This window comes from Pholis gunnellus, assembly GCF_910591455.1.
Source record: "Pholis gunnellus genome assembly, chromosome: 7".
NCBI lineage: Eukaryota > Metazoa > Chordata > Actinopteri > Perciformes > Pholidae > Pholis > Pholis gunnellus.
Window position 1 is genome coordinate 12,604,974 of NC_136533.1, and position 144,179 is coordinate 12,749,152.

Sequence of the window (144,179 nt, forward strand, 5' to 3'; positions counted from 1 at the left end):
GAGAATGGACCTGATGAATAACCCAAAAACATAATGCCTCAGGCCACATGGCCATCAACATGTGATGGGGGTCTTGCGACGCACCGATTCATTTTAAAGCTTCTACACACCTGTTACACCTCCCACACAGGTGTTTTCACTCGCCTGATTGGACCTCGATCGTCTCAGCACTCTGTGGCTGCCTACAGACTGTTTGATCGCCGTCTCCCTGACTTTTGCCTTTTGCGCCTGTTAACAGTCAATGACTGAGTCCTCGCGAAAAAGGCAGTGCTAGAGAACAAAGCTGGCTAATTGGACACATGCTATGCTATAACCATGAGACTAAAACTGTAAGAACTGTACTGTAAGAGTCATGGTCACGATAGCTTATTGAAAACATTTTTTTGCATTTTTCTTTTTGCCGTTTCAAGGTGTGACTGAGCGCTGTATACCATTATTTTTTTAAGACTTCAGTGACTTATTTCTTGTACAGTTTCAGAGTGTTTAAAAAGCCATAAGCAATAATAACAGTACTGTCTCTGATTTTTCATTGTTCACTGCACTTTTGGACCCACACAGGCTTCCACCTCCAGTAAAAGGCTCAGGACAGTCTCTACTTGTCCGTCGTCTACCTGCAGCTGTCAAGAGTAGTTTGTTTGTCTGTCTCTACAACTGAAACCTCAAGCACACATTTTAAACTTGACGTGGGAACATCTGCAGCTCTGTCTTTATTCAACTCACTGAGGATGCTTCCACAGCACCCAGCTGCCTCCAGTTCTAATCAGGCAGAGTAATTGAAAACACCTGTGTAGGTGTGCAGGGCTTTTAGCACTTAAGTTAAAGCATAACTGCCTTCAGAGGTCACTGTTCTGAGCTCACACAAGTTACTATTGCAGGTTACGTGGTCTTTCAACCAATAATCGGTTGGTTTCAAACAATTTGAAACTAGCATGTGACTCAGACCACACTAGATTTATATTTCTCATAAGGCTGTTCCTTTAGCTTCCAATATTTACATACTTCAGCTTTGGCACATGAGCACTCAGTGGGATTTTGAAAAACTGTCAGCTTGACAGACAACGTTTTGCTTCTCCCAGCAGGCTGAACGTAGGAAGCAGCATGCAAAGGCGTAGGAAGGATTTCTGTGTGGGAGTGTGTGCTGGTCGAGAGGGAGGGAGCGTCTACGATTGATGACCATTTTGCATTGGACACATGCCAAAAACCCAGTCTGACAATGAGGGGGCCACCCTGAATCACAGTTGACTGTTAAATCATGCAGTGATCATTTCTCGTTTTTATTGTGGGTTCATTGGTTGTTCTAACATGAAACAGTTTCAGGTCCTCTGGTTATGAGAGTGGAACTGTGAGTCAAATGGACAAAATGAATGTTGTACAATCATCTTGATATTGATATGACGTTTTTTTTACTACAATTATCACTAAATCCATATTCATTATGTTGACTCAGATGTTGTTTTGTGATTCACAATAGGAAAGTGATTAGTATCAGTAAAATATGTTCTCATGTATTTAAGATCTCAGTATGTATCTTGCTAACTAACTAACTCAAATGGCAAATAGATATGAAAATAGATTTAACCTCTAGACTAATCTCTAGATGTATAATCTTATAAATTGCATTTCTTAGGGAACTTTATATTGAGTATATCAATTAACAGGTCGAACAAGGCAATAAAAGAAAATTAAGTTTCCCCATTTGTCTTGATTCGTCCTAAATCCTAAAATATTTAGTTTATAACGACAAAAAAAAAAAAAAAAACAGCAAACCATTATATTGGAGAGATGGGAACTACAGTCAGGGGATATTTAGCTTTTTTGCTTGTAAAATGACTCAAACAGTTTCCAATTAATATTCTGTTAATTGATTAAGTCGTTAATCAACTGATCAATTCAGCTCTAAGCATTGATCTGAATCCTCCATCACCGTCTGGTACGCTGCAGCCACTGCCAAGGACAAGGGCAGACTGCAGCGTATACATTCGCTCCGCTGAGAGGGTGATTGGCTGCAATCTGCCATTCCTCCACGACTTGTTCGCCTCCAGGACTCATGAGGCGGGCAAGAAAGACTGTAGCCGACTCCTCTCACCCTGGACACAAACTGTTTGAGTTCCCTCCCTCTGGCAGGAGGCTGCGGTCCATCAGGACCAAGACCTCACTCCACAAATACAGTTTCTTCCTATCTGCAGTAGTTCATCAATAAATCAACATCTCCAGGACAATTTCTTACTGTTACACACTTTTCTCTATTAACATACACTTGACACTTTAATAGTATACTTGTTTTAACATACTCTTGTTTGTTTGCTCACCATATTTTATTGTAAATGTTTATATTTTCTATTTTTAAATTATGTTATACTACTGCACTGTGTTTTACTGTTCTGCACCAAATCACCTAGCCAAATTCCTTGTATGTGTAACGTACTGATTCTGAAATATCTAATAATAACCTTATAAACTGTCTTGCATGTTAACTTGTGACCATTTTTTAAATGTTCAGTTTGGTTCAAAAACATATTTCACAGTTCAGCAATTACCAGCTCATCTCCTTGACCTTTACATGTCCTCATGCTGCTGCTGTTTTCAAAACAGAGCAAACAGCTGCAGAAAACCCTCGCAGCCTCTACACAAGATTTGTTTATCATCCAGAGCAGTTCCACCCCGTCATCATCATCATATTATTATGTGGTTGCATTACATCATAACCACCGCAATACCTCATCCCAGACATGCTGACAACACGGTAATCCCATAATAAATGTTGGAAACATATCGTGCAAACATCACATATCCTGCTACAACTTTACCAAAGTGCTGTTAAAGGACAAGAGCTGCAGTGATAATTTGATTCATCAGCAACTATTTTAATAAATGATTGAATGTTTTGAAATGAGTTGTTTGGAGAAATACTAACTCTCCTTCACTTTCTTGCCAGTTTAGCTGAGAAGATTGATACCACGCTCATGTCCGTACGATAAATATAAAGCTAAAACCAGCAGCTGGTTAGCTTAGCTTAGCATAAAAACGTGGCACATTATGGCAATAATGTCACGGACCATTTCTTGGTTTGGATGATCGTTTGGACAGAGCCGGGCTAGTTGTTTCCCCCCTATTTCCAGTCTTTATCCAATCTTCTCATCAAACTCTGAACACGAAAGCAAATAGTATATTTCCCAAAAATATTTCTTTAGAAAGTCCAACCATTCGATTGTTCCAGCTTCTCAAATGTGTGTGATAAACGTGTGTTTTCCTTTTCTTAACAATATAGTAAATTAAACATCTTTGGGTTTTGGACTGTTGGTCAGAAAAAGCATGACGGCTGAAGATTATCCTGGATTGGTTAATATAGTTGTAGTATTGTCACTGTCTGCACACAACGTATTCATCTGTTGTTTTCATTAGTCATTCATTGTCATGTTTGACTTGTTGATGGAGATACTCAGGGGTAATTTTAACAATATACAGTTGGAAAGACTGGTCGGTGGAGTAGATGATCCAAAGATATTCCATTTACAATAACATAAAACACTTACCTTGTTCAGCAGCAGGATTCTCGCGATTTGAATCGCTGTATAACATATGAATTTAAAAATCCATCTTGTCAGGTTCTAAGTAATGTGTTTGTGTCCGGTAAGCCAGAGCACAGACCAATCAGCGTCCTGTGAGGAGCTACTGGCAGCTACGGCGTTTCCTAAAGACATTGGCATAGATGCTGCAGTAGCATCAGTTATATCTGAGAATATTTCTTCATTGAAAGAAGAGCTGACTTCGGTAAGAGTTTGATCGACAGATGGTTCATCAAATCACCAACCAAGTTTATTTTTATACAGTGCCCTTTTCCAAACAGTTAATGGGGGCTTCTCATATCGTTCTGTGTGTCAAACCATCTGGCAGGTCAGGTTTTATGCAGCAATTACATTGGGGAAGCCTGAGCAACAGCATGTTTGCCATATTTCCTACATAAATGACTTAACCGATAAATCGGCTATCAAAACAGTTGTAGAATAATTTTGTGTTGAGACTTTGTGATCGATTTAGCGACTAGCCTCACTTATAGCTTCAGCTAAAATAATCCTTAATTGCAGCCCTGAGACTCAACAATCATACCATTCAGCACCACAGATAAAATCCCTATAGTTTTGATGAGGGCAAATTATACATCAGAAAATAGCAGTGAGTCACTTTAAACACCACACACACACACACACACACACACACACACACACAGACAGAGAGAGAGACACAGGGGCCGCATGGGACTACTGGAGTGATTTTTCAAGTCGGAGGCAAGTTGAGCAGACTTGTGATGCTGCCACACGGCGCCTCTAGGGCAGTGCATGTGCTGACAGAGGAGAGAGCGCAGAGACAGAGAGCAGTCATTGTGCGTGAAGGACCATGACAGTCCGGAGCGGCAGGAGTTAGAAGAGAAGAAGAAGAAGAAAAGGAGGAGGAGGAAGAAGCCTTCAACCGGCACCTTCCCCTGCACCTGAGACCGACAAACCCCCCCGCTACGGAAACATGCGATTTGACAGAGATTTGTGCGCGCGTAGTTCACTTTTGCCTCCGCGAACACCTTCAGGGAGTTCACATGTTCCTGCGCGTCGACGAAGAGGCAATGTTTAAGCGCAGACTACCGGCAGAGCCCCGCGGAGTTTGGACGTGTGTTTTCGTAGCTTGACAACGTGTGCGAAGAAGAAATTAGCGACAAGGAGCACTGCGAATGCAGTCTTCAGGTGGGAAAAGCGAAACGCTGTGCCTGCCGGCGACTTCCCCTGCGGTCTACCGTCCCGTGTGTTTCGGTTTCTCGCGGTGCCGTGTGGGTAAAGTGAGGCGAGGATGCAGGTGAAGAAGCACCGAGACTCGGAGGACCGGAGCGGCGGGGACATGCTGGAAGGAGACGGCCTCCGCAAAAACGTCTCATGCTTCTCAAATATCAAGATATTCTTGATATCGGAATGCGCCCTCATGTTGGCTCAGGGAACCGTCGGAGCATACCTGGTGAGTGCAACACAAACAGAGCTCATCGCGCGGGACATCGCGTGCTGCTACTGTGGCTCATATTCAGACTTTTGTCATCCGGGTCTGGGCTTTTTTTTTTTGCATTTGTGGTTTCTGCTGCTCTGCTCGCTGTAGACCAAATGACACGTAGCAGAGAATCCGCTGGGTATAGAAACCTCTGTCTTTACTGTAGAGTACAGTCTGCAGGACATCTCGCATGCTGCTCAACTGTCCCTTGTTTGTGATAGTTGTGAGAAAATATGCTGCCTTTGTGCCATGATGTATTGTTATGGGCTGTATATTTATCTATTAGGCTGTCACAATTCAAACTGAGCCTTTTTTATTCAATTAACCATCCAGCAGCATCTAAAGGGAGACCTTACAGCTCTGCTTCGCATTGATAGTGATACTCACAAAGGCAATAATTGGCTAATTTTACCCAAAATGTCATTCAAGGTCAAGGCCCCCCCCCCCCCATCCATCTATCTTACTTCCTCTTTCTTTTTGTTTTACTCGCTCTTTCACTTTTAATATTAATCACACTTATAACTAATCAGGGTGGTAATACGTCCCCCTCTTCTTATAAAACCTCAAAATGTGTATTTTTGTTTTGCGATTACTGTGAAAACATCCAAACATAGAAAGATCTTAACTCCATCAGAGACTCTTAATATAGGTTTTGTGGGACTACGCTCCCAAATATTCCTCAAAGTGTCCCAAAAGGAGTTCTGCAAGCTGACCAACGTGAACATTTAGTTTTTGCCGTCTTTATTCCCCAAGAATAACACTGTTTGCTCACAGTTAGTAGACTAAACCCTGAATGCACTGGCCATGTTTGGAGTGGAACATCTTATCTTCTCTGTGAGTGGACCTGCTGAGCATCATGCATCCCGCGGCTCACAACAGCGACAGCAACTCAGAGTCAGTTAGGATGATTTCAGAAAGAGGACTTCCTCTTGTTCATTTCAAAAGAGGCATTTGTTCTCCTTTTTTTTAAAATATTGCATCAGTTTTGGACACCTGTTCAACAGTTTGAACAATAAACCAAGTGAGGTTTCTAATTATTTCCCCATAAAAAACACACAATGCTTTCTGTCGTCAACACAACGGGAGCTAATTTATGCGGAGCTTTATTTACAAGCTGTCGGAAGGACATTGGGTAACTGGTTTGGTGACAATCTGGTGAACTGGCGTCGACCTACATGGGCTATCTCTGATTGGATGATGGGATTTAAGAGTGCTTGCTGGCAGTGAACGGACACAACTCGGCTATCATGGCCCCCTTTGCTTTCTGTGAGCCGCTTACTGTACAAGACACTTAGCAGCATGCTGGGTGTCCTGATTTAGCAGCCTGACTGCAAGTGAATACACGGTCAACCTGCCCAGGCAAATACCTCAGAGGAATGTAAGTGTCATTGTTTCCAGATTCATTTGTGGTTTTCTCAGAAAGTCCCTCAGCTATATTTACCGTCCGTGAGTAAGAGATGATGAATTAATGCTCCTGTGATTATCAGTTTACATCTGAAGTAAATCATTTGATGAATGATTCTTTTCAGCAGTTGGTGACTTGGTCTAATGGACTTTAGAGCTGCTAAAAGCTATTTTTATCGTTTAATAATCTGGTGATTATTTCGATTAGTTGATTATCATTTTGTCTATAATTGTGGAAAAAGCACGGCGGAAATCACGATCTCCCAGAGCCCAAAGTAACGCCATGTGTTTAGTTTTTTGTGTCCAAAACAATCATGCATCAATGATAAAGATAATCTTTGTTTCGAGCTCTGGCTGATACCAGAACTATCATGCGACTGATAAGGTTTTATAAGATGTTCCCTTCACACTTTACTGCAGAAACTCCGTCAGATATTAATTATGCTTTATACTATAAATGAGGCCCGTGGAAGCTTTATTTGTGGCTTGTGTGCATGCATCACCTGAGGTTTATTTAACGCCTCCCTGATGAGAACCAATTCTGACACGGCAGAGCTCGAGCTGCGAAGTGCAACTAACACCTGAACCTGAACTGTGGTCGTCTCAGCTGAGCAAATCTGTCAATCCTGAGGTCGCACTGAATCAGCTGAGCCTTGTGAGAGAAGCCCAAATAAAAAGACCTTATCGTCATTTAAGAAAAGATATTAGATATCAGCATTAATAGATACGATTCAATACAGCACCTTCATTTGTTTATATATTACTGATTTAGTCATTTTATTCATTCATTCATTAAAGTTATGCTGAGATGTCAAATAGTTCAGGTTAATATACAAACATAAATCAAATCATACATCACCCAGGTAAGTTATTACTGATTCAGCCTTTAGGCTAATAACAGAGTACCTAGCACCAGGTGCTGTTGAGAACGCGGTGTACGTTTAACAATAAAAGACAAACATTGAATTATTTGGGTGTCAAGAGTCAATAAATAGGCAGTTTATTCAAAATCTGCTTCACTGTATTTGAGGCATTTTTGCACACACATGCATGAACTGGAAAAAAGTGTAAACTTCACTCATGCCCCAAAAAATAAGGATAGAAGATAAAGAAACTTACATAAAAATGCACATGCGTGTGTGCACTATAGGTGTAGCTTATTTTAGAAGCCAATAAAACTCTCTAGCGTATTCAGAGCAGTTAAAGTACCTGTAGCTAATCTTCAGGAGGCTTCACCTCATGAAGCTGAATGCAAATGATTGTAAATAGCCGAGGCTTCAGTTAAAAACAGCTGCTGTGCCTTCACAAACGGCACCACGTCAGCATTTTCACGTCGGTGCTAAACCTTTAATGTGAAGAAGTGAATGTTGGCATTTAGCTGCTTTTTAGCCGCTAGCTGGTTATACAGACCCTGTCAGTACATCCTGGGGGGAAAAAAAGTCTGGATTCCTGGTGTTCGGATAAGACTCGTCCTCCTGTTGGGTGATGGGGTGTTCCACAACATGACGGGGTTTGTTTTGTTGCCATGCAACAGACTAAACATTTCCCCAGTTTGAGTTATCTGGATAAAATGTAGCCGTGACCACTGACCATGTATGCGATCCACTCTATTTTTCCTATATCATTTGTTCTTGGTTTATTCCTCCTGGAAGTCTGTTTACGTCAGAGTGGAAATGCATAAACATGTTGAACCTGGAGACGAGGGCTTAACTCATCCAGAGTGTTTCCACTGCTCAGCTGATGGGCTGTGCTCGGATAACTCAGATTCTGCTGCCGTGTCTCTTGTCTGTGTCGAGCCGAAGCTACAGTGTCAACAGGTTATTGGGGCCCGGCGTGGTTTCTAAGAGCTGATCAGATCCCAGCCCAGACAAGCTTAAACGCAGCCTGTCCAGTATGCTCGCATTTAGTGAGAGAGAGCCACCCCGAGGGCGACGTCATGAATCAGCCTGACGTTTTCTACTAACTCAGCGTCACCAAAAAGGACTCCGGCACCAACCGCCCCCAACAATCGTCCTCCCCGCGCTTTGATGTGTAGCGAAGGAGTCACTGCAGCTGTGTCCGGAGCAGCTGCAAGAACGACCTGCTGTCATTTTTCTGCTTCTTAAAAAGTCACAGAAGACGACTTCTGTAATTACAAAGCAGATGGGCTGTCCAGTGTCTCCTCACTTATTCGCCCGTTGTGCGTTTTTTAATATTGTCTCAAAGGGGACATACCGTATGGAACAATGAGTAATGTCGGACAGCATTTATAGAAACTGATCAGGTATCAGTGGGGACTGATGAGTAAAGGGTTTTCCACTCTGCTTAAACATAATGGAAAACTCAAAGACACAAAGTGTTCACACTGTGTGACGTCAAACGTGGATGACACATGCTGAATGCAGCAGAAAGTGGGAGGAAACACAGCCAAAAAATAGTAATAATATTATCTACATTTTACCAACAGAAGAAACTCTGTTACTAAAGATATTTAATATGTGGCCAAGTTTGATACTAATGTGAAAGTAAAATGAAGAAAGAGTACTTTGGATAAGTCACCAACACATTCGGCCTGCATGGAGCCTCAAAGGTCATTTCCTTATTCAAACATACTCTGATCTCATCCACGTCAACTGTGTACATTAAATTAACATAACTGGAAACATTTTCCAACAGCAAAACCACAACTTAATTCATCACGCAGTGAAGTCACTTTTTTTTCCAGAAAGGGATGTTTGTGTTGGCACGATCCCCTTTTATTTGTTTTATTTTTTTGGGGGGGGGGGGTTGAGCTCAGCCAAAACTCTTGAACGGAGCCAGTGAGGAAATGGAAAAGTGTGATGCCCTTTCAAGGGCAGTTAGGGACAGATCTGAAAATAGCTTCATAACTGTTTGAATGTGACGCTTTGGTTCACATGGCGCAGAGAGACTGTTCCCACATAAGCCTACACAGCCCACAGTCATCATGAAGTCTTTCACTTTGAACTGTTGACTGTTTATTATCCGAGCCAGGAGGATCGTACGATCATTCCCGTGTGAGTGAGTGAGTGTGCACCTCTGTGTCTGTCCACGGCTAATTTGCATAATAATGTGGGTGAGCAGGAAGCTTGGTAAATTTCAATCTCACAATACAGCAGTGGTTGTTGCAGACACACCTGGTGGAGATCTGAACTCCACTAAGTGCACCTTTTTCTAGTTTCAACTGCAAACTGAAGTTTACAAACCAACTGGGCGCCGGGAGCTGCCGGTCGGCTCTAGTGCTTGTGTGCGTAGCAGCTGGTGAAAGAGAGGGAAGCTTGTGATGAGCTCCGTGTTGCTGTGCCCGGCTAAACAGAAACAGAGGCCTGTTTCCAGGGAGGAGCCGCTGTGTGGAACGTCTGAACAGCTTGTTATTCAGGATACTCCAATGGAAAGCTGCAGTTCAGAACTTATGATGAACACGTGCCTCTTAAAGAATACAGGCCCCGTTTCCCCCCGATGTTAACGTGTGATCTGTATCTGGATGATGATGACATCTGATCCACAGGCCTTTGCATTTACACCTGGCAGAGATCTGATCAGACGTGAACTGGCAGACCCGATCGCGTTACGGTCGCAATGCGTTTATTTATCCAGATGGTACAACCCAGACATAGATTGCATGTTGATGCCAGGTGGAAATGGAGTCATAGAGTTCAAATGCTTATGGTACTCCTACATTGATAAATCATACAATGAATTTTCTTTCTAAATTGGTGACATTAGATTGCGACATCCTTGGTTTTTGTACTTGTGTTTCATTTTTCATGACCGTGGTTTGACGTTGTGCCCTGTTGTTGTTGTTGTTGTTTTCAGGTGAGTGTGCTGACGACCCTGGAGCGGCGGTTCAACCTGCAAAGTGCTGACGTCGGAGTGATAGCCAGCAGCTTCGAGATAGGGAACCTGGCTCTAATCCTGTTTGTCAGCTACTTCGGGGCCAAAGCACATCGGCCCCGTCTGATCGGCTGCGGGGGTATCGTCATGGCGCTCGGCGCCCTTCTCTCGGCTCTGCCCGAGTTTCTAACTAATCCGTATGAGATTGGGGACATGTGGAGGACTGACACGGGCCGGGACGTTTGCTCCAACACCAGCAGTGCTGAAGCCCAGCAGGCTGAAGACTTGGTGTGCGGCAACAGGGCCAACACCAACATGATGTACCTGCTGCTGATTGGAGCCCAGGTCCTGCTGGGGCTCGGAGCCACGCCCGTGCAACCTCTGGGGGTGTCGTACATCGACGATCACGTGAAGAAGAAAGACTCATCGCTCTATATAGGTGAGCCACACTCCTAAAACTGTGTGAAGAAAATGTTAAAAACCCAGATAATACCTAATCTGTTGGAAAAAGGTAAATACCAAAGTCAGACAGCCAAAGGCCTCTGCTGAAGGATGGTTTGATCATCTTTAGCTGAATTAAATTGCTGCTGAAGATAAGCAGTGTTCAAGGAAACAGATGATTATCACACTGGAAATTAAAAATCTATTTGCTGCAGCACACTGATTTCCCAAGGCAACTAAAACTGGTAACGCGGACAGACAGCCATGGGTGTGTTTGTTCATCAGGTGCAATGTTTGCACACTTTTAAGTCAACACAGTATATGTGTGTGTGTGCTCTTCTGCTGCACACCATATGCCTTTTCGTTCCACGAACAGGCCCGATCACGTGAGTGCCAGGTGAGCAAATCTCTGAGCTTTTTAATCTCCATTACGGCCCGTTTTCAGTGGCCAGATGCGGGTTAAATGTCTCTGCTTCGCTCAATCCCATCTCAAAGGCGAGATGCTGCTGATGTGGCTTCTTCGAGGTTTAAAGGTGCATCCAAAGTGCTTTCTGTGCAAAGTTCTGAATACACAATGGCTGTTTAGGGGATATGTATTTGCTGTGATATGTATATTTTTTCCCATTTCAGTATGCAGAAGGAAGCTTTAATGCGTGGCTCATTAAGCCATGGAGGATTTTCACTTCTGTAGCTTTTTTTCTGTGGATTCACGCCGGATATTTCACAGCAACAACCACCCAGTAAAATATGTTAATGTAACATATAGCCTGCATGGAGAAGAGCAACATATGCAACATATGTTGGGGAAATGCATTTATTTGCTTTCTTGCAGAGAAAAGATTTACACCACTCTTGAGACAATGAGAGGGAATCAATCTTCATCTATCTTTTGGGCACGAAAGCGAATAATTATTTATAATGCCGTAGCAGTTCAAACCGTAACCTTCACCAGCTGCCCTTCCTGCATGGTAAAAGCCTCTTTGCTCTAATGTTGTCGAGCCGAGAAGTTAGCTGCGAAGCCTCAGCCACAAACCCACGTAATAGCAGGCCTCCTTGGTTTTGACGGCGACCTGCCTGTTGGTCGTCCAGACGGCCACACCAGCCTTTGATGGAGTAGATGAGACGCGTCTGCGTAGCGTGTGCTGTTTGTTATCAGCGTGGAGCAGAGACAATGACAGCCTGACAATAGAGGATGAGTTCAGGCTGGCACTCGCACAGCAGCATGCTGTGTGGCCGCCTTTTGTCACTCAAATACAGATGTGACCTGCGAAAACAAAGGCAGCACTGTGCTCTGTAATCTCAAGCCCAAAGCTGATTTTCTTAATTGCCGTTCATTGTGTTCATTTGTCCCAAACACATGAGCACCTCGGGCTTTTGTTTGAAACAATAAATGGCCTGAAAAATTGCCACAAAAAAACCCGGCTTTGACATTTTTTTGGGCCCCTGTGGTGGCTTGTAAGCAGTTTACAGTGGGAAGTAGACTGCGAGTGACTGAAGTTTTGGCAGGCATAAGGGAGGCGAGATTTGCTTCTGTCCTCCTCTGATAAGCTGCAAAGAGAGTTGGAGGAAAAGCAAGCGGTGAGCAGTGAGGAACAATGTGGTATTGAGTGGCGCTCAGCTGATCGTCCTAATCCTTCTGCTGCAGGCGTGTCATGTGCCCCCAGCTGCATGAATGGAGTAGATTGTCTGAAATTCTGTGAGATTTCCTTTCACATACTGATAATGTATTTGTTTACGTCAACAAGTTCACGTTGTTACAGCGGCTGTGAAACATTGTGTCTTTGTCCTGGCCAAATATTTCCTGTAGGTTTTTGCACAAGTTCTGTCGGCTTCGGCTTCAGTCTTATTTTTATTTCACTGTAGATACTCCTGGGAATAAGTCTCGAAGCATCACGTCATTATCTACATTTAAGATAAAAGTGAATGTAGCTTTATAGTGAGATTTTAAAAACATGATCCATCGTCTTAGTCGTGTTGTTTTCTCTCTGCAGACGGGTATTGCAGAAGGTTTGAAGGGGAATGTTTTGGAGTGGTTCGAAGAAGCCGTAAAAGCAAAATTAGAGAGGAGAACACCTTTTGGAATCTTGAGAGCAGAAACTTTAACCTGACATGTGTCTCATAACAGCTGCAGACAGATGTGCTGTGTGAGCATGTACAGTAAAAGCTCCTCTAGGCTCTTATTTTCATACTGCCACATTACAAGTGGGTAGAAATTCATGCTGTTTGACACGTAGACTCTTGCACAGCTTTACGTGTTAAACCTTTTTCACACACTCAATGGGAGACAGAGTTAAACGCAAAGTATTCACTTCACTTTAATTCCTTTTAATTGTATTATTAAGCTCAGCCCAAGGTGAAGAGCATCACGATGAACCCCGATACATGACACCAAAGTGTAATTGAAGCTGCTATTTGTCCCGCAGACAACTGTTGCCTGCTGCTGTTGTCGGTGCACATTTTCCCCCGGTGACGTGTTATTGTTAAAATTAGAGACTGAGCAAAACGGCCAGGTGGAAAGTGTGTTGCCCTTTGGCAGAGGCGAGCCCCGCCCTTTAAGAGTACGGCGGTGCAGGAAGAACCGAGCCGGGAAGGCCTGGAGAAGAGCCATAATTACAGAGGGAGGCAGGAATGCCAACCAGCCAGCCATGAGGTGGGTCCGAGTGGGCCGGGCCGTACATGCATACCACACAGGCCTGTGAAAAACAACTCCTCCAGAGGCTCCACTGCCTTCACTGTGTATACTGCAGCAGACAGGCTTACTGCTGTTTAAACAGCTGTAAAACACACTCTGGCAAAAGTTTGGCTGCGACTCTTTAGAGAGCTTTTTGTCTCTGTCTGGTTGAGATATGTTCACTGTCACGGTTAAGAATTCCTTTCGGAGCGTTGCTTGCTACGTGGCACATCTTCTTCTTTAAATGGAAGTGCTTCAGCGTTTGAATGCCATCACCAAGTAGAGTTAAACATAAACACATGTATTTATGTGGCACGTTGTTGTTTTGCTTTGTTTCCCCGAGACGTAGGCACTGGTCTCTGGCCAAAGGAAATAAATATGAGTGGACAGATTGCGTCAACAGGATCTCTATTCCCACTGCTCTGTGACCTTTCACTATCCACTGCTAATTCGGGCTCTTCCCACAGGACCCCTGCATAAATATACTGTACAGGACTCACAGACGGGTTTAGAGCACAGACTCCAGCCTCCTGCCTCTCCAGGTCTCAGAAGCTTTTAAACAGCCTGGGATTTGGTCATTAAAATATAATGTAGGAAAGTACATATATGTGGTTGTATAAGAAATGTATGATCAGATTCAAGAGTGCTAATGGAGATGCACAATTTAAAGTTTTTCTAATTCAGCTTCTTGGGCTGGCAGAAGTGACACAGTTGCTGAAGTTGTAATAACAAAGTTTAAAGTCTGAATTGTTTCTTTTTATGCCTCCGCGCCAGCAGTAGATGTCGCCGGAGGCATCGTGTTTTTAAGTTGTCCCTCCATATGGAAAAAAAAAACAACCCATACCCACGAACAAGATAGCTCAGGGAACGCCTGGAGGGAACTTCTCCAAATTTGGCAGTAACATCTACTTGAACTCAAGGATGAACTGATTGGAATTTGTTGGTCAAAGGTCGATGTGACTTGACAAAACACATTTTGGGGCATAACTCAATAATTCATATGCTAACTACAGTATGCCAAATGACTCACAACCGTGAGGCGGTAGTTCTAGTTTGATTCTGCTACAGCGTTGTAAGTCAACATTGTACTGTAAGTATGTCCTGTGATCACTGCAGTCACGGTAGCTGCTAGGGACGTCTGTATGTACACACTGTGGTGTTTGAAGCTAAATGCTAATGTTAGCAGCCTAAAATGCTAATGATGGCAACGTTAACGTGCAGATTTGTAGCGAATAATTTGTACCATCTTATTATCACCCTAGATAACACACTTTCTTCATGCTAAATATGGCTGTTAGCTGTGTAAATATCTAATGTTGGCAACAGAAAATACAAATACACAATGCAAATACAACCCAGCCTGCTTTTGTCCCTCCACACAACCTTTCCAAACAAGGTGGACATGACCACACCCAGTCAAGAGACAGGAAGTGTACAATTTCAACTCCTTGGCAGAGCTTGTAAGCATCTTTGTTTTACATGATGAATGTTATTCCTCATTCCTCAACGCCACAGATAAGGAAAGCTGTCTTTAACTTGTAACAGTGTGCTACATTGTGTCCAATGTTGGGCCTCGGGCCTCAGCTGTCAAGCTAACACGTACACCAGGCAGAGGCCCAAATGCTAAAGGAGCATTTATGATATTTCCCCAAAGAGCCTTTTTTCTTCATTTCTATAATACATATTTTTTTAACAACCAAATTTAAAGCCAATGTCACTTGATTTTTGACTGCAAAGAGAGGATGATTCATTTTGATTCCAGTTGACTTTATGCACCAATGTCAGACAGCAGCCAAAAGTATCAAGTGCTCTCTGGCTCTCGCTCTCGCTCTCGCTCTCTCTCTCTCTCACTGTCTCTCTCTCTTTCTGTCTCTGTGTGTCTCTGTCTCTCTCTGTCTCTCTCTGTCTCTCTCTCTCTCCAAACTAGCAATGACAGACTAGCTGTGGGGAAACACAAATGGCTCTTTTTCAGTTGTGGTCTGAGACCAGATAACTGCCTCTACCTGGAGAGCAGAAGCATAAATAAATGCCTTTCATATCTGTACTTTGCTGCCAAAGGTTTGTATGCCATTGTCAGGCCTTAGCCCTGTGTATCTTATTTTTTACGTATTCAAGCAATTTCCTAATGATGTATTGCAAAATCTGTGTTCACTTCAGCTCTGCAGGGATGAATGTAGCTTCAGGTTTGTTCGTAAAACTGATTGCAGTCGTCGCAGTGACAATGGTCTCCGAGGGATCCTCGAGAGACATGTCAACATTCCTGCTAGAATGCTCCGACTCCAAACGGTTGCTGCAGTAGGGCGTTTATATAAGCTACTTAAACTCGGCGCATGTTAATGTCATCTTGAAGGATTAGATTCTAAATGGCTTTTTCCGTCTCTGCCATAAGCTGCAATGCCGAGTTTGCCTAGCAACACCAGTTTGTTTTATCTCAAGATGATAAACGGCGTTGCAGTAAACGCTCGTCAGCCAGCCGCTGCTCCTCTGCATGATTCTAATGAACTGTGTGGTCTGGTCTTTCCACCACGTGTGACAGGAAGCTCAACAGTCAGAATGACCCAGAGACTGCAGACCCCCCCCCCCCCCCCCCCCCCCTTACCCTACCCCGGGTTGGTTCTAGAGGGTAGAGAAGGCACTGAGATTATCTTGTATCCCACTGGTCAACAACAACATGCTGCTGCTGTCTCGTAGCTAATCAGTAATTATCCCCAAATACTCCTGAGTAACGTGTAAAGGAGTCCGAAAGGAACGGAGCTGAGTGCATCAAAGTGCTCTCATTTTCGGTAAATGGAACGTCATTGTGATTGATGGGTGGCTTCCCCAAGTTAAAGTTTCATTAGATCTGAGCAGGGGAAAGTTGTTTGATTTGAATCTGCCGTCCTTCCTTGAATCTAATGAGGTGATCTCTCAGTCCTGCCTGTTGATGAGGCAAAACATACGGAGCAAATTTGTCTGCTGTTAATAATTTACAGCTTTTTCAGCGGCGGCTGTTTGCAGATGACAAGAGCTGATTGACCTGTTTGTTTAGACGTCGTTCCGATATAAATCAGACGGGCGTACAAAGCTATCGGGTAGTGTTAACCTCAGAGGGGTGTGGACTCGGTTGATTTTTCCATGCCCACATTTCTGCTGTATAGTAGCCTCATAAGGACTTGTCATCTGGTGACTCACCTCCCCCAGTCAATCTGCTGTTGTTGTGGGACAGTATTGCAGTGACACTGTAGTTATGACATGTTATGTTTTGACACAGTCTGTACGGGCCTGTCTGTTGGATCAGATACACATCCAAAGGTTTCATAAAATCCCTCGTTTTGTTTTGATTTTGACAGCTTACACACAAAATAGAGGAAAGCAGCTGAACATTTGTGAACCAATTTATATTTGAATTGTTCCGAGGACCAAATATATACAGTAGTAGAACTAAAAAAAGAGCTGGCTTGGGGGTAGGGTGGATAACTTATTAGGCTTGAAATGGGTGTTTATTTTTGTGAAAGTGTCTAACTTGCGTCAGACTAATCTTAAGAGCAGAAATCTGTCCAACACACTACGTCCAGTCTAAGATATCTTCATGAAACTGGCCTCAGCATTGGCTCATCTGGAAACCCTTTAAAGAAGATTTTTAAAGTTCCACTGATGATGGGCCAACGTTTCAGGCCCCGATGAACCTTTCATCCCTCAGCTGGACGATGAGGGAACTGAGACAGTGTCAGTTTGGGAGCCAGTAAATGGGTCAGACCTCTGCAGGAACTGGATCAGTGTTGGATAACCGATATGAAACCCTCAGGCCGTCTCACCGGTGCCTGCAGAGCCATATGTTGAAGTATGTTGTTTCCCTTTTTTTATTTCTACCAGCAGTAAAGTGGAGGCCCAGCAGCCTGAAAGGTGCCCCATGTGGCATCCTGCCGCATTGTGGCTAGTTTTTTTTTTTTTTTTTTTATAGTACTTTTGGCCTAAACGTGCGTGCGGCACCTCTTCCCCTCCATCATGAATCCCTGTGGCTTCAGTAAACCTCACCATGCCACCACGCAGCCGTCTCGAGGCGATCTGGGTCAGGCTCTGTCACTGCTGATTAAAAAGGGGATTTTTTTTTTTTTGGTCACCCGTAGGGGGGGGGGGGGGGGGGGGGGGGGGGGAGCAGCGTGGGGATAAGAGGTGGGTGGAGACAGATCATAAACACAGTAGCATCAGCCAGCCGTTGCCAGAGAAACGGTCTGTTGTTAGGCTGCTTGTTTGTTTTTTACTATTGGATTGAGATGCTCAGTCTTTGTCACTTCAGTCCACACAGGAGCTGTGTTCCTGATCGCATACTTTTTATTTTTATTTTTAGTACGTACTGCAGCCGCCCTGACAAAGTACATACCGTTCAATGCTTTTAATTGGGACACACTGCTTCCTCACAACATTGCACCTTCAACTTTGACCCTCTTTGACGCTCATTCGCTGCCCAAAGGATTGTGGGTCAGAATAACCAGAAAATCATGCTGGCTTTCGTACTGCCGGATCCTGGTATTTTTGTCATATTGCATTCGACACACTATGTATTGAGACATACTTAATCTTTTTCTGGCATACTAATTAGTACGTGGAACGCACAAAGGGTTTAAAAATCACACAAGTGGCTTCTGGTCAGCTCCTGTCTTGGACTTGCCAGAAAAATGAGCAGTTTGTACTTCTAGACCTGACCTTGGACGAGGACTTTGCTCAGGAAATAGAGATTCGTGCCGCGCTCGTGGCTTTGCCACAAATCCCAAGCCTCATTGATTGAGCGGTGTGTAAGTGGTTGCTCTCTGGGCTCCTAGGATTACTCCGAAGCATGTTCAGCACTTAATCCCCATATCACTGATGGCGAAGAGTGAGGGATAACAGTGCCTAATTAAATGGACTCTGATCAATAGGTGGGCCGTAATTATAATTAACCGTTTGATTGAGTCAACTGTTATTTAATCAATGTGGAAACAGAAGTTGTTTCCTTTTTTTTTTTCTGGCTTCACTCTGATCCAATAGTTCTGCTCCAGTTAAGTTCTCCAGTCCACTTTCCATTCACATAGTTTTATCGCATTCATTCAATAAAACGTCCTCAGTTGCACAAACAAAAACAAAAAAACGTGAGATGGTTTTTGCCTTCGTCGATTTAAAAAAAATGTATGCTCAAAATGGATTCTGGAAACGCTTTTGCCGAATTAATTCTGATTTAGCGAACATTTAGCTCACATTAACGATCAGCTGTTTCTGTTGTCGGATGTATATTTATATTGTCTTTGTCTCCAGGCATGAAGCACGGCAAACACTAGCTGACATGAAAGAACAAATACAACTTGCCGAATTGAAAATAATCCCTGACGTTTTTTTCTTCCATTTGTCTCTTGTCGATGTTTGGATGGCCAAGACAATTTTTTTGTTTACGTTTCCCAACCTCTACTTATATCCTGTTTACTGGCGGATTACAGTCATGCGCAGCCTATAGCGTCAACTTCTGACCAAACTAGTTCAACTTCATTTCAATCGTCGTAGACCAAATGGAGTCTGACTTCTGCATGTAACCCGTCCTCAGCATTTGGGAGCAGCGGGCTGCTGTAAAGCACCATACAAGGTGCCACCTGCCTATCAGGATCTAATCTAATGCTCATTTGCACACACACTTCCACATGTGGACCAAAGGAGAAGCTAGCCGGCCTGTCACTTCTACACCGTCTGTCATCTTCACCTTCTGAAATGACAACCATCAGCTGTAGCTAATAAACGATACAACCGGGAATAACTTGCCAAAAGGTCAAAATGAAAGTGTCTTTGATCTGTTTTGTTGTACATAGAAGCACCACCTTATCATCTCAAATAGGGTGGTCTAACCTTGTCGCTAATGGTATCATGTCAGTCATCACAATCCCTCAGTTTATGCATTACATGGAAATAATTAAAAGTTCTCGGTCAACTTTTTTTTAATTCCTCCTCCCACATGTGTCCCTCCCCATCAATTTTCCTCTTCCTCAGGATGCAGCACAATTACTGCCCCGTTATAATTAGCGGCAAACACGATACAATCGTCCGTATATTGTGCGCCTGCTTCTCGCATGTTCCCGGCGAAGGGGGGGGCTGTTGGCATCTCTACCCTGATAATTAGGCCAAGCCACCTGCTGAAGAAGCTGTTACCAGCTGCTGTCAAAGAGTCCCAAACCTCTCTGTGCTCCTCATCTTCAATAGAGCAGCTGCGACTCTCCATCAGAGAGATGTACACGCTCTGGTCTTTTGCCCTTTCTCCTCCACCACCCAACTGCCCCAACAATGGAGACTGTGGGTAGCTGCGTCTCTGCTCCGAGCAAACATCTTTGCAGGATTACAAACGGATCACTGTAGCAGGGCAGAAAGACAAGCCTTCGCTCTGTTCTGGTAACTCCTACCCGTCCTTCTCTCTCCGCTGACCCGGTGTTCACAGAGCTGGCAGTCTGCTTCCAGCATCGCATCACGGCCCTGTTTGAAAACATGCCCAGTCCTGTTTATGCAATTACGCCACAGAAAGAACATCATTATTACTGTAACGGCAATCAAAGCGTGCATTACTGTAATATCTGGAAACCGCTAGCCTTGCACAAAAAAGACCCGGCAGCATTGATGCACATGCACTGATCATTTTAATGACGATGAAGATCATTTCATTGATTAGGAGTGTGGATTTTTAATCTGTCGGACGAAAAGAAATGGACTTTCACTTGGAGCGAACGAGTACTGATGCCATTGAGGTTAATGAGGGCTTCTACTGCTTCCTGGAATAGTTGGGAGTGTGATGACACACGGTTAATGGGACTCAAAGATTAAGTGACTGCATGTCGGGTTAAAGTAGCCTAATGCCTCTGATCTACAAGGTGCAAGAAGAGCCGGACTACAGGCCGCCTGAGCACAACACGAGTACATGTTGCATGTTTAGATGAGCTACATTTTATTTGACTAGAAAAGTAAGAATAAGAAACGATGCACCAACAGTTGGGTTTCTACCCCTAAGATATTATGTGCTGTCTCACTGCATGCTGACAGTGAGGCAGCATGCATATTACCAGCTAAATAAAATCATTAATTTGTAACACCTGTGCTTTTCTTACTGTGGCATGTCAAACTGTCTAAAAACACCTATTGGAACTCTCGTCAGGGCCGTGTGGGCGTGTTCAGACGGTGCTTAGTTAGCATCTCCTCCAGTCTCCTGTCCGACAGATGACACGTGTGTCAATGTGGTCACTACACACAGTCTGCTGGTAACATCAGAACATCATCTCAGTCCTCATGAAGTATAACGGATGAAGAAGCAGGTCGATTAATCAACGAGTCTGATAGAAGTCCGAGGTAACGTCTTCAAAAAAACACAAATAAATAAAAATACTTATTGAACATAATTGGGCTTTTAGTGTGTTTTTAAATCCATGAAGGTTCAGAATATGTAGTGAGTTTTGAGGAATATTACACAAATTAAAATAAGATTGTCATCTGTGTTTTGCCTTAAATTACAGAAGACGATGTGTTAAAACTCAAACTAAATGTACAGGATTCTCAGTGAATGTCCTGCTACTTAGGAATCACTTGGGTTTAAGTAGTCTAGACTCGTATCAGAAGTCTACATATGAAGTAAGGCTTCAGCGAGGCCCGACGTTGACCTCCCATCTCGGGCCGTGACCTCTCGGAAGCTTAGATTGAGCCAGAGCTCAGCTTAACGTCACCGGGTGTTTGAGGGGAAGAGAGCCGCTGAGAAGCCGGCATGTCGTCCGGTCGCCGCCCGTCAGTAAACCCGACCACCTCATCCTCGCGGTCCAAATGCTAATAGTTCTAGACGTGTCCTTAAGCTGCGCTTTTTATATAGCGTCAGTGAAACACTTGTCTGCTCCGGGGCCAGTCAGGCGTTTGACTAGACGAGAAGACGATGTTTTGATGTGTGTGTGTGTGTGTGTGTGTGGGGGGGGGCTGGCTGGTTTCAAATTTGAGATGGTTTGACGTAAGCGGAAGTTAAAGCAGGATGATCCTGATGTAATGGCATTTGAATGTGAGTTGAGAGCCTACTTTAAGCTTTGGCTTGTTATTTAGGTCATTGCTGTGTAGAGCCAACAGGGTTACTATAGGCTACAGCTGACCAACAAACCAACTCTGTAACAATAAACTGACGATTAATTAGTCGATCAACAGAGAAATCATCAGTATCTATTTAAAAAACTTTTTCTGTCATTTTTCAAGCCAAACGTCCGCTGTTTCTGAAATATAAGCAATTTGAATACATCTCCTTTGGCTATTAGAAATGATGTTTTCGTGCATTTTATAGACAAAATAATGAATCGCGAAAATCATCTGCAGACTCGTCAATACAATATAAATGAACCATTAAACACCTGTTGGATTACCCGCAAAATGCATTGCAAAGCTGGAAATAGTTTTCGTAGGACCGAGAAGCTATATTAATGTAATATTAATTGAATTAACTGTATTCTATAAGACGTTTTTTGTTTTTTTAAAGCTGCCTTCAGTGTGAATAAAGTTGACGTTGATACTAAAAGCCACTCAGGTGGGCCGAGGCTTCACTTCCTGTGGTGAAAGCAGGTGTCTAATGCTGTTAGTGCTAACTTATGGATCACTGAAGATTTAGTAGCCTTTAATATCCCCTGTACTTTTGCATGAGTTTACATAACGGATGTCTGCAGTAATTGATCATCATGTGTACGGAATTTAAAGTAATTCTTGTTTAATCTCAAGAAGGTTTTTTGTTTATTTCGATGAGCTCCTTTCCTCTCAGCAGGTTTGTTTTTGCTGCTGTTCGCAGGTTCACATCACGAGGGAGTCGCTGTGCAGCAGTCTGCAGGATTAGGGTGTTAGTAGTATTGTCCAAAGAAAGAGGAAGAGGAAATGGGGCTTAAGTAAGATATTGTTTGAGAAATGTGAGATAAGAGTTTCGTCAGTTCCCTGAAGAGTCCCTGAAGACGAATGACTTTGAGATCGAGATCAGATGCGACAGCAGAAAAAAGTCCAAATGAAATGGGACAAAACTTTAGGGAGACTGCGTTTTTCTTGAAATATAATGAAGTGTGATATCTTAATGCACTTTCTAACGAAGGTCTAGTGAGAAACTGCAGCAGGTTGTGAGTGGTGAGAAATAGGACACGAGCCGGTTAACATGTGGCTGTTGTGAGGTCAGAGTTAGACCAGCACGTATCACATCACTGTGTTTAAAAAGTACTTCTTACTTTTTCTACAACCTATTTTTGCAGCCTCTACATGCAACATCAATGCTGGTGATTGAACTCCCCGTGACAACAGAGCACTGATTGACAGGTTTACGACCACCAATCACTCTGATTGCTTGTAGAAATTGTAAATCCTGGACGTTTGGTCGCGGTGCAGAGCTCCGTGCATATTTACCGGCTAGCCGGTAGTCCGGAGTCGGGCTACAGTGGCAGGGAAAAAACTAGGCCGGTGTATTTGTGAAGAGCAATTTGAAGGTGAAGCCAAAGTGCACCCAGTTATTAATACACACTGTAAAATGTGCCAAAAGTTGGGGGCTTCACACAGCACAGCCCTCCAAATGAAGCTGTATTCACTCGCCCACCAATCTAACAACCTCGGCTCCCTGTCCTAAAGCAACAGAGAAGACCAGCTGACAATAACTTACAAACAAGGATGTATTATATGAACTGGATGCAGATTAACTTAATTCATTTAAAATGTGATAAACTCTCATTTTCAATATTAATTCACAACAAGTAACAGACCAAAGGGCTTTTAAACCACAGATAACAAGCTATGTTAGTTTTTCAGGTTTACGTATTTATTTTACCTTTACTGATTTGATTTCTTATTTATTATATTTATCACTTTGTTGTTTTCTGTTGTAATCCTGCAAATGTCCCCACTGAGGGACAAATACTCTCATAATAATCGTATCTTAAACACAGATTGAGTCGTCATTGCGCAGGCTGTTTCTGTGCAGTTGATGAGAGAAGAGGAAGCAGGAGGATAGTTGTTAGGCGTGGTGCTTGACTTACGGCGGGTCTGAGTCCTTTGTGTAACTGTCAGCGTGAGTGATGCCACTTTACTTCACTGGACATGCAGGAAACGGCCTGTGCTGATCTTTGAGTGTTTCTCCCGAGTCTCTTCAATCTTCCAAAACGTCTTCACGCTTCTACGTGGAGGATGTTATGGCCATGATGTACAGCCGGAGGAGGAGGACGGGGCTGTTTGTTTGAAAGCTCTTTCAATCGTGCGCTCTTAAAACTTTACAGTAACCTTGAAGTCTCGTGTCTGCTTTATGCACTTCTTCCCTCCCAACACTCTTGACAGCGGTGCAGAGCCGAGACCCTGGCTGTACCTTCAGCAGTCATTTAGCTCTCTCTGTTTCAGTCTGGGCCCTTGTGAAAGTCGCACCAGCTGTTTGTTTGGCCTCCGACGTCACACCGTCCCTCCGCTCTTATGTAGCTCAGCCGACCTGGGCCGGATTAAATGGAGGAGAAGGAATTCCCTTTGTCCAGTGAGAGCGGGAAATAACCTGAGGAGGGCAACGGGCTTAATGCATCCGGCATTTCGATTACCGTGAGCTTTTCTGTTCAGCCTCACGCGGCGTTGGATTACAATATCAACCCTGCTCTGACGGTCTAAAGAAGTTTAACTCCGGGACAAAAGGGGGTTTTTAAATGCCAATTATCTTAAATCGGCCTCTTGCTGGGCTTCACCTGGCTCCGCATTCGTCTCCGGAGGGATTTTTTAAGAAGAGTGCAGCCTGTCACGGTTATCATCTCTCATGGCTTCATCTTTGGCTGAGCCAATACAAAAGACCGTAAGACGGAGGTGCTTGTATGTGGCTGCATATTTAACAAAAAAATGACTATAAATATATGATTAGTGTGACGTCGTAGGCGGACACAAGACAAACAAACAAAGTATAAGACTTTCCAGCTTTTTTTTTGAGAGAGACGCACACATGGAACGAACCTTCCTTGTAAACTCGGCGGCTCAGTGGTAGAGCAGGGTCGTCCTTCAATCAGAGAGTCGCTGGTTCGACCCCCCGACCTCTTGTCCATGTGTTCTTAAGCAAGACACGTAACCACAAATTGCTCCCGCAGACTGTGCCTGCGATGTATGAGTGGTTTAGTTAGAGTCCTGGTGGGCAGGTGGCCCAGGTGGCCCCTGCCATCAGTGTATGAACGTGTGTGAATGATGACATGTAGTGTTAAAGCACTTTGAAGGGTCGGGAGACCAAGGACCTTCCACAAGTGCTGAACCACAAGCGCTTCATGTGAAGTGATATAAAAGCGTCTCTCTGTGTTCTTTAAAGGGAACGCGTGGGTGTTTGTGTGTTCAACATTTACCTGAAGTCGACTTTTCAAACGTAGCTCTTGGTTATATGATGCATCTATGGGTTCATTAATACCAGAGAAAGCACACGCTCCATGGACGTTTTCCCAGCTCCTTCTATTGGTCTCTAAACAAATTAGAGGGAAAGAAAAACATAGAGCGGAGCTTTGTTATTGAATTACTTCTGACATGCTCCCCCGAGAGTATAATTCACAGGATACTAAAAGGCTCGGGTGCACGACAACGTGAACAAATTAGTTTGTTTTGTGCTTATCTTGTTACCGGACCGCTGGAAACGAGAAGGGATTTTGAGGCATTTTAGAAAAAGCAGTGCGTTACAAAGATTACCCACGGCTGTGGTCGTGTAACGGTCCTTCATGGAGATTTAATGTGCTTAACTTTTTTTTTCCTTTTTTCCAGCTTAATCCTGTCGTGACAAATATGAAACACGTCCCTTTTCCAGCTTGAACAGGCACACGGTTGTCTTTTTTTATCTGTGACCTGAGAGCAAAGGTTGGTTATTTAAAATAAGAGCGCAGCGCTGAGCTGGATGACCAACGTTATGGCCGCATGCCGTCTACCTCCTCAGCTCGGCCTCTTCCTGTACGCAGAAGAAGTTACCGTCACAGAATATTATGACATTTTGGGAAATATTCTTTTATTTATTCCCTCTCTTGATGAGAGTTGGATGAGAATATAACTTCCCAAAATGTTGACCAACATTCTCTCCAGTTAAGCCAAACTGGAGAGTTTGACACGGGCCGTCTGTGTGTTTTTGACATGTAGCAGCTCCCAAACAGTTAAAAATCCAGTGTTTATCTGGAGCAGCTCACATTAAGTAGATTAGGCTCCAGTCGGTAGAGAAGAAACACTGAAGAACTAAACTGAAGCAGTACTTGGTTTATGTTTTGACTACAAGATCCACTTTAATCCCAAGGGAGGAGACTACTTGCTGCATGCTTTTCCTCTGCTGGCTTTGACCTTAAGAAAATACAATATATATATATATATATATATATTTTTTTGTTGTTAAATCTTTCATGTTAAGATTATCATATATATTATAAAACTTGTTTCTGGTGCGGAAGCAGCAGATTGATAAGCAGCCATGCTCCCTCGTAGATTAGTGATCTCCACCACATGCGAGGCTCTCGCTGCGCCACAATGTCACCATCAAGGAGACGGCGTCTCTGAGAGCGACCGGGGGGCTCGCACGGATCTCTGTGGAAACATGTATGCGCTCGGTTGTCGTTGGCCCCGCGGGCTAGCTGAGCCGCCGTCTCCTGCAAGGTGATTTCACTAACTGAATTGTCTCTTTGAGGTTTCCTGTGGTGAAAGAGATTGTGATGTTGTTGCCACGAGAAGGAAACACTCAGTTTCTAAGGAAACACTCAAAGCAGAGAGTGCACAGGCCTCATTTGCAGCGCCACAGGCACATTTGCTGTATACACGGGGACTGCAGCCCTCCCGGAAGTGCCGTTAAACGGCACAGTTTCTTTGGTGTCTACTAAACACTCCCCGATGTGCCGCAACAGCTCCTTCCTGTGTGTGTGTGTGTGTGTGTGTGTGTGTGTGTGTGTGTGTGTGTGTGTGTGTGTGTGTGTGTGTGTGTGTGTGTGTGTGTGTGTGTGTTGTGGGTGCGAGTTCCTCTCGCTGTCTGTATGCGCAGGTGGTTAAACTCTGTTGTTTGAGCTTAATGGCTTTAAACTTTGATTTCAGTCTTACATTCGGACTGTAAGAAAAGGAAATTACATTTCTTTTCATATCGCAAAGAAGAAGGAAAAAAAAGCTCTGGCGCCTCATAGATACATATTTGTATCTTTGTTCATTTCCGTGCTGACCTGACTGTCAACCGCAAAGATGTTTCAGCTGAATGTTTATGATAAAAGCAGTTTGTTCCAATCCTAAACATGAAAGCTCCTTTTCTTTTGTTTTACTCCTCGTCTGGCCTAAATGAGTCCGTTTGGACCCCATCACAGTTAGGGAACCGCACCTAACAAATCTGTGAGCCATTTCCTTTATGTGAAGAATAAACAATTATGTGAATGTGTAGACTCCCTTCCTATGTGGGTGGTCAAAGGCGGGAAGCAGACCGTGCGTTCACCCGCAGCACTAGCGGAGTCGTACAGAGCTTAGTCACAGTTTCCGCTCTTGTTCATTAAGTGGCTGCTCTGTGCTGATGGCAGCCGTGCTCAGGCCAGTGTTTCTGATGCTGCACAGATGATTTTACTTTATTTCTGATGCTAATCTATAGACGGCATTGCCGAGTCACAGACTTGGAACTCTGTTTTGTTTGCGGTGTGCCACATACAGTCCCAACAGTGCAGACTGATGATGCCACAGATCACAGGAGGCCGAGTCTCCCAAAGTGAGCTTTGAGTCTTCATTCTCTGCCTGCAGTCTGAGTCACAGCAGCAGACTCTCACCCCGCTGACAGCGCTCTAATGAGGATTCTGGATCAAGCTCCACGTACTGGGGACGAGACGGCTGGTTTCTGTTGTCAGGTGTCGTCCTCGCAGCGTGTGCTTGTATCTGTTTCGTGCGGGGCATCACCCTGCGACGGTGATCACAACGTGAACAGTCACTGCTTGCCGCCGCTGCACTTGTCTCGAGAGAGTTGATCTTTCATGACAGCCCAAATGTTTCCCTGTCTGCTGTCTTGCTTCACGCCGTACCTCCTGGAACATGAACGTAGAGCTAAAATGTCAAATATTCTGTGGGTCCAGCTACTCAAATAACCTAGCTTTTCTGTGTTTTTATATCATTTCAAATTGAATATCTTATTGGGTTTTAGATTGCTGGTTGGACGAAGCAAAACATTTGAAGGCGGCATTTTTCCGATTTCTTTTTTTACATTGCGTGGACTGAAGGATGGAAGGCCTTCCTGAAAGTGGAAACATTTCTAAAAGTGTTCTCATCATTCAAAATCAAATGTTGATTGTTTAAAACTATTCCTACTCACATTGGTGTGTGACACAGAGGGCTTTAATATGGTTTTAGAATAAAATAAAACTTTATTGTCCCACCACAGGAAATGTCTCTTTATCTCACAGATAAACACAATAAAACTTAATACAAATAATAAATACAGAGCGTGTTACATTTCATCTGCAATACATGTGCAAACGATGCTACTTATTGAAATTGATTTTGGCTGGTGACCTAAAGTACAACATTCACAGCTGCTGTCATAAAACCGTGCTTCCGTCAATATAAAAGTATTTCTTAAAGCGCGAGTTGAATACAATAAGACCAAACAAACCAGTAAAGTGGATGTTTGTTTCCTTGCAGGAATCCTCTTTTCTACTCTGGTGTTCGGGCCTGCCTGTGGGTTCATCCTTGGCTCCCTCTGCACTAAGTTCTACGTGGATGCTATCTTCATTGACACCGGTGAGTTCAATATTTCTCCGGCGTTGCTTTCGCGTGTTTTCTCCGTGCGTTTTGGTTTATTGACCTCTGCTGTGCCTCTCCACAGATAAGCTGGGCATCACTCCAGAAGACCCGCGGTGGATCGGGGCCTGGTGGGCAGGCTTCCTCCTGTGCGGCGCCTTACTCTTCAGCTCGGCTCTCTTCATGTTCGGTTTCCCTCAGTCACTGCCGAGCGGCGAGCGGGAGGAGGGGGCAGAGAGCGAGCAGGTTATGCTTCCTCCCTCTCTGAGTGCAGACTATGACACTCCGAAGCCCAGCAATGGGGTTGCGCGCAACCACGAGCCTGCCAACAGCCCCACCTGCTGTCAGCAACTCAGGGGTGAGTGTGCAAGAGCCAGTGTAGCACCGCACTGCTGTAATGCAAGGAAATGACTCTTTAAAACACATATTCATTCATTCATTTCCTATATTTGACAAATGTGAATAACACTAAAATGTTAAACTAAGTAAGTAGCAATACTACAGTGAAAAGTACTCACAAGTTAAGTGATGCTCTGGAAACAGCACTCAAGTAAAAGTACTCATTATGCAGATTGTCCAAAAGTAGGAAAAAAACAAACTTATCCAATGAGTGGCCATCATTTGGTTCATTATAACAATATATATTAGTATTATGTTATTTGATTGCTAAAATAAGTTAATCATATTAGATTAAAACTGACTGAAAGGCAACAAGAGGATCCGGTCTGTCCTGCTCACCAACATGCTAGTATATTAAAGATCATCCTTTGTTTCTTTACGACTAGTGATCCCCAAGGTGACCAAGCACCTCCTGTCCAACCCCGTGTTCACCTGCATCATCCTGGCGGCCTGTATGGAGATCGCGGTCGTGGCCGGCTTTGCAGCCTTTCTGGGGAAATACCTCGAGCAGCAGTTCAACCTCACCACGTCCTCAGCCAACCAGCTGTTAGGTGCGTGTCCAGAGCAAACGGCCATGAGCGCACGCATCCCACGTACGGTTTAACAGCATAATAACAAAGGTTCCACTTTGTTTTCAAGGTATGACAGCCATTCCGTGTGCATGTCTGGGGATCTTCATGGGCGGTCTGCTGGTGAAGAAGCTGAACTTGTCGGCGCTGGGAGCCATCCGCATGGCCATGCTGGTCAACCTGATCTCCACAGCCTGCTACGTCTCCTTCCTGTTCCTGGGCTGCGACACCGGCCCCGTGGCAGGGGTGACGGTGCCGTACGGCAACGAGTAAGAGAGGAAGCTGGATAGATGGCAGCCATTTGTGTTATAAACGTTGAACACCGGTTAACACGGTACACGGATTTATCTGAGGGGTTGTGAGATGAGGAAAGCAGAAGACAAAAAAACATTTTCAAGACACTTGACCAGTCGTTGCATACAGAAACTATCAGAACAAGAAGGTCTTATTATAATGGATATAGTGTTCAATGTCTTTTCTATTAATCTTGCTAAAGCAAAAATCTCCTCATTATCAGCCAATTCAACATTTTACCTTCAAACAACCAAAACAAATCCAGGTTCTTCAACTGGATTTGTTCAAACCGATGATTCCTCAAAGGACCAGTGTGTAACATGGAATATTATATTGACAGCTGTGTTTCCATTAGTGTGTATAGTGACTACAATGAGCACCGTGTGGCATCGCCAGGATTCTATAGTACAACCAAGATCTTCCAGTTTAGCCAAGATTCAATTTCCATTACAAAGCTGGTTTTGTGACAACTAAGCAATCACATGCAGCTTGTATGTAAAATGAGATGAAACGGTTCATCCCCAGGAGGAAGTTAGTGGAGTTCCTCTCGATTCAGCAGAGAAAGTTAGACTTCGACTATAAGCAGTAAACTAGAGATAATATGCAATTATTCTGTTACATACCCTTGGCCAAAAAGAGTTTTTACCCCCTAGATTGTGAATGTGTGTCCCATCATGAGGACTTATTCTAATAAATAAACATGAGCAGTAAACAACATTATAGCAGTGAAAAGTAACACTGCTGCCAAGGTCGGAGGACTTTATTGGAGGCGAACTGCAAAGGGTCTAAATGTGTGAACACAATCTTATCGCTGACGGTCATTGGAGCACAGTGGGCTTACTTTTTATTCTAACAACTTTGAGTCATGGAGTCTGTTAAAAGATGTTCTATTCAGAAAGTGGCCTTGGGTTCCTCCGTGCTGCACAGACTGAATACGAATGCGGCAGCCTTCACTGAATCAGTCGCCGGTCTCATGATGGAGCTCAAATATTATGCAACAGGACATTTCATTCACTTTTATATCGATGAGTCATAATGAATCATACTTCTTTGTCATTATCGGTTTATTTATTGTAGCCTGTTTTGGTCTAGAACGGGAAATAGTTGAAATGTTCCATTATTAGTGGTTATGTAATACCTGATGCAGATCCCAAAAACGCTCGTGCATCTTCTTAAAAGACAAATGGAAGGAAGTCTTGGGTTCCAGTTGCTCAAAAGTAAATGTTTTTGAGGTATTTTGTCTCACTCTTCTGTGAAAGTACACTGAATTTGTTGGGGGTTTAGACTGTTGGTCGGAGGAAAAAGGAAGAGGAAGTGCAGCTAATGGAGAATAAGGACACATTTTACACACATGCAAACGCGATCACAAAGTACAAATCCACTTGGTTGTGTTACATGGAAACTTCAGGGACCAGTGTTCCCCGTTTCCTTTTGGATTGCAGATAACTGAGCAAGTGATTAACCAAAGTCCAAGGTATCTATTCAAAATGGCGGCCCCATTAAAAACACACTTGACTACAGACACACTTTGTGTTGCGGTTCGATACGCAGCCACACAGTTGCCTTAATGTCTCGTTATTTCACGGTGAAAGCAGCGTGTTTGTCCGTGTCGCGGGCCTGTAGAAACACTGACTTTAGGTCTCCGCTACTTTTCGATTCGGTAGCCTGAACCCAGCCTGCTCCAGAGCAGTTTCCATGGAGATGTTGAAAGTGAACCATGGTGTCCCTGATAAAAAAAAAAGAAAAAAAAAAGTGCTTCTTCGATTTAGTTTGTGCCACATACAGATAGAACTGGTACTTCCAGTTGGAGAGGATGCTCAGCTTTCTCTCTGTGTCTCTGTTCAGGACGCTGCGGGTGGGCGAGAAACCCGACGCTCCGTGCATCAGTCACTGCAACTGCTTCACCTCCTCCATCAGCCCCGTGTGCGGCTCCAACGGCGTCACCTACCTGTCTGCCTGCTTGGCCGGCTGCACCCAGACGGGCCGCCCTCGCGCCGCCACCAACACCTCCCAGGTCTTTAGCCTTTAAGTCTTGCGGTCGCGATTAATAACGGTAATCGCAGAGGAGCCAAAACGGCAAAATGAATTACACATGACGCAAACCTTTCTTTGAACTTCTTAAAAATGGTCTTTGATATTAAAGTTCAAGGAAAGAAGAGTCCTAGTATTTCACAGTCCTGTCATCATCTATCACATGTGGGTTTTTTTTACCAGATCAGATGCCGACTGCAGATTAGTGTCTTTTATATTTAAATGACATGCAGAAGAGACTTGATGCTGTAGCAGCACTTATATAAAGTACAGATCATTTAATTGTCTTGTGCTGATACCGGCTTTCCTCCTAAATGTGTGAAAGCGTGCACCAGTTGTAACACGTTTTCCCTGTAATTTGATTTACTAGTTATATTTCAAATGGTTCTTGTATGAAGCTTGCTCTTCTTCTCTTCACAGAACCTGACGGGATGCGCTTGTGTGTCCGCCGAGAGTGAACTGGCCACAGCCGTTTCGGGGAAATGTCCGATGCCGGGCTGCCAGGAGTCTTTCCTCATCTTCCTGTGTGTGATCTGTGCCTGTAGCCTGGTCGGCGCCATGGCCCAGACGCCCTCTGTTATCATCCTAATCAGGTATGTTTGGTATAAACGGATGAGTGTGTGCAGTCTTGTTTTGTGGATGTGCGTTCTTGCACCCAATCTAATACAACAACCAAACTATTTATTCTATCTGCTTCCCGTGTAGGACTGTGAGCCCTGAGCTGAAGTCGTATGCACTTGGAGTGTTGTTTCTGTTGCTGCGACTCCTCGGTAAGGACTTCTATCAGATACCACATTCATTTCAGATACTACGGTATACGATGTCTCGATACTGCCGCAGTACCCGTTAAGTGTGCGTAGGTTTCACAGAGCTCACTGGGCTTAGATAATCTCGTCACTCCCATCAATACACGCCTCAATCGACCTGAATATGCATTTGTTTTTCTAGTGTCATCAACTCTAATGCTGTTGGGTTGATCTGATTTGTCTCCATGTGGGAACAAGAAACCAGCAAAGCGTTTCGGGTCGATCGAGGCCTGTATTGGTGGGAGGAGTAATGCAATTAAGGAAGACTAAATCCAGTTATCGAGAAACACGCAGGTCTAATTTTACAGATCGTGAAAGAGATATTATCTTTGATTAGCTCTGTGTTTGGGAAGTAGAAGGTACGCATTTCTCAAATAATTGAAAAAAACCCAACATTTGTGTTAAATATAACATAAATAATCTTCACTCTAAATCCAACACTTATTAAATCTTTTTTTTAATGTTGAATGTTGGTGTTGGGACCGACACAAATTATCCTCTTTTCCAAACTTTTGCATTTGTTGGAGGAATTTGAGATTTGAGGAAAACATCAATCAAACGATTTACTCTCAGATGGAGCCGGGCTCTGTTTTCAAGCTCTGTTTGCTGAGCTATGCTAACCGGCTGCTGAGTGTAGCTTTGTGAACATTCGTGAGAGCGGTACCATCTTCATTCTACTACTTGGTATCATCTGACTCTCTGAGCACAAAGGACATTAAAGATATTTCTCCAAAAAAAAAAAAAAACCTTTCTATGAGAATGATTTGAACATTGAACAAAGAAAAATCTAAAAAGAAGAGAGGAAAAAAGTCTGCCTAGTTATTTGATATTGACCCAAAAAGAGTATGTGGGCTCAGTCAGTGTTTCTGTTTGACAGGATTCATCCCCCCTCCTCTGATATTCGGTGCTGGGATCGACTCTACTTGCCTATTCTGGAGTTCAGACTGCGGCGATCGGGGTGCTTGCCTGCTCTACGACAACGTAGCTTACAGGCATCTGTACGTGGGCCTCGCCATCATCCTCAAGGGCGTCGCCTTCCTCCTCTACGCCACCACGTGGTATTGCTTACGCAGGAACTACAGGAAGTACATCAAAAGCAACGAGGGCTACATGACGGCGACGGAGTTTTACCCCTCTCTCACAGACGGCCCCAAACTAGTAGACAGGACAAAGTTTATATACAACCTAGAGAACCACGAGGTTTGTGAAAATATGGAGTCAGTTTTGTAGTTTGTTATGCAAGAAAAGGACAATGTTGACGTTCATATTCTCGCAAAAGAACTTTTTCTTTTTCTTTTCCTCAAAGGATAAAAAGTTTTCTTGATCAAGGCAATCTATTTAACGGCCCGTCACAGGTGACGTTACTCTCCACTGCGCTCCACGTCCTCGGTAAACTGTCAAGGGTCCATTTTAGTCGTTTACGTATCAGCGAGGTGTTGTCCAGTGTTGCCGGTGAATTCCTGTGTTGACTCGGTGGTAGAGGACAGACTACAGTTACTGTCAGGCTCAGTCCTAGCTGATTAGTAGTGAGTGGACATGATGCTATTACAACTAGTTGCCATGTTGTTTTTAGGTCTGTCATGATTCCGGTGTTTCCTTTCAGTCAGTGCACTGTGTGTTCTGCCTGTCGCGCTCTCAAAAGAGAGATTTTTATGATAAGAAAAAACTAAAGTTGGGTGGTTCCTCCGTTTTTCATATTTAAAAGTTGCCAAGTGTTTACAAACTAATAGTTAAGTTACTGCGTTCTTATTTCAATGCAGGAAGGTTTCTTATAAGACGAGAACAGAAACACCCGGACTGGGTTATTAATAGTGGCCTACTAGATGTTTTAACTGTAAACTAATTCAGTCTAGGACCTTTAAAACAAGGTGGTGTTTTCGTGTCATCACACACTGTTCCGTTTCTCGTTCTCTTGCTGGAGCACAGCCACTGTTTTTGATACTGTTTAGACTAGACTTTGAAGTCTTGTCTCATAGATGCAAATGTGCAATTCATATCTGATGCATCGATGTTCATTACTAGTTTTGTGTCAGACTGCAGGGTTGTTTTTCATTATAGCAGTTTGTTTTATCTCCGTACCTGCAGAGTTTATCCAGCCTAACACGTCTTAATAAGGGATTATTGAATTAAGAATGTTAATTATATTTTCTTTTGACTTTTGCACCGAGTGGAAGAGCAAACAAGAAAATCAAAAATAATATTTCTGTGTTTTGGACATTCAAGTAAAAGAGATGGGGAGTAATATATTAGGTTCGTTAGGCGCAGAATGTTTTATTAGATTGTTTTTGAAAGGACAGTATAAATTATATATAGTTAATTGTCTGAGATGTGTATGTCTGATGTCACAGAAGATTTGGGACAAGTCATAGCGATGGAAATAGTATGTTGCATTGTTGGGGCAAACAAAACAATCCTAGGCCTGTAATGTCTTTTATCCAAATGCCAAAATGGCTGCTTACAATTTCCAAATTGCATTCAGTGCAATATTTTTAAGAATACAGAGATGTCCTGGCCTACATATCCTATTCTACAGACTTAAGAAAGCATCTTGGTTTGGTACAGAGCCCCGCAAAAATCACGCCATCATCACTTTATTGTTTTTCAGCAAAAATGAGAATGATGTAAAAAAATTCATTCGATCCTGTCGCAAATGCAATATCAGTCAAACCGCAATTAGATTTATTTTTCAAAATCGTGCAGTCCTGATCTGGGAGAAATACATAAATACTACAGAGGGGTGTGTGTGTGTGTGTGTGTGTGTGTGTGTGTGTGTGTGTGTGTGTGTGTGTGTGTGTGTGTGTGTGTGTGTGTGTGTGTGTGTGTGTGTGTGTGTGTGTGTGTGTGTGTGTGTGTGTGTGTGTGTGTGTGTGTGTGTGTGTGTGTGTGTGTGTGTGTGTGTGTGTGTGTGTGTGTGTGTGTGTGTGTGTGGTCAAAGTGAACAACAAAGAACACACTGAATTTATTCCTGGACATGTATTTGAAGAAGTCTTTAATGCAACTCGGCACACACTGTACGAACTGTTACTCCGATGTATGTTCTCTCTGCATTTAAAGTTTTGACATTGTCCCTTTTCTTACACTTTTTGTATGGCAACATATCGTTTATTTTACTCTGGAAATAAATTATTTTTCAGAAAATAAATTGAATTTTGAGTGTTTTTGCAGTCTTTTTTAAAGACTTTTTCTTTTTTTATTTCAGAGAGCTACTTTGTCCAGCGTTTGGCTTTATTCTGTCATGTACTTACACACAACCAACACATATTCATAAAACAAAGAACATCAAAACAAAGGACACACATTCAGTCCAATAAGGGGAATGGACATGGCAGAAACCAAACAAGACAATTCATCAGAACATTTAAGTTACATTCTATGATAAATACTCCTCTTTGATCTACTCTACATATTGTATAGAACGACATTATTTTCCATCAAACCCACTTTAACCTTTAAACGAGTGTTTTCAGGTGTGGACCTGAAAACTGAATGGAGCTGCTCACAGACTTGTGATATTTTGAGTCACACAGCAGATTTACAGCTTCTAGTTCATCTTTTATCCTTCAGTCACTATTCCAAAAGGAGCCACTGATAATATAGAGAGGCTGTAAAAGAGCCCTGTAATCCATCTGGATTTTAATAGGTTTTATTCAGACTGCTACTCCATTGTCTTTTAAAGAACACTGCAGAACTTTAACCAGTTTTCAATATACAGTATATAATCCAACAGATGTATTTTAAATCAATGTTTCTGACACACATGAAGCCAGTGTTAAGATCTGAGAACTGGACTAATCTATTCTTGGTCTTAATGATCATAGTAGCCGGGCAAAGATGCATCCAAATATTGTCTAATTTTTAAGAGTGATGTCACTTTCTAGGCAAAAATAAAAGCCCCAAAAACAGTGTATTGACAAGCAAATTAAATTTTCTTTCAGCTGCTACGTGACCTAATGAAAACTGCGTTATTGTACTTAATAAATCATCGTTTTGGGAGCATTTATTATTTTTCTTGAGATTTTGCTTATGCACCTGACATCATGCTGGGACATTCATACACTACCTCATCAACCACACTGACATATACCGAAAGTTGGAGCTTTGACTGTAACATTTTGGCCATGAAATAAGAGATGACATTTCTTTGTAACCTGCGACCACATTCCCAAAATATTTCAAAAGGTCACCCTCAATGTTCCAACAAAGAACCTGTCACACCTGCACACAGCCAATTAGAGGCTGACCTGAGTCCCAGCTGCAGAGGGTCAGCGGGGGTTTGGTTTATTGTGTTTTCACACAGCGCACATTTTTATGTGCTGTGAGTTTGAAGACTGATCTGAGAAGCTTGTACTTTAAGTGTGTTAATGAATCAAAAATAATGAAGCTCTGCAGCTCTAAACAACCGAGCCAAAACTAAGCTTTTTGTTTTTGTGCCCAACATTCATCAAGGCCCTGTTTTTCCTATTATCTCTTAATATTGCTTATTATCAGCTACAACAAAACCCAGTCTGCTGGACTGGAATGAATCACGTAGTTTTATTAAATCAAAGAACTCTCTGGGATAAAATAAATTATTGATACCATGTAAACAATAAATAATAAATCACAAAAATGTTAATGTTTGGCTCGTGTGCCGAGCACAGAAATAAGCCTCTTGTGAAAACATGTTATCATTTCTAACTTCTTTTGAATCCAAATTCAACACACTTTCAAAAACTAGAGTGTAGCGTGTTTCTGTGGTTGTAACGTCTAATAATAGCACGATGACGCTCTTCAACAAGACACAAAGCTGGTGTATGAATACAGCTACAGTATCGGCAGCATCCGCTGGTTAACATCACTCTCTGATACACACCTCGCTCCTGACGCTCGTCACATCAAAGACACCCAGCATGCAACTGCGGGACTCCGGGAACAGTGTCCTTGTTGAAAAGTCAGAACGCTCACAAAAATCAAGCAACCTCTAAATAGAAGCTGCTGCAGGCAAGAGTTCTCTCTTTCAATCAAGCAGCGTCAATTAGCCTAATGGGTGCTTTAGTGAGGCGAACTGTTGCACAACGGCTCCTGCAGAAAAAGAAACAAAGCAATAAATCGTCCGTGGAGAACTTTGACTTATGTCTTGTTCATACTGTTGAGGGATATACTGTGTTATGTTTCAGTGAATATTAATCTAGTGGAGCGAGTGAGTGAGTTCAGCCCGCTGACATTTAGACGTTCATGCCTGGATGCTGATTTTTCAACAACGTCACAAATTGCAGAATGTGAATGCAAGTGTGAGATTTCACATGTCACACACACACACACACACGCAGAATATATGAATCAGCATTAGTATTTGATGTTATTAGCAGGGTGAATATGAGTCATGTCATTATGCACACTGTCAAGGCTGCAGCTGCACTTTTCACTTTATGTAAATTATCCCTTTATCCATGTCTATGACATTTAATTGTGTAGCTAATGTATGCATGTCATTTGAGAAAGCCAGAGCCAACACTTTAAATGTGCTTCAACTGATGAATGCTTAATTTGCAATTAAAGCCAAACTGACCATGTGACAACCATGTGCTCAGCTGTCATGCATATAGTTGAAGTCAGTAAATAGATAATAATAAACTATGATTCAGCTGAAAATGTGAGTTTATTTAGGCAACTATGAAGGACTAGCGAGACTGGAGATGATCATGAGGATGAGCAGGACGAAGAGAAAGTCCTGAAGGATGATGCCGATGATGAGCAAATGTCCAATGTAATCTGTATTTGCTTTAAATATTACATACTCTGAAAACTGCATTATTTTGGCTGCTTGTATTTATCTATGACGTGAGTACTGACACAATAACTGCTCAAATGTGGCCACGGTGTTCTCACATACTTTAGTTAACTACACCGATGGCTTCCAGTGTAGTTAATATAGCTGTTATAATTTAAATGGCCATTATTATAGATAATTAAAATCTCAACATGTGTTTACACTCATTGCTTAAGCACTAGTTAATTAAGCAGCAATTAGTGAATGTACATTGTTGCTTCAAGGCAAAGTGTAACTCCACCATTAACATTTAAGTGCCCGAGGTGGAGCAAACATTTTAGCAGGAAACTGCAAGAAAATCTGCCCAGCTAGCTTTTTCAGGATAAACATTAGAAAATATATAAACAAAGAAAATTGTAGACACAGCAGAGCTGGTCGTAGTGACGGTAATACAAAGATATATGGTCTGATGCATTTCTTTTTCCAAGATCAGCAGTCCTGCACCCTGAAGCGGTGCAAATGGGAGCGTCAGAAACATTTTTTGAAATGATAGTATAGTGTCCAAAATTCATTTCTTGGTGGGAATAGCTCAGTGAAAAGAAGGATTACTTCCTCCAAAACTGTTAAATGCACCAAAAACCTGCATCAGTAGTGGAAGACGTATTTAGATCCTAAATAACAACAATGTAAAAATACTCCACTAAAAGTCCTTCATTCAAAATCCCACCGAAGCACAAAAGTATCAAGTATTGTTGCAACTAGTAGGTGGAGCTAGTTTTAACTACTTTATATTTGGTCCAGTGGTTCCCAATCCAGGGGTCAGAAACCCTCCATCGGGTCACAAGACAATTCTAAAGGGTCATCGGTGATTGATTGGATTGGAAAGAAGAAGAAACACAAGTTGCGCAGAACACATTTCTCTTTACTTGCCTTTTATTGATGCTGTTTTGGGATCATTTTACATCGTTAGGTCTTGAACAGCTCTTTAAATGAAACCATCTGAGAAGTTTGGAGGTGAAGCCAGTCTTTGGTGCAACTACTGGAGACAAGCGGCATCAAGTGCCTTTTGTTGTAAGGGTTTACAAGCAAAAATAAAACAAAGAGGTTGGGATTTACTAGTTTAATCCTGAACAATGCATACACAGTTTTAAGTCAAATAAAAAAGTAACTCATATCTACAGCTGTAAGATAAATGTAGTAGAGTAAAAAATATAATATTTCTCTCTGAAAGTGGTGGAGTGTAATAAGGCACGTCTAGTGTATTGTGTCTCATTACCCTCCACCACTGGTGACCAGAGCTATTAAAAGATGCCTCCATTAGATTCAGTGCTCGTCTGATTAGGGGGCTTCACTCACTGTGCTTGGTGGCCACGTGAGCTTCATTGAAGCACTGACCTCTATTTTGTAATGTAGGCTACACATCAGATACGATTCTACTACTCCGGTGCAAGCGTGCCCGGTGCGCCTGTCTGACTATCTATCTGTACTGCGGTCTTTCCACCTCCTCCCGGGGAGCCAACAACACCTGGAGAGTGAAATCAAACCGGCTGCTCGGGGTCGAGGGACGGAGTTATTGGCCGCTGCGCCTTTAAGGCTGCATGTGGTCCACATCTCGCTGCTCCCATGGCAGGCTGTGTAGGTGCACGCTTCCAAAGTTTGACTGGGGAATAAGGGGGTAACACCGGAGACGCGGCAGCAGCAGCATCAGCCCCGCCGGGAAACCGACACAAGGAAATCGTCTTCCGCAGCTCGCCTGGGAGTGTCCGACTCCGGCGATGAGAACAATGGGAGAGATGGCTGAGCGCATCTTTTGATTTATAAATGGGAAACACAAGAAGGTTAATGTAGCACAGGGTTTGCTGAAAGAAGGGACACCCCGGCTGCAGCCCACCTCCCCCTCAGCCATGCCGCTTGTATTCCGCACGCTGCTGTTCGGCTTTGTAACGCTGCTGGTTGTGCTTTTGATTATTGATGATATTGCAGAAGTGGAGAAAGAAACTGCGTAAGTAGCACCCCGTAATTTACCCATGCGTTGTATGTATGTATGTATGTATGTATGTATGTATGTATGTGTGTGTGCGTGCGTGCGTGTGTCCATTGTTTTCTTGTCCAGCAGGTTATTTCCTCACAGGATTTAATTTGTGAAGTGGTAGAGGGGGGGACTAAAGAATAAATGAGTGAAATAAAAGAGGTTATCGTTATTGAATTGAAGTTTAGAGTTGGATTTGGACAATTGGAGGTTTGTTTCAATTTGTAACACTTGGGTGCAGCAGCAGCAGCAGCAGCAGCTGTTCCGACAGCAGCCTGGCCAGGGTCTCCAAGGATCAGGCTATTTGTCTTGCAGCAGCCTGCATGCGGGATGGGATACATTTACACTATAGGAGTAGACTGAGTGTGTGTGTGTGCGTGTGTGCGTGCGTGCGTGCGCGTGTGAGGGAGAGAAAGACTGGGGGGGGGGGCAACAGATTGGAAACAAACGAGTGTCTCCTCTTTTTTTCTTTTTCAGTCCTTGAAATGTTGAGCAGTGCAGCAGACACATCTTCCAAGTCACGCTTATATTTGACCTGCGAAAAAATACATTCTTAATTTAGGACTAAAATAAATCACATGTAAAAAACCAACCAGGCCTCAACAGTGCAACATCCCACTCATCATTATCATCACCGCTTTATAGATGCTGTGCTACTCTCTCTCCCTCCTTCTCTCCCCCTCTCTCTCTCTCTCTCTCTCGCTCTCTCTCTCTCTGTGTGTGTGTGTGTGAAGCTTGTGGATTCTCACACATCTGCCTTTCAGCAAGAACATTTTGCTTTGAATACAATTACTCGGCTGTGGCTCATGTGGTAATGAGGTCATATTGGTTTGTGCTTCGCGGTGGGAGAAGACCCAGAGCCGATTCCACTCCTGCATAAATGTAGCGTAACGCGATTGTAACAATACATTTAAAGCCACCAGGATTGTAAAACGAGTGAGAACGGCCCACTTGTCTGTCAGAGAAGCACTCTTCTGTTTCAGTTTCTCCCTCCTTCAAGACAAGCTGGCAGCTTGTCATTATTTTATCACATGTGAACAAGGTCATGATTGAAAAATAGGCTGATTTAGTATGACCGTAAAATGCGTATTGGTTGCATGGTGTATTCAACACGTCTTTAAAAAGATTGCTGCCTTATCTTGAGAAAATAACACCTCCTTTCAGTATAATGGGGCTCCATTAAGGCCCCATTTCTCCTCATTACGTCAGCAAATGGACCCACAGTGGATTGCTTTAAAAATACCTTGATGCATGCTTTCCACCTTTATTCTGTCTGGAAAGACGGAAGCACGGTACGCCTGGGATTGAATACAGTGGGTGCATTATTGTTACAGGATATGATTACAGGAAGGACTTGAAACATCAGTCCATTATCAACCAAGCCTTCATGCTGCAGTATGTGATTCATAATTCAATCCAAACCATTTTTCTTCCCCCCTTGTAGAAATACTGGACATTCAAAGAAGACGAACTTTCATCGGCTCATCCCTAAACCGCACAGGTCTGAAATCCAATTATCTCCACGCACACACACACACACACACACACACACACACACACACACACACACACACACACACACACACACACACACACACACACACACACACACATATATATACTGTATATGCAAATGCATATAGCTGTAGACCACCAGTGGGGAGCTTAATGGTCTTTCCATATCATTTATATAGTTGGCATTGGCCATTTGATTCCTTTGCAGCCTTGACAGTGAGTCATTCGCAGTGAACGTCTCATTACTTTTTACAGCGAGAAGGCAGCTGCTATAAATACCCATCAATGTGGTGGTATCCATGTGATAACAAAAACATCTGCCATAAGAATAATGCTGAATAAAATAGCAAACAGCCTCAACTTTATTGCTTTTAAATTACTCTAAGCCTCATTGCAGCCAAGTCAATTCTTTTTATACGCCGCGGTGGAGGAATCATTTAGATTTGATTAAGTCAAAGTAGGAATACCTCTATGTAAATATACTCCGATACAATAAAAGTCCTGCATAATACGGTGCGTAAGTGTTCAAATGTATTTAAAGTACTCGTTATGCAATATATGGCCCCCATGAATGTTATATAATGAACCATCTTACTGTACAATGTAGTTAATAGCTTACGCTGTGAAATAAGTGTTGGGCAATCAAAGTAAAAGAGTAAAGCTTTAGTTATTTAAGAACAACTACCCAACATTTGTTCCTTAGTAAGTGTACTTAGTTACATTCCACTACTGTTACTATAACCCCAAATCACAAATGTGTGACCCTCTGTTCTTACACCCTCGATTCAGAAAGGAAAAATTAAAAGAACCCTTATATTGGGGGAAAAAGAGGGAGAAATGAACACAATATATGAACCAAATACCAAGGCTTTTGTTTCTTATTGATTAGAACTTTAAACATCAACGATAGCGTGTCAGTAACACCACTTCCCGTTCTCCTTCAGAAAGGCTGCAGCGCACGTGGATCCGACTGCTTCGACACGATCGAGCAAAGACGTAAATCACCTCAGTCCGAGCTACAACAACACTGTCAAGCTCTCGTCAAACGACTGGACCTTCAACAAGACGCTCTCCAACCTCATCAGGCAAAGCTCACCGCTCTCTACAATTATCTCAACATCGTTTCACACTCCGCTCAGCAGAGTCTTTTGTTTTTTTTATAACTAGTGTGTATTTTTTCTCTCATCACAGAAAGAATATTCTGAGGTTTCTCGATCCAGAGAGGGACATCTCTATTCTGAAGGGCACGCTGAAACCGGGAGATATCATCCACTATGTGTTTGATCGCCACAGCACCACCAACATCTCAGAGAATCTCTACCGTCTTTTGCCAACTGTATCCCCCATGAAGAACCAACATCACAGGCGCTGCGCCATAGTGGGAAACTCTGGCATTCTGCTAAACAGCAGCTGTGGACCCGACATCGACTCCCACGACTTTGTTATCAGGTATTCTTCTTTTTCTTTAGAAATGGCATAAGTCATTAGAGGGTTGGAAGGCTTCCACTTGAGATAAATCATATAACACATGCGAGTCAAAGTGGACCGTAATTGAAACGGATTAGCACATTAGTTTCAGTTTGAGGTTTATCTCACTTTACTGAGAGTATAATTCACATTGGAATGATGAGCACTTTCTCGAGTTTCTCGGTTTGATTCAGGTTTAGAGTCGGTGCTCACACCGCTGGAAATATATTAATTGCACTTTTGAAAAAGCTGGCAAAGCTTTTTTTTTAATGATTTAAAGTTGGAAATGAGCTGGCGGACTGAGGGCAATTAAATGCACGAGTATACACTAGACTGGCATTTTGAAAGGTCTTTGCATCCAGCAGAAACACATTGTGCTTTTTAGAGAAACGCCGGCGCTCTCAGGGGTCCTGCTCTCATTTACCGGAGGATTGTGTTTGTGAAGCCATCAGCCGGCTCTGTCTCGTGTTTAAGGAGTCGCTGAGTGGGTTATTTATCACTATTCACTTGTCGGAGGAGGGAAATAAATCTGTCTGGGGGTTGTATTATAATGAAAGATGCAAAAACAAAATTTATTCTTGTTGGGATTCTGTGTACAGCAGAACAATCTAACAAAACGTGCACTAACTGCAGAGGTAAGTACTGTGAGAAACAGCCTCTAATAAATCAATGACTTTAATGTTGCTGTATCAACGGAGCAGGAAGTAGCTGTCTGTGGTAGCACCTCATTGAGCGGATTGATTGATAGCTGAATAGGCCTCAAAATCCTTTTGTGTCCCTTTCTTTTATTATTCTGAAATTGATTCTGTTGTCAGCGAATCTCGTCTTTTCTAAGTGCTGCGATGTTATGCTGACGAGGAGAGGTCATGATTTCTAGACCACAGCAGCATGATAATGACGGCGGGGCACGGCGGTAATGGTTGGCTGAAGGCAGACAACAGGGAAAGTGGCATTTTGAGAAGCTGAGGATTTTACTCTGACATACACGATCCGGAGATAATGCCTCAGCTAAATATAGTTCTCTGCCCTACGCTGCGTTTCCACGAAGTAGGTTGACAGTATTTTGGGTTTGAGATCATTTGTGTGTTGTGATGACGTAATGGAATAATTTGGAGTACTTGAGCAATTTATTAGACCTTTCAAAAATCAATTAGAGTCAGCTGATGGCGCATGTTTGTCATGTTTTCCTCTCGCATGTAATCATTGAGCTGTTTCCTACAGCAGGTGCATCAGCTGCCATAGTATTTCGACGGCAAACCATTAAGCTGCAATGGTGAGTTACTGTCCAGTGAAAATCATGCATCTATTCAGGATGATTTGGAATTTTCCGATGAAACGGACCGAAATGAAATGAATTGTGTTGTTGATGTTTTGGAGACATGGGTTTTCACTGGACAGTGACCGCACGTTTTACATTAGAATATGTTAAGTTGTTAAAAGCGTGCACTCCTGGTTCGCTTTCCTTCCACACTGTAGAGAATAGAGTCGCTTCACCGTGAAGATAATTACCGTCTTTGTGTTTTCTGGTATTTACTTGGAGGCCGAGGTTAACGGCAATAAACAAAAAGGCCATGCTGCTTTTCTGCTGAATTTCACTTGTGTTTCTGCTCTGTTTCACTCTGCCTGACAAATGCTCTGACTAGCTTGGGGACACACACAGATGGAGGGTAGATTTAAGGGGGAAAACAAAAATGTAAGTGTGTTCGTAATGTGTGAGCTGCCGGAAGATTAAGATTTTTGAAAAGGTACATGTCTGAAGTTAATTAACCATTGCAGAGTAGCAGTCAGTGTAATCGGCTCGTGAAATGAATGAATTATCCAAAACGGGTACATCAAATCATTGCAGCTCACTTTAAGGACATGTATGATTGAAGTGTAGATTTGGGGCTTTCATTTAAGCCCACTTGTGAGTCTGGTGACTGAAGATCATAGCATACGAATCATTTTCATATTTATCAAACCTTTCAGTGAGCCCTCACATCCTGCATTAGTTAAATCTGCAATAATGTTTTCTACACTCTTTTATTCAGGTTTTCCTTTTCATTTGTCACCCATCTGCACATGTCAGAGTTCAACAAAACAAACGAGGGAACAAGCTGTCTTTATATTCATTTTCTGAAATGCTTTAGGCTGCTAAAAGGCCAGGAGAGCAGTCTGTTGAATTCTTCTGAGAGTTTTTATTTTTTTTTACTTTTATTAAATGATTAACAACAGTCCACTACACACACAGAGAGGCCTTTCAGGATCTGTCTCACAAGTGTGAGTTAACACAAAGACAAATGTAAGAAGAAAATGTGCTCGCTCTATGTGGAATGCCAAAGCTTTATCAGTCAATGAATCTGCTTTGTTTTTGTTCTAAGGTGTAACCTGGCACCAGTGGAGGAGTACTCTCGGGACGTAGGGTGGCGGACCAACTTGGTGACCATGAACCCTTCGGTGGTGCAGCGGGCCTTCCAGGACCTGGTCAGCGAGGAGTGGAGGGATCGCTTCCTGCAGCGGCTTCAAAGCCTCAGCGGCAGCGTGCTGTGGATCCCGGCCTTCATGGCCAAGGGGGGAGAGGAGCGCGTGGAGTGGGCCCTTCGTCTCATCCTGTTGCACACTGTGGACGTCCGCACCGCCTTCCCCTCGCTGCGCCTCCTCCACGCTGTCAGAGGGTAAGAGACGGCTCAGGCTGGCAACCGCTGCTCCCGGTTAAGAACTCCTGTGAGCAGCATAATGAATGGGGTTGGCTAACTCTAATCTGCATCCCAGGTGGCTATTTTTAAACGGAGCATTAAAGCTGATATCCTGGGGCAGTTGGTGTGAGAACGCTGCTGGGCCTCTCTTCACTTAGTGTGCACCTGGAGTCGTCCTACCAAATGTGTCTTGAACAAGTGTGAAATGTCTGCGTGCGTTTGATTGAGAAATGAACGACATAGTTCAAGTAGACATATCAGGGTTTTTGTGATTTGATTTATGTGCTCGGATGAATCATGTATATCCCTTAAAAAACGAGTGAAACATTTTGGGAAATGCACGTATTTGTAGCGAGTTAGAGGAGAAGGTCAATAATACGACTCTCGTATTTGTGTGTTAAGTAAGAAGCAGGAGCCAAGAGGTGATTAAGCTTAGCGGCAAGACTGGAAACATGGGGGAAAGCTGGCCTGGCTCAGTTCAAAGTTCAAAAATATATCTACCAACACCTCTCGTTGTCACATTGTTTCTTTGTTTAATGTGCAAACAAGCAGAACTGTGAGAAGACCAAGAGCCTATAACAACAGGAGCAGCTTTGTGAGGCTGAACTAAATGCTAGCATTGGCATGCTAACGTGCTCATAAAAACTTAGCTTACATCCTGATATTTAGTAAGAATAATATATATTTACTGTTTTAGTTTAGTGTGTTAACATTCTAACATTTGCTTATTAGCACTAAACACAAAGTAATTTCTGAGGCTTTTGGGAACGTCATTAGTTTTGCCGGTATTTGCTCATGGCATCAACCAAATGTAGCCTTGAATTCATTCTGAGGGGGGACTTGAACTTCTGAACCAAATATCATGACAATCTATGACATTTCACTCAAAACCACAATCGTCAAACCTCATGGTCGTGCTGGAGGAAAAGTCAGGGGAGCACGGAAGTGAGGAGGGTTCATCCTATGAGGACCGTGAATGTCAGTACAAAATGTCTTTGCAATTTACCCAATAGTTGTTTAGATAGTTCAGTGTGGACCAAAGTGGTGGACTAACCAACCAACAAACTGAGCGATATTTCCCTCCCTAGAGCCATGCTGCTAGCTCGACTACAAATAAAGACTTTGTGCTTTTAATGTGAGTTACATGCTTTGGCTATTTCTTGGTATTTTCAAAAGCCAAGTGCAGGGATTTCCCGTAATCTTGTCGTCCCGGTGGAGTTATCAGGCAACCAGCAGGAACTCTACAAAAAAAGTGCTCTGCAAGAAAGCAAATAATGGCATTTCCCAAAATGTCAAGCTACGTGCAAAATATCACTTACTTGTTTGCTCCAAATTGTAGTTTTTAGATATTTAGATATTGAACAAATAAGATATGCTGTTAAGCTGTGGTATAATAGGACCTTTACATTTTGATAATATTCTTTATTTTAGAACTGGATCTTTTTTGAGGATTTCTTTTTTGCAGATCTGTCAAATACAGCCTTCACTGCCTTCATGCTGTTCTAAAACCCATCTGGGCAATTTTCATTGCAGTCATTGCTTCTCTCTCATCACAACCAGACTCTGCTCGGGATCTTTTCTGCTTTGTTAAAAGCCTAACAACCGCTGTTCAGTGACCAAATTATGCCACTTTGTCTGCCCCAACTAACACTCTAATTGCAAACGGGTCGAACTGGGCCATTATTTTTTCTGGTCTGTTTGGTCAGTGTTGTACAAGAGAAAAGCAGTCACCTAAAATCTGTTTGGAGATGAATCCAATGCCTTATTCCTTTTTAATGTGGTGTCTGATAAAAGCTCCCCTTGACCTCGTCATCGTCTCTCTAAGACTGGACTTTAACTCCCCGTCATGCCCTAGAGGACAAAAGATCGACTCATATTCACTCCAACCAAATGCCACATCAGACCATTTCACTGATAATTAGGCCGTCTCCTCTGCTTGTTAAAATGCTGATTACCTGCTGTAGTGTTCAGTTGCACTTTAAACCTGCCCTCCAGAGTTTTCCTTCATGTCACACGAACTTGCTTTAAATAGTACAACCTCTGCATCTCAACGTGACCTTCCACTCTAACCACAGAGTGTACAGCCAGAGAAGGCAGCAGTAGCCCCGAGGCTGGAGAAATGGGCGAGTGACTGGAAAGGAAAATGAAGTTGGGGCAAGTGAACGTCTGACCTCCTTGTCCCCGAAGCTGCTTCATCCGTCATAGCAGGTCCTAGGTCACCTGAAGTAGAAGAATGCAAGTGTGCGCTGCAGACTTTTAAACATGCTGCTAAACATATCCTCCTGAACAAGTAATAAACTAACATTCACTGTACAGGAGTTGTTTTTCCAAAGATACATGCAGTAAAAGCTCTGCCAGTGTGGTGAGGGAATTTGTTTTTTTTAACTTTCATTATTGCATGTCTTTGTCCAGATCTAAGACAAATAGATATTATTTGTTTCCTGGGCAGGTGGCTGCACTAGATTCAAGATTTCTGAGCCAGGAAATGTGTGGAATAATCTTGTTTTTCTGTGTTATGAATAGGGCTGCATGGAACTATTATTTTTCGTTGTCCATCTGAACCGATAGAAGAGATATCCGCACTCTTAAACCTATGCAGTAAGAGTGCGGATGTCTCTTGTGTCAGTTTGGACTCATTGATGGTTCCAGCACTTGAGCAAAGATAAAGCCGGATGGTCATCCTGCATTATTGTCAATCTGTGAAAATGCCATTTCAAAGAGCCTAAAATGACAGTACAAAGCTCAAATATATTCATTTTACAATGATGTAAAAGAGACAAAAGGTAGCTCTGAGCTGAAACCAGAGAATATCTATTACTTAGAGAATTAATTTTCTATCAATTTATCGACCAGCTGCTTCAGCATTCAAAATAACTTGTTTAGAGTGATATTTTTGCAGTTCATCCACTGAGCAAATAGAAGAAGAGGCGAAAAGCTCACATATTGATTATCTGTGAGCAGTGAGTGTTTGAAGGGGCAGCTTGCTGGTCCACAGCGGAGAAACATATCCAGCAGGCTCTACATTTTTACTTGAGTGACTTCTTAGGATTCAGCTGCACGGCTGTGTGATCCGGCATACTATATATCTGGATTTATATCAAAACTCTGAGGGAGGAAGGTTTTACTGAAGGAGAAGTGTTGCCTCCTAATGAATACTGACGTAAGTGTGCTACTTAGAGCTCGGGAGAGCACATTCTTCCCTTTGCTGTACTTCTAGGTGGCAGGTATCGAGTTACTGGATGCAGCCACTCACACACTATACGTCTTTGTCAACAGGTATTGGCTAACCAACAACGTCCACATAAAGCGTCCGACCACTGGGCTCCTCATGTACACGATGGCCACTCGCTTCTGTGAAGAGATCCATCTTTACGGCTTCTGGCCCTTCCCACTCGACCCGCAGGGCAAACCGGTCAAATACCACTACTACGACGCTCTAAAGTACGAGTACACGTCCAGCTCCAGTCCTCACACCATGCCTCTGGAGTTCAGGACCCTGAGCGCGTTGCACAGACAGGGGGCGCTCCAGCTGCACACTGGGACCTGTGAGTCAGAGAGGAGACCACAGAAGGAGCTGCAGAGCAAATAGCTCGAAGGACCTCCATGGAAAAACACTTTGAGCGGACTCCGTACAAACAGTTCTCTTGTAACCGTACTTTTACGAAACTTGAATTAACTTATTTTCATTCGGGGAATGAATTTTTTTCTATTTCAAGCTCTTTTAGTGACTCGTTTCACTGGTGTGTTTTAACTTTAATGAGATTTCTATGGCAGCCTTTAAAATAATGAGACCCTTTTCTACTGGTGTCCACGGAGATGCTGTCATCTCTTAGCCCCTTATTTTTCTTAAACAGACCGTTTTAAAAGGGCATCAAGTTTTCCAGTATGGTTATAAATTAAGGAATCAGAACATATTTTTAGATGCCATTTATTAATGATTAACAGGGCTCCATTACAGGTGTGTTGTAATTGACCCAGCATGTCAACGTCATGAGGAGCTGCTGAATTATTGGCTCCTGTGAGACTCTTTTTGGGCCACAAGATGGAAGCACTTAATAATCAGGGAGATCAATGATGACAGAAACATTGTTGGTCAACTGTTTGTTTAATATGATGTTCAACTTGTGATAACAAACGTTCCTCTGATAGAGAACATTTAATGCTTTTGTAGCTTCTTATAAAGTCGCCGGTGTAAAACAGGTTATTCATAAGCAAAAAAAACTCCCAAAGTCAAGTCAACCAGAGCTGCCAAGCGATAAAGTTGGAGATACCGTGAGAGCCGAATGAAGGAATGGAGACACGTTGAATTGTATTGAGCTTCTGTGAGCATAAAGAAGGAGTGTACCAGCTGTTCACATAAGAATGTTTGCACAGACGTAGGCGGCGGTAAACTCACTTTGTGAACTTTTCTCAATGAACACCAGCCTTGTTTCTGCACCGCAAATGTTGGTAGTGAGGCTGTAGCTGTGTGTTGGTAGTACGGAGAACTTTAGAGCTGTTTTTTAAATGAATGTATTGGTGATATTCTTACAAATGCTGTAAGAAATGAACCTCATAATGTGCTTTATATAAATGAATAGTTAAAGTTAGCAGCAGTGCAATAACACTGAGAGGAGTATACGGACTGATAACGTGTATGCCTTTATCCATTTAAAATGATGTATGAATTGTACTTGTGTAGAGGGTTTGGGTTAGTATTTCAACCAATATAGGTTGATATAGATATTTGTGGATTTTGATTGAAGTTGCCAGTATTTTATGCCTGTAATAATAATAATCAATAAATTAGACCATTCACAAGCCCAGAAATAAAACTGGGTTTATCCAAGTTATTCTTAACACAAAGGGACAGATGGCAAAACAGAGTTACATGAAATTCTATGTTTATTTTAAGGCCATACCAGACTCATTTGTCAAACCAATACATCAGTTCAAAGCTAGTTTGTATTATACTTCTGTACTTTGAAGTTTCAAAGTTCAGTTCAGTTTTTAGGGGTTTTTAGGAGTTGTCTTTGTCTTGATATGTGCTTTTTTGGCAAATGATTTGGGTATTTCTCTGCAACAAACTGCCTCTTTCAATAACAATTAACAGAAGAATTTGAATTACTCCCAAGAGCTCTGCAGCTAAACAAGCAGCCTGTCATGCGCTTCCAGTCATGTGATTTGTTCATGTTGTTTTGACAAGATGCACCAGTTGACTTGTATGTTGGCCAACGCCGCGAGTAAAGTTAAGAATAGACACAAATTGTGTACGTGAGCAGTCTGAGGCAATAAAAGATTTGTGAAAGCTCCTCTGAGCTCAGCAAAATAGAAAATAATGAATTAACCCAGAATCTGAAATTCACTTTCTACTGACGTAGTTTCTGACAAAAAAACGTATGGGATGGTGCTGTATAGTTTGTCATGTATACTTTATGTTAACATCTGCTTGATGTCCAAATTCCCGCAAACAAATGTCATCTTTTGCATGCTTGGTCTTGATGCTTATAAAACATGAGTTTATTTCATTTTTTTAGTTCTGAAGATATTCAGTGTGACTCGAGGACTCTTCAGTTGTGCAGTTACGACAAAGTGAATGTACTTTTCTGGGTGAGAACACACAAAAGATCAGAATGGAAATAAATAACACTTGAAGCCTCTCCCTTAGAACGATTTAACACTTCAAAGGAAGCAGTTTTATTTCAGTAGTGTTTTCAAAGAAATGGAAACGGAGGAAACAGCTGTGGGCGCACACAACATCTCTGTGTCAAAAATTAAACAGGGACTTTGTTTTTTGTCAATAAACTTCCAAAACTTGTTTTTGGTTTAGATGTGGGATTAGGGAAATTAGCTACAGTCTTCAAATAGCTACCACAATGACTTGAATTCATTTTACAACAGGAACTGAGGATTCAGTTCTAATAAAAGCCTAGAATCAGCCTCTGTAGATGAGCAGGCTTTTTCCACAGTTTCACCAACAACTAAGGATAAAATAAAAGACGTCTCCATGATGGAAGACGCACTCCTCTGAGACAAACTCAGACAAAAATCTGATCTGCACATACAGTCAAAAGCTAAAGAGAAACATGACACAGTGGTCATATAAGTCTGATGGATAACACAGGAAATAACCAGCAATCTGCTAAAGATCACTGCATCAAAAACACATTTGACAGTTTGATTCACATATGATTCAAAAACCTTTTCAGACATTCACACACATCACTCCATGTCGCTTGTATATCGAAACAGCGACAACAAATGTATCCAATCTTCTGTGAATGTCAAAGACTGTGTACGTTTATGACACACTGTTCCTTCTCCTGGAAAGAAAAAGTTGTACAAGTTGGGCATTACAATCTTTTCTGTTGTCATTCAGACAACAGCTGTAGGCCACGGTGCACTCAATCAAATAACAGTTTGGATATAAAACAGAAAGTCACCTACAATACCAACATTCCCAGTTAGTGCAGAAACCTAATCCAGGTGAATTCTGCAACGTTGCTAGTTTACTTTAATTACATTTAGGGTGCAGACAGAGACGAGGAAGGTTTGTGAACTCCTCTGCTATTTCTTCTGTGTACTTTATATCAGACTTTTGGTTCATTATATATTCTGTATTTGAAATAAAGATATAACAATTTGAACCAGTTATGCTTTTAGTTGTTTTTTTAACTGTTTAGTGGGCCAAATGGTTTTAAGGACTTATTCACAATCAAGTGAAACGTCCATTTTAAACCCGCATGTCAACACATTTCCAACAACAGTCAAAGCCAGTGTTGCTGCTTGAAACGATAGGAACACTTTTTTCTTTTGATTTTTTTTTTTTTTTACCAGAACCTGTGTGGCACAGAGAAGCAACTCTTCAGGAGGGGAAACAGTCCATTTCTAGTTAGACATTACAAGAGTCAGTGAGCCATCAGCATGAATTATTGTGGGAGACATTCCGTGTATACTTTACTAACTGTTCACCTATATCTCAAACAAGAGATACCAGATTTTTGGGATCATTTTGACGTAACATGGTTTTTGATTTAGAAAATAAGACACTGGGTGCGTGTCGCACATGTTGAATACTGTTGTAGAGATCGTTGAGTGGTGGCTTGATTAAACGACATTATCACATGATTGAACACACTTGATCACAACAGATTACAGGATTCACATTCATAGCAAACAGATGTATTTCATAAACACCTCACAAATGTACCCTGACGATATTATTTGAGCTTTTAATCAAATTTGAACCTCGGAAAAAACATAATTCAGCTGAGATAGCAGCAAAAGAGGAACGTCTACAACATACAGTAAAAAAATATACGCTTACTTCATACATAAGGACAGACCACCTTCAACAGTATGTATGCACAGCAAAGTGGTTAGTAGATAGAAATATATTTGGTATGAAATTTTAGTTTAAAAAAAATCAATTGCTGTATATCAATAGATTCTTCAAAGTGTGCACATTTTTACATTTGAATAGAGTATCCTCTGCGTAATATTTGTTGCATGTTAACATTTGATGCAATGACTGGTGGTCTTACGTTTTATTATGGGTATTTATCATAGCTTCAAAGCAGGCGCTGGTTCCTTTCTACTATAAACTCCTCAGCCCGACCCACTGTAGCTCAAGCGTAGAAAGTTAAATGGCAATAACTGTCAGAAAATAAATGTCATTCTGATCTTACTAACATCAGAGACAATTGTGCAGGTAACGTGTGGCACATGATGGAAGCAGCCGTAAAGCTGCAAACAATGATATCCATGTGGCTCCAGTCCTTTTAACACAGATTAAAGCCATGCACAAGCAGAATATGATGTTGCTGATCTTCAACTACACAAAAAAACAAAACAGGAAATCACTTCAGTTGTCCCGTGCAAGACAGGAGTTATCAAATATTGATGTCCGTGCTGGGATTCACCTGCAAAACAAGATGAAAACAACTCACAGTTACTATGAACTGGATCTGGTGCTACCGCCCATGTGGTTAGGAGGAAACGTTCCCCTGCAGTCCGGTCTGACTTGGATATCAAGAATGTCAGGTAAACAGGACGTCACACCTTCCTTTGAGGAAGTGGTCATGTGTTAAAGAACAATGGAGAGGACGGAAGGGTGAATCCTAATATCAACATCAGATTACCTACAATGTTTCTTAAAAATAGCGCGTTTCTTCAAGAAGATCAAGCAAACACATATTAAGGACAATAAAAGTCTACTAAAAGCAGTGAGACGTCTGCTTTAGTGGCACTACACTAACTTTGTCAAAACTATGGTGCCACCCAGCAACATTTGACCTTCGGGAAATCAAGGTTAAAATATATTATAACTACAATGGTTAGATAAGTAGAGGCATTGAGGAAAAGTAAGGCAAGTAAAGCCAGACAATTCAAAAGTACAAAATTACTACAAAGGGTTCCGTTTTTTGAAAATGTACACAAATCTTTTATGTTTCATTTGTTTGACTGAGTCAAACCCTTTCAAAGAAGCACTATTTCTTTTGGGAAACATTCTGTACAGATACATTTCTGTATAGAAATAAAGGACCAGAGTGTGAACTAGTTTATTATACCGTTAACACACTTTAAAGTGTTGAATATCTCCACTGTTACAGTCACTGTATCTCATGTGTGGACATCTCTCTCAATGGGATTAGGCCTGCAATCGTTCTTATTTGGTCAAACAGAAGAAAAACTAAATTGTTCTTCGATCTGAGAAGGATTTTCATTTAAAAAAAACAAACAAACCTGTATTTGACGTCAAAGAGGGTCGAGTCATCCTCATCATCGTTCTCCTCATTAAGAGGGGCCATCTCCACACGCTCAGCAGGTGTCGTTATAATGTCATATTTCCTTGTTTTTCTCAATCGTCTCCCAGATCTGTGAGGAAGAAAACGTTGCCCAACATGAGACGAGCACAAGAAATACAATCTCACCCATTTAGTCTGACTGACTAAACCACAACATCAGCTGTGCACCTATTTTAGTTCAGATAGTGAGGACTAAAGCGGTGACATCTTACAACCTCAAACTAATACTTTCCTATGAAGAAAAAGTGCTGGAATGATTATTCAATTGACATTAATTGAAAATTGATTGCCACCATTTGTGTGTAAATTGTGTGATTTATTAACTGAAGTGCAAAATTCTATTTACCTTTTCAAATGAAGATGAAATATGCTTTTCCCTTGTTTTATATATCTTTGAAAAGCAATTCAAAGACATCACATTGGACTCTGGGAACTTGTGATGGCCATTTTCCACTATTTTATGATATTTTATTTATTAAAAGATCCACTGATTAACCGAAAAAAAAGCAAAAGATTCATCTGCAATCAGAATTGTCATTAATTGCAGCCATAATATGAAATATGAAAACAGTACACCTAAAATAAATCATATGTGATGAATGTAGAGATGGTAAGATAGGTCACAAACACATAAGGACACGAAATAGCCTCCATAGAGCACCATCAGCTGGCTTAGTGCCTTCACACTAGAAGGAATATCATTAACAGGCCCAGACCTAACACAACCACGTGCTCCTAATCGATGAATTTACCAGAAACACTACAAAGAGCGACATTTATACCGTGATCACCAAACTGCGACTGCATCGTTGTAATTATTGCTTATTATAGAACCGTCTAAATAGAAGAGATCAACCTGACCTACCTGACCACTTTGATGACCAGGCATGTGATGAGAACAGCTGTTAACACGCAGATGAAAATAACAATGTTTTTCAGAACTGGAAGATGCGTCATTAGCGATGAAATCCGGGATCCCACGCCGGCATCTGTGACATTATGTAGCAGCTCTTGATCTTCGCCGACGATCGACGATGATGTTGAATTTAACTGCGTCGCAGGTGAGGACGGAGTTTGTGGTTCGCCACCGACCCGCCAGAGTGCCGCGATGAAGAAAGTTAATACTAGATTGTATGTCACCATGGTGCCGAAATAATGACAATAATAATAATTAAAAAAAGCAAGCAGGGTGTCCTTTCAGCAGTTTCTCCGATCTGGATGAAATGCGACAACAGCTGTCATATTATGGAGAATCGGCTTATCACTGGCAGGTTTGTCTATTCACACAGTAATGCGAAACGCTAAAATCCATCTCCCTCCTCGTCCGAGCTTCTCCTAATGGTGGACTTCTAGGTCGTAGGTTGCATTCGCTTCCAAAACGTGTTTCCCTTGAGGTGAGTGATAGCAATCCTTCCTGATTGCATTAGGGCTGTGTGGAGGGTAGAGATGGGGATTATCCGCCTCCGGAAGAGCTCTGCAGGCTGGCCCACTGATCCCGGTGCTGAAGAGGAGCAGCGTGTGGGCTCGTGCTGCCTTCACTGCAGCCTCGTGCTTCCTAACACCTGCAGACCTGCTGTCAACACGAAGAAGATTCACACACAGATTCAGTCGACTATTTGTTTTAGTGGCTTATGTTTGATTACGCTTTTAAAGAAAAGTGTAATATACTATAATGTAATACAACATCATATAATATAATATAATACTACATTTAGATATCAAGTAAAAGACTAGACCCTACCCAGTGGAGGAGGAATATGTTTTAGACTACTTTCATAAATATAGCAACTTGGGGTTAAGTGTCTTGCCCAAGGACTGGAGGAGCTGGGGACCGCTCTACCTCTGAGCCTCAGCTGCCCCATATTAATAATCCAAATCTGCAAAGTCACTAATAACTAATGGTATGCAGTGGAGTTATCTAATGTATTGAAGTAAAAGGTACAATATTGGCTAAAATGTAGGGGAGTAGAAGTATAAAGTGGAAAAACTGAAGTTTCACATACTACCAGGAATACAACTCAGGGGAATAAAAACTACATTTGCCAATTTAATTTTTTTATATCAGTGATACAGATATTATGAATTAATAGTCAAAAGTATTGCAGTAAGGTTTAACACATAATGTCCAACGTGTGTCTGTAAACATCAGGATGTAAACTTGGAGTCATCGATGCTAGACATGGTTCTATTTAGAGGGAGTCTTATATTTGGATCTCTTGCATATCATTGCATTGTTTTCTTTGCAGAAGAAGAGTCACAGCTCGACATAGACGCCAGCCAATAGTGTTGCAATAGATTATTTTATGTATAATGACAAAACATGGAAAATAGCATTAATTCTTATGTCTACAAATTCTAAATACTACAATGTCTTTTGACACAGTGCGCACATCCCAACCTAAAGGCTTGGGTGTCAGTCAGTCTAAAGTTCTCTTAACACTTTGCTGCACAGGAGTTGGAATTGACTGGTAAGTTACAAATTTCCAACAGCATCTGAACGCAGCATTTCTTTGTTTTCCCCTGGGCCACAGCAAACACAGCCAAGACGTTGATAAGCAATCCATTGATCAGTAATGTCCTAATATATAGGCATAACGCAAACACAAACTAAATCTCTGTCCTTGTCTCACTCACTCAGACACATAGAGAGCCACAATTTATGATTCATCTCCATTTATATTTCCACTGGATTTATGGGTTTACAATCTACATTGTCCTTTTGAAAAAGTAGACCAACACAACATAATCCCTTGAATGGCTAGTGGGTACGGTCTTTGCCGTTAATGTTACTTCTGAAGTTCCTCACAGTGTGCAAACCTTTCATCTGAAAACAAAGACAGCCTGTGTAGTTCTGTCTGTTTTGATGTCTGATCTTATTTCTGTACACCTACTATTGGGAGTGCTGGCCCTTTAAAAAAATCCTCTCCTGTGTGTGAGAGCTGATCAAAGCCCACTAGATGGCAGCACAAAATAACAACATGCATTTTCTTTCAACACACAGTTCGAAATTCAGCACTGACTGGTGTGAGAGGGCCTTGAGGACAGGATCTGAAGCAGAAGAGGAAGGGAGATACATACTGAACACAAACATGCACACAAAGTCATAATGTACCCGTGCACTATGTTGATGTATGATTTTGCAAAGAGATTTATTTCTTATTGGGGACATTTTCCCTCGTCCTCACAAGGGAAGATACAGATCTGAAGCTAAAGGGGGTTGTCGCATTCTGAGAGGACGGCCTGAACTTTGCACAGAGAAGCAGCTCTGAATGTGACCACGGTCATCAGGTTACATTGCGTCTAACTGGCTTACACCACAGTTTGTTTTTTTTACACTTCCTATTCAGTTTAGCTGCAATTAAACACTCAATATCAAATATTAGTTTGGACAACCAACATATATGTTATTACAATACAAATGCAACACCTAGCAGGTTAAGTCTGAATGTCTTATGTTCAATGTCCAATGTTCGGGATCGTTGAGTAAAGTGCAGAGTAAAACGGTTAATTAATTTATTGTTTAAGAGTGAATGTATAAGCCTTATAATTGGAAAGGAAATCAATTTACGAGCCAAATTGTTTGTACTGGGAATATACCCTGAAAATAAGGGAAATTAATTTTGAACATATGAAACTGTCTGGAAATGATGCACTGCTGTGATATTTAGTATTTAGTTTAGTTTTTTGTTAATATATATATATATGTCTATCGTGTTAAATTCAATGAAGAGTATACTTGAGTCATTTGAAACTTGATACTCTAGTCCCTCCAAGCCATATAAGTCCTGAACATGCCTCACCATTAATCTCCACTGTTTGTGGAACAACATGACCACACCAGTACACAGAATCCTTTGCCTCGCTAATTCAAAAAGCAAACATAGCATACCTGTTCTTATGCCAACTGCTAAAGGTAATTTGCGGTGTAAAATGACGTCTGGTGTATGTGCTTTGACCTGAAATACAACAGCCATGAATGCAACCCTGCCTGTTTAGGCACACCCTTCTGCCATAGTAAAGGCTACTTTTCTTTTAACAAAACAAATGGCTGCATTTCCGCCTTCTTATTCTGACAAAGAATTGTTTTGTGCTGCAGATTAGTGTGAGTCCAGAGAGTGCTTATGTGTCATTATAGGTCATACTATTGCGTATATAAAGGGCCAATAGAAAAGCTCTCCCTGCTGACTACTAACTGGAGACTTCTTCTATATAAAATGGCGACCTGTGTGTTACATTAATGGCACATTTGTTTGCAGCGAATTAAGTCCTAATATAATGACATTGTATTGTATTGCATTCTTATTGATATTCACTAAGCTTTGTGCTGCAACAACAGTGCCAATTATTCCAATTCTCAATCTCTAAAAGCACAATGTGTGATTGCAACATTCAGGTGACTTAAAGGTTAAAGAAACTATTTTGGAATCTGGTGGGTAAGCACTTCCCTGTTCTAACCGATCCAACCGGCCAGTCAATACAAGACTGACTAGTCTGGAATTGCATTTGCAGAGAGGGCTCTCTTGTTGCTAGGCTGAAGATCTTTTTCAAGAAATCTGCCTCTGCAGAGAGCATGCGCTGTCGTGGCACACATCTCATTGGTCGGTGATGGGGGTGGAGTGCATACCACAGACTCCATGGACTGTCCAAGAAAGGCTGCACTGACTGAACAGCCAAAGTTAGCTAATTTTGGTTGTCCCCATTAGTGTTCAAACCTTTTTTTTCTTCAGTTAAATCAAATGATGTACGCAATCTCAATTGATTTTGTCACAAGCAAGGCTTTCACGTTCAGTTATTATTATCCAGAATCAGAGAAGCCTTAAGGATGCAGCTGTGCAGTTCTACTTCAGATTAATTATATATATATATATATATATATATATATATATATATATATATATATATATATATATATATATATATATATATATATATATATATATATACGTTTATAATAGAGCTGCAAACATTTTAAAAAAATGGCATATCTCACTCCAAAATGTAATGATGCATGGCCCCTATCACTCCTTCATTACCGTGACATGGCCATAGTCAGGTAGCCTACATCACTATCAGCAACTACGCCTGATGTCTGAAGTATGGTGTTATAGGCTACATAAACCAGGGAGTAAACATGTCATTGATAATTTACAATACACTATCTTTCTCCTTATCAAACGTGTTTAAAAAGGCCTAAGGCCTACTACATACATAATATAGGTGTTTTGAGGAAAGCCATTCATTTAGTCTGAAAACAGGCACACTGGACCAGCGTAAAGAGGAACATGTGTATACAGCTTAATATTTACAGCAATACCACTAAACAAGTATCTACATATATTACTAAGTATCACTGTTTTACAAATACATAGATGATTTTCTTTACAAATAGCTTCATATCAGTGGGTCACACGTGGTTGAAGACAATAACAGTTTTGTTTTAATGTGTTGATATTCCTCCATAAAGTGTTGTTAATGCAACTTTTTGTTTTATGTTTTGTTATAGTTTTGGGCTCAGCTAAATGCAAGAAGAGTTTCGGCGGTTTTTTTGAGGCTCCGTATAGGCTGCTAGAGTTAGCTGGATGGGGCTGGAGAGGAAGTGGAGTTTGGCTTACGTTGAGAGCAAAGTGGGCAGAGCCGCTGAAGGATATCAGCTCAGGCAGAGGGAGCGAGGAGGACACACACTACAGAGGAGCGAGGCGTCGAGAACAGAGAAGAGGAAGGGCGGGAAAGATGCGGCCGAATGACCCACCAAAACGACTAAAAATGCCCAAAAAGACGACAGAAGACCGGGTAGATGACGGCGGGTAGCCACGGCCTGAGAAATGGGTAAGAACTAACGAGCAATCTAGACATTTGTAGCTGTTAAAATACGACTCGGGTGTTCGTCAAAATGGTGGATAGGACGACAGTTAGACGCAGTGTTGTAAAAAAATGGCCATGGTGTGTTCTCAGCGAAGAACACAGAAAACGGCCCAGAGAGCGTTAACTGCATTTATTTGTGTTTTAGTTCATGGAAATTGCCCGTTTGCGAGCTCTACTTCGAGTTAACGTGGTTAATATTTTGACAGGCACTGTTGTTCTTGACCTGTTTGGAGTTATTTCAACCTACGCATTTAAAATGTGCTTTGTCCTTGAAAAGGGCAAATGCTCGTGTCTGAATTTACTCGACATAAACGTCTTGTGCAGCCATCGTTTACTCTTTTAAACGCTGTATTGAGACTCGTGGCCACCAACACTTCAAGATGAAGTGTTTTTATTTAGTTTCTTTTCAGTAAATTAGTTTTTTGAGGTTTTTCCTCGGATTGTACATCAAAAAAATGTTAAAAAATGTATGATAATTCACATTATTTGTGATTTGAGTGTACAGATGTAGTTTCTAACCATATTTAAGAAAGTGTTGGATGCTAAATAGTTATTAAATATGAATAGATTATAAATAAATTGTGACAAGTTGCCAAAATGCTCTAAATATAACTAATGTCAACAATTCGTCTATTGTAGACTCAATACTTAAACTATACATGCTTTGTTTGCCAAATATAGGTTCTATGTGTGATAAAAGCTTAGATATACTTCGAAATACAAAATAGGGTGTTGGCTTTTAACCCTTTTATCACACTGAATGGAGAATAATTTAAATATGTACATTCATTTTGTTTGCCATTTACATTAACATCTACAAGACATGTAAAGGAAGACTTTAATGCTAGAAAGCCACACTTCAATGAGAATTTGAGGAAACTCAAAATTTTGTATTAATGTTAAATAAAGAAATAAATACATTTTAATACCACAGTCTCACGGACAAGGTTGTGGATTTATCCACATGTGATGGTAAATACTACAGATACTAAAACAGATAACATACAATCTTTTATAACAGATTGTTACATCTTAAGCTATATTGCTAAATCCAAAGGATTACTACCACCCTGCACATAACAAAATGTCTTCTCAACGCTATCCTGAGTAGGAGGTTCCCTTTTAACAATAATTTACTTCCATTTTGTGTCACCAAAGCGCACAAAGATGAAACATTTAGCATTACACATGCTACGAGTTATTTAGAATTTTCTTGATGTCTTAACGAGCCTTGAAACTTTCTCAAAAATAATCTTAAAACGAATAACCTATTAAATTTCGCATTTTATGCCGACCCATGTTGCGATTTTTGTTAATTGCGACAACTAAAATGAATCTTGTTTTTGTCTTTTGCAGGGATTCCCTTGAAGATTAGCAAATGTGTGTCAACGAAGAAACGGGATCATCTGATCCGAGCTATATGGTATGTACCGTTTAACCCGACTAACCAGCTCCATTGTGCGTACTGGTTCACACGTGTAGCCAGTAGGGGGTGCTGCTGTCACGTTTCCTCTCTGAACCGGTATTTTATCTTTTTAAAGGGGGTTGACATTTAACCATCATGGAGCCGTGAATCGAAGGATACGGGAGATTCGCACTGCAACAGAGATTTGTAAGTATACTTTTTAAAACAGATTAAATTCAGTAAATTCCTTGCGTGTTATAAATAACATTCAGATATGTAGAATGTTAATGATGGTCTTTCGACTAGCTAGCTAACCGTGAAATCTTTCTATTCTTTTTATCATAACAACTGATGATCATCACATTGCACTCATCAATCATAGTCAATACCATGACATTTTCAAACGGCACGCGCTTTCTGCACCCAAAGGTCGATCACTTGCTCGGCGAATGGCGTGCTGGGCCCACGCTTTGCTCAAGGCAGCGAAACGCCACTGAGGTGTAGCTCAAGCCATTGGAAATGTTGGGTTTTAGAGCGAGTTGTTTGTGAAAAGGCCATTAACTGAGACTTGTGCATTGAGCTCTTCAAATTTGTCGAATCAAATTGAGTTTTTTTTTACTGACCACTATTTAACGCGTACACAACCGAATAAACAAAGTGAAAAGTGTATATTTTCACTTCTGTATCATTATTTAAAAATACAGCTTAACATTACGTGTTCTTTTGTTTCTGTGCACTATAACGGTTTCTTTTGACTAAAAGTAATGACAGTTATGTCTGAAGGACAGTTCTTCCCCCTAGTGTATAATGTAGTATTCACATATTAATAAAAAATGTGTAAGTGATCAAGACCCGTACCGTGAGAGAGACATTTACGTAGTTAGTTTAAAATAATTATGTAAATGAATCTAATAAAGTGTACGATACTTTGGGTTTTGTCTCATTAAGAAAGTTTGACGTTAAGCACACTTCTGAAACGTGGTAAAAATCATAGGATGCCTGATTCCTTTGTGTATTTTTTTTGTAGTAAACATTCAGATATTTAAAAATAACATTCAGATATGTAGAATGTTAATGATGGTCTTTCGACTAGCTAGCTAACCGTGAAATCTTTCTATTCTTTTTATCATAACAACTGATGATCATCACATTGCACTCATCAATCATAGTCAATACCATGACATTTTCAAACGGCACGCGCTTTCTGCACCCAAAGGTCGATCACTTGCTCGGCGAATGGCGTGCTGGGCCCACGCTTTGCTCAAGGCAGCGAAACGCCACTGAGGTGTAGCTCAAGCCATTGGAAATGTTGGGTTTTAGAGCGAGTTGTTTGTGAAAAGGCCATTAACTGAGACTCCTCGGCGAGAAGTAGATTTGATGCATCCGATCGGCGGTACATGCGACCTTTGATCTGGGACCATTCGTCCTTTTTAGAGTTTTACTCCAATTAAAGAATCATACTAAGACACCAAGTATAAGTCGGCCGTCGGATGCTAAACATCGCTTTTAGTGCCACATCTGTCAATAGTTTGACAAACTATCCCAATTCGATTACATTAATATTTTTTTATTACTTGTAAGTTAGCAAACTGGTGGCATTTTGCCAAAGTAATCGTAGAAGAGTGATTTGCTAATTTGGCAGTCGCACTCTAAAAGGGCAATTTTAATTGTGACCCACAGTGGGCATCATGACAACAGCTACATTAGTTATTTTAATTTGTCCAAAATGCATTTAATAACGGGTGACATGGGGTGCATTCATCTGTGTTGTTCATTATTTCCTCGTGCCACTGCTTTTGATGTGACACCTGGACACCATTCTCAGACAACACCTTCATTTCATCCAAATGAAAATCACAACATCCCGTCATATTTGCTTCCAAAGGAACAGCATTGCAAAAAACATTTGTATCTAAATATGAATAAGAAAAGCAATTTTTAAACATGAGAAATGTCTGAACTTGCAACATAAAAACAACAATGTATTGTCATAAGAAGTGCATCACTGTGAAATCTCTGGAACAATAGCATTAACATTAGAGACCGACTCGTTCTGATCAGTATGTACAGCAAAACATTTACACTGATTCACAGTCCATTCCATCTTCTCTGAAGATGAAACATTAAACATTTTTCAATGCCCATTGCCTAACAAAACAATGAAAATTGGTAGAAAGTTGCTGAGTTTAGAAAACAAAATTATTTGGCTGCCCCCTTCAAATTTAGTTTTCTTTTTCCAACGTTTTAGAAGTAGCTGTAGAAACTGTCAGGAGTCCTTACAACACACGACTTTCCCCAAAAACAACATAAATGCAAAACCATACAGCTACCAATATGATTTTCTTAATTTAAGAAAATGTATTTGGTAGATTTGAGAATAATGTAAACAAAAAACGTTTTCCATTTTGCAATATTGTTTCCCACGAGCACATAACTGCACCACCCAGCACAAGAATGGCCAACCCCACCGAGAGACACGTTGGGTTCACGTCTGCACTTCGTTAAATGTGTTTCACTGACTTAAATCATACTGGCATCGCTTCTTCTGTTGTGAGAAAGATTAGATTATTTTTAAAACCTTGCAATGTTGGTTTAACCCGCACAATAGGCTTTATAGCTACAGTCATCTAGAATGTCGCAGTATTGAAGGTTTCAATAAAGTCAAAGACACTTTGGCTTCTGTTAAAAAAAATAAATGTTTTAATCAATTTCCAGCAAAAACATTTGCCGTATCGAACATATTGATCTATAGTTCTTACGGTATTTTGAGATGAACTCATTCCTCACATTCAAATGATTGTATGTTGGAAAACTTTGGTTTTGTCCGTCATCTTTAGTCGGTTGCAAAGAACATTTATAATCCGAAGACCTAAGCGCCAATCACGTTGAGTGGTCCACTCATTGGCTCTATTAGTGTGTTGATGTGGGTTGATATGGGTATCATTAATCGTTTCTTATCTTTTCCACAGCGGATACCTGAAGACATGGTGTGAAGATTTTCAAATTTTGAAGAAAAAGAAGACAGCTCTGTAAGTTTTCTTTGTTTGAATTAAGTATTTATTAAATGAGCTCATTAATATAATGAATAGAAAATTAGACTCTCTGGGAAATGTTACCTATATCCCATTCAGATAGGTTGAGGTTGAACACACTACCCGTCATTTATCTGGAATATTTATTGCTACTATTCACTTTTAGTTCTAAAAGCTAGCAAAAGACTTAAGATGTCAGCAGGTAGAGTAACAAAGTCATTTTGTAAATGTAACTTTATTGTAGTACATGCGTAACAATTTTCATAATGTGGCTACTTCATTATTAGTAATAATGTACGCTATTTTTACTGTGGCTTTATGTGGACATTGACTGCATTGCCTCCTGTTGGTACTTTACAGAAAGCCCACCTTTCTCCAGGAGTTTCTATGTCATCCACTTTTGCTAAGATCTCTGAAAGGTTATTGGCCTTAACGTTGAAAACAGGATAAAACATGGCCGATGCCGTATTTCAACACCTATAGAGCTACACGTGTTTTTCTGATTATGAGCAGTAGATGTGTGAAATTGCTGCTGTTTTGAAGGGTTGCTTTCATTGGATGCGATAATGTTGGTCGATCATGAATTTGCTTTGATGACTTTGGTAAACATTTTGTAAATTACGGCTATATGGATACGAATTAGCATACAGCGTTGTTTCCTCACATGCCAGTGTTTTGATCGTAATTTGTTTGAACATTACTCTTGTTGCATAATTAAGAATTATGCAAATCGCATATTGTGAATTAGGCTATCTCTAGACTCGGCACACCCCTGGTGGTCAGTTTATGAATTTATTTGCAAATTGTTGTCGCATTTACTCAACTCTGACTTCATTCTGCGGATTTCTTTGAATCCACCAAACTGTCAATCCAGAGCCTTACAAAAGTTTGCCAGATCTTCCATTACCCGTACGGCTTGCTTCTCACTGTGCAACCTCGTACCAAGAATTCCTATGTGCGACATCCTGCCAACATGTGTTTATTCATTACATGTGATGCATAGGAAGTTGTATTGAATGTCTTATTGGAACGTAAAACATCACCGTTTGGCATCAACAAGTTTGATCCTAAATATATAAGTTTTGACACTGGATTACAAACCGCCCAACAATCCTTCGCTAGCTTTCTATATGTTGTCGATGTGATGACTTTTAATCGCAATTTAAGAGAGTAGCGATTTAGTTTCAAAATAATTAACTGTACTTGGTCAAACAAATTTTTCAGAATGACACGTGCACATTCTTAATGTTAGCTAATGCATGTGAAAGCTAGCCTAGCCATGAATGTTAATGAGCGTATTAGTTTAGCGAGCCTTGTTTAACTGCTGGACAGTGAATCATTGCTGGTTTCAGTCGCACTGTGGCCTTACATTGTTTCCTTCTTGTTTTTGTCCTATCAAGACGTCAACTGGATATTGCTGAAGTGGAGACAGCGTTGTTTAACGTGAAGATGGAAAAGTGATTTTGACAAAATTTGACACGATTTTTTGGACTGGACTTTGACATTTGGATTTTTATTTTTTACGACAACATGGACACGGGAACACTGTTGCTGGCTGCATAGCGGACTTTGAAAAATTACTGTTATCTTTGGGAAACGCAAAATCCGTCTTTGTACATTTGATTTTCAAATATTGTTTTTAAATAAAGTGTATGTCCTCATATTTTTTTTCCTGGTTTTGTTTCAATAACTAATTATACAGAAAATCACAATAGGACATTGAGCGTAACATTTGGCTAACGTTGAAGTCCTTTAGCTCGGCTGTTGGTTTTAATATTTCCGCTAATCCGTACAACAAATTAATTTGGTTAGCACTATCAATGTTTGCTAATTCATAGATTAGCATTAGCTTCGTCCTGGGTCGATGAGTTTCCTGAAGTAATGCTCTTATTCAAGCGTTCTACGAAGAAACATCATCACTTGATTATTGAGATAAAGGGAAAGTGCTTGAAAATAAGTCGGTTCCAGCCAGTCCCAGCAGAAAGTCTTTGCTTAATCCATTAAAACACAGACATTTTGTATTTAGCAAGCTTCAACAAAGGATTTTGCCTGAACAGAAATGGTTTCCAAAGGCTCTCTAAAATGGCCCCTGGTCGTTCTTCTTCCTGTCTGAGCAGGAAGTGATGCATTTGGTGCAACCCCAATTTATATACTTTTAAACCTCTGTGTTAGTAGCTTTTTTACGAAGTTGGAAGTAAAGGTCTCAACCTCAGGTATTGGTCTTTAAATGACCGTTAAGTTTATATATAAAATCACATTTTAAACATAATAAAAGGGGTGGGACTTAAACATCACCTGAGTGTGGGGGTAAATGGAAATAACGTCAATCAAAGGCGAAGCTTTCAGAGCTAGGAAGGAGCTCTAGATGGCGGCTGAGCCTTGGGAAGGGTGCCATGGGCTTTCGTCAGACCGTTTCTCTCGGCCGTTTTTCGACGGAGACCGCTCGATTCTGACAAAAAATTAAAGCGCTGTTCGTACGATCGGTGTTTTATCGCTTATTTGGGCGTTTTCGCGTGTTTTTTGGGCCGTTTTGTCGAGCAGAACGAACCGTGTGCAGAGGGAGCGCTCGTCGTTGTTTTCCAGACTGAGCTCTGGCTGCCATGGCGCCTCCATCTTTACTGAGCGGCTCTCTGTCTCTCTCAGCCTGACAGCAGAGACGTTAAAGGCCTTAAAGCTTTTACGAACCAAAGCTTTTTTTTGGTTTTATTTCTAATTTATTGTTTAGTTATTATTTTTTTCACAGCTTGCTGTTTTTATTCGAGTCGGATAAAAAAAACCGAACGTGAATCTAATAGTTCATTTATAGGCTACAGCCTTTCTTCACATTGAATCGGTCTGTTTACATCGTGTAGTTTATAATTAACGGATTTGTTTCGTCCTTAAATGTTATTTTTCTAACCCCTTCATGTGATGACGCAGTTATAATTAATTGCATGCGGCTTGATCCGTGTATTGAAGGACTCTCGTTGGATATTAAACCTATTATAGCAGCATTTCTCATATTTCTTAGCTGTATTTTAAATTAGCGATGCAAGTAATAATACTAAAATCTTTGGATTTAATGCCTTTTTCTTAGCTCGTGTCGCACCGCCTGAGGTTTTTACTGCCACTGGAGCACAGGCTGTCTTGTGGGACTTTTATGATAGTTCCTGCTTGCTCTAAACTTTTTGACAGTGAATACCAGGACTAAAGATCATCCTATCAAAAAGGTTTTCAGGATACTACCATGATGAAGAATAAAAGTAAAAAACAAGAGGAGGAAGCATCGACTCAAAGCAATGCATCAAGGTATGATCCTTATACATTTTATACCCTTTTTCATATCTGCTGTGATTGTTTACATGTCAAGCATGGTTGATCATGTGTGTGTGTGCGTTGTGGTTTTAAAGAAGTGTACCACTGTCACGAATGACCTTGCTATTGTTTAACAGCCACACCCTGATTTGACCATTTCTTACACTCAATACCGAGGTTCCAGGCCTGTGTTGAGGGATCATTACCCACAACATGTTCAGTGTTAGACCACAGGTAAACATCTGTCCTGTTTCATGTTCTGATGGTCTGTCACAGATGTTTCATGTAACGACCTTGTCTAACTAGTTGGTGCTGCATTGCACCATTTTATCCACGTTGTTGCTTTGGTTTTTATTTATTTCACACACTATGTTTTGCTTTGATGTCACTCATGGTCAGTCTTTAAGATGTGTTATATATAACATACTTTGTCATTACTTATTTGACCTTAAATCAGGTTGCATGTTGCTTTAATTCACTGTCTTTCTTTTTTTTTTTTACATCAATCTGTAAGCTTTTTTCTGGACCTGTAGTTAAAGTTTTGACCAAATCAGAGAGTTTTAAGAAATCCAAGTGAGTTTATACTCACTTCAGCTCATTCAAGCCCTTCATCTCAAACATTTGAATGCCTTTTTATATAATTTTCTCTTGTTTTAGATGGATAGCAAAACATAAAACTACTTTACTCTGTGTATTATGACAGTATGTCAATGTTTACATGCTTATGTGACATATGTTTTCAGGAGAAGGTTGATTTTACTTTTGTTTTAGGGCCTTATGAATAATTTCAGTCTGAAATATTTCTCTGAAATCAAATGTTTATTATTATTATTAGAATATTAAATGGTTGCTTTCACTTGTCAAGCAAGATATTTAATTAATTGATGGCCCCTAACACACATTTACTGTTATCAGATGTGTTTAAAAGGTACTTCTTGTATTAATATTGGCTATATGGACATTGATGGTGTTAGTTGAACCTGTTTGATGCTTGTGAATGTTACACAATAACACTGTTCTGTTTAAATCTGGCTTCATCTGTATTATTTGACAGGTGGATTAAGTGCTTATGGCCAAGAGTCTTGACACTTTAATATATATATTTCACAGTATTGTCTGCTTTTCTTTTTAATAAGATAGTACAACTTTGTGTATTCATTATTCTCAGGTATCTGAATCTTCAAATATCAAAACGAGTGGAATCGCCTCTATTTTCATCAATAAAGATGTTTTAAAACTAATAACAGGTGCATTTGCATGGTGTCAGAACACTGCAGGAATTCAGAAACTGCACAAGTGGCCAGCCATTACTATTCTTATTTTAAATGTTTGTGTTTTATTGCATAAATGCTGTGGCCCAACATACATTCTTAGTGTTAGCAATGCTGCCATGTTTTCACAATAAATAATGCAGCCTGATCACAATAGCCTGTTGTGTTTTTAGATAAAGACACAGAGAAGTTTGGATACTAAATGCAGGTAATCACCCTCACAGCATTTTACTGACTGTACACTGCAGCAGGTTACATCACACTTGTAGTTTTTCTGTGTGATCTTGTGGCAGCCATTTTGGTATTTTCAGCTGTGTGTATGTGTGTGTGTCTGTGTGTATGTGTGTGTGTGAAATATGTCCTCTGCTACTGATGACAGCCTAACTTTTACAGACTGCTAGATGAGCACTGTGGGCATGCACTGCAGCAGAAAGAACAGACACTCTATTGACTCCATGCAACATTAATTATTATAAAAGCACTATATTTATATATTTACATGCTCTCCTGAGTCACAAAATGGCCCTTGCTTTGTGTGCCCAGCTTGCTCACTTATCTGTATTAAAACTCAGCTCAGAACTACACGGAGGAGGAACAGGAAGAGTTCAGACATTTAAAGGCCTGCACACTGCGCTCTAATAGGCTAGAGTTCCGCCTAGTAACACGCCAGCCAATGATAATTCGAGATTTTCCCTATGTCCCGCCCACAGTTGACCTCACTTAAAGCGGAAGGAAGAATGCACTTCCGAGTTAGGCAATCGACGCGGCTGCTTATTGCAGACTGTAAAATGTAGTAACTCATTCATAATTCTTACATTAACACCAGTCGGAGTGTTTTGAACTGCTTCCAACAAATTAACTCATTTTATTTTTTTATCAATGTCAGAATACAGTCACGGTCATTCTATACGCAGTAAGACAAATGTGAATTATTTTGTTCTAGAAAATAACAAACAATAGATGAAACAATCCAAAATGTCTACACATTTATTTCTTAGTTATACATAAACCCATGTCTCTCCAAAGAGATCCACGAGGCAGAGAGTTATGCTGAGTGAGTGCTCCCCCATGTGTCCAGACGAGGTACTGCACGCAGAGCAACCCATACAGGAGAGGTTTGATCCATCGATGCCCCCCCATAACATTAATGTATCGTCATACCAGATACAGTCTAATAGTTATAGTTTACACAATTGATGCTTTTGTTTCAAATTTGAACATAATTGCATCAGGATATACCCCTCGACATGTACCATCTTGTTTTTAGTTTTTATTTGAACCCCCCCATGTAGTGACAGTGGTTTGCTGTCAACCAGGGGGTTTGGAGGAGATCCAAGATAAAGATTACTTTTTTACTTTTTTCTATTACACAAATTATGTTTATTTTCTTTAATATTTTACTTTTTCTTGTGATACTCTGAATACGTCGTCCTTTTCAGGCCTCTTGAATCTGAATTATGTTAAATGCTCACAACAAGTAGACACTGCTTCAGTTTAAGGAGTCATGAGCTAAGATTCTTAAAGAGTTGGGCTCTTACGTGTTAACTGTGTTGTCCTTTTCTTTCTGTTTCACTTTATTATATCAATGTAGGTTAGCAGAGAGGAAATATTGTTGCACTAAGTCACCACTCAAAGCAGCGATGACGTGTTAAACTCCGTTTTAACTCGGTAATTTACTGATTAAAAGTACGTCTTTTCAAAACAACTAAGTAGATTCGTGTGCCTTAGAGAATGAGCTTATTATACGACTGTAAGCGGACTAAAGATGATGCTGCATGATGTAATTAGGTTTCTGTTTCCTCTCAGCTGACAGTCACCATTCACTCATGCCATCAAGCTCCTCTTCATGTCTCAGTGAGAGTGTGTGCACTTTGAGTTTATTTCTTTTTAAGTTGCTGCCACAACTCTACTCACACGTGTTGTTGTTTGGTGTACAGAATTGTTTGGTGTAAAAATGGAGCGCAACAAATGCCCTTTGCAAAATCGAAAAAAGAATCAACGTGTTCTTGTTCCTGTAGCAACTCGGCCTCAGAGGAATCCAACCGCTCTGCGTCGGAGTCGCCGAGTCAGTCGGAGAGCGAGCATGGCAGTGAGAGGAGGAGGTCCCACAACTCCGAGTCCAACAGCTCCTCAGAGTCACAGGGTCACTCGGAGTCCGAGAGCGAGTCTGCAGAGTCCAAATCACAGCAAACCACAGCAGGAGTGAAAGACAAGCCAGTTAGAAAGAAGGAGCGACTGGCCGATGTGAAGAAGGTAAAGGTGAAAGGTCACCTGGCTGCGGAAAGCTCTTCTGTGGCCGCTTACTGTTTCTAAAGCGCTTCCTGTTCTCTGATGATGTAGATTGAGTCGTGTAATCAGGCTCTTAATGAAACTAGGAAGGTTTGAAATGCAACATTTCTTACTTCCCTCTTTGTGTCTCTTATGTTAGACAGCAGCTAGTAGGTAGCTGCAAAAGACATAACAAGCAATTATTTTGACAATTGATTTGTAACTTCATTGTCATTTTGTAAGCAAAAGTGTCACAAAATATCACTATTTAAAGCTTTCTTGATTGTGAATGTTTTCTCTGTTTTATGTACTAAAAAAGACATTTAAAAACGCCACCGTGGACTCTTGACTGAATGGGACATTTGTCGCTGTATTCCAGTATTGTAATAGACTAATCAATTAATTGAGTGTCAGATAATGAAACGAGTATTTGCAGCCTGAGAGCACATTCCTACAAATTATAATCGGACATGACATATTTGTAAAGTGGTACAGAAAGTCAGCGGCTCTCTGATAGCAGCCGCTCTCCGTTTGCAGATGTGGGACGAACATCCAGATGTGTATGGAGTCAGGAGGTCAAACCGCAGTAGACAGGAGCCGGCTCGTTTGAACATCGGAGCTGGGGTAAGCAGATGTTTTGAAACAATAAAGACAAAGAATATTCATCATGGCCCGGCTTTTTACAATCTATTGGCATCAACAAGCCTCTTGTGCCACCTAGTGGACGCTGTGAAGAAGTGCTGCTACGGTTCATGTGGAAACAAAGCTCTTCTGACTGTATTTACAGGGCAGCAGTGACTCTGAGAGCGAGAGTCCCAAGAGAAAATCACCCCGAGCTAAAAAAAAAGAGTAAGTGTGAAGACTGAGAACATCTTTGGGTATTTATTATTATTTAATTTCATGTTAAAGCCCCTTATTCTTTCAATTCTGCCATGTTGAGACACTTACACTGAACTCCTTTTTATTTAACTCTCAATCCATACCGTAGTTTTGCACAACTCGTGTCTGTTTTTGTCATTGTGTTCATGTTGTGATTGTCATGTTGAGCTTGTTTGTAAATGGGTATCTGTTTGTTAAAAATGGGCTCAGTTAGTTTCAGTCAGGCGAGGTTTGACGTTTACATCAAAACTGATTGGTCCGATCAAATTGGGTTTGTGGTGAACACCCTATGGCCAGTATTTAATGAAATTTAAAAAATTTGGTTAAAGCAGTGATGGGCCTTGAGGGTGAACTTGTGGCATTTCTTTGTTGTAAGAAATATCTGGAACTCAAATGATGAGGACGAGGAGGATGATGATGAGGAGGAGGAGGAGGCTTCCGAGAGTACAGACAGTGAGCAGGAAGAGAAAAAAGTTAGATCCAGACGACTTCCTGCTAGAAGGTAAGAGCGTAGCGAGGCCTGGCCGCCAGACAGCTACCCACTGGTCATCTCCAAGTCATTCCATTTTGTGTGAGCAGTTTTCCCCCTTTTACTTTGGTGTGAAGTAGTCCACACCTGCAGCATGCTGTCTAAAATACAACATGTAAAATGTATTCCAATCATGATACAAACATTTTTCAAATCGTAAAGAAATGTTGCCACACACAGTCGGCCAAAAGAGACCAAAACCGCCGTGCCGATGATCCAGGAGGTTGGTTCCTAAAGTGGTTTGTGTGTTTCTGTGCTTAACTGTGTTTTACAGACCTCAGGCCAAATCATCAAGCAACAAAAAGCAACCGTCTCAAAAAAGCAGGAAGTCCAGGAAACAGGACTCCTCCGCTGAAGAAGACGACGACGACGACGAAGACGATGACGACGAAGACGACGATGACACACCAAAGAGACAGACTCGAAAAAGGGGTGCAACAAAAGTCAAAAGGTGCATTTCTGAACCCAAAGCGTCGTACCATCCGTGTCCTGGTGCGGTGAATCTTTCGACCTGGACGTTTAGTTTGGTTTTCAGCACGTCAGGCTAACGCTTGTCCCCGGGTCTGTTGTGTCACAGTTACAAAGAGGACCAGCACGACTTTGAAACAGACTCTGATGACCTGATTGAAATGACGGGGGAAGCATGCGAGGAGGAGCAGGATGACGACAGCGAGACCATTGAGAAGGTTATGGACACCAGGACGGGCAAAAAAGGAGGTTGGGCATTTTTACTTGACTCTTTCTATTTTGAAAGCTGTTGTATCTCATCAACATGTCTAAAAGTTGTTGTTTTTTTCTCCTCTAGCCACCGGGGCCACCACTACTGGGTACTCCGTGCAGGAAAACGGGGACCCGAATGAAGGCTTTGACCCCGAGAACGATGAAGGGGAGACTCACTATCTGATCAAGTGGAAGGGCTGGTCCTACATCCACAACACGTGGGAGAGCATGGACACTCTGCTGCAGCAGAAGGTCAAGGGACTAAAGAAGATGGACAACTACAAAAAGAAACAAGATGAGCTCAATTCATGGTAAAAAAAACACGTGTCCTCACATTAACATACAAATGTCTTGCTGATGTTCATCTTTTGAGGGTGTTCACTGTCTGTTCTGTGCTTGTTTTGTAGGTTGAACAGAGTGTCTCCTGAGGATGTCGAATTTCATAACTGCCAACAGGAGCTCATCTATGACTTGAACAAGCAGTTTCAGATTGTGGAGCGCATTATCGGTACTAATTCATTATCTGACCATTATCTGATCATCTTTTTTTTTTTTTAAATTACACTTAAGATGTACTAAAAGGAATTTTATTATCAACAGCAACAAAAAGTGGAAACACACCAGGATCCACTGAGTTCCCCTGTAAGTCCATTTGCTAATTTCTTACCATCACTGTTACATTCTGTTGACTTTTTTAAATGTTCTGAATGTTACTTTTCTCATAATCATTTGTCTGCTTTTTTTTTTTAAAACAGCTCACAGTCACAAGACGTCCTCCAATGAGCCGGAGTATCTATGCAAGTGGATGGGCTTGCCCTATTCAGAGTGCAGCTGGGAGGATGGAGCCTTGGTTGGAAAGAAGTTCCAGCACTGCATTGACAACTTCAAGAACCGAATCTCCAGTAAAACCGTCCCCTCTAAAGACTGCAAGGTAAGAGTGAAATGACCCAAAATGGTCTTCATGATGTATTTTTGAATTTCTCTCCTCCTTGTTAAATGTGTTTTTCTAACTATCATTTCAGGTGTTAAAGCAAAGACCGAGGTTCGCTCCTCTGAAGGATCAACCGTCGTATATTGGAGATGATAACCTTCAACTGAGAGATTATCAGCTGGATGGGGTGAACTGGTTGGCCCACTCCTGGTGCAGGTACTGTGTAAATGAGTATTGTAATAGAACTGTGTGGGTTTTGATTACCTCATTTTTTAAAAGTGCCTTTTTATTCCTCCGTCCTCAGGTGCAATAGCGTTATCCTCGCCGATGAGATGGGGCTGGGAAAGACCATCCAGACCATCTCCTTCCTGTCGTACCTGTTCAACCAGCATCAGCTGTACGGACCCTTCTTAGTGGTGGTGCCTCTGTCCACGCTCACCTCCTGGCAGAGGGAGTTTGACACCTGGGCTCCTCACATGAACGTGGTGGTCTACCTCGGTGATGTCATGAGCAGGAAATCGGTACGTTGAATCCTGAATGTCTTACTGAAGTCTGGGGGTCTCTACAGAAGTGGTTACATGAACTTGTGTTTTTGCTCCCGTTTGATGTAGATCCGTGACTACGAGTGGGTGAACCATCAAACGAAAAGAATCCGTTTCAATGCACTGTTAACCACTTATGAAATTGTACTCAAAGACAAGGTAGGTGCAGGGATCAGTATTTCTTTTCTTTATTTGCCATATGCCTGTGCATGAAGAGAATCGGATCACTGTGGCTTACGAGAGCTTAACGTTTGTCTGCAGGGGGTGCTTGGGAACATCAACTGGGCATTTCTGGGTGTGGATGAAGCTCACAGGCTGAAGAACGACGACTCCCTGCTGTACAAATCATTAATGGAGTTCAGGTCTAACCACAGGCTCCTCATCACCGGCACGCCGCTGCAGAACTCCCTCAAAGAGCTCTGGTCACTGTTGCACTTCCTCATGCCTGACAAGTACGTCCTGGTTTAGACGGTTTTTTTACATGATACCCAAGGAAAAGCGGGGAAACGCCATCGGTTTGACTCCCAGCCGTGGATGAGTGACGTCTGTTATCTTTGTCGTGCACAACAGGTTTGATTCCTGGGAGGATTTTGACGATGTACACGGGAAAGGAAGTGACAACGGTTATCAGAGTCTTCACAAAGTCCTCGAGCCCTTCCTTCTGCGCCGTGTTAAGAAAGACGTGGAGAAATCTCTCCCTGCCAAAGTAGAGCAGATTCTCCGTGTAGACATGACTGCACAGCAAAAACAGTTCTACAAGTATGATCGTATTTTTGACTTTCGTTCTTTTTTTACTACTTCAGTGTTTCACAGCGTCTTGTACAGTAGCCCCATTAACTTAATTTGTTCCTCAATATTTCCAGGTGGATTTTAATGAGGAATTATAGAGCTCTTTTCAAAGGCACCCGAGGCAGCTCCTCTGGCTTCCTGAACATCGTTATGGAGCTTAAAAAATGCTGCAACCACAGTTTCCTCATTAAACAGCCTGAGGATGTAGACGGTGAAACACAACAGGAACACCTGCTGGTATGTCTCCTTTTTGAACCCTCCTTAGCTCCCAGCAACACCTCAGGGATATCTGTGCAAAGGAAACTTGTCCAAAGTGAGGGCTCGGTGCTTCTTCATGTGTCCTGACACTCCATCTTTGTACTTTTTCTCCCCAGAGTGTAGTGCGGGGCAGTGGGAAGCTGGTGCTGCTGGACAAGCTGCTGACCAGACTCCGAGAAAGAGGCAACCGAGTCCTGATCTTCTCCCAGATGGTCAGGATGTTGGATATTCTGGCCGAATACCTCGCCAAGAATCGCTACCCGTTCCAGGTACGGTGTGAAGATTTTCAGGGCTTCACTGTGCATCTCCGTACGACACGTCTGATTGGTTTTCTGCCAAAAGGAAATTATTTTTGGAAACATAACTGTCAAATGTACTAAGACTACCTTATTTGATTATTATTTGCTGAAAAATGTCCATGAAATCAAGCATGTAGTGCTGTCAGCTCGTCAACCATCGGATTTTCTGAAAACCTCATCATCTTATCACCAGTATCCCCAGAAGCTGTGTCTAGTCTGACAGTTTGTGGAGTCAAACAGTTTACGACTGTTGTCTTTATTGGTGTTTACGGTGCAGGGAGCTGTTGGGTGGGTTGGACTGCGATGAGGGTCGGGTGTCGGTGTTGTTGCACATGAACTCCGCCGGGCTGAGAGATCCTGTTATGTTATTTATATCAACAAGTTATTTTCCACTGGAGACCAGACAAACTCCTGTAAAGTCACTGGACTTTGGTTGTTTTTGCAGACTTGGTGTAGACATCGGTGCACACTGATGCGATCGGTCTAAGCATGTAGACATATGGGTAACAACGGCATGTCAAATGTCTCTCTTTGTCTCTCTCCTCCTTAGCGGCTGGACGGTTCCATAAAGGGAGAGATACGAAAGCAAGCCCTTGACCACTTTAATGCAGAAGGCTCAGAGGTATGTATACTAATCATTTATTGTTACTACCTGAAGAAATTAATACATTTATTCTCCAATGCCGAGCACATTTAGTTGAATATTAGCATATTACAAAAAGGAGTCTTATCTTATTGGGATGATGACTGTTTCAAACAAACATACGGTTCATTTATTTGAAGGATGTATTTTATAAATGGTGTAAAAAGGATCAAATCTACAGCAGCAGTTAATTCACGATTACCATTTCCCCATTTTGCTCTTATTATTCATCAGGCGTTTCTAAATGATGTGTGGTGTATTGCTAAATGAGATCCGTATTAACAGTAATCATCCGTTTTCCAGGACTTCTGCTTCCTGTTGTCCACCAGAGCTGGAGGTTTAGGCATAAACTTGGCCTCAGCGGACACCGTCGTCATCTTTGACTCTGACTGGAACCCTCAAAATGACCTGCAGGCACAAGCCAGGGCTCACAGGATCGGCCAGAAGAAACAGGTAATCCTTCGCCCCAAATGATGACTTTCACTGTAAATATGACATAGAATTAAGAAGATAGTTGTACATCAATGCTTTCCTCTCGTAGGTGAATATTTATCGCCTGGTCACCAAAGGGACAGTGGAGGAGGACATCATTGAGAGGGCAAAGAAGAAGATGGTTTTGGACCATCTTGTCATTCAGAGGATGGACACCACTGGTCGAACTGTACTTGACAGCAACTCAGGAAACACAAAGTAAGACGTCAGAAATCATCTTGTTTCATATTTGGACACTGACCCTCTGTGTGTTCAACATTGTTGCTTTTTTTTTTTTTTCCAGTTCAAACCCATTCAATAAAGAAGAACTGACTGCCATCCTCAAGTTTGGTGCAGAGGAGCTCTTCAAAGAGGCAGAAGGAGAAGAGTCTGAACCGCAGGTATTCCAACAAGTAATGATCTTCTGTGCATTCAAAATACTTGTAACATATTTGTGGAGTCAAACCAGAATGTATTTCTTCCTGTAGGAGATGGATATTGATGAGATCCTGAGGTTGGCCGAAACAAGAGAAAGTGACCAGGGCTCAAGTGCGACGGATGAACTTCTATCTCAGTTTAAGGTTCCTGTCACTTCTTTGTACCGTCGCATTCTTGTGAAGTATCTAAAGATCCCTCTCTTGCAAAATATCTTATTGGTCCCGTCCTTCCTCCTCATGTCGCTGCAGGTAGCCAATTTCTCAAGCATGGAGGAGAGCGTTCCAGAGTTTGTGGACAGGCCCATACGGGAATGGGATGACATCATCCCCGAAGAGCAGCGACGCAAAATTGAGGAGGAGGAGAAGCAGCGGGAGATGGACGACATCTTCAATCTGCCCAGAAGCAGAAGCTCTAACAAGAGGGTAAGAGGAGGATTCTTACAGATTTATTTTGAAATTTGAAAAGAAAAGAAAATGTTGCTTGACTTTAACTTGTGTGCGCACATTTCAGCAACAGACACGATGAACTGTTGCATCTCTGAATCCTACTTTACAAGGCTTTCTATCTGCCAGCAGCTTATGGGAATCTGGTCATAAGGTGTTGCTCTGGTTCCTCTTGTCTTTTCAGGCTCGGGCCAATGACAGTGACAGTGATGTGGGCTCCAAGCTGAAGAACCGCTCCTCAGGCTCTGAAAGTGAGACCGACGACAGTGATGACGACAAGAAGCCAAAGAAGAGAGGCAGACCCAGAGCCCGCAAAAACAACGTGGAGGGTTTCACTGATGCAGAGATCCGCAGGTAAAGTATTTACTTTTTATTTTGTATTACAGTGAAGTTCCCTTACGTGAACACAATTAAATGTATTCATTATAATATCATTAACAGGTTCATTAAGGCATACAAGAAATTTGGATCTCCACTCGAAAGGTAAGCTTTGTTAAATGATATTAACAGTAAATGTACGGCTACATCACTGGATCGCATGGTTTGTTAGACATCTCAATAGCTCAAACAGTAAAGTGCGTCTCTCTGTGTCCAGGTTGGAGGCCATTGCCCGAGACTCTGAGCTGGTTGACAAATCCATTGCCGACCTGAAGAGACTCGGTGAACTGATTCATACCAGTTGTGTGACTGCAGTGCAGGAGCACGAGGAGCACCTTAAAGAGAACCCAGTTGAAGGTATGTTGGGTTTTTACTTGGTGAGAGTTTCTTTGACATCGTAGCATTTTTTTTTCCGGGCCCCCAAAAAACACACATGTTATTATTTCAGCTAAAGGTCCTGGGAAGCGGCGAGGAATCAACATCAAGATCTCGGGAGTGCAGGTCAACGCCAAGTCCATCATCCAGCACGAGGAAGAGTTTGAGCCCCTGCACAAAGCGGTGCCCTCCAATCCCGCCGAGAGAGATAAGTAAGATACCGCTGCTAGAGATGAGGAGCAGCACGGGCTTTGCATTACACTCAAGTTAAGATGTATGTATTGAATTTGACAAATGTGTCTCCCACAGGTTCAATCTGACATGCAGAGTCAAGGTAGCCCACTTTGACGTAGACTGGGAACTGCAGGAGGACGTTCAGCTCCTGCTTGGTATCTATGAGCACGGCTTTGGCAACTGGGATCTGATCAAGACGGATCCTGACCTTAAACTCGCTGATAAGGCAAATGTCTTAATTTCTACCTTTATCACCAAGTTGGAGATGAATGAAAATCGAAATATTAGAAATTCAGCACACACTCGACACACTTAAACGCATACATTTATTTTGTACTTTTTAGACCAAAACTAGCCTGTTTTAAATATTGTAAAAGCTTTGAAAATGTTGTTTTTATAAATTCTGGTCAGATAGATTCCTCTGTTTTTCTTATTAGCACTTGCACTATAATCAGCACCTCTTTCAATCATGTCTCGGTCTAACAGTCACCTCCCACTGCACAGATTCTCCCAGGCGATCCAAGCAAGAAGCCTCAGGGAAAGCAGTTGCAGGCGAGAGCCGAGTATCTTCTCAAGCTGCTGAAAAAAGAACAAGACAACACAGACCTGTCTAAAACAGGGGAGGAGGTATGCTGCCGTGAATCAGAGCGACTCGTCTGTACTGTTTTTCACCACATGACGTTTGCCTTTGACCTGCCGGCCACACCGCTCATCCAGTCTGTTCCTCCAAAGGTCAAAGTGAAGAAGAGGAAGCCTCGGGTGAAAAAGGAGAACAAGATCCTCAAGGATGAGCAGGGCAACGACATCTCCTCCCCCCGCCTGTCCGACAACCCGTCGGAGGAGGGCGAGGTAAAGGTCGGTGTCACCTGCTGGTCTGGAGGCTTAGTTATGCTTCTGTGTCGAGGTTTGATTTTGTGACCCAGCTAAGCCCCTCCAACTCCAAAGCTTAATTGCAGTGGTGGATAAATGACCCACCAGACTATAAATCAGGCCCTGTGAAGTAAGAAAACTTTAACAACGACGTGTAATTCAGCTTTATTTTTAGAGAAGCAGAGCAACGCTCCACTTGATTAGGTAAATCCAGATAAGTCCTTGTCCTCTCTCGTAGTAAGACCTACCGTTACGTTGTTTAACACCCGCTGTCTCACGTTGGAACAGGATGATGGAACAGAGAAGTCCCCCGCCAAGAAAAGACAAAAGAAAAAGGACAACAAAGAGAACAAAGAAAAACAGGGAACTCCTAAAAAGGAGAAGGACGGGGACAAAGAAAAAAAGGGTGCCAAGCCCAGAAAAGAGAAGGTATTTCAGCAAAGTATTCATGACCTTATCATGGGTGCTTTTCTCAAACTTACATGGATATAAGGTTGATGGAATAATGTTTTATATGCTGTACTTCATTATAGCACTGAAATGCAACATGTAGCTAAAGGAACATGGCTATGAAGTCTGTCACCAGCCTGTGAATAAGCCATTGACCAACGGGTTAATCGTCTTTATGTCTGCTGTTTTTGTCTTCCAGGCTAAAGGAGTCAAAGGGAAGAAGACTCAAGGTCCAGTTCACATAACGGCCGGCTCAGACCCCGTTCCCATTGAAGGAAAGGATGATGATGAACTCGACCAGGACACTTTCAGTGTTGTAAGTCTCTTCTTTCATTCCTGTGCAAAGTCTAAGCCAGTGGCATTTGATAAGGAACTTGCGAGCAGTGCATTACAATAATACCAGCACTTTGTACATTGTGTCCAGTGTAAGGAGCGCATGAGGCCGGTGAAAAAGGCCCTGAAGCAGCTGGATAAACCAGATGAGGGTCTGTCTGACCAGGAGCAGCTCCAGCACACCCGCACATGCCTCCTGAAGATTGGAGACCGAATCACAGAGTGCCTTAAAGCCTACAGTGACCCCGAACATGTCAAAATATGGCGGAGGTAAGATGATTAGACCCTATAACCTTTTGTGCCCTGAATCAAGATGCTCACCTGTTTAACTCTGCTTCTGATTATTTGTTCCCCGTTTGGCAGAAACCTCTGGATTTTTGTGTCCAAGTTTACGGAGTTTGGCGCGAGGAAGCTCCACAAGCTTTACAAAATGGCGCAGAAGAAGCGGTCGCACGAGGAAGAGGCACGTGGTTCCTATTTCCAGTGGTCGACGCTTTATCAAGTGTTAGGAGGTAAACACGATGTATTGTACAAAACCAACGCTGAACATATCCTGTTTGCGTTTCCAGAAGGAGCAGAAGAAGAAGGAGGATTCTGGAGGGAGGTCGAAAAACTTCCGACCAGAGCCCTGTGGTTCCAGCAGAGACTCCACGGGCACTCAGTCGTCCTCTAAACCTGGGTCTCACTCGTCTCAGACAGGCCCCCACGGACACCACAGAGAGTCGTACAACTCGGCTAATAAGCGACACTTTGGCAACGATGGTACGTGCGGATAGAATGATATTAGTTTAAGTCAAAGAAGAAAACAAAGTGAGCATTTGTGAGCTTTATAGGTGCTTGCAGGCTTTTGTTAACGTTGGACAGAGCCATTCTAGCTATTTCCAGTCTTTATGCTAAGCTAAGCTAATCATGTCCTGGCTGTAGATTCATATTCCCCATACAGACACCAGGGTGGCATCGATCCTCTTATTTAACTAAATGTTTTTCCCCAAAAACATTGATCTTTAATTAACGTTACTTATTAAATGAATAATCATAACTTTATTTATTAATGTCCGCTTTTGCATGTTTCATTACAGAGAGAGGAGAATGGCAGAGGGACCGTAAATACAATTACCCAAGTAACAGCAACCAGTCGTGGCAGGGAGACCGACATCACCCGTACGACCGCTACAAGGATCACTACGGTGATCGACGGCCTCATGGAGACTCGTACCGCAGCTCAGGCGGTTACCGCAACGACGGCTCGCCTCGAAAAAGGCCGTATGAGCAGTACAACGACCGGGACCACCGGGGCCAGAGGCCCTATTATGACAGGTGAGAGGTACTCTGATTACAAGTTTCAGGTTAGTTTTTGGGGTCTTAATATCGGGAAGGATTGTGTCTTACTAGGGCTGTTCGATTGATGCAAAAATCATAATCAAGATTATTTTTGCTTTATATAATAGTAATAAATAAATAATCCCGATTTATTTAACGTGATTACTCATTTCACTTTGGAAACATCATGCATTTAACATTTTGTAGCCAACATTTTAAAGTTAAATGCATCGACCTGGTGTGTTTTGAGAGCAAAAATAAGAGGCTGGACCTCTGAAGAACTTTGTGTGTAAACAATTTAATCATAAACACATTGGTTATAATAAACACATTGGTTGTATTGATGTGAAAGGTGATGACGCGGCAAAGAAAAGTCACACGAGACAGTCTGTGTTTCAAGACTGGTTGGGTGGGTTTCCTGACGATGCTGAACTGAGGACGGTCCGCCCAGTCGACAGTCTCACTGTCTCACTTCATAATCGGGATTGAAGTTCGATAAGTTGCACAGCCCTATGTCACGCCACTGGTTTAAAAAAAAATGCTATAAATTATATTTCAGGCATTCAGATCCCAAACGAAGGCGTCCTGATGAATTCCGTACCAACTACCACCAGGGAAGAGAAGGCCCTCTTCAGGACTTCCGGAGGATGCCAGAGCAGAGGCCAACGGGCCCACCTGGACCAGAGCACTATAGCCGGCCCTTCCACCCCGACAAGCCTCCCCCGCTGCTGGACCCTCGCTCCCCGCAGGCTCAGAAGTCTCCCCAGGACTCCCGCTCTCCCCCAGAGCGGCCCGTAGAGCCGAATGCCACAGCAGATCCGAACTGGAACAACAGGAAAACATAAGAGGATGCCAATGCTGCTGATGGAGTGTGGACTCGCCAATCATAAGCTCACAGTTGGAAAGGAAATCAACATGTACCCTCTTTACCAGCAAAGCTATTTTGCTCTTTACCCCCCCCCCCCCAGTGACACTGGCTGTGAATGGTGCCCTGGAGGAAGACGTTTGTCTGTCATCTTCAAGATGACAAAAAAAACTTAAAACAAGCATCTTTATTTAAACGAATTGACTCAAATCAGTCGATCATGGTGCGACTGAGTGGAGTGCTTATGGATGCTTAGTCCCGTGGACTATTTTCTAAGGAGAATTTAGGATACATGAACTGATCTCAATCCTAAAAGTGCCTGAAGGCTTTTGGCCTTTCTGAATGGTAAATGTTGGGATTTTCTCCCAAAGGAAGCATGACATGGACATCATTTTTTTTTTTGTGTGTGTTTAGCTTTAAGTATTTGCCAAACGATGTCATTAGAAGATTTCAATCCGAAAGAATGTGTAAACGTGTTCGTCGTCATCTGCACCGTGAACATGTAGCTGAACTGAATCACCATGTTGGTTACAATGGTGATGTGATGACACGGCCTAATTCTTATGAAGTTTGAATGAGCAACGAAGCCAGTATGTTTCCTCTGAACACTCTACAAGTCGTCTGGAAATGTTTTTTTTTTAGCAAACTCCTCCTATCACTCGTGTACAAATAATCATTGTTTCTGTAATTGTGTAGCTATATAAATCATTGCAATCCTCTTGCTTTGGTCCACTTTAACCACTTTCCCTCTTCGTCGGCCCAATGAAATGGAAGCTTTGTAAGCAGTATTTATTGTGCAAAGAGCTGATAACACTAACTTGGGACAATCCTTTATTTCTGTTGCCTTTCAGTATTCTGGTGGCTAAGAAAGGTACTTCAGTGTAGTTTCATTACTTCATCTTTCCACCTCCAGTATGTAAGCACTCAATGCTGTCTGAAAATACTCTGTGGTCAAACATTTTCTTTCTCTATGGTTTGGTGATGCTGTTGTTTAAGGGTTGTCCGCTGATGACGTTTCATTATGTTTATTACCTTTGGTCACTCTGTTCCTGTGCCAAACCTGCTCTGGCCCTCAGTTGTTTGTTTTTTTATGCTTCTCCATCTGTGCCTTATTTATGTGTGTGTATTATCATACTGTATATTGTACATGGACAGTACTGGGGCCTAATGAAGGCAGGGTGTAGTATTACAGTCTCATTTTAAGGAAATTGCTCTAAATGAACTGGTTAAGGGACCACTTATTCTGGTGATGATCATGTGGTTTCCAAAAGTGTTGATGATTTTATGGGACAAACCTAAATTTGAAGAAATCCCGTGTGTTTCGTCCCGGGGCACTCGGCCGACCCGTTACAGTGAACAGCCGGCGCATCGTTTCTTCCACGTTAAGCAAGCTGCTGTTGCTGTATCACATGTTTAAGAAAGTCTAAATAATTTATATTTGTGACAAAACCACTCTTCGTGAGAAAATGTGCTGTACATATGTTTGGACATATGTAATAAACTTTGTTACACACTGAAAATGTGTCTAGTTTTTACTTTCTTCCACCCGATTTCATTTTCACAACTGCTTCATCGTGTCGTCTCCTCTGCAAAGACACGCTGTGTGTAACGACGAATCAAAGTAAGTGACATGAGTCTGCATTCATAAATGTCTCTACTTATATTGGGTAGAGCAAAAAGTTCAATAACTATACATGAGCTGTTAAATACACGCATTATGGTGAGTTTGAAAGCCAATAAATAACTGACTTCAAAGTTATTAGGAAGATGTTTTACGTCGACCTCGAGTTCTGTTATGGAAAAACATTAATTTGAACATTTCACAGTATTGACAGCTCTCACTCAATGTTTAATAGCATATTGATGTCCACTTAATTGTAGGGAAAGTATTTAATAAGCTTTCCTCTTGTATGCTACAATTAACACTCATAAATCTTGGATGTCATTTCTTAATCATGACGAGGTGTGCATGAAGCCGACACCTTTGGCGTTCTGTTGAGTTATTCAGTGCTGGAGTTGGGCGATTGTAGACATGTTCGTCCTTTATAACATTTATCTGCACTGAACGTCACTTTCAGCTCATTTATACAAAACGTAAGTTTGACTTTTTACTGAGGCTTTGTAGTCTTCTGACTAAAATCAGTTTAAGATCCTTCTTTAGACAAACATTTGTTCACATCTACGTCTTTACAGCAGGGGGCAGTCAAACACTGCAGATTATTACAAAAACTGAATTTCAACAAACGCTCTCACAGCAACAGAGACAAGAGGACACCTCATTAACAAGACATTTTCTTTTATTCAATAAATAATTTACATTATAAACAGCTGGCGTGTGGCACCACATTTGCTTTACATACAAACAGTTTGATCTTTCTGGCATTTCCCATTCAGCTATTTTTTTTAAAACTCTTTTCTACCATTACAAGTCTGACACAGAAATTCAAACAAATTAAGAGCTAAATGGAAGAGAAAACATAAAGTGCTTTAAACTCAAAAACACGAACACCCCGGAACATGTTTCTAGATGATGTGGACTGCATTCAGCACGTTGTAGATAAAGTGATGACAACCAGCATTTTATCACTTCCTCTGTACTGATATTCTGTTCTGTGGTGTTCATGTTTTTGTAAGAAATCCCTTTTCAAATAAAAAAAAAGGTTCACATTCACCAAAACATCTGATGTACAAAAACAGGCGTGATAAATTCAAAACACAACTGGTAATATACAAATTTAAAACTCACAAAACATATGTACAAACTCACATTTCAAATGTAGAACCATATACTGTAAAACTCACAACACAAATTACATCTATTAACACAAGATTCAACATTACAATCATTTGTTTGCGTGACCTCTTTTGTTGTTGTTGTCAAACTGCACCATTACATGTTCCAAATAGCAGTAGTAAAGCCTGCCAAATACTTCAGTGTAAAGGATGAATGACCGTAGAACTGTGCCGGAGCAGTAACTGTATCTACATGGAGGACTTGCACATTTCCAGATACTGCAGCTGAGCGCCAAAGTTCAAAATGGAAAGTGTTCGCATGAAACACAAGAAAAGCAACGGTTGCGACTGCTAAAACAAAAACCAATGCTGCTTTTACAGTGTGTTACTGTAATGCATTATTCACCAACAAACACAAGTTATAATACAATTAAGAATCCCCCTAAATGTCAATTGTTAAAAGACTGAAAGATGGAAAATTCAGTTGTTGGGGGAAATGTTGGCACGAGGGCTTGTTCTTTGGCAATGACTTAAGCCATGAAATCACGTCTACCGACATATGCTTATCGTTTACGCACAAAGCCACGGTCAGGTCAGCACACCGGTCATCTATAAAATGCTGAACCGACGTCTTTACAGCTAGTACTAACAGTATCTACACCACAGACTTGAAACGGAGAGTTCAATTCACAAAATGCTATCTAAGAGGTGTTTAAGTTCGACAGGTTGATCTACATTCTGTAAACGCTATGAGTGCCCTGAACTACGGTTGTTCTTTTGCTTTTCTTGTTCGCTACATTCACATTACAGACGTAAAATACAAAACACTGTGTGATCAACACGTCAGCCCAAACAATGGAGTAAAAAGGTCATATGACGCTGAAGAGAGATTATTCTTTTTTTTTAAATTCATTTCCCTTTTGGGATTTACTACTTGGCAGATAAGAAGTCCATATTGACCGATTGTGGAGCGCCTCATCTTTTCTATTTCTGAAATGTTGGGGTTCCACAGACTTGAGAAAGATTTCTCCTGGACCCACAAACACACTAAATTAACCACAGATGCTGAGTTCTGCACACATATTTGACTAATGCACACACACACACACACACACACCCACACACACACAATTGTATTACAATATGACCCATTAATCTCCACAGCAGACAACTGGAGACGCTGCTCTGACATCCTTTTGGCTGAGTGCTTCCTCCAAAAAGGCTCCGGCTTTTCCAAAGCTGGAAACTAATCAAACATAGAGCAGCTTCTGGCCTTAGGTTAACAAAAGCCCCTGTCAGGTCCTCTCGCGTCGCCACATGAGCCACGGAGAGCTTCACTGGCTCGGCACCAATGAGTGGATCAGGAGAGGGAGGATCAGCAAACTCTTCTTTCTGCAAAAGATCATCTTGTCCGGCTTCCCATAGGCATGCGGGCCCGGTGAGAATGTGGGATTTAATCCCAGGTGGATATCCTGAGCTCTGGAGTAGCTGGGCTCTCTCACCGCTGCTCTCATCAAAGACCGGTCCTATGAACCAGCTAAACACACGTGATGATAGGTGGGAGCACGGCGACCTCTACTTGTCACTGAAGTCGAGACATGACAATCCTACTAAAATGAGGCTCAGGGCCTGGGAGGACTCTACTGGCAAGCCACCAGGCAAGTCTCAGGACCTGAGCAGACGAGAGAGGAGCCAATGCACGACACAGTGACGGTACTCTAACACTCACTGACGGATACAACACGAGGATACTGCTGTGACGCGACTATAGATGAACTGTGCAACATTCGACCCACAGTAAGACAGCAAGGACGTTGAGGAAGAGGAGTGAAAGGAAACTTTTGCCCCTCGGGCCGGCATTACTCATAAAAGCGTCCTTTTCAAAGATGTGGTATCTCTTGCTGTTTGAGTGGAGCATTTTTACATCCTCAAAGGCGTAGTAGGCGGCCATGGTGAAGTTGATGTCTCCAGAGGAGAGGAGGTCAAACACGCACGACTGAAAGTACAGGTCCTCCACCGGGAGCCGCTCTTTGCATTTGGCCTTGGCCGACTGGTAGGTAAATCCGTGCGCCGCGGTGCCGCCCCTGACCCTGCCCGCGGCGCTGTGGGCCTCCGCCGCTCGGACCTTGAAGCTCCTGAAGTCGATGCGCTGGTTGGCGGGGCAGCCGTGGAGACACAGGTACAGGTCCTGGTCGTCGCCTTCCTCCACCGAGTTCACGACTTCCTCTGGCATCCGCACGGCAAAGGTCAGGTAGCGGCCCACCTGCCGGACCACTATGGTTGTGCCAATGTACTTGGCCTGAATCTCCACGTGCTGCCCGGGAACCTTCTCCACCACGCGCAGAGTGTTCGCTCCGTGCCGATCCCCTCCGTTCTTGGAGCCGTCTGCAAATGCGGCCGGCAGCTCATCCGTCTCTGCGTGGTACATCTTCTGGTCCACGCATTCCTGGAAATTCTTAAAGATGATTGTCAGCTGCGGGAGAACAGAAAGGGAAAGACATCTCAGCGTAATTCAACGTGTGCGTTTGCCTTTCTCATAAATGCAAGTGTGTACACATTAGTTGCAGTGCTTTTCTGGAATGCTGGTAAAATGCAGTAGATGTAAATTCTTAAAAAAAAAAAAAGGGAAGTGCTTATAGATTTGCATTAAGAACAAGTTTGTGCTATATGTGCCATCCACCCCACTTAAGTGTCCCATTTCAGCACTGGCTCAACATGGGGGAGGCCAAGGTAAACGCCCTCAAAAAACACGAGTCTCGGCCATGTAAAATCAGGCCTCAGTTTGCAGACACAAAGACGATCCATTCATAGCGCTGAAGAACCTGCCTGTGAACCCCACAACTATGCTCCGGGGAGTGGCGTCGGGCCAGGACGGAGCGATACACTCTGCAGCTAATTAAGGGAGACCGCTCAGGACGAGGCAAGCTTGGTTTCGTCGGGACACCAATGAGCCATTGTCGGAGCGGCGACACCAGGAGAAGCCGAGGGACCGATGTCTGCTCGCTTGTGACAGAGGACGGGGGAGTCTACAGAATACGCCATTAGCATGACAATTTATCTGTTGCACCAGTTCCGTGTCAACTCCCTCCACCCTCGGGGGAACATTTCCCACCTACATTAACTTCTGTTTTTTTTTCTCTCTCTCTCTCTCACTGGATCATTTCTAAAGCTTTTAATGAAAACAAACAAAAATGCCTCCATTATCCCTCCATCAGAATTAAGATGGCAATAAGCAGACAGTTTTATTTGCTGTAGCAAGAGTAATGCAGCAACACAGAGCTCTGCTATTGCAGATCTTTTTAGCAGAGGGGCCTTGTTTGCACAGGTGGCATTGGCTCTTGCCTTGTTTTCCCTTTGTCCAGAATCAAGATCTTTAAAAAGGTTGTCTCATTTGCTTCCAAGAACAGCATTATAAAAAAGTCATTACTTTAAAAGCTTTAAAAAAAGAAAAACATACTTAATCGAGTATCATTAAGAAACCGTAATTGCAGAAAATTATTCTTTCTACAAATGTACATAAGGACAAAATGATCTTGCCGTATGCCTCGGTCTAAATACCTCAGTTTTGAGACTCTGCAAAGTGGCTGAGCTCCAGAATCATTGCTGTCAAAACGTTGCCAACTACAAATTCTCCTACTTCTTTGTTTTTGACCTCAAGTTCTACTGAAAGCCATTTCAGAGACAGACATCCAAACGAACCCATGTACCATTAAACAAAACAACAATAACGAGGAATGCACGGCTGATAAAGCCGGGAAAGAAAATATCTCATAATGGAGTGAAAATGTCTACAGCTCGGTGCAGACACAACGCTTCTCAACCTAATGGGCTCAGTGTGGACTGCACTCTAAGTAGGCCAAACATCAGTGCGAGCTGTCCACAGTGAAAAGTGAAAATGGAGCCTCGTGTTAACAGTTGACGCAGCACCGCTGTTATAATACTAACATATAATTTATAAAGCTTATCACGATCTTTGCAATGGAGCTGGATTTGGCTTCATTGTGGACCTCATCCAAACACTAACCAGAGTCCACAGTTTGACAGAGAAGCAGCCCCACAGCAGCTCTGACCAACAGACCACATGAAAGACGACACTCGTACAAACCAAAATATGAACAGTAGGATGATCTGATGCAACTAACATGTAAAATCAATGAAGCAAAGTTGTATGCTTTTTTATGTCTGACCAACAGTCAAAACCTCACATATATTCAATGTAAAATAATAATAAAACAGATTAAAAAACTTCACATCGGAGAAGCTAGAACAGCCATTTTTGGCACTTTTGATTTATATATTACTTCAATGATTAATTGATTGTCACAACTGTTGCTGAACATTTTTCTGTTGATTGTAGAGCTGAAACAACTGCTTGATTCATTTATTAGTCTTGCAAAAATGTCTAAAATGTCCTTGTTCCAGCTTCTCAAATGTGAGAATCTGCTGCTTTTCTTTGACTTATGTGATAGTAAACTGAATATGTTGGACTGTTGGACAGTTGTCGCCATGGACATTTTTCATCGATTAATGGAGAAATGAATACCAGCCCTAAGTTGATTAAGAGTTATTGCTTTTGAACTAAGTAGACCACATTGACATGCATACAGGACGAAGAGACCGGATCCCCACCTTGCTTGTGGCGGTGGCCAAAGACCCCGGCACCACAGGAGTGTTGGTCACCTGGACAGACAGGTATTTGTTGTGGATGAGCGGCCAGGCTCCTTTCACCTTACATGTCTGGAAGTCATCGCCAAATGTTCGGAGGTGTGGATCTCCAAAGAAGCCACAGTGGGTGTAGTTGGGCGGCGCGGTGTTGCGGTGAAGACTGCGCTCATAGTGGCACACTTCTGGGCCGTCCGAGCGCTCCTGGCTGTCGGGCAGCAGCGGCGGAGGCGGAGGAGGAAGAGGGGTGCGGGCGTGCGGTTGGGACGTCGGCCCCTCCTTGGAGCAGTTGTGTTGGCTCATTAGATCCTCTATGCCATGCTGGGCGGAGTGGTACGCCAGGTCCCCCCTGCAGGTCCGCGCAGTCCGCTGTACACAGCTGTTGTACGATCGCAGTGCGGTGCAAAACTCCTCCTCTGGGCCAGAGTTTGAGGTGGAGGCCCAAAATTCGGAGTTACACTTGAGGATCTTGCACTGCAGGCTCACTGTCAGGGAGGAACAATAGACAGTTTGAACAAAAGAAGCAAACCACAGGACACCATGCCATTTAGAAACCTGATCAAGACACAGGGGGGAAAAAAGCTATAAATACACTTTGGCTGTTATTGATGGTAGTTTTGAAGCACAGATTTAAATAATACTGAATCTAAAACAAGAATAATCAACATTTCCAACTAAGCGTAAATGCCCACACAGCCTTTGTGGTTAGGCCGCAGTGCCAAATACTATACATCAAGTTATACACATTTCAATAATAGCAAAGTAGGAACTCTTATAGTTTGTCACATACTTTGTTTTGTCTATTATCTAGTTGGCATCTGGTCAAAATTTGAAAAAAACTCAAATGCTAGAAAAAATAAATAGAAAGTAAACGCCTCATTCTATATTTGCTGCTGAGGTTTGTTTGCACATCATTTAAAAAAGGACAAATAACATAATGCCAATATGTATACAAATCTTTTCCCAGCATGAAACACTGTTTTTGTGCAAACAGTGAACTAAACGCAGCTCTGAACAGCCCTCTGGTCAACCTTTCACACTCATTGGCTTTTGGTTAATGTAAAAGTAAAAATTGCCATTTGGGAATCCTAATCCACACCTTTAGTGATAATAAACGCTCCTGACCCTCCAACTAGATTGCCACATCCGTCCAACTCTTTACACAATGTTCTTTAAACATTTCTAAGATTGCCTTTTTGTCACACCATGTTTGACTAGTATTACCTTTGACTAATAAAGCATTTATTTGAATAGACCGTGAGAAGTTTCACCCAAAGCCATATCAACACTTTGAAGTAACACTTTAAACGATATCCCTCCTGAAAGCTTCGCCGCAGCTCTCTCCAACCCCCTAAACGGCCTCTCCATCTTCCACCCATTTGATAGACGGCAATAAACTAATCTTGATCTCAACCATCAGTGCATTATCCCTTTGTTGTTTGACTTAAGAGGGAAACTGATAAGGGTTTGGCAAACATGCAAGGTGAGCTGAAATAGGTATCCACACTGCAAAAAGTTAACCACTGCAATCATCCCATTGTCAAATTACAAGGATATTAAGACAATTTAAACCCAGAAATGTGGGAGGCTAATATAAAAGCTACACAGTCACTGCAACAGTTCACTGGACCTTTTAAAAAAAAATCTTCAACAAAATTGCTATTATAGTGGATTTTTTGACATATATGTTAAAACTGGCGCATTCAAACCATAATCCCACCACCGCACTCTCTACAGAAACTTTTAATGGCAGCAATTAAAACATCTCAAAGTGTTATTCCCTGCTTAATTAATAACTTAACTTAAAGTTCTTCAAGGAGCCACTGCAAAACACCGAGGCATGCACCATCCCCCAAACAAAACAAGAGTTGGGGGCTGCAGCAGCTCCAAAGGGACCTCTCACTTTGTTTAGTCTTTCTCCAATAAAATAGTAAAACATTGAATAAAGCTAACGCTGCTTGAACTACTCACATGTTGTAATGGCTGTAATGGCTGTTAACGTTCAAGCCTGTTGTAATATTTTTTTTTTAAACAGACGTCTGCACGTAAACACTACAAACCCCAAAATCTCGGTGATCTGGAGTCTAGTAGATTTTAATCATTGTTGCAGTGATTTTACATGCAATTCCAACTGATTTGCTGCAGCGACTTATACATGCATCGATATTTTTTATAGCAATTTGCCAACTTCAGCAAAAACCGTATCATATGGTGGTGTACCATGTTAAACCGTATCAGTGAAAACATGCCAGTGGGTCGCTTTGAAAAAAAAAAAAGAAAAAAAAAAAACTTTATTTGAAAACTTTTGCTTTTTAATTTAAAAGTAACAGAAAAGTATCATCTTACCGCAGGGGAAGAGCGAGAGAAACACCGCGAGGACTCTGCACACGTCAAGCGCCGAGGCTCTTCCTCTTTCCCCCATAACCGTCCATCCAGCTCGGGGTCGCTCTGCACTCCTCTCCCTGGTGGTCACACCGGGTTAAGGAAAGGACAGAGGAGACGAGTTAGAGCCACACCGAGTCCTCGTTGAGAAAACCCACAAAAAGTCCCATAAAAGAGGTCTGAAGTCCCGTCGTCTCATCACTGACTGGTAACAAGTTGTTTTTGCCCTCTTGGCTGTGAGCGAACACTCAGTGCGGGACAAGCGGCTGAAAGCAGCCAGGCAATCTGTCTTCCTTTTAGGGAGTGTCGAGAAGGAGCACAGCGGACACACTGAACCAATCACGGCTCTCTGTTCTGCCCTTAAACCCCCTCTGCACGTTTCAAATTTCAACTCAATGTGCAGACTTGTTCGACGACGACCGAGGCTTCACGACCCACAACGTGCTCGTCCACGACGCCGTGTGTACGAAAGGTCTGATCGGAAGCATGTGTGTGGAGATCAACACAGAGGGAAAGAGAGTTGGAAAACGACAACATACAATGTAAGCAAACATTGCGTTTATTCTCACATAGCTGTGAATGATCTGCCCTTCATATCAGCACTCATTGCCGTGTTTAAACCTGAGACATAATAATGCATTACTTAAAATGGTGGCTGCAAGCCAAGTTGCCCCTTTTCATCCTCACAGACCCACTGGTAGGCCAACTAACTCACACTGTGCAGCCAAACATCCACATAACATTATTTTATGTTCTAGTGGAGACCCTAAAGGTTCCAAAGATGCCAATTTGGTCAAACTGAATGTTGGATACATGTGAACAAAATGACGTGGAAGACACAGAGAATATTCCCATTTGATGAAATGGTGAAGCCCAAATAATTCAGGATTGAATATTTCACTCAGCGTAAACACCACGTATGGAATTTGAACAAGCTGTTTTGTAATTTATATGAGACCTGCCCCCAACAATTATTTTCATGATTGATTAATCAGCTTATTGTTTTATTGATCATTTATTTTTTCTACGTAATAAAATGTGAGACCGTAGTGGAGATTGGCCATCACAGTTTCCCAAAGCTCACATATTCACATTGGCTGTTTTGTCCAACCAGCAATCCGAAACCAAAAGATATTTAGATACATTAAATACAAAAACATCAAATCTTCATGTTCGACGGGGTGTAACAAGCGAATATTTTGCACGTTTGCTCCAAAAAAATCCTTGAATGATTAACCAATTATCAAAAAAGTTGCAGAAAAAGTTTCCGTTGATTGACAAATGTATAAATTGCCAAATAGTTGCAGCTCTATGTGTCAGACATACTGTCAGACAAACTGGAACTTAAAAGGGTTCTAATGGAATTCAACTGCCAAAACATAAAATCAAACTGAATATTAAAGGGTGGAAGTAAAGAAAGCACAATTAGATTCCATCCAGCATTTAAAAACCCACTTTGTGAAATATGCCTGTAATTATATGATAGTGACAACTCATCCTCGGTTGTTAAATTCCCCGAAAAAACACTAAGAACATGAGCGGTGTGTTCTCAATGATACCTACAGCGTTGGACAGGACATTGTACTCTTTACTGATAGCACTAGTTCCCCGTTACCCAGCATATAACTACCAACCATGATGCCTTGCTGTAGTTTAAACAACCCAACAGTACATGAAGTAATCAAAGCCATAACCGCAGTACATACGCAGGTTACCACATCAGCAGTGAGAAAGGGACCACAAGGAGTGCGTTGATTTAAAGTACAACTAAGAATGCAGGACTTGTAATAGAGTGGGCCTATTTAATGCATGTTAGTTTAAAGGATTTGAATACATTTCCACAAAGAGCAGGCCGTGATCCCCTCCTCTAAAAGGCGCAGTACCACCTTCTTTGATTATCTTGTACAAATGACACATTCCTGCTGTCTTTTACTGACATTTACACCAAAATACTACCACACAGATGGCAGCACACTCAGGTTATGGCTGGCTGTACGGTATTTTTCCATAGTACGGTGAACGTCTTTGTGAATGCTTGCTGTCCCTCTCGTGGATGATGGATACGTTCCTGTACAATGAGGTCTGAGCCTACACATGTTTTCAACAAGGGTGGCCCTGTGCCGACTGATTCCCTCTAATATACCATGTATTCACATCTAAAATGAATGACTGCCACCGAAATGTGAGTGATTCACACGTTAGTGGACGGTTCACATCACATTCGGAAAATAGATGGTGCAGATTGTAGATTTGAAACCTGTTGCAGCGACTTTGCAAACAATGGTGTCTGTATATTATTTACTATCAAGATGCTAATATCTTTTGTTCTGCTCATATACTCAATTATTGGTCTTTAATTTATTGGTTGACTATGAAATCTTTAGCAGATTACTTGTTTCTGAATTGCCTTTTTATGAACAATAAGCTAATAGTTGTCATTACATTTCTGGCAACACAATAGTCACAAGTAAGCTTTGGTCTTTATTAATAGATATTTAGAGATGCAGTCACAGTGTTCATTTGCAAAGTGACAATGATACTAGAGGAACTAATCATTTTACTGATTTTTTGTTTACGAATAACAATTCCTTTTGAAGTCTACAATCCATTTCTTCAGTTAGGACCTATATATTCCTTATTCTGTATAAAAATATCTGATTTTAATTACAGAGTCAATGATTAGTCGATTAAAAAATGAGTCAATCGTCAACTATTTCGGTGGCAAAAATGCCAACCACTGGTTTCAGCTTCACAAATGCAAAGATTCATCGTTTTATTCAACGTTTTATATCACTGTAAGAATGAATGTCTTTGTGTTTTGGGCTGTTTGTTGGGAATATAGAAGCAATATGAACTCATCAGCTTGAGCTCTGACACATTGTGATGCCATTTCTGACTAATTTTCTGAAATTTGATAGACTTAATGATTAAATCAATTGCAAAAATAATGATTCGCTGCCGGTCTGCAGCCCTAATTCTCATCACAAAGGCACATTTTATCAGTTTGACTACAGCACCAATCAAAATGAGGTCAGGTTTCTTCTCCCCAATAGGCTTTTCTCCTCAAGCATTTGCTATCGGCTATACTTTGGCCTTTGCATGATAGTTTTAGTGTGTGATCAATCAACAGATTGTTTAATTGCTAATTAATTGAAATGACTTTTACCTGGGATTTAACATCTCCATCGGTAAATGACACACAAGAAACAGCTTTCCAGAGAGATTTCTATAGACACATCAGGCAGATCATGTGCTCCACATGCTGCGACAGGTGAAGGTGACATCATTTAACAATAAAACATCTCCATAAATCCAGTAGATATAATCCAATGGTGTGCTTTAAATCTTTGATATCACCTGTCAAACCTGACAGCGTTTCGACATTTTCATCCACTGAATATAGTGCAATGTAAGTAATACTGGTGAAGCGCTTCATCTCTTCTTCAGTGTCGAATTGTGCACAACATTTTTATATGCGTCTGTATCAATGGTCACAGCGGACTGATCCTCTTTTCCAACAGATGGCGCTTGTTATGAGCTCTGATATGAAACCTCAAATCACGACACAAACGCACATGGCATTACGAGGACAACCAAACCTGTCATTAAATCCGAGCTTTATGGACAACTCGTCTATTGCTCTAATTACATGCTGTCATGCAATTGGGATTTTAAAAAGGTGTAAATCTGCAGCCAGCAGGCGCATTTGTCCTGTTGCACTGCCTTGAAGAAGATCCTTCTTTTCATTGCATGTCAGATAGAAGTAATAGCCTCAACGCTATTTATGTTTAGGAGCCGATAAATGCTGACGTGATGCATGAAATAGTGCTGCATACTTCAATATTTAAAAATGCACGAGGTGAAGTGAATGCAGTTTTTATGCGTAATTCTTGAGTGACACTTGCAAATGGTTAACGTTGTTAATATTGTAGAACTCGAGCTCTCCTGAATGTACATCTGAATATATATATACATATTTTAGGACATGGTGATACAGTTTAAAACCCCTGTCAGCTCGGCAAAAACTGTCAAGACTCCTGCGTAAAATATACTCCGATAACATTTATTACAATTCTAAATAAGTCTCGAACTAAAGATAAACCAACCTTGGCGACTGCATGGGCTCTCCACGACTCTGGGAGTCTTGCAGGAACCCGAAGGACAGCGAACAGCAGCGAGAGAGAGAGAGAAAGAGAGAGAGCAGACTCCTAAAAAATCTCCCCCTTCAAAAAAAACTCGTCCTGTGTGTCACTGTAATCCGAAATCAAACGCACTCAGTGGCTTTCTGAGTGTTAAATCCGCAAATCTGTGCATGATGTCCACCGATCTTCTTCTCGGTGAAATGAAAGTGCTTTTTTTCCTTCTTCTTTTTAGTTGGGATTTATTTAAAAAGACACTTCTCGCACCCGGGGGTGGGTGGGTGGGGGGGTGTCTCAAATCTCTGCAGCCATTGCTTAACTCATTTGACTATCGGTCGATCGGAAAGGAGACATTAAGTCCAGTAATTGCCCTCATCCGCGCGTTGAATCCAAATTGTTAGTTATGGTCGACGTCAGGGAGAGAAAAAAAGCCCCGAGGGCGAAGCTGCTGCTGCTGCTGCGTACGTACGGCCCGATGTGCTGTCTGGATGTTGTGAAATGGCTCGTTAGAAAGTGTGAGAGAGACAATGATCGGCTCTGCATGACGCCGCTGGGAGCCCCAAATCTCAGCTGTGGACCCCCCCCCCCCCCCCCCCTTTTTTTTTTCTTTCTCCAAATAGTTGTTCTCTCTGTGGGAGATAGGACTCCTCAGATTAGGATCGAAAAACAGTGATTTGTACAATGTTATTTTCTGTTAAAGCAACTGGAAGTAAATCCATGTGATGTCAGCTTCCACTTGAATTGTTATTTTCTTCATAGTCATATATGCCCAATTTTCACCTTTTGACAACACCAGAAGGGCTACATTTAAAATGGACTGAACAGCTACTTAATTTCCACATCTTTATTATTTTGTGTTTTTGTGTTTAAATACCCCCTAACTGTTAGATCCAGTCCCTCACCAGATAACCTTTACCAGATCCTCATCCCTGCAAATCACAGGTTGGAAAAAGACAAATCCATAATAATCAGGATTTAAGGAGGATCAGATGGACAAACACTTTGCATCAGGGAGGAGGGGGGTGGGGTATGCTCAAAGGCAGAGAGGGTTGCATGGAGGCTGCACCTGTGTTTTAGGATCAGACTGCATGCAGGAAAATACCACAACCCCCGCCCCCCCCTTTCCTCTTGAGCTTTTCCAGTCTCCACTCTGTATAACATAACTGGTTCTCTCTGCTCCAGTTTTCGTCTGATCAGGAAAATCCATCACACCAGGGAGTGCAAAGACTTACAGCTGGCTATCTGACTGAAAAAAAGCAGAGTGACCAGTCCAGTGTTCTTACTGTCTGCCAGGTTTGTAATTGACATGCACAATCAAGCAGAATAGCAGCGCTGATAGTTAAAACCCCTGTGATTTAACCTTCTATTGACGCTGATGTCGAAGCCGTCGTTAGCATGCAGCTACAGGACAGAGCTGTCACATTACATCATCCCTTTGTGCAACCAGCAAGAAACTGACCCCATGTAATCCACTCGTTTACTATCACTGCCCAGTCCTGCCCTCTCCAGATGGCCACTGAGAGGCAGCATATTTTAAATTGATGTAACATAAGAACATGAAAGAGGGACACCCCGGTGTGTAGAGAATGGTTTTAGAGGTGCCGGATGCCGGCCACATCTCAAACACAGCTGGCGTATACTCGCTGCTCTTGCTGAAGTATTATGGCGAGTTAACACAACAGATCTGCTTTACATATCACCAGATTAGTAAAAGACTTTGATTTTTTTTGTTCAGTGTCTGCTTCATTTTACAGTAGAAATCGGTGACAGTCAGCCATGTAACTATATTACCGGCTCAAATGAAAGAAGCCTTGAGTAATGCCTACCCTTGGGGCTCTCTGTGATTTCCTTTATTAGCCTGTGATTTCTGTTAAAGCTATATAAAGGTAGAAACAGAAGAAACATCTGCCAGAGAGCATACAATTCCTGTGAGACCAATGTAAAAAAAGACTATAGCTTCTTGATCCCGGCAGAGACATTTATTTTTCAAACCGTGTGATATGAAAACATATATATATATATTCAGAAAAGACTGGCTTACTTATTGATTTTACACAAACCTTCCTGAGGTACTGAATTATAAGAAGTTGCTACAAGATAAATCATGAACCGAAAACTGTAGGTCCAACCAACGCATTCAAATCTTGCTTCACTTTCCGGTCATCAGATCATCTCATGCTGTACTTCCCCAGCAGTGCAGGATCAAAGGTTCACTGTTGTCTTCTTATTACAGGACAGTCATGATTTCAGATAACAATGATTATTTATATAAGAAATGTCTCTTAACAGCTGACCACATGTTGCGATGACATTATGAAAGGCATGCAGGAAACTAGTCAGCATTAGTTTTTGAGTCACCAAACTCAAAAAGTGTGCTCTTACTGACCTTCCACTTTTCTATTGAACTCCCGCAGCATAATAATAATCTCTGAAGCTCCCAACAGATTTGACAGGGGCTGTTGGAGATTACAGACACATTATCTTGAAATGTTTTTGAACATTATCTTTTTTTGTTAATTGTACACCGTTTAAAAGATATTAATACCGTATCATGTGGAGTTGATCAGAATTTCACATGTGTAACCTGTGAGAGAGCTAAAAAGATTGCTGCAATTATTTTGATAATCAATTAACCGTTTAGGTAATATCTATTTCCAATTTCAATCTTCTGCTTTTCTGCTTTTCTTTGCCTTATCTGTTAATAATGTAATATAATAATGTGTATCTTTATGCTTTTGACCTTTGGTCAGACAAGGCATTTAATTACTATCTTCTGACATTTATAAACCAAACAGTGAATCCATTTATTGAGAAAATAATTGTTAGTTGCAGCCCTAATATGCAATCATAACAGTTGATTACATCTGAAAAGTAAAGAACCATATTTTTAATTTGTTTTCTTCATAATTACAGCATAAAAGAGTTTGGAAGTTATTTAGCTTTAAAGGAATATGTCAGAATTCTCCGAAACCTGTTGTGTTGCAAACAAAAGCTGCATTATCTGTTTTGATTTTAGACGTTGATTGTTTTTCTTCTCAATGCTGCCAAATTAATGAGGTTGAACAATTTTTTAATAAAAAATACAAACGGTATAAGACTGCATAAAATACATTTTCAGCATTCTTATGCTTACATAACGGTGCCATAACATACTGTATATAATGCTTCGAGTGTGATTTATCAGAGAAACCGATCTGCCATGTTGACTTAAAACAGGCTAATGTCTATCTGCTGCCTTTATTGTATTCTCCACACATCATAATATGCGTGACATGATATCCATTTATGTATAGGCCACGCATACTGTATATGCATTTCCCTCGGTGCGGACTATTGCATTGCTGGCACGGTATTATAAACATATCTTGTAGACCCCACTGAGATTATCAAATAGGACTTAAGAGCAATTTTCAGTGTTAAAACTGACCTTTTTCCGCCAACGGTTCCTCTTCTTCGAAAGGCTGTTAAATGAGAAAACAGAGTGAACCAGTGAGAGTCCCTTGGTATTCAGTGAAGAAACAAATAAGAGGGGGTAGTGCATCAACCAGCACAGTCTTTGGTAATAAGGTGTGAGCATGAATTCAAAACATTTTATTAAGAGGTGATATATGGGGCTCCGATACTGTGTGGAATTACTTCCACCGTCAGTAACAATATGTATGCTTGCACATTGGCCCGTTCGTGCACACAGAGGAATGGGCTTGAATGTTCAAACCCTCATTACGGAATCTCCTTTCTCATTTTAAGCAGAAGAGAAGAGGGTTTTCTTTTTTTCTGTCTTTCTAAAGCCAGACTGCAATCCAGCGAGAATTATGCACACTGTTTAATTCCAGACATGGACCGAACTAGACAGAGTGTGTACAGACGGCAAGACAAATAATTAGCTCCGCCGCTAAACACAACTGATCTCAGTGAAAGACACAACACATCAAGCCAAATTTTGGGGAGCACCATTAGTGAATAAATAACCGCTTTAGACCATGAATGATCATTACAATTTATTCACCTGACAGGGTTGAAAAAACAAACAAACATGATGTTGGTGAGAAGCCATGACTCCATTATCATGCAAGATGCCATGAATGCATGCGAGACTGAGGCTTATCTTAATACAACAGCTGCCTTTTTAATTTCCTGCTTCTGAAATTCTGTGCAAAAAGTGAAGGACTCAGTTTATGAACATAAAATTGGTTATGGTTATGGTTTTCTTCATACAGTGCGAAACGTCTTTCCAGCAATTTAATTTATAGTAATTCACAACAAATCAGTCTCAGAAATAATAAGCAATCTTGGAATTAGGCCTCCATTTGTCTATACTGTCATAAAAACAATGGCTTTTTTAGCATTTTACACAGACAATGGAAATAGGTGATCCACGTTTTACTTCAAGTAAACAAAGATTTAATTCGGAAATTGCATGGATCACTTTTATTCTTTAGACTATTTAAACAATAATATTTAACATTTCTTTGTTGGGAAACCTATTGTACTCACAGCTGTTTTAGCAGCTTTCAGTTAAGTATTCTAGTAGAAATATTTGGCAACTCTCTGTAACTTCCTATCAGACCAGTATTTCCCCACCATCTAAACTCTGGTTATACATCACTGATGCATGTCACTGACAGAAATAGGAGCACAGACAAAGTGTAGACTTAATAACAGCAAACTGAGTCACAGTCTTAGTGCTGCTATTTGTATTCTGTGCATTTTGTCAGCAAGCCGGAATTCTTCACAGTTCTTTTATGTCTTTGCTTCTTCTGCTCGGTGGTTGAACTTTACTAGAGTTCTGCAGTGTTGTCCTGTATACACAGCTGCAGGTGCTACGTCATGCCCTTCCTTTTGTCCCATCTTGTCACAATAGCTGCAGAGGAAAGCTCAGGTTTTTGTCGTTGCCAGCAAATTATCAGCAGGCCCAAAATCACTTTGCAGCCTTCGTGCTCTGCTGATAGTGAGAAAAAAGGAATCAGGCTGATTCTTTAAGCTGCATGGAGAATCTGAAGCATGAGTGTTTGCTGTTGCCTTCACGTTTATCACATAAATAAACTTTAGAAAACACCACAATGCTGAAATCTGATAAGCCACAATCTGAAATGTATTTCTAACTCGTCTAGCCAGTACATCTTCAGCATTATAGAACAAGTTTTTCATTGTTCACCTCTAGCCTCGACTGCTTCTACCTCTCTCTCACTTTATTACTTTGACCACACACATTGACTTTAAAGTAGCCTTCCCCAGCCAGGATAGCTGCTCCTACAAATCCCTCAAACCGCTCCATTTCACATTTTAATACACTAATTCCTTTACAATTTGCATAATGTCAAGCAAATGTGATCATTATTGCATGTAAAACTTTGGAGTCATTCCTTCTGATATCTGTGCAGTAAAGTATTTCATTTGCAATATAAATCGGCAGTCCTATTTTAGTTTTAAACAATTTTCACGGGTCAGTTGCTCGATATAATTTTAGAACAATCTGTCCAACAGCGTAATTGTATCCTCGGCGGGTGGAGGGAAATTAATTTGCAATTCTAAAGCACTAGAAAAAGATCATTTTCATGCTGACATATTTATAGTCTCCTTAAAACGGTCGGAGAGTGGAATTCAGTGGTGGCTGAAAGAACAGATGACTCTGAAACTCATTAAGATGTATGCTATCTCCTCAGCAGGCCAAAGAGGAGCCATTTACCATTAAATGCTCCAAAACATTTGCAAATGCCTCTTGTACTGTTACCCGAAGACAGCAGAGCCACAGCACTACTAAATGTCACCCATGTTCATATCCCTGTGCAGCCTTCTAGTCCACTTCATCTTTGTAAAGTGTGCGGTTGTTCATTAATGAGCTGCGGAAATGTCAGGGCTTTGGGTTCAGATTAATTGAAAAGCCCACGGACGTCTAATTACAGGAGAAATACTTACAGATATCCTCAGCCCTCAGACACAGTGGAGCTCCCCCCCAGGGCTAAATTATGCTTTTATTGATCGTCATATGTAAAATGATCCTGTAATTTCTCCGTCTCGGCTGTAGCAATAGAAGCAGGTTAATTGGATCAGACCCTTAAAAGGGGGGAAAAAAGAAAAACATTGGTGCTGAACAAGCTATAAAGGTTTGATTTGTTATGCCTTTGCTCGAGGATTGTGCTTTATATGCAATGAGGTTAATTAGCAGTCGAATGGTTGCGGAGCTCCACATTCCTTGTGGCTGTGATGGCGTCTGGTGTTTGGTCAGGTGTTTGTCGAACAGCGGAATGGAGATGGAGGCTGTTGAAGTTTTACTGACGGCTCTTCGTGGCGAGCGCCTCACACAGCAGGGCTCGCCTGAAAAGTTGTGAAACAGGAGGAGACCCGAGGCCCCCCCCCCCCCCAGAAAAAAAATCCCAATGCCAGAGCCAAAATAACATCAGTGAGTCATAGTTGCCTCCAGGCCACGTTGACTTTATCTCGTCTGTCTCAACACGCAGGCTAGTCCTCTCACCAGTAACTTTAATTAAAGCTAGAGTCACCACATATTTAACCTCATCGTAATGTCTCCACAACTGTACATTTGGTGATCTATGGCCGGCTTGCCCAAATTGCATAGAGAGTTATAAATCAAGATTTAGATTTATGTGATTAAAAATGATATTCCGATAAGGTGCAACTATTGTATGAATACAACTGAAATGTTTTAAAACCTCCCCTTGTCACGTGGCAGTTAAGTTACACTTTGTAGGGAAAAGCGTGAAAGTGAATGGTGGCTTTCATGACTAATATAGGAAAAGTCTGATCAGTCTGTATGCCTCTACTTGCCCATGTATTGTCTCTATTTCCTTTCATTTGCGCCAATCAAAGCAAACCAAAGAAGAAACATACCTTTGGTAGATGAAATGATATGACAAATGACGTATTAGGTAAAATAGGTTACCTTTTATGAACAGCTATCACGTGTCCTGACAGACACTTACTGTAACTGTCAAGGCACATAAATCACCGAAGCCTTTGGCTGTAAAAAGAAGGAAGAAAGCAGAAGAATCTGAATCAGAAGCATTTTAAAACCCATTTTAAATTGGCTGTTCAGAAGGGTGTGATGTATGTACTATCAAACTAAAAAATCCCTGTGCTGCTTAATAGACAGCATGCACTGTTCTTGACCCTTGGAGCCATCGAGACACTGAGCTGACAAATTAGCTTTGAGGGTAGAAAAAGCGTCCAAAAAGGCATGTAGGTGCAGTAACTGAGAATATCCATGACAGGAAACTGTGATATCCTCGCACCATCGGTAAAAGGCACACAATGAATAAAGTAGCTCACCCAACAGTTAAAAAAAATCCGATATAATGTTCTTTCTTTTTTTTAATAATGAAAAGTTCGAGGAGACCAAAATCCATATCAAGGCAATAAAATGAGCCTGAAGCCTCAGTCGACAGGTCTTTGCCTGTGGCAGAGCCCAAAGCTGTGCTGCTGCCTCTTGTTAGTCGGCTGGAAGCATCCAGCCATCCACTTAGCACACAGCTATTTTGTCCAGCACCCTGATAGGAGCTGGAGCTGCCATTTCAACTTTACTGCAGGAGTGAGGAGCCAGGGAAGGGTCTGTAAATGAGCTTGTTATACTTCTGAGCCGCTCATTCGTAAGGCAAGCAATTTCTTTTCTGTGCACTAGCTGAACAAGAAAACGAAAACAAGATTCCTTTTAGTCTCTGATTAAATATCGTATCCCTATGAGTTAAGCAAGACTGGGGAGATATTGCATTAATAATCTCTATGATTAGCAGGAGATGACGTTGTTGTGCTTTCAAGTGAGGGTTTCCAGTTGCCATAAACGGAACAAACAAGCAGCACAGAAGAGAGGAGTTTGTGACAGATTAGACAATACGTTCCTGTGACAGAGGAAAATAGATGGCCCTCCTGTTCCTTCTACATATCAAACCACACCTGGATGAGCTAAGTCCAAGTATAACTGGTTTCCACAGCCTCAGGGCCATTTACACTCTGACAATAGCACTGCCATGCAAAACGCTGGCTTCCTTATTTGTTTTAATGAGACCGCTGCGTTGGCACAACAGGGGTTCATGTTGAAAAAGCAGTGCAGTGTCATCGTTCAACACTCTGCCCTGAATACCGGTAATACCTCATCGTGCATTACTTGTAGGTCCAGATATTATAGACTCTACCTGCACCTTACAGTAACACGCCAACACCAGTGCAGTACTTTGGGTTGTTTTGCCGTAGTGAAAGTCTGAGAGGTGAGCATTGAAGTGAGCATTCAACCTCAATCCTCACAAATGGCTTTCAGCAGACCACAGACTTCATCTGAGGAGTGACTTGTATTGCTGCATTCACACAACATCGTCAGAACGGGGAGACCAGCACAAAAAAAACGACCCTAAGTTTGGAGTGTTCATGCATTATTCCAAAATAGTCACCCCACTATTAGCCTTGTAACATTAGCTTCTTTTGTTGTGTCACATAATTGCAGCAGTTCGTGAACAAATGAAACAAGATAAAATTAAATAGTGTTTTTCTCCTTTCAAATTGTATTAATGAATTGATTGTGTTCGTGTTTAAATGAACCGTCAGTGATGGAGACTTTACTGGCATGTTGCCAGGGTTTGTTGGCACTGCTGTGATTTCTTTCTCAAAGTGGGAGATATTGTAGTTGTCAGAATTACAACTTGGAGGCTTGGGTGAATGTTTTTTCCCACTTGGATACTTATCATTACATGTCTGAACAATAGAACCTGAACGCAACGCATGTTTGAGTTTCTCTGAAGAATGGTGGTTGTGGTCATAAGTTTGATGCTGTCTATAGCTTTGGTGTTGTGTGGCATGTTTCTAGCCAGCAGCTGTTCACTGTAATGTTGTCAGCATGCTTCAACTCAAGTGCTTGTCGGACGGTCAAACCCAAATTCCACTCACTAGGGTCGGGTGGCGATATTGCTTTTTAGAAAACGGCAATATATGAAATTATCGCCACAAAAAAACTTGAAGAGAGAGACCTGTCTAAACCCCTCTCCTGCATTAGTGGGTGAACAATCCAACACTTGATGAATTCTGCTTCACAATGATAGGAAGAGCTGACGTTGGTATGATCGCTGTATTAATGGCATTGGAAGAGTTTGAAGCTTTTACCAGCTTGGCCTGAGAAACGCGCATTAGCTTTACTAGTTATTACAACCTGCCAAACTACTTTTGATCTCAACCACAGCAGGTGCAGCTCACATGTGGTGCAGTAGAGTCTGTAGGAAATGTGAAGGCACATGGGCCAAAACATTTGAACTTAAGTACCAATGTAGGAATGCACATGTTGTAAGCTTGCTGAACGTGAGAATTGATGTGCGAGAGACTTCAGGGCGAGCTAAAGCTCAAATTTGTTGCATTGATTTAGTTGTAACGGACTAAAAAGGATCTAAAGTTGTCTGCTGTAGTCTGCAGTGGAAAAAGGGGAACAAGTCTTTTCATAAAGTAAAATGACTCCTTTGTCTCAGCACAGAGGATGCTTAGTGTTTTGGGTGACTTTTCCAGATGGCTGACACATGCTCATTTGCTTTCCAGCTGCTATCAGTCTCTTTTCCACAGTAAGGTGATCCATACTCGTGATCCCAGCTGCATCTTTGCAGCGAATTCCAGGGTATCAGCAGTCAAACACTCAGCATCTCTCGGCTAAGACCCAACTTTACTCCTTTTGGAAAGCACTACCACAACCCACACAAAGAGAATAAAACAGAGTGTGGGCCAGGCAACGGTGAAGGTGAAAAAATAAACAAAAATGAGCCTATCACAAAATGTAGCCTTCTTTTAAGCGTGTTTCTTACCCATTGGCTACCATCAGTATGTGGAGAACTGGAAAGAGCAGGTCGGTCAGTGCACCCTGTGCACTCTTCACGTTTCATATTTTAGATAAGATGCTGAATTTCTGTCAGATCCCAAAGCCAAGAATGAATTCTGCAGCGCAAAACCCAGAAAATCTGCCCGTACTTGTCCTCTGATGCATTTTAACAGTATTGACGGGTTTTCCAAGTACATTCAAAGCAGTCAAGAGCTGTTTGATGAAATAACCTCATTAATTTCTCAGAATCTGACCAACCAACAATAAAATACCCACAGGGCTCTCTTAATTATTCTAAAATATCATTGTTGCTTGGTATTTTACTTCCTCTTGCATTCTCTCCCTCTCAAGTTCTTCTTTCTTTTACATTTGCACTCAGACACATACCTTTCCCAAAACATTTTACCATTCATTCACCAAGTCCTTTTTCTTTACTTGTGAATCTTCTGTCACAATGCAGCCGGCTGACAAAGAACTGAATATACCGTCAGCCAGTAGTTCTAACACAATGGAGGGCAGAGAAAAAAAACCCTCTTCTAAAACATCCAATTGGAACCACACAGGCAAACGGCTCAAATAAAGCCTGAGACAGAAGCAGAAAGCATGAAGGGTCTATGAAAAGAGAGCTAGGATCCAGAGATGAGCATAGACAGGCCTCACAGCGATCTACAGCGGCGCTGACATCCAGTTGGATTCATGCTTTTATCAACACAAGTGAAAGCAAAGCAAATATGTTGGAGAGAAAGGTTTATTTGGCATAGACATTAAAAATCATCCATTACATTGACAGCCATGCAAGTAGTGGCAACATCAGTACTTACACTTGCTTAATCAGTGCTTTCATGCCATGTTTCACCTCTTTTTTTCCCCCCAAGTTCCTCTTGCAAACACATCGGAGGTTGATATACGATCAAGCAGAGAATAATGGATCTTCCATAAAACTGTGAGAACAATTGTTTATTTCGTGAACAAATAAAAAGCTTTGAGGCCGAGACTCAAACACCCCTCAGTTCCAACAGATGATTGGATCCCGGATAAAGAAAGTTCAGTCTTACCCCGTTTCTACAAGTATCTTTCTAACTACCTCTACATGCTTCAGAGGCCATAAATCCTTTCCTGCTGCTCTCAGTCCGGCTCTCTGAATCTCTGGGTTGTGACATAAGAGTGCAGCGCTGATTGGACTTGATGGCTCGTGCTGTTCTTTGGTTGAAAACCTGTTAGAAACATCTGGGTGTCCTTTGTGCTGTGCCGAGAGCTCAGCAATAAAACCCTTAACTTGTCAGGCTAGTTAAATTAGTTTTCGACAGGCTACTTTGTTTGCTAATAACACTACGGATTATCGGTGGAACCGTTTTCCGGCGTGGCAACTTCCATGCACTGTAATTAGATTTCACTTTTTAAACCCTGACATCATCGCCTGCCGCTGATACTTTCACTGCTCCACGTGGGACAATCCTGTGTCGTGTTCTCAGGAATTCATTCAGCCAGTTTTCGAATGGAAGGTTTTGTGAGGAAACGGAAGCAGAAAGTTTTGAAAGTGTCTCTCTGTGGCAGCAGCGTATCTGCTCTCCTAATCCTCGACACAAAGCCTGGATGAGCAGCACCTTTTGTGTGTGTCAGAATGGCAGGCTTAAGAAACAGGCCTCGGCATGCACGCAGCAGCAACACGGTGGAAACTTAGCTGACACTGAGAACATCTACGGTAACATGGTGGAATAATGCTGGCAGGGATGAGAACATATCCATACGTACACAACAATATTTGCCCACGCGACAAATACATACTGTATGTTTTTGTTGTACGTACTTTCTCCTGCTGTATATTCCAGAACGACAGAAAAAGAGGGATTCATATTAAGTTGTTATAGGCTGTGTTATTTTCTGCGTGAAATTGTGAGTGAATGGTTGAGGGTACAACTTGTGTTAAGTTTGAGGAAGATTTCTTTAGGTATTTGTACTCACTTGTGTATTTCTACTCCTTTCTACTCCTGCTTAGCCACATTTGATAAGTAATTATTATACGTTTTACTCAGCTATACATTTGTCACACTATAGTTACTTTTCAGATATGGATTTTAGATTTAAAAAAGACATTGTTTAAGATGAAACCAACTTCTCCCAAATGTTTTGACTTGGTATTTGACTTGAACTACAATACAGCGCTGGAGGCGGACTCCTGTTCATTCCTATGGAAGTTGCTCAGTGGCACATAAGGCTTCTGAGTATAAAATGGTTCTTTCGGTGATCTTCCGTCTCTATGGGACTATAGAGCAAGCACGCTAGCACACTTGCACCGAGCCTCCCAGCCCTCAATCTCGGGCTCCGTCCCACGAACTGCTGCACGAATATAAGTCTGCTGGAATCGGCTGTTAATGCTTTTTACACATTTTAAGACCTATTTCTTTACATAAGGGCTCTTTAATTCAATGTACTGTAAGGTTTATTTACCTCAAAACAATTATCTGATGATTTACAGATCATTTCCCAATGTAAGTCTATGTGAAAAAGCCATTTTGGGTCCAACGGCATCACATGATGTACCCGGAAGTTTGGCTGCTACGTAAAAATTAGCTCCAAAGCCCAGAACTCTTCCTGGAGGCTCGTTCAAGGCTGGAGGCAGCTGTGGTTTTCATTCATAAAATCTATCATTACACCAGTGGTCGTAGCAGACACACCTAGCGGAGGAGACCTGCTCTTTGCTGAGTGCACGTTTACAGTTTATTTTGTGACCCAGGAACCACTGAACTAAAGTATCAAACTGTAAATAATTAAAACAAGCTCCCACTTGACAAACTACGACAGTATAATGCAGCTTACGCATTGATGCATCAGTATTAACAATCAAATACTAATAGTTTATCAGTCCCCAGGGGCATTTTCCTGCATAGTGAGTACCTTACTTTTGTTAAAAATAATGATATGCTTTTGGTTTTTGAATGACGTTTACTTGTGATGGGATGATTCTATATGGGTGTACTGGTACTTTTGCTTGAATAAAAGCACTGAGCATTTCTTTCAACACTCAGTATCGGGGAGCGTTTTTGAGAAAGCCTTCCCTTTAAAATATGTTCTTTGTGTGTTGCCGTACTTGCATATGTGTCAATCTTGAATAGCACCTGGGGATGTTCTTTCTAGAAGCTATGAGGTATTCAGAGCAGCTCCCACAGAGACCAAAAAACATGTAGAGGAAGTGGCAGCAGCCGCATGCCGATTCACAGGAGCAACTTTTTGACATTTAATTTTTAACGACAGAGCAAAACTTTCTGCTGAAAAGCAGATTTGGTTCATCTACAAACACCAAAGTGAGTCAAATTTGAACGTCTAAGACTTCTGTTCTAACCTAGGATTCAGTTTACTTTCAATATACATCTTATGTTATTTGACATTACATTCAGAAAGAGACCAAGACAAGAGTTGGAGACCTTGACACAAAATTGTGTAAAGAAAAACATTCATAAATGTTTCCACTGAAGTCCAATGCTGTCCAAAAAAATCCCTTTCATCCATGCTATTCATGAATCTCTCTTTCAGGTAATGTCAGACTTTTTATTTTTCACTATGCTAACCTTGGGATGTGCTGTTGTGGAGCGTAACACATTTAGATGCTGCCATTTTCATTAACACTGTCGTGTTTCTCTGGAGCTCCCAAAGGCAAACTCGTTTTGGCAGCCCGGCGTTGGATCAGGCCAACCACCTGTCATCTTAATTCTGCACATGGCCTCTTCTGTCAAACACTCCCTCACATTCCTCCCTGCGCCCCACACAGCACCTGTGATTGGCTCGCCTATTGCCATCACAGCTGTCAGGTTCACCCTCAGTGTTAATTAAAGTGATAGACCTCCCAAAAAGCTGTTTATTCCAATAGCTGTCGTGTAATTTAGTCGAACCTATCGCGGCAAGAATGTTACGTGTGAGCATACCAAATATTAAGGATTACTATCTGCTGCATGTGGATGTATATTGGGCTCTAGTTAATGACTTTAAACAAAATAGAGAGTGCCATAGTTTCAGCCATTCATCAAATTAAAATGCCAAACATTCACTGGTTCCAGCTTCTCAAATGTGCAGATTTTATGTTTTTCTTTGCCTTGTATATATATATAAATATTTTTCTGGTTGTGCTGATAAAACAAGTCATTTAAACATGTCACATTGGACTCTGGGTAGTGTGACTTCATTTTTCTTTTACTATTTTCTGACCTTTTTTCTCACTGATTAATCGATGATGATAATAATCATTATAGTTGAAGCCCCTGTAGAACATTTTTTGGATGGAGAAAGGACCTTTCACACACATTTTTCTTTCCAAGCTTACATGACATTACTCCAACATGTTGAAGTTCCAGTCATAGATACAAATCAGCCACAGCTGACTGAATGAAACGCAAATGTTCAACGTCCCTTTCACAATTGGATTTGTGTCAACTTCATCTCCAGAGACTTTTGTTCCCAGAAACCCGTAATATTCAGCACAATGAGAACGACGTCACTTACAGCACATTGATCCAATTCATCTGGGCACTAGAGGCTCATTTAGAAGTAAACACCAGCACATTTTTCCAGTAAATCACTTTCAAAATCATCTACGCAACATAATCTCACCAAGAGAAGTCTGGGCAGGGAGCAAAATAAAGGTTTGTGAAGTGAATTTCTCAAAAATATCTCTTTAATTAAAGAGTATGAAACTATTTTGCAGAGAATAAAAATAGCTTCATTACTCATTTTCAACATCAACACTATTAATATGTAAAGTATGTGGTTGATCATGCAACAGGCTCACTAAATATGCCATCTCTGAATGAGCCTGAACGATGTCATTGGAATTGGGTGCAGAACAAAATTGAGTAGCCAGACGGAGGGGAACAAAACAAAGAGTCTGTCGACAACAGAGACAAGATAGAGTTTGAATGCAAAGCCGACTTCTTACTGTCGTCCATAGCTGTGGCTTAGTCGACATTATGGACGGTTTCTCCATCAATGTTATTGGATTCACCTCATTATGCTGCAACAGCAATGCCTCTGCACATATCATCCTTTGATTCATTTTGTAGTGCCAATGCTCCTCTGAAAACACAATCTGTGCGTCAGCAGAAAATGCTTCTCTTCTTTTTATGAGGTGGAGTGTGTGCATCTTTTTAATGGAAGAGAAACTCCAATAGCAGCAAACAGTTGTTCAATTGTTCATGAAAATGTGTGCAAATCAGATGCAGAAAGGATGCATGTAAGGTTGCATAAGAGATTTATATGATAAATGATGGTCTGTACCACAGGAAAAGAAGAAAAAAAATCACATAAATTATCTTTTAAAATTAGAGTAACAAATTTACCCCATAACCATTGAATGCAATGCATTATTCATGAATGTGACAGTTGAACTGGTCATCATGAAAAGCCAATTCGTTGTTGTGTTTAAAAGGACTTCTGAAGCTTTTTCCTCCTCTGTGTCCCTTTTTCTCTTATTCAACTCTGACGGTGACCGACTTTGATGTTTTCAGAAAGTGCAAATGGGAGCAGAGCTGAATGAAGCGGCTGGGTATCACTGTGTGACTGACTTTTCTTTTCATTTCTGAACACCAGTAGCTAAGCAGAGCCTCGGCTGTGGATAAAGCATCTGATCTGTGCCCTCCAACTGGCCTCTAACGTATTTACCAGATAGGCTTGTTACAATTATTATCCCGATAAGACAAAACGGAAACAACATAGGGAGGGAAAGACTTTAAATGAGGCAAATCTTTTATCACAATGACACTCAATCAAATTAGCGAGTAATGAAGCTTTATTTTTCCTGAATGGCAGCAGTGCTTTGTTCAGCTGACGGAGGACGAAGCCTGAAGGAGTTCCTGAAAAAACGTCTGGTTTTTGAAATGCCCCCATTCAGGCCAAAGGAAAGGATTTTTTCCCCCCAAGTCCAGTGTTCTCACACTTGTGCTTGCATCTCAAATAAACCTCCTATGGATTCCTAGCTTCACAGAATGGCTGTGGGGGGAAGGGGAGTCAGGGGTGGATGGAGTTAGGAAGCGGGGGGGGGCGGGGGGGTGGGGGGAATGTGTGCCAATAGAGCGTTTTATAGAGATGCTGATTTCTTATTCAGTGGCCCTCTGTAAGAACAGAAACCCAGAGGAATGCACATTGAAAGCTACAATTCTCATTCAGAGGCCATAATGTGCATCCGTCGTATAGGAGCTGAAAAAGAGTTCTCGGTGGGAAAATAGTGACCCCCCGAACCCAGTGGAAAGATAGCTGCTGTGCGAGGGGCTCGTGCTGCAGAGGTGCTTTGCGGAGTGAGCGATGCCTCTCACCTGCACTGAAAGAGAGTGAGAGCCCTCTCGAAGGTGTTTACACCAAGCCCTCATCTGCCTTCCCAGTGGAGCGAAGGAATAACAACATAAGTCCTGGCTGAAAGTGCGGAAATGCCGCTGTTGCTAGATCTTAATCAGGCCATTCACGAGAGGCAACGATGACAATTCATTCTGTGTTCCCAATTTTTTTTTCAGATATTTTCCCTTTCATCCATTTTTTTTTTTGGGGTCTGAGGTAGATTACGTCGAAGACACCGTGATATTCACCACAAGAAGAGCTGTCACACCTGATAAGCATCATCCAATCACCAACTAAATCTAAGAAGTTAGATGGAGTATACAGGCTGAGCAAACACAATGAGCAGATAAGAGTTTTAAAAGTGCGTTTCTAACAGCCATTTCGACAACATCTGAAGTAACCGACAGCCTAGTGGCTTCAAAAAAACTAAACATGGTCTCACCTAAAAATAACATTTCAGCCACTAAATTAAATATGAGCTTTGCTGTTTATGTTTTGGACTAGAGGCACACAGTGAGACTGTAAAATTCAGATAGGGCCCACCAAATGCATAGATAAGAGCCAGTTGCAGTTAATCTATATCTTGGCAGAGCTGCTTGGGTGTGCATATATTTTCTTATTTTCCTCGCATTATTGGAGCCAGCGTTATGCACGACTCCTGCCACATTTTGAGGAATTAGAGATTATCCACTGTTCCAGCTGACAGGACTGTTAAACAGATGTTGAATTGGAGACAAATATCCTCAGAAGAGTGAAGCCAAGAATACCAACTGGATTTGCAAACTGCACTGATGGACACGTGACATTTGGGTTTTGTGCGTGTATATGTTTGTGTGTGTGTGTGTGTGTGTGTGTGTGTGTGTATAACAAAGAGAGAGAGTACATGTTTTACATACGAACAAAGCACCTAAACAACAAGGCCGTGAATGCAGCGGGCAGACTCATCCTGTAGTCTAGTTGGAGAGCAGTGACGACTCATTGACAGTTGCACAGAGAACGAGTTTCCTGGGTGATATTACTATTTGCGGTGGTGAGTTGTGCATGGTGGTCACAGTAGAGATGGTCGTTCTAAAAAAAAAAGTCTCAGTCTGGGGAATGCTTGGTAGACAGCCAAAGGTCAGGGCTTTTCTTCCGCCCCCTCACCTCCCAGACCGTGTGGACTTGTTGCTGGGGCCATATGGTACATTTGCACTGGAGACCTCCACGTTGTTAACATTTTAAAAGCTGTAAATACACGCATACATATATGTCTGAAATGGAATTCTACGCTACTTTACAAATCATCATATATTAATGAAATATTATTTAGAAGGAAATTCAATAAAAACATCCAAAGCAATGTTTCTCTACCGTATACAATGATATCGCTGTCATCATCATGACATCATGAGTAACTGTCTGCACAAACATGTTGCGCCTGCTGAAGGCTTTTTGGATGATATACCCCTTTAAAGTTGATAGTGTATCGCACTAAATTAACCCCACATCCTCTATGTGTTCCAGGTTATAGCTGCTGAAGCTCTACAAGCAAGTCCAGGGGGTGTAGACCGACCTCATTAGTCCCAAAAAAGGACGACGCGCGAGTAAACTCGTTTTCTCGGACTCCCCTCCTAGATGTAGGTGAGTGTTGAAATCCCCATGTTAATTACTTGACAGTAATTTAATGAATAGTTATTTGACATTTACATTTATTCTTTTGTCCAAAGCAATGTGCATGGGTCAAAGAGAAGCCATTTAAATGAAGTGCCATAATGCTCTATTTCAAATTCCTCCTGACACAAGTTCCACAAGGTTGCAGGTCCGAGCAGTTTAGGAAATGACGCTGATGGAGCTAAAGTTCAGAACGAAAAAATACATCCTATCTTGCACACAGTGGTATTTTGAATAGATAGAACAGTGGAACAATTTTCCTGGAGTTTAGGATGCCCAGGTTGTTGTAGATCAAACTTTAATTCAAACCGTATAACAAAAACACTAGCCTTCTATTTCTTTGAACAGGGAGTTGAGTTCTAACTTGTATTAAGTAATTTTGTATTGCATTCCATTTTTACGACTTGTTTATGCACACACTCTTGTGCTGCTCCAATAACATAATCACATAAAATGTATTTTGCTTTGCTTGGTGACCCAGTTTTGTTGTGATAACATGTCAGCTCGACGTTACAAATAGCTGCTGTGAATTCCAATCTTTAGCTTTAGAATAAGGCCGTCTACGTTCATCATAAATACTGACCCCGGAAATCTTCCAATCAATAAGCAATTCCGACTTGGAAATGGTTTGAACGTGAGTTATAGCTGCTCAAGCATCACAGGCTTCATTTACTGATATGTTATGCTGAAACAGTAGAAAAAGTGTGATTGTGTCACACTTTTTTTCACATAGTGTGTTGACTATGTGGGTGGTCTGGCACCAAAGACACTTGTTGCAGGAGACCACAAGTGTTTTTGGTCTGTTTTGAACAGTCCAGCTGTCTTTAGATGAAACAGTTGACTTCAGTCATTGACATTTTGTTTTTGGTACTCTATTGCTATTGCTATTTTGTATGTGCCCTGATTTATTATACCATGAAAGGTAATGTGTTTGACGTGTTATTTGTGCCAGATGATGTGAATGTGTGTGGAATATATTTGTTTTAAATACGATGAAACGTCTCCTCCCTTTGACAAAGATGCTGCTACAGCTGAACCTGGCATGGATTTAAAAGTCATGATTCTTGAATACAAACATTTCAAGTTATAACCGCATTTGGTTAAGTTTCTGTATTCAGCATGAGCAAATGAAGGTAAAGAGGTAAGTAATAAAGGGACAAATACAAATAACAGGACTAATTTAAAAAAAAAAGTTTGCCAATCAGACCCGAGCAGCAGAAGTTTTCATGACGGCAACGTCAACAGTAAAATAGAGCTCGATATCAACACACTGGATGCTTGTTCAGATAGAAAAGCCTGTGTTATTTGTGGACGACCAATTAATCAATTCAGAGGCAACCATAGAGAATTAAAGTATTTAGAGTCCCAGAGCGACAGAGAGTTGCTAATGATTTCAGCGCCCATGGCAGTGCTTGGCAACTGACTCCCCAAAACACAGAGCAGAAAATAAGCCCTCGGGGCGGTCTCAGACCTCTAATTGGGCTCTCACCAGTGACAGCCTTGGCTAATACTGAGCACTGGTTGCATGCAAATAGAGAGGAGAGAGAAAGTTTATTATTCTTAGAGACTGAGGAGAATGAAAGGTGGCCTCCTTTTTGGAGGTACCTCGACGGGATTTGTGCCAAACTGGAAAGATACATCCGTTCCCGGCAGAGACACACTGACAACAGCGCTCATTGTTGAGACATTCCAGTGCTGCTGGCGTTATTGTTTTCCCCGGCACACACTGCTTTATTCTCTAATAAACTTAGATCACGATGGTAATCATACCAATATGTTCTTCTTGGAAAATTGAGAATAAATAAAAACAGATATTGGCAACGTACCTTCAGTTTCTGGGTCAGTGCTGTTGTTTGGAGATGACTTTTGTTTTTGTCAAAGAGTAAGCAGCTACACTAGAGTTTAATAGAAAACAAACTTTTTTACAGGTCTACAATCATTTATTGGACTTATGCACAAGGAAAAGAAAATACATAATTGGTACCATGGCCTCATTATTCAGTCAAATATGTTATTATGTAAAGGGTTCAGGGTTCCCCACCCTGTTGGGCCACCTCACCTCAAACCAAAAACAATCTCCGCTGACATCATCAAAAATACAAAAAACTCACTGTTTCTAAACATCATGTTTACTTTTAGCTCGCAGGTGCTGTTTTACATATCAAAAGCTATTATTTTTATATTTAGCATGTTAGTTGTCATCGACTTATTTAAGTCATCGCTACACAATGCGTCAGGATATGAGTGCTTTATCACTTTAGCTGCAAGTTACCATTATTCATTATAGATTACTACCCACCTAATTAATTTACATATAACTAAATTAAACTTATCAATTGTTATTGTTCATATATATTGACATGATATCAGATCTGTGAATTGAGGTGGCTCTTTTTCGACAAATGGTTACTGTTATAAAATAATGCACAGAAATAGCCGTATTCATTCATGTGAGTCATTATTGACTTATGAGAGAGCAGCTTCATTCTATACAAATGAGTATGTTAATACTGCAGATATTTTGGGACACTGTGTAGATCATTCACGTCTCAGTCAGACACTGTAGTTCAAAGCCAGAAAGCAGAACTAGAAACTGGGGCAAAGTTAGATATTAGATATTTATTTTTCTAACTTCAAAAACTGAACGATCAAACATGCGAAACAACACTGATGAAAATGTTTATGATTAACAGCAAAGGAGGAAAAATATACCGCCAGTGTTTGCAGTCTTTGAGATAATATTCACAAAATATGAAATTACCATATTCAAGCTAACTATGTCACATATAAGCTACATATTAACAGGAAAAGTTTTTGTAAGTTGTTGAAAGTCTTTGTGGGACATGTAGGAAGGTAAAGTTGAACACATTACAGGTTTGATGGCATCAGGAGTAGCCGCAACGTTTTTTTTTTTTTTCATCTGTGGTGTTTTTGTATGCTGGTGGTCAACCCTCACAGATGCAGAAGATTTCCCAAGTTACATCCATTCAGTTTGTTGAGGTGAAGGACCAGTAAGAGAGCACAACAGATGGTCTAATACCATACCTGTCAGCAGCCATGAGGGAGAGCAGGAAGGCCCGCTGTGGAGCAACTGAGCGCGCTCAGACCTCCCAGATTTGTTTGGAGTGGTCAAGTCATTAGCAAAGAGTGTTTGTGCTGCAAGTGACACACTCACCCATGTGGGACACTGACAGGTGGTCAAAAGGATGATTCAAAACAAACAGAAACAAAACCCCTTGTTATTTAACTGGCATGATCAAAGCTAATAAAGTTCAACTTTCTATTCAATTTGACTGAATATTTGTTTATACTTAACTCGGACAGCCAATGATGCACGTTAATGTTCTAATGTACTCATTGCACAAACTAAAATCTATGTATGCAGAAATATATATATATAAAAAGCAGCAATAATCAACAACATACAATGTCTATATAAAAGTCAAACTGTTTCTGTAGAAACAGAGCTAGACTAGAGCAGGGTCGACCTTCAATCAGAGGATCGGCGGTTCGATCCCCGGCTCTGCTAGTCCATGTCGATGTGTCCCCAAATTGCTCCCACAGGTGTGTGAATGGGTATGAAGGTGGCACCTTGCATGGTAGCCCCCGCCATCAGTGAATGAATGCATGTGAATGGGTGAATGATGACATGTAATGTTAAAAAAGCGCTACACAGGTACAAGTCCATTTACCATTTACCATTTACCAATACAATAGTGCAGAGTGCAAAGAGTACCGGAGTACATATTGGATGATTATTGTAATATATTATTTTAGATACATGAAGTAGGTGGTTATGTACAGTATACATGCCATAAACAGTATATAAAGCATGTCTGAATTTGATAATGATGATATATACACTTTAATAACAGTGTGTATTTAAACTGTAAAATATATACTTTATAATTTTTAATAAAAGTATAGTTGATGTTTGAGTGTTGTGCAAGAATCTAAATCATAACCTGATGACAGCTGTTGGGTTGTTTATTTGTTTGTTAATGTTGGCAAAGAAATCGCACTGTCAATCAAATTTAATTAAACCACACCCGCACAGAGTTTTTATTTGTTCAACATTATAGATTTATAGAAATATATTTTAAAAGTTGTCAAGTCTGTGGTAAAATGTTCTCATCACAAGGTTTACTTACTTTGATCTTCACAGAGCTTTTGACCATGATGACACCTGAAGAAGACCTGGACTATCATCAGAAGCTCAGTGAGAAGCCAAGTAAGTGAAAGTTGACCTATATTTTGCCACAGATATGTGGAGCATTTTAAGGGGTTTCTGTAAAAATGCATGATTCTAAATCATAAAGTCATGAAATTGGGATTTAAGAATCTCTGCTGCTAAAGTTGTGATTTCCAGAGTGACTTGATATTCATACACTGAAAGTGCCTGAAATAATAACTTTATAAAAGCCAGTAAAAGTATGGGAGTGGAAGGAGAGACATTGTTTTAGGGAAGATGACGAGATCGACAGGAAATTATGCTGGAGACGTTAAAGTCTCAAATTAAGTTCAACATTTCTTCTCTTAAGCCAACACAGCACCCAGCTCTTAGACTCCGGGTCCTTCTCAGTGAACCTGTTCTTATATCTTTCTTGCAAAGCATTTTCAATTAACCTCCAGCATGCAGATATAAATGTAGACCAGTGGTGTGATAAAAGAGACACAGCTGCAAAAAGATCACAAAAAAACGTTGCTTTCACTGTGGAAGTTATTCACAAAAATGACACGGTCTGTTCTATCCGGATCTCCTCACTGAGTAAGAAAGGGAGTCAGCCGTTTGCCTGGAATTCATCAAGCTAACGTATTGTGTTAGGCGCTGGTGTAACTGGCTGGGTGACACAGACAAATAGCACAAATCTCTATTCAAACCAGACATTAACTGCTGCGCATAACGTTTGGCTCACGGAGCTGCGACTTTTTTTCAAGAAACTGCCTGCTCTCTCAGCTTGTGTCAGTCTCACGAGTTGATGGATGAAACAAAGGCAGACGAGGAGGTGGCGGTCCAGAGGCGCAGGCCTCAGGTGTGAACAGGTGTGTGGGTTCACTGCCATGCTGGAATGGGAACAGTTCCAGGTGCACAGCTGCGGGGTGTGGCTCACGCTCATATATATATATATATATATATATATATAAACACCCAGCCTCCCGGCTTGTGTTGAAATACTGAGTCGCTGGGAAGGAGGGAGAGGCGGGCTGGGTGGGGTTTCTGTGTAAATGTAATCTTGCATTGCCATAACTTTGAACAAGGAACTTATAATAGAGTTTGGAGCTGAGGGTTAGAGGGCGATAGAGGTGAAAATCTGTGGGAAAACAAGGGGGAAGCACAGGTTTTTAATTCTATGTGTGTAGGCGGGAGTGATCTGTGTACATTTAAGAAACAGTAGGGCCGTAAGCAAACAGAGTGACAAAGAATGACGTTTGGGAGGTTGCATGTCTGGGAGCTAAATGCTTGGTAGTCTGGTCTCCTGGGAAACTATTGTTCTTATCAATCCATGATTAAACAACTTTGGCAATTTGCAATCCTGCTGTAACACATCCTGGTGAATTCCTGTTGAAAGAACATGTCTGTATTGAACTTCTCTAAGCCCTGGACGGCATCAATCTCAGCCTCAGGACAGATTATGTTGGAGACAAGCTCTCTGTCTGCAGGGTACATGATCTCCAAGTCTTCTCCACCAAAGGTCAGAGCAGCCGAGTGAAGAGGAGCATCGGGGCGTTGCGTTGGCTGGGAAATTTGAAAGGAGAAATGGGTCACTGGCTTCTGTGGATGGGCTCGCTTGTGCCTCAAATACAAGCCCACACATGCTGTCGGGGGACACGTATATATGTGGACAGTGATGCAGGAAAGCCATCAGAGATTGTGTGTATGGATTTGGAGCTTGCCATTCTGCAGCTTTAATCCCCGGTTTTTCTTGTTCAATGTAGTCCCACCAGTCCCATCGACTACTAGACAGTGTGCCAGACGAGCAGTCTGACCTTTCCTGTCCTTGGAACAGTTGATGCTGTGTAATATATTCTGCAGTTGATTCCTTTTTTCGTCCTATGAATTTTAACAACTTTTTTTCTCCCCTCTTTGCCGAAGCACTGAGTCTTTCACTCTGTGCCTCCACTGCAGGATATTATTCCTCCTATTACCTTTCAGAAGTCCAATCACCACATGTCCTGTGGAGAAACAAAGCTGCGAGACGCAGTCAAAGATGGAAACAGCGGAGAGAATGTCAATTTCCTCCAATCGGCTCGGAGGAGTTTTTTTTTCCTGCGGGGTAAGATTAGGTTAATGTCAAATCTGAGATCCAAGGAGCTAAAATGTGCCGAGGACAACCTGTGCTGAGACAAATGGCAAAGGTGGGAATGAATACCAAAATGTGCTGAATGCGCTACCAGACAGCTGTTTTAAAATCACTGTCAACCTATTTTAATTCGGCTACAATCCCATGATATGAATACATTTGTCAATCGCAGCTGCCATTGATATTCCTCTTAGTATCAAATCAGCTGAAGATAAGACGGGGGATGCCAAGAGTGTCCATCAGAATCCATTAGTCGTCTGTTACTAATTACCAGTGACTCCGGGGTTGATTAAAAGAAATCACCAAGCAGCAGCACACACCATTATGCTAATGAAAACTCATTTGGAGAGGCAGAGTGGGGGCGCCGGCATGTTTTTGGACAAATCCACTGTGCAGCCGGGCTGGCTGGAGTAAATGGCTTCTTGGACAGCATATCATTACAGGACTGGAGGAGAGTGAACCCTTGTGATGATGATGACGATGTTGGCAGAATGTTAATCACGTTTATCTTGTCCAAAGACTTCACTGATGGATTTATTCCCGCACTGACTTCTCATCAGCATATGTATTTTTTTGCCTGCACTTGCCTTGTGGCACTGACTGTGAAATATCTCGCTGGAAAGTGCAGATACGACATGTTTGGTGTGTTTTTAGTCATGATTGATTTTCTTGCCTAATTAGAAACCCTTCAGGGGAAATAACAAGGCACCAAAACAAGCTCCTAGTTACCAAACAGCCATTGCTTTGATGGCAGCAAGTTTTGATACTTGATATCTATCTATCTATCTATCTATCTATCTATCTATCTATCTATCTATCTATCTATCTATCTATCTGTCTGTCTATCTATCTATCTATCTATCTATCTATCTATCTATCTATCTATCTATCTATCTATCTATCTATCTATCTGTCTATCTATCTATCTATCTATCTATCTATCTATCTATCTATCTATCTATCTATCTATCTATCTATCTATCTATCTATCTATCTATCTATCTATCTATCTATCTGTCTATCTATCTATCTATCTATCTATCTATCTATCTATCTATCTATCTATCTATCTATCTATCTATCTATCTATCTATCTATCTATCAGTATTATGTTGCATACAATATAAACACTCCTATAAAGTACAGCTACCTCAAAACTAAAGTATTTCAGTAAATGTACTTGGTTACTTTCCATTTTTTTTATTCTTTCATCCAAAAACACAACGTTCTTTTATTACATTTGACATCCGGCAAGAAATCCAGTGGACTTTATTGTAACAGCCGTGAGCCTAATCCTGCTTCCTTTGTTTGATGAAAAATAGCCCGGGGCTTTCCAGAGGTTCATCCTCATGCAGTTTAGCTTCAGACACACCATCCAGCCCCTGAGCACCTGTTAAAAGCCGCTTCTCCTCTGCATCTAATAAACAGCTCCAACTCTTTATCCTCTCGTATGGCTTCCAGGCCACTTTTCATCCCTCACATCTGTGATTCCCCGAGCATTTCCCCAAAAATCCCCTTGGCAGTTCAGTGATCTTTCTCAGCTGTTAGCGTGCCCTCGGGCCAGGGCAGCCTTGCTATGTGCTCCAGCTGCAGGCTTTGCTATGGTCATGGGGCCCCACTGAAGGGCACTATTGTCCATTCATGGGGTTCACTGTGTGAGAGGTCAGATGAGGGAGAGCCCGCGCTGGGGCCTGGCAGGAAATGAAGGTGGAGTGGCAGTTTGGGGCGATATGTGGGGCTTGAGCCTGAATAAATAATAGTCCAAATAAGCACAGAATAAGTTGAGTCACTATTTTATACTGCGAGCGTGTGTAACACTGAAAGTTATGAGGATTGATGGATAGAAGAATCCTTATAAAAATGAACTGCTTGAACAAGAACTTAAAATGTGTTATCTGTCTTAAGTCGGCGTTCTGTCGACTGTGTGCAGTTTGAAGTTCAGACACACCGTGTGACTGAGAAGCCAGAGCGCCTCGCAGATGTGCAGATAAATCTTCATTTCTCACCTAGTTAAGCAATTCAGTCAGCTTCAGAGGCTGCTTCAAGCCAAGGGCACCTCTCAGGATCCGGAGAAACTGCAGAACAAATTGGAGAACAAACAGTCACACTGGGTCATTCACATTATCCTTTATCTGAAAAGCCAAAGGACCTCAGGAGGTGGGCTGGCTGCAGCCAACAATGAACAATAACACACATGTTGTGATACTCCGCTGACATTTTTTAAAACTGCTTTTCTCACATAAATCTTTTTATAAGTCCTGCTCAGAGCCCCCCCCATCCAGAGGCAGCTAAAGTGGTTTCACAGGGGACAAAGTCAAAAGGCTTTGTGTAGAGACTGCAAATATCAGTCCAGGCTCAGTGAGAGTACAGGGCACTTTCCAAATGTCTTTGGCTGCGCTGCCAATATGGACAAACCTTTTTTTGTCCAACATACTCCCAGAGCCCGATCAGATGGGCTCAAGTACCCCTTTGTCTCACCCCTTTGATAGATTGGATAGCCTTCATGGAAACTTTCAATACTATTTCACCTTTACGCTCATTTGAATTCACACAAAAGACACAATTATTGTATGGAATTTTCTCTTTACATACTTCTGGAATAGTAGAAGCTAGACCATTTTAACCATTTATTCAAGTCCATTTTGACTTTTCTGCTCACTTGCCAACACTTGAGGTGTTAAAACTGACCGAGGTTGGTGGAAAACTGAGACGTGAAGTCGTCATAGCAAGAAAGTCAGCACCAATTTGCAATCCGGTTTGTGCTTTTGTTTTCCTCCTAAACACAAACACGTGTGGGTAAACGAAAAAAGTAACCGGTAAGTATATATCTACTGCAAAAAAACATACTTCCATGGTATTCCGCTGAATATGCAGATATACATATTCAAACAGGTCTTAAACAAAGCCAGTGAAATAATATCAAATTATCTCAGTTTGCCTCACACTGGCTGAATTCTCCGTCTATGCAGTAAATCCCACAATGCTGACAAGCTAAACTGTAGAGATACAGTATATTGCACTTCATGAATTAAAATTAATAGGAAGATTTTCACCTCAGAAGGGAGATGCATATATCTCTACACATAACACAACTAATTATTTCTATACAAGCGGCTCCTTTTCAGCAGCAAACAAAAGCTGGAATTGAAAAAAAAAAGTGTAGGAATCCCTCCATTACGGGGAAAAACACTGAGGAGGCTTGAGGGAATTTTTCAAAGCCCTCTCGAAGCTCAACGAGAGGCGAAAATGAAAAAGAGGAAAGAAGCAATTGCTTTCAAACAATGCATCATTGCTATGTCTATGTTCTTGCGGTACCAAACAAGGTCACATTATGTTCTGCCAAAGATAATTAGAGGCCCTTTCTGAAAAGAGAAACACGGACCACATACATGGAGGTAATGCTTCGACATCAGCTGCAGTATTTCTTTGTTTTCTGTTTTCTGTCCACTGAACAGTGAAGGGAAAAGAGTAACAATTAGGATTCAGACAATAACAGACAAAAGTGATGATCCAGATCGCACTCCGTCCTCAGAGGTGTGGAGATGTGGAGGGGGGGAGGGGGGCGACACAGACACGGGGTGTTGAGGGATTATGGGCCAAAAGGGTCTGAACGGCAGACCAGCTGACCTTTCTCTACACTGCACTGGCAACTGGTAATCAGGGGCAATTATAAAGGCCTCTTGGCCACAAATCACCTAATCCTGTTGTGGGAGTGGGAGCCAAATGTAATTACGGGACTCTGGTACCCTGACCCTGCACCTAGCGGAACTAAGTCCAGAAGCCAACCAGAGCGTTCCTAACCGCCAACTTTAGCTCAGTCCAGGGAAGACCAGAAGACCAGAGTATTCTCATTCGGTCTGAAAGTGAGAACCACCTGTTTCCTGCAGCCTCTGCTTTGTTATTCCCCTGACATCTAAAGCTCGAGCTAATCAGCGCCCTGCATAATGTGAGTACATATAAATGTGAAATGGATGGCACCTTATGTTGATCCACAGCAAGATCAAGTTAAATAATTTTGCATGTGGCATAAAGTGTTTGTGATTTCTGTCTCTACTGCCTTCATAGAGATTTAATATGCTTTTTTCCCCCCAACTCCAATTAGGACCCAGTCACATCAGCATTTACAGAGACATTTCAAAACCAATTACTTTTAATGCATCACAGAGCTTTGAAGAGTCACACTGAATCTATACAGAGCTTTTGTGGAGAATTCAACTTTGGTGAACTTTAACACGCTAATTTGTGGCGTTAACCTATTGCAAACGGTCTTGACAGCGCTGACCTTTCAAAGATGGAGAGTTGGAGACTCCCAAATTCAGGAAACTGATTTGTAGTCAGTCAGTAAACAGGAGTCGATGGTACAAATACACTGCGGGAAAAACTTTGTTTTAAAAAAAACACCAAAACCAACAATGAATTGATCCTACTAACAAGTAGCCACAGCGAAAGCTTATTGCTCTCTGTGCCGTAAACCTTCGTCGTTGTCTAAAAACGCATCACTGACGCGTCATGTTTAAGTGCACGACGTGTTCCTTCATTATTTTTCCCAACAAATGCATTTTTTACTCCTGTTTGAGTCACGTTTCCTGGAATCCATGGTCCGTTTCTTCAAGGAGATCATTTCGTATTTTTTAAAGTTGAGAGCATATATTCACAACCAGTTTTTAAAGATTTTTATCTTCAGTAGGAACAGCAATTTTTATTTCCTCGCTGACTTCCTCACAGACGGCACGAGTGAAACCAAACTGCGACTTCACAGCAGATTCTGTACCAGTAGATTGAGGTTTAGTACATTTATATTTATCTTTACAACAGCAAGTCAGTCGATAATCAGTGTACCTGTCTCATCAGCATGTCCATGCACTTCATTTTACATTTTGTTCCACAAATAAACCTCATGATCTATTGTATGTTATGTAGAAAAATGTGCATTTCCCATATTCCTCTCAGGTGCAATTAAAGGGATCAGGATCATTTTAGAGCAGCAACAGCAGCACCACGTCGGATTAGATTAGAACTAATTCCAACATCACACTGAACACCATTCACTTAATGGACCTTTGACTTAACAACATCATTTATTTAACACACCATTGATTTTACTTCACAACATAATCATTTGATTGATTTCATTGGCATTCCACCTGGAATGACCTAAAATCCTGCAACAAGTCAATAATGGTGAATTGCTATTCAGTTTCTCTGATAATATTATGCAGAGCGTGTGACATGCTGCAAATAAGAAATGTTTCTGGTCTTTTAATAGATTGTCTCTGGACATTTTTCCTATGTGGCACTGAGGACAATGTTGTTGTTGCTATAATTTCATTCTGTCAACAGCAATAGGCCTTCATATTCCTGAAATCGGAAAACTATATTAAAAAAATGACAAAGTAATACTTATCTTACAAGAATTAAACATCCATCTCTATTTCCCTGTTTAGCAGGTGCGTCTGGTTGTCACCTGTGACAAAATCAAACTGAGCCGAGCAATAGGGGCGACACAATAATTAATTGTAGTCTATCGGTTAAAATAATGTCGGGGTATTAAATGTCAGTCAAACTGTGATAATTTATACTCCGTATTCAACATCCCGCTCTTAGAATAGATGCACCCACCCGCAATGAATTTACCTGCTCTTTAGCTCGGCTCCTAAATAAAATACAAATAGCAATCAATCATCATGGAGCAGTGTGGAAGCCTCTGGGGACAGACCAGGCTGACTCTTTGAGGAATGGAACAGATCAGGCAGTAAGTAGAGAGACCATCAGCCGGGCTGTTGAGGTTCAGCTGTTGGTGCAATCAAACTGATTTATTTAATCAGATGTAAGCGAGGCAAATTCTACCATGACTGTAATAGATTTGTTTAACTCTCCATGACTGTGGTCACATGCTTTATTTGGAATATGAATTAATGAAAGGAAATGTTCACAGTAAGACCAATAAATCTGTTTGGCCACGAGAAAATGTTTTCATTAAACAGACTGGCCAGTGACAGCCAATCATAGTGTGGCTTCGACCAGCTCTGACCAGGATCCGACGACTAACCGGCTGCTCCATAGACTCTCATGCAATCGTTCCAGAGCAAAGCATGGTTCAACGTTGTGTTATAGTGATACTTGTTACCTGGAGAAGTTGGAAAGACGTAAAAAACGGTGGAGATAACATTAGCATCATTAACTAACGCGTCTATTCTACACTAGCTAGTGAATGTACACATGCTGTTTTGCTTTTTAATGAGGTAGGTCCTCATGGCAGGAAACTTTACACTTCATTTGGATATGATGAACATGTTTTGCCTTTAGAAGCACCATGCTTGTTCCAAAATAACTCATTTTTGGGGAGTGGGGCTGTTGGCAAACTATTGCTTTTTATCCAACTATCAGATACAAAGCAACATTCACATTCATTTGGAGTTGTATTTCTGGCCTTTTAGCTCTGTTTTTGTTCTCTACCAACTCCTGTGGGAAATATCTGACAGCTAAATACTGCACTGTTACAGCTAGTTGCTAACTGTGTCTGTCGTTTGCTGCCGGTACTGTAGGATGTTAAGAGCTTACGCTGAAAACATCTGCTGCTACATCTGGAAAAGATGCCGCTGACAGCGCTGAAAGTGAACCAAAACATGAGCTGATCAGAGCTAAAAAGTCGGCTGCTAATTGTCTGTAGGTTTATCCCTACAAGGGATATGCATGTGAATTTATTTGAAATTAAATTATTTACTATAGCCACTTAAACAATCACAATGTAATCGCCTACATACAAATAGATCATCTGAGCATCTTACTGGAACATCTGCAGAGAGGTTTGTATTTATTTGTTATTTCACTATTAAGCAACAAAATCTGTTGTGCCCATTTAAAAACATTGAGTGTACTGACCATCCGGTGAGTTTATCAAAGCATATCTAGACAGAAAATTAGACAAAACAGCTCACAGTGTGACACAACAAAGAGTTAAACCTTTCTTTCAGATTGCAGCATCTCCTGTTTCCAGCGAAGGTCTTTGAGGGGTAAAATAATGAGGGATGAAGATGCAACGGATGCATCTAGCATTACAGAGAAGTGCTCCCCTGAGCGAGCAGGGCAAGAGGAGAGGGACCAGGACATGTACAAGTACAGGCAGAGGGCAAACTGCCTCTGAACTCAAACTGATGACTGCAGGAAAAACCTGATGAAGCGTTTACATACAGCTTCACATTCATCAGAGAATTACAACCAAATTAATGTAAAATGTTCCTAACTTCAAACAATCTTTATCTTATGTCCTAAAATATGTGATTTTAACTTTCCACACTCGCTCACTTAATTACCAACATGATTCATCCGATGATCATTCATTGTTTGCAGATTTATTGAGGAAAGTCACCTAGATGTCAAAGAACGTACAACACTGCCATCAAACAGTATATATAGTCAACAAACTCTATTTTGAACGTGACTTCCTACAATCAGGTGTACTAATATCATTACACCTTGGGGAAATCAGAGGCTCTTTGTTATTGCTGTCTCTGTAGGAGGATTTTGAATAAACTCCTCTGAAAGGGAACCTGGATGTTATCCGATGACTGCAATGATTTTCCTGCGAGAGTTTCCAGTCAACTGACTCCTAATGAGTTTTCTGCAGAAACAATTAGATATCAGCCGCGCAAGACACAAGAAACTGGGCATCATGCCACATCGATTCAGCGCAACAATTTGTAGTCATTAAATTTCTGATAAATGTCATTCTTTTGTTTCACGCTGACAAATAATGGGCCAGTTTATCGGACGTTGTGTTGCATTTTTGTATGCGTGACACGAAGCACATTAGGGTGTTCAAATAATGGTCATCACTTATGAGATCATAGCTTGATATCCATTAGCTTGATGCTGAAATATGTCACAAATCTTGTGGAAGTGAAAGTTGGAGACGTCTGCTTCTTCAAATGCGAACACCCACTTGTTGTCTGCTTGTTGTCTGCTTGTTGTCTTTGTTCCTCCTCTGCTTGGCTTGTCTGTGGCGCTCCTCTGATACGCTTTTGAAGCTGATGTTAGAAAAGTAGATGATGTCTTCCGCTTCCCTTGCTGTGTGTTTCATCCACGCTAGGAAGCAAAATGGCTCATAGGACTATTTGTGATGCTTCCGAGGCTTGTTTCGAAAAGAGACCGCTTGTTCATCAGAGGAGCAGAATTTATGAGGCCTGCTCACAACCTGGCAGCGTTTTTGCAATTACTGTACCACCATTGTGTTTCAGCTGGCAGTTGGACACTCTTCCTGATATCATTCATAAAAGACAGTCAGCCGAAAATTTACACTCTGAGATGAAATATTGATAGTGTCTAGCTGCAACATGTGTGAAGGTCAGGTCTTTTTCTTTATTGCAGTAGTACAAAGGCAGCTATCTTAGGGAAGACTTTGTCACTCTGAGCCAAATCAATATTCTCTGACATTTGTAGTGAGGTGCAGGGCAGCAGGGGTGAGACTGGAGCAGATCGTGGACAAAGGATGGGCTTTGGAGAGGGCTGACAGGCCCCGGTGTGACCATTAGCTTTGTGAGACACCCTGCGGTGCTTGAGGAGAGGGAGGTTGGCGAGGCGCTGTGGGCTTTTTATTTAGGAGACACGACAGGAGACCCAGATGAATAAGTCAGCTGGGGAACAGAGGATAATGGTAGGTTTCACTCTTCAATACAGAATTCAACGGGAATAAAACAAAACAAGGCTTAGTGATGCATTTGAATTCAGGGTAAAATAACCATGTTTTCCGCACCACATTGCTCTGGCTCAGATCTACACAAGGCGATCCAGTGTAGACTGTCAGGCATATGTGTTGTTTGTGTTGTAGTATAAGCGCTTAGGGTAATGGATTCATGCTTCGTTTTGACTCCAAATGCATCAGTCACGGAAACAATGTCTCTGAGTGACACATTCAGTGACGCTATATAGTTAATGCCATACTGATGTGAACAAAGCGCATTAAATGAATAGCAGCGCTAAAATAAAACACTGAATCCCAAACATAATATATAAAGTTCATTGTTTTCATTTTTTGTCAAATAATGTTTTTTTTGCTTTGTTTATGCTACAATAGGGATGAAGCTTTTGTTCCTTTCCTCACAGATGAGTATTGACAGGTTCACATTTAAAATTCATTAAAAACAATGAATTGGTGATGAGTGTAGCGACAACAATGGACAAAACTGCTGTTCCCTCCAATAAAATCTGCATAATTAGATGGCGTAACACAGATAACAAGACAAATTACAGTATTTTAAGAGAGGTGACACTATTCAAAATGTATTTTCTTCAAATTTCGGAGAAAAGGTCAGTTTTCATCACATTCACCAAGATGATGCAATGACAAGATATCTGAAAAAATCTTTGTGAGACTGATTGAACCTCAGAAAAAGGACGTTTTCTTGCTCTGTCTAATTCAAGAGGGAGAACTGCAAGAGAGTGGATCAGAATATTGATTTCAGCTGAACAGAGGTTTCATCATTGTTATCATGCACGACGCGTCTCTGTGAGCCGGTCTACTGTGAAGACTCTGCCGTCACGTCCTCAGGGACTGGCCCCTAACGGGTACTATGAAATAATGAGGGATTTGAGCCAGCGGATCAATAATTGAACAGGTTTTTTTTCTCTTGTGCTGTCGTCGTCTGACTGCAAAACGTTGCTGTATTAACATGTTGCAGTGATGCTGCTGTCAGTTTGTTCCTCCCACTGTAAATCTGACTACAGGGCAGCCGCAGGGCAGCAACACATGGGATGACTACATTTCCAGTTATACCATATGAGTATATTGTGACCTACAAACCTGGTATTACTTGCTGTTTCAGGTCTATTTACCAACACAGCACAAATGAAAGGATTAAATCCAAACAGATATTTTGTATCACTTTGCACAAGCGATTTGTTTTCAAATGGATTTAATTCTTTGTGTGCAAGACCGTTGAGGCTACAATATTTCTCTCCCGCCAGTGAAACCCAGGAGATAATCAATAAAACATGCCAAACAATAGAACACAATGATTTGAGTTTAATACCCTTGGCTCGGGAATCACTAATGTTCATGTTGCCGAAAATCGATCTCCTCCACACCGGAGCGGCTCTAACTGAAACGCACAGGAGTGAAAGTACATCAAACAAAAGCGGTGCTAACGGTGTGCTGCACATACAGTGTGACATCAGCATGCTACACAATATGTGTCATTTAGTGTCTGTCTGGTATATTAATGCTGCACCTGAAAATCACAAGCTGAACAAAGAATCCCTAGTATTTTTTCAATACTTTTAATAATAATTTCAAACTGCAATTTGATCAAACACAACAACATGTGCGTTGCTTTTTCTTGTGTTTCACACAATCGAAACGCCGTGCCTTAAACAGCAACTGAGATGTTAACATTTAATGAGTTCCAATAGATCTATTTGTACACCTGCGCACAGTATATGTTATGTTATGTTGATTTTATTTGATATGGACATCACAGTGGCATTAGAATTGTAACATACATTTCTGCACAAGGACCAGATGCACTGTGTTAAGTGTTTTTGTAGCGAAACGCTAATTTACAACACCTGTCTACGGGAGGATTTAAAACAAAGTTAAAATAGAAAAATGATATACATATACGCTTATACCCATACACACACACTCACACTTGTTCATGTACTTCATACACACTCCACACATAGACACATGCATATAGACATGACCATAATATAATGTATCAGTTCACATTGATTTTAGACACGCTATGGCCTAACTGTATGAATCGTGGCCCTTCTGACTCCCCAGGACTCGTATGGACATGTAGCGTGCAAATATTCAAGAAAGCGTCAATATTTGCATCGTGAATTCTCCATCATCTGACTGATTTGTTGACCTTAGTAATGCCATAGAGATAGATACAGTACATTCGTAGACAGTCGAAGGATTTGGGCTACATTTCATATTCTCTCAGATGAATGCAAACAGTATTACCCCGTATGTACCACACTGGCAGAGTTGGGACGAATGTGAAATAACGTTGAGAGGTTTGCTCAGAGAGTTAAGTGTAGAGGCTAACGTGTAATTAATTAACCATGTCCCACAGGCAGAAAATGACAGCCACATTTTAGGGCTTCTATTACATGGTGTTGAGTTGCAGGCCTCGGGGGGGGCGGGGGGCGGGGGGGCTACCACATCTCAGGAATCTCTCCCCCTCAAATCAGATACATGATAAATATTCAATGACACATGGGCTTATGGGTAACAACGGGCTCCGTTTCCCTGAACTTGATGGAAGAGGGGCTTGACGGAGCAACGTAATACAGATCCTCAAACCAAAGCGCAAGTCTGCATCAACACCCCCTCGGGATTCACCCTCTGATCTCCAAAACCGTAGACGCCAGTGTCAGTAAATGATCCCCGCAGCACACTCCTCTCCTTACAGGTAAAAGCACACTGCAGGACACAACCCATGTTCACACAGAGTGAGGTAGGCGTGATGTTAAGAAAGCACATTTAAAGTTTAAAACACTGAAATGTTGGTTATCGTCGGCCTAACCGTTATTTGTCTGTCTCCCTGTCCCTCAGTGTAAAGGGTTAACGTTCGCTGTGTTTGCTTTTGCAGTTACTAAAGTCCCTCTCTGACAGCACGATCAATACAACAGATTACTTCACACGGTCAGCTATCACCTTGTCTCTCAGAGCTGGGTAAATGAGCTCAAAGCACCAGCGATGGAGAGTACAAGTTGTTTGAGAGGGCGTCTGCGTAAAATGTTATAGATGATGTTTTGGACAATTAAGTCACATTGTAAACCTTTGAGGCACCACAAAACAAAATATCCAATTACATAAAATCTCAATAGAGCCTATTTCAATACACTTTGGTATAATCAGAGGTGTAACACTGTAAATCATTGCCTCACATCAGCATGTTGAACAAAGAGGTATGTTAATGAGGCAGAGGGTGCGCTAACTGTGCTCCCAGCCTGTGACCTTAATTAAGTCATCAGACTCGGCTACTTGACCGGCGGTCAGGATGCTCAGTCACACTGTTCTGCAGCTCTAACGGGACACAAAATCTGCTTTTACTGGAGAAGATTACAAGGCTTTGTGTCTCGGCAGTACAGTATATGAATGCACACTGGATTTCAGTAACTCTGTGTCCTAGAAACGACATTTATATTCTTCGACTTCCTGGTGACGTCATTGCTTCTGTTCACTAGCAATGCTTTTGAGCCTTTTTGTACTAGAGATGTAAATTGCAAATCCCTTTGCTGATTTCATCATTTTGTTCAGTTCACTTAAGATTCATGCTCTTATTTTTTAAGCTAAGCAATTACATCATCGTTCAAATGGATTTCAGAACGTACATCAGAAAGCACCACGTTCATTTGGTCTCGTAGTTGATTGTTCTTCCTGAAACGTTTAGTTCAGTTCAAAACTAGACCTAAAAGCAACCGTTTATAAGGTGTTTTTACTCAGCAGCCAACTATTTACAACACAGTTGTCACATAATGATTGTTTATTTGGCTTTTGTGTCTGTTAGTAAGCTTGAAACCAGGAAGTAATCACAGCTGAGCTTACAATGGTGCTTTTAGCAGTGTGGTGAGGTTTAGGCAAGAAAATCAATGAATACTGTTCTTATATTTTAAACCGAGACAACAATCTTAGTCCAGTGAGGGCCTAAACATAACTATGCAGATGTCAATCATGGTGTATAGTTGGTACAAGTGGATATTGTAGGAAAAACAAATTGTCGAGTATTTTTGCAAATATGTTGGAAAACTATTCTCATCATGTCAATACAAAACAGAATTGGGGCTGAATTACATCGCTGTTGCAAATGCATCGTATATATGCACAAATTCAAAGAGACAGGGTTGATTATAGACGTAAAGAAATGTACAAAAGTATTATTCAGAAAACAGCAGTGTTCTGATAGGTACATCAAAGCAGCTTGGAGCACTATGCTGTATATTAATGAAAAGGATATTCATATCAGCGCTGCTGCACAGACTCATGCACAGGTAGTGTGTTTTTCACTCCGTGTTGTTTTACTCGCTGGCAGCAAAATTAGCATTTGCCAGCGGCTGAGGTGCATTACGCACAAACTCAATTTAGTTTTCAATCATCCTGAGACTGATTGCTGAAACACAGCAGAAGAGATATGATGAAGGGAAACAACATTAATGACTCTGCATTGTCTTGAAAGTGAATTAGTGCGGTATGATTCGATTGGCTGCATGGCGCTGACGTGCAGCTCGCAAGGCTCAGGTAATTGTGAGTATAGACAACATTAGCTCTTGAGCCAAAGGTTCAGACATTAAAACTCAGTGGACACACTGCTGCTAACACATTAAGAGTCCTGGTCCTCATACAACATGCCTTAATCCTATTAAAATAGATCGCTTACATACTGTATAACACCAAGTCAATAGAGATACATGTAATCTCTTTGCTACTGAAAAAGAAAGATTGCCCTAAAGATACTTAAGGTGGTATTAATTTCACTCTATTGATGGGGCCCAGGGAAGGCAGTGAGGCTGATCCTGTGTCTCTGGTGAGACATTTGACAGGGGGAAACGGGTTTCATGAATACTTCATGGGCTTTGGGGGAATATTCCCACACATCCACAACCTGTTTGTCCTGCTGGAAGTGACACGTTTTGAGTCACAAGAGCGCAGAAAATTTAGAGCAATGTGATATTGAAATGGTTGAAAAGAATCAAGCTGTGGTTCAAAGTGTGACTCCGTGTGACATGTTGACACTGACATTAAAAGCTTGGAGCCTCGCTGGTCCCACCTGCAGCATCACATCTACAGCTGTCTCCATGGGAACCTGGTGACACATGCAGAGTATCAATAACTGAACTGTATGAATTGAAAAACAAGAATATGGGATTTGAATTAATTACACATTGATAAGATACCCTCCTATTCAAACTGCAGCCAATCAAAGAGCAGAGGATTATACACCGAGTCAAACCATCACTCCTCTGCCCTCACATCATTATTGTGAGAAATAAACAAACTCACTTTCAGTGGAGCTTGTCAGCTTAGCTGTGGCCTAATTAATACCAGAGAGCAGTGCCTTGGAGAGTAGCGTTGCAGTGCTTAACCATGTTAATGAGTTCAGCCTCCTCATCTGAACTAGCAGTGACTTCACCGCCTAGTAAGTTTGGTTTTATTCATGAAATGATTACAAAGTCAGTGTTTGCATCGACACGGAGAAAAAGCTTTGCCGTGACAGTGTAGAAATGCAGAAATGCAGCACAGTGAGAATAGTGGGAGGGTTGAAACGGAAACTACCAGTGAGGTTACAGATAATCACATGAGGCGTCATTCATATTCTGGGTTGTGAGTTTGACTCCTGTCAAGATGTTAAGCTGCAGCTGACAGCCGGTAGAACTGGGTGAAAATAATTGTCATACTCGCGTTGGAGAAAGCTGAAAGCTGCCTCAGTGAGATTAAGGTGTAATTTCTCAGGAAGTATGAACAGTGTGATGAAGCGGAGATGTGCTAAATGTGGAACACGTGCCCTCAGATTGGAGGATCTGCTTTCCCCGTTACATCCAGTGTAGCATCAAATGGGTCTCAGTATGCGCTAAAACGATCCCTCAGCGGGTGTGAATGTAGATCAACGTCGACATCAGCAGTGTTTTTCATCAACACCATCTTCAATGCTTTCATATACAACAAGGCAGCTCGTTTAATCTTTTTGAAGTGCCCTCCAATCTTAGCTCGACCTTTAAGAGCTTCGTCCGACAGTCAGGAGCGCAGAGCCGACTATTATGCGCTGCTCCGCTCCAGCAGGCAGAGTGAGATGCAGCCACTCGAGAGGAAACACCAACCGAATATATGTCTGAATTTATGCGGCTCCTGTCGTTTAAAATTTACAACGTACTTTGAGACAGAAAATGACTTGTTTTCATGCCACTTTGAAGCACAGCAGAGGATGAAAACAGACAGTAACAAGCTTTCATCTACAGGAGAACATATGCTTTTGAAAGTATTTAAGGATCACTACATGAAAGAACCCTACACTTTTATATTGTTCTGTGACATGCCGGGAAGAGTGGGAGGAAAAACTGCTGCAGTGTCAAAAATAGATTGTGTTAAGTGTTTAGTCGTGATTGTTGGAACATTTCCAAAGATGCACAAATCACAGAAACATTATATAATTATTGAGCCACGCTAGTAAAAAGAGAGGTTCTTCATAGTGAATTTCATTAACCAGTCTCAAGGTATGTCAATTATTTAAGACTAAATAGTATTTTGGCTTATAAGTAATAATGATAGTAAATATCACCTGCACTTAACTGTAAATTGAGTTTATTTTGAAATGGTCTCGTCATCTCATCACTGGAGATTGCAAATAATATCAGATGCAACCAAAGTCATTCTGGGACTTGGGCTCTTTAGAGTGCAGACGCAGGTAATTGCAATCAGTTGTACAACATTGCGTAGGTAATTGCTCGCTTCAAGGGTTATTTTGTAACTTTGTAAAATGTTCAGTTCACAGAAGCCAGACTTAATAGAGAGTTGATTTATTTTCATCTCACATAGAGTAAATAAGGAACCACAAAAATGTGATTATTATTACACGACGGAAAAATGTACTGCCGCGACTAAATCCCTAAAGCCAGTAATGATGATGTATACAAGAAAGATCTATATTGTGGATTTATGAATTATACTGTGAACAGCTTACATTATGACTTTGAACCCCAACCTTTCCTCAGTGCTTGTGACTTTCCCCAAAAAACTCATTGAAACAGAGGATTTATTATTCTGCTGACACTTGTACAAGATGGGCAATTCTCCCGTTTATTCTTGAAAAAGGCACTTTAAAATGTAAATTACTGTTTAACGCCGTTCTTCCTACTGGGAGAGTTTAATAATGTGAAGCGAAAACACTGCCTTATTTCCATACAGCAGAATAAAAGAAATCTGTGCTGATGTATTCACATTACCCTTCTGGCAGACGACTGTTTGAAATTGCTCTCCGCCTTTTTATGCAGAGCTGAGTCATGATGGCATTCAAAATTCAAATGTGGACATGAAGTTGGACAGCCTAAAAATACATAATTTGTGATCACAGGAAACCATTTTGAACACCTCAAAATCAGGTTGAAACATTCGTTTTATGCAGCCCGTCCGTGATTCTGGGGAAGATTGATTAAGCAGCTTGACAAAGTGTTTGTTGTAACTCAGTGCAGCAAAAAAAAAAAAATGACCCCGGATCCTTTTATAAGGTAATTTCCCTAAAACACAGCCTTATCATGGAACTGGAAAACATCCTGTAGGTTTTATCTGTATCAATATTTGTCTCAGTCTTTTGAGCATAATGAGCAGAACGACTGTATTTACTAGCTGCTGCCAACCCTACCATACATACAGACATACACACCCTGTAGACATACCATGATATATCCACTGCTATCTATTCTAACTTTGCCTATACTGTAATCTTGTAGTTATATTAGTACTGCACAAGGACATTGAATTGAATTGAATTTACATGTATCTGTATAATTCTCACTTCGGGTGTGTGAGGTTCTGGGTTCAAATCCCAGACGACGATTTCGGAACTGTGTCCTTTGCACACCTTTGCATGATTAAAAGGAGTAAGAGACATAGAGAAAGAGCCTTTTGGTCCCGATAACCACCGGCAATATTCAAACCCTATTCTGAGATAGAAAACACGCCGTCTGAAATGCACGGCAGGATCATTAGCTTGGGTCCTTATCTCCCAGAGAGAGAGAAAAAAATAGATGGAGATATTTATCTCTGAGTGGATTTCTGCTTTGATACTCCTTTGCAATAAATCTGTCTCCAGTCTTCAAAGAGACAATACAGTCTCTGAGGAACATATTCTGTCAGCTTGAAGCCTAAAAACGTCTCAGCGCCTTTAATTGTTTCTCCAATCTTTGTGCGATAAAGTGAGTAAATTACCCTCATTGTCGTATTCAGGCACTATAATGAACAGGTATTTAATGTCAGAAAGAGAGAGGAAGCAGTATTGCAAATCAATCATTTATATTCTCTCTAAACAGATTCACTTTCCAGAGAACAAAGGGAATCACACACTGTGATGAAGGGTAGATATTCAAGAAACATGCATTGGCTTAAGGTTAGCTAATTACTTTTCAAACTGACCCATTTATCTTAATCTGAAAGATAAGACGACTATATTACGTAGCAGTCCTGAAGATTCTTTGTTATTGGCGGACAATGGATTCAATGGATTCACCTTTAACATAATTGTATGAGATAAAAGCATGAAGAGACTGTTAGCTCTCAGCCATGGGCACATAAAATAACCCGTTGTTGTGGGTATCATCAATAGAATTCAGCCTCTGTGTATTATATACTCAACTGGACTTCTTTTGTATTTCTTAATCATCAATGTCTGCCATGATGTACATGGTCTCTGTTAATATTCAGTAAAATATGTACGTCACCTGAGCAACCGATGAAGCATCTTAGAGGTCATTGTAACAACTGATCTCATTGTAATAGAAGATTCTTTCATCTGAAAAGACAAATAATGTTTACATTTGGTGATGATCAGAACACGTAGGGCCAAATTTACTCTTTGCACGATCGGGCAAGTGGTTAAAAATAGTTAAACGCATTGTTTTTTCCAAAGCTGATTATGAAAGTAGTGAGCAATCTTGCTTCCTTCTCATATCTGTTAAGAGTTGTACACGAGAAGGATAAGCAAGCATTTCAGTGATCCTGGAAACAGGAGTTTAGTTGTGTGGCGGTAAAAGTTGTACCAAACACCAGATTAATTGACTTAAATAAAGATTAAACATGACAATTAACTTATGTCTTTTCTTTTATTTGATAACTATAATTTTGTTGTCAAGTAAGTATTGTCAAGTAGATTTCTGACCCTCCTGCCTAACCTGGCAAGTGGAAAAAACTCACCCATGTTAAACCCGGATATATTACTGACATAAACTCCACTTTTCATTTCTGTATCAGCAGCCAGTTTATAGTAAGTATATCTTGTTCAGACTTGATGAGACATGATGAAAAGAGAATATGCTGTAAATGTAATTGGAATGTCGGGATGATCAGTAAAAAGTCTGCTGAAGCTCCAGAGACGCTGCTCCCTGAACGATCCTGCACTTTCACGTTCAGTATGTCCATGTGGTACCGATGCATTACAGTAACTCACATAATGAGTAGACAAAAGCTAAAGCCACAGAAGCGCTACATTTTTGGTCGAGAACAGGCCTGGAGCTTGACATGGACTGTGCCAATTGTGCAGACAGGCTCATTAAAGGCTGCCTCCCCTTGTGTGACAGCAGCCATTTGTTTAAGAGCCTATCTCCTCTCCAGCCAACCCAGATGCGATAAGTCAAAGCGTAGGAGCGTTCGCAGAGACACCTGACAAATGACAGTGTGTACCTGCCTCGGATCATAGCAGCATCTCTTAGGAAGAGTAATGTCCAAGAGAAATCAATTTCCTGCAATGAATCTCAGCCGAGACAAAAATCTGCAAGATGTTTGCAGAACTATGTGTACACATGTGTGCGTACACATATGGTCTGGTGGGAAGACATCCTTAGATGTAGAGAGAATGCAATATGTGCAACAACAGATGTGGGTCAGATAATGTCGTTCAATAAAATATCCACTTATTTATCACTGAAATAGTTTATTTAAAATTAAAAAAATAAAATGAAGTTCTTTTAATGTGCTCCACAAAAATGGAAATTCCTTGAAAACTTCAAATAAAAAAACATTTAAAATTGAGGAAAACTAAATATTTAATGCACAAAACAACAACATACTGCCTCTCTCTGTGTACTGTATTTCATTCTCTTTATATCTTTGCTCAACGACCTTCACCTTCTTTACTTCTTGAGAATATTCTGCCTCAAAGCGATCCACGCAGCATGGCCGTGTTTACCATAAAACAATCTGAGGCAAACTACGGTTTAGTAATCTCGGTCTCGTCTAATAATCCTGCTGGCCTGTTTTTCTCAGCAGTCTTTTAGACACTAATATTACAGTAATGTTACATGTGGTAGCAAAACAACAACAAAATGTCACCTGCTTGCGAAAATAATCCATTTTTGTCAATACTGCAGTATTTGAAGTGTGCATATTTGGCAGGTTTTAGTCAAAAAACATTTATTTCAGGAGGTATAAGGAAAATAAAGAACCAAAACCTCCACATTCTACAACTTCATATATGAGATCTCAGCTGTGAAATGTGACATTTATAGCGCATCATTGAGCTTCGAAATGCTTTTGCTTACGGAGACTCATCTTCATAACCATAAAGTCACAGACCCTTGAGCCTCAAACGGACCCACAGCCTGGAAATATTCCACATGAAAACACCCGTTTTCTTACTGGAATACATCACATAAATGGCAATGTATAATATCCACCTTGATTATTCATAATATATGTTTTTCAGGAAATCACTGATAATGTTGACCCATATATTGCTAAAGCTAAACCCCACTCACTATTTTACACTTTTCTCTCAGCCATTTACTACGACATTAAACAAGTTGTTGGGAGCTGTGAAGGGTTAAGCTGCAGTAGCTGTGTGCTGTCTGTATTTCACTTCCATTATAGCAGTCTCCCTCTGGCTGTATCGAGTGTCTGCTGCTCAGGATGTGGTGCAACAATTAATCCTCAGATTGATTCACTTCCTATTGAATTGCCCCCAAACTCAAGCTGTAATTCAACCTGTCCTTGTTAATCCTAGACGCTGCCTCACTCACACGACTTTAAAAAAGGGAGCGAGACGTGTAGCAACTATTTATTCATTAATTTCGACTCTATTGAAATCACTTTTGTGTAACGGCGTAGAGTCACTGGCATGGTAGCAGCTTTTAAGCGTAGTTAGTTAAACGTTTTCTACATTTTGAATTGAGTAAAAAAAATGTATCATTGATCATTACAAAATTCCAGAAATCTGGACATTAGTTGACTAACCGACTTAGAGGGTGCAGCCTTTCATGCTAATATGCTAATCAGTGAGCTTTAGATGTGCTAGTTCCCTCTGGACAGAGCCAGGCTGTTTCCCCCTTTGTCCAGTCTGTATGTTACACTACGCTAACCATCTTCTGGCTCCAGTCTCCTATTTATGATGCAGATCGGACAGTTGTATCTTCTCATTAAACATTAAATAAATGGAAATATCTCTGTGCTTTATGTTTTCTAAATGTAGCAGTTCATCATATTTGCTGAAGTTCATGTACTTGCATGAGTCCTGGAATTTAGGGGTCGTATCCACATGGTTGAATGCACTTGTTGTAAGTTGCGTCGGATAAAAGCCTCGGCTAAATAAATGTAACGTAATGTAAACACTAAAGAAATTGTTTTAACATTTTTGTGAAATATAGTGCTCAACCCTCTACAACTCATTGATTAAAAACTCCAGCACAGCTACTACATGGACCCTGTGGTGAGATTGTCTTGTTCACTCTGTAGTTTTGGGTGATGATCAATGCTACATCTGCAGTATCTGTACAGGATGACTGCTGCTGAGAAAGTCATTTGCAGTAGAGGATGAGCTGTTTTTCCATTCTTCCTTTGTGTGAAACTGAATCCAAAGAGCAGCAAAAGATAATGCGATCACAATATTCAAGGTGAAAGAAACAAACAATCACATGTCTTTCATTTAATTCAGCTTTACTGTAGCTGCAGGATTTGAAATGTGCTGCAGTCTTAGATTGCTTCTGATCATGTTTCCATTGATAAAATGTTGGAGCAGCATTTTTCCGAGAGAGATTTCATATCACTGTTGGGAGATAATATATTTATATTAAAAGGCTCTCAGTGCAATCAATCTTTCCTCAGAGACATGAAAAAGAAGCTTAATAAGTTTTATCAGCAGCAGCTTTTTGTGCCCTTTTAGAGGTCCTGTTCATTATGATTATAGTGCAGCACTATAGGGCTCAAGGGGCCACTTTGAAATGGTGAGAACAAATATTTCACAACTGGGAAATTTGTGTGGGGTTCAGTTGGCCACATAGTTTAAACCCAATGACTTCTGGGGACAGTAGTGCAACATGAGACGGTAACAATACTAATCGTCTTCAAAGGCAATATGCTTGTCACAAGTCCTTTAAAAAGCTCACTCTCCCAGTCAGAAAGTGCCAGAGGGGAAACCGCTAGGCTGCACTTTGATCTTGCCAGGTCTCTCACTTTTGATAAGAGCTTCTGAAGCAAATGAGGAAAACTTTGTCATTCAAGAAGCAAGCTCGGCTGCATGACACGTCAATTAATGTCAACTGCTGGAAGCTCAAACTGCACGCAGCAAGGGGTTGAAATTATGTATTTCTTCGTGTTTGTTTTCTTCATTTTTTGGCAAAGATTAAAGAAAAACGTGTTAGTTTCCGACACTGCTTTAAGATAACAGGAATCTGAACTCATTTAACCTTTTTTAGCTATTTATATTTCTCAAAGAAACTTTCAGATGATATGCAGTTATCAAAACTGCAACGTAGAATCCACAGTATATCCTGCATCTGCTATTCATTTACAGCATTCATATTCATTACCCTTCCCTTTAATGTGCTATGCTAAAGTAACTGGCCTCTTGTTTGCGGTCCAAGAAAAGTCTCAAGAATTCCAAAATTGCAATTTCTACAGATTCATGTGTTATGTGTACAAATTGCAATTCGCTTTTGTTCAATTCAATATAAGTGAGAGCTGCTTATTTCTTCATCACTGCAGACTGTATAATGTCACATGAATATGTGAAAGTGGATAAGCTGATAATCCTCAGCAGAGGTTGTATTCTTAAAATACCACCTGCACTCGGCTCTACCTGTTAGGTAAGAGATGTATTCTGAGAAAACATTTCTCTGAGCTCTTTGATGTGTGAAACCGCTCAAGTCTTTTCTTTAGCTTCAAACCTCTTTAGCACCTCAGCCATTTTCTGCTCCTGACATTATTGAGAGTAATGGTATCTCACTAGATTGTAGCCTGAAGACAAACATTATAAAAACCAGTGTCAACTCTTATATCCTTTGAGGCGTCGTGTAGATAAAGAAATGCAGAGGGCAGTACATGCAGGAGAGAGTTCCCTTAACTGTATCAATGAATACGGCTTCGGTGATTATTTTCGTCTGAATACTAAACAAAGCATACTCACTATAAATAACGCAGTAACTGCTTCCCTTATTTTGAGAGAAAAACAAAACTGGCATTGAAGTGACATTCCCCAACCAAGATGTAACCTGAAATAAACAGGAGAGGCTGTGAGAACATTTACAGCTCATTGTGCTCATGCTAATGAGAGCCCGCTGAGTCCATCAGCAGAAAGCTCACATGCCGAGGGGCGTCTCCTGTGGAGGCACCCCGCTTCTACTGAGCCCCAAATCTAAATACTCTGGAGTTGTTGACTTATTTAAATGAGACGGATGTTCCTCTCATGCCACACAGCAGTCCTCAGACATTTGCAGGATGATTTGAGACACTCGTATGGGGAGTTTTGTTCACATGCTCACATTATGGGTACAATTTGGAGTAATTTCCTGCTGCTGTTTGCACAGCGAAGCGCTTCAGGCTGCGTTTAGAAGGTTTCTGGTGGAAAGCTTACAGTATTGAGAGGGAGCTGGGTACCATTACTGCCACTATTTTCACATTAAATATTAAACTACCTACAGGGGCAGGTCTAGATGTTTTTAGAAAGGGGGGACCAGACTCAGTTTTAAAGGAGGAGGACAAACATGTTGTTATTTTCGTTATATAGCTCTGGTTCTTGGCAATAATAAACTGTACATTATTAATAGTTAGATTATTTAATTAATATAATACATAAATGCCAAATAAACACCTTTATACATTCTAACATGAAATAATATCAATAAACAGCTGCTATTTTTAGATTACAGCCAGGGACGGATTATGAGACAATAGTCCACTGGACACAGACAT

The 144,179-nt window shown here is 41.4% G+C and overlaps 5 protein-coding genes across 6 annotated transcripts; 3 read left to right on the top strand and 2 right to left on the bottom strand.

Annotated features, from left to right (window-relative positions):
* Window positions 1–4,393: 4,393 nt before the first annotated feature.
* Window positions 4,394–35,309, top strand: slco3a1a (solute carrier organic anion transporter family member 3A1a). The gene is made up of 10 exons (XM_079163772.1): window positions 4,394–4,998; window positions 10,243–10,699; window positions 27,977–28,075; window positions 28,161–28,433; window positions 28,861–29,025; window positions 29,114–29,312; window positions 31,183–31,351; window positions 31,789–31,961; window positions 32,074–32,138; window positions 33,052–35,309. The coding sequence occupies exons 1-10, from the start codon at window positions 4,837–4,839 to the stop codon at window positions 33,402–33,404; spliced, it is 2,115 nt and encodes a 704-aa protein (XP_079019898.1). The 5' UTR covers window positions 4,394–4,836; the 3' UTR covers window positions 33,405–35,309.
* Window positions 35,310–39,700: 4,391 nt separating this feature from the next.
* On the top strand, window positions 39,701–49,269 carry st8sia2 (ST8 alpha-N-acetyl-neuraminide alpha-2,8-sialyltransferase 2). Its single transcript, XM_079162427.1, has 6 exons — window positions 39,701–39,925; window positions 41,397–41,453; window positions 42,412–42,552; window positions 42,659–42,916; window positions 45,295–45,588; window positions 48,886–49,269. Exons 1-6 carry the CDS (start codon window positions 39,828–39,830, stop codon window positions 49,196–49,198), a joined length of 1,161 nt encoding a protein of 386 aa, XP_079018553.1. The 5' UTR covers window positions 39,701–39,827; the 3' UTR covers window positions 49,199–49,269.
* A 1,987-nt stretch (window positions 49,270–51,256) lies between these two features.
* fam174b (family with sequence similarity 174 member B) lies at window positions 51,257–55,877 on the bottom strand. The gene is made up of 3 exons (XM_079163745.1): window positions 55,261–55,877; window positions 54,334–54,465; window positions 51,257–53,510 (listed from the first exon to the last, which is right to left on the bottom strand). The coding sequence occupies exons 1-3, from the start codon at window positions 55,536–55,538 to the stop codon at window positions 53,507–53,509; spliced, it is 414 nt and encodes a 137-aa protein (XP_079019871.1). The 5' UTR covers window positions 55,539–55,877; the 3' UTR covers window positions 51,257–53,506.
* A 4,179-nt stretch (window positions 55,878–60,056) lies between these two features.
* chd2 (chromodomain helicase DNA binding protein 2) lies at window positions 60,057–84,802 on the top strand. Of its 2 annotated transcripts, none has more exons than XM_079163797.1 (42): window positions 60,057–60,221; window positions 61,614–61,680; window positions 61,799–61,869; window positions 64,632–64,691; window positions 66,095–67,982; window positions 71,278–71,512; window positions 72,065–72,151; window positions 72,315–72,376; window positions 72,783–72,908; window positions 73,210–73,386; window positions 73,513–73,652; window positions 73,741–73,966; window positions 74,063–74,163; window positions 74,256–74,297; window positions 74,411–74,586; window positions 74,678–74,802; window positions 74,891–75,107; window positions 75,198–75,287; window positions 75,390–75,580; window positions 75,699–75,887; window positions 75,992–76,154; window positions 76,292–76,444; window positions 77,025–77,096; window positions 77,421–77,570; window positions 77,659–77,807; window positions 77,893–77,989; window positions 78,077–78,169; window positions 78,275–78,448; window positions 78,654–78,823; window positions 78,911–78,952; window positions 79,065–79,204; window positions 79,296–79,434; window positions 79,532–79,682; window positions 79,961–80,083; window positions 80,189–80,311; window positions 80,615–80,755; window positions 80,976–81,092; window positions 81,201–81,379; window positions 81,473–81,572; window positions 81,679–81,871; window positions 82,189–82,426; window positions 82,989–84,802. In XM_079163797.1, the coding sequence occupies exons 5-42, from the start codon at window positions 67,921–67,923 to the stop codon at window positions 83,272–83,274; spliced, it is 5,439 nt and encodes a 1,812-aa protein (XP_079019923.1). In that variant the 5' UTR covers window positions 60,057–60,221; window positions 61,614–61,680; window positions 61,799–61,869; window positions 64,632–64,691; window positions 66,095–67,920; the 3' UTR covers window positions 83,275–84,802. The 2 variants fall into 2 exon arrangements, with proteins under 2 accessions (XP_079019923.1, XP_079019924.1); XM_079163798.1 differs by having other exon boundaries at window positions 80,189–80,305.
* Window positions 84,803–85,573: 771 nt separating this feature from the next.
* On the bottom strand, window positions 85,574–97,603 carry rgma (repulsive guidance molecule BMP co-receptor a). The gene is made up of 4 exons (XM_079162674.1): window positions 97,178–97,603; window positions 93,036–93,151; window positions 90,657–91,174; window positions 85,574–88,500 (listed from the first exon to the last, which is right to left on the bottom strand). Exons 1-4 carry the CDS (start codon window positions 97,189–97,191, stop codon window positions 87,793–87,795), a joined length of 1,356 nt encoding a protein of 451 aa, XP_079018800.1. The 5' UTR covers window positions 97,192–97,603; the 3' UTR covers window positions 85,574–87,792.
* Between the last annotated feature and the right edge of the window lie 46,576 nt (window positions 97,604–144,179).

Bases quoted from the DNA above. Each gene is read 5' to 3' on its own strand.
- slco3a1a (XM_079163772.1), top strand. From the start codon at position 4,837: ATGCAGGTGAAGAAGCACCGAGACTCGGAGGACCGGAGCGGCGGGGAC. The intron at 4,999-10,242 runs GTGAGTGCAACA...TGTTGTTTTCAG, and splicing joins GAACCGTCGGAGCATACCTG to GTGAGTGTGCTGACGACCCT. The intron at 31,352-31,788 runs GTCTTTAGCCTT...TTCTCTTCACAG, and splicing joins CCGCCACCAACACCTCCCAG to AACCTGACGGGATGCGCTTG.
- st8sia2 (XM_079162427.1), top strand. From the start codon at position 39,828: ATGCCGCTTGTATTCCGCACGCTGCTGTTCGGCTTTGTAACGCTGCTG. The intron at 41,454-42,411 runs GTCTGAAATCCA...GTTCTCCTTCAG, and splicing joins CTCATCCCTAAACCGCACAG to AAAGGCTGCAGCGCACGTGG. The intron at 42,553-42,658 runs GCAAAGCTCACC...CTCTCATCACAG, and splicing joins ACGCTCTCCAACCTCATCAG to AAAGAATATTCTGAGGTTTC.
- fam174b (XM_079163745.1), bottom strand. From the start codon at position 55,538: ATGGTGACATACAATCTAGTATTAACTTTCTTCATCGCGGCACTCTGG. The intron at 54,466-55,260 runs GTAGGTCAGGTT...TCTTCCTCACAG, and splicing joins CTGGTCATCAAAGTGGTCAG to ATCTGGGAGACGATTGAGAA.
- chd2 (XM_079163797.1), top strand. From the start codon at position 67,921: ATGATGAAGAATAAAAGTAAAAAACAAGAGGAGGAAGCATCGACTCAA. The intron at 72,152-72,314 runs GTAAGCAGATGT...CTGTATTTACAG, and splicing joins GTTTGAACATCGGAGCTGGG to GGCAGCAGTGACTCTGAGAG. The intron at 78,170-78,274 runs GTTCCTGTCACT...ATGTCGCTGCAG, and splicing joins AACTTCTATCTCAGTTTAAG to GTAGCCAATTTCTCAAGCAT.
- rgma (XM_079162674.1), bottom strand. The intron at 91,175-93,035 runs GTAAGATGATAC...CCTCCCTGACAG, and splicing joins TCTCTCGCTCTTCCCCTGCG to TGAGCCTGCAGTGCAAGATC. The intron at 88,501-90,656 runs GTGGGGATCCGG...GTTCTCCCGCAG, and splicing joins TGGCCACCGCCACAAGCAAG to CTGACAATCATCTTTAAGAA.